At 33.0% G+C, this 140,042-nt stretch overlaps 3 protein-coding genes across 6 annotated transcripts; 1 reads left to right on the top strand and 2 right to left on the bottom strand.

The window, feature by feature from the left end:
• Nucleotides 1-41,117: 41,117 nt before the first annotated feature.
• LOC145334545 (uncharacterized) lies at nt 41,118-88,784 on the bottom strand. 2 transcript variants are annotated; one of them, XM_080180010.1, is made up of 51 exons: nt 88,628-88,784; nt 87,615-87,676; nt 87,032-87,123; nt 86,778-86,844; nt 86,174-86,252; nt 85,788-85,869; nt 85,370-85,443; nt 84,832-84,976; nt 84,523-84,609; nt 83,340-83,424; nt 83,062-83,142; nt 77,881-77,933; nt 77,539-77,585; nt 76,421-76,525; nt 76,033-76,117; nt 75,455-75,534; nt 74,992-75,113; nt 74,316-74,359; nt 73,923-73,994; nt 73,018-73,149; nt 72,345-72,510; nt 71,944-72,061; nt 71,679-71,736; nt 68,554-68,752; nt 67,775-67,898; nt 67,447-67,528; nt 66,500-66,568; nt 65,947-66,036; nt 65,512-65,545; nt 65,145-65,230; nt 64,103-64,160; nt 63,704-63,763; nt 58,767-58,846; nt 58,169-58,235; nt 57,625-57,713; nt 56,945-57,007; nt 56,561-56,648; nt 56,174-56,227; nt 55,504-55,600; nt 55,184-55,233; nt 54,839-54,911; nt 53,972-54,085; nt 53,439-53,603; nt 52,989-53,060; nt 52,679-52,733; nt 51,395-51,439; nt 46,252-46,369; nt 43,623-43,684; nt 42,966-43,015; nt 42,620-42,682; nt 41,118-41,423 (listed from the first exon to the last, which is right to left on the bottom strand). In XM_080180010.1, the coding sequence occupies exons 1-51, from the start codon at nt 88,693-88,695 to the stop codon at nt 41,372-41,374; spliced, it is 4,263 nt and encodes a 1,420-aa protein (XP_080036136.1). In that variant the 5' UTR covers nt 88,696-88,784; the 3' UTR covers nt 41,118-41,371. The 2 variants fall into 2 exon arrangements, with proteins under 2 accessions (XP_080036136.1, XP_080036138.1); XM_080180012.1 differs by having other exon boundaries at nt 83,340-83,421; nt 88,628-88,767.
• Nucleotides 88,785-89,570: 786 nt separating this feature from the next.
• LOC145334544 (uncharacterized) lies at nt 89,571-97,357 on the top strand. 3 transcript variants are annotated; one of them, XR_013884855.1, is made up of 16 exons: nt 89,571-89,934; nt 90,131-90,173; nt 90,618-90,713; nt 91,346-91,383; nt 91,902-91,939; nt 92,364-92,440; nt 92,884-92,995; nt 93,305-93,360; nt 93,679-93,726; nt 94,205-94,295; nt 94,701-94,801; nt 95,109-95,174; nt 95,535-95,600; nt 96,121-96,150; nt 96,522-96,668; nt 97,046-97,355. XR_013884855.1 is itself a non-coding variant. In XM_080180009.1 (16 exons), the coding sequence occupies exons 1-15, from the start codon at nt 89,876-89,878 to the stop codon at nt 96,606-96,608; spliced, it is 1,008 nt and encodes a 335-aa protein (XP_080036135.1). In that variant the 5' UTR covers nt 89,571-89,875; the 3' UTR covers nt 96,609-96,651; nt 97,075-97,356. The 3 variants fall into 3 exon arrangements, 2 of the variants coding, with proteins under 2 accessions (XP_080036135.1, XP_080036134.1); XM_080180009.1 differs by having other exon boundaries at nt 96,522-96,651; nt 97,075-97,356; XM_080180008.1 differs by having other exon boundaries at nt 96,522-97,357.
• A 34,523-nt stretch (nt 97,358-131,880) lies between these two features.
• LOC145334543 (uncharacterized) lies at nt 131,881-135,641 on the bottom strand. Its single transcript, XM_080180007.1, has 7 exons — nt 135,525-135,641; nt 134,594-134,678; nt 134,192-134,282; nt 133,367-133,446; nt 133,078-133,173; nt 132,244-132,333; nt 131,881-132,079 (listed from the first exon to the last, which is right to left on the bottom strand). The coding sequence occupies exons 1-7, from the start codon at nt 135,566-135,568 to the stop codon at nt 132,017-132,019; spliced, it is 549 nt and encodes a 182-aa protein (XP_080036133.1). The 5' UTR covers nt 135,569-135,641; the 3' UTR covers nt 131,881-132,016.
• Between the last annotated feature and the right edge of the window lie 4,401 nt (nt 135,642-140,042).

The following is a 140,042-nucleotide window of genomic DNA, read 5'->3' as shown; positions in this document are numbered from 1 at the left end:
AAGAGCTTTCTATTATGATAGAAAAGCTAAATTTTGTTAAAAACCTCATCTTTTTTTAAAATGAAAATTGTGATCCTTTTAAAATGACATATATAGATACAATGACAGAAAATATATTTTTTTTTAAATAAATGATAGAACAGGCAAAGATTTTGGTAAAAAATTACATTTTGAATTTTTACCAGTTATTGAAAGTTTAGCTACAATTGATAAACAGATTTGTGTTTATATTAGATATTAAAATGAAAAATTATTAGATTAAAACCAGTTTTATTAACCCTTAGATGCCTAAGGATTTTTATTTTGACGTGCGTGGAAAGTTGTCTGTAACTCGATGCTATACATTATTTTTCAGTATGAAACTGGTTCTAATCCTGCGGATATTAATCAGTTTCAAAGCTATACTAGAAAAAATTATTAAAGTCTTTGTCTTAAATTTATCATTTATTTAAAAAAAAAATATTTTCTGATCCTGTATAGATGAAGTAACCGGTATAATGTAAAATTTAAACCTATAACCAGTGTTTTTTTGGGCATGAAACTTGACTTGAAAATAAGTCAAAATTATTCTTTACTTTGAAAAAAATATATTTCTTTAATTGTTTCCTATATTAAAAATCAAAAAAATATTCTAAACTGTTAATAAAAATATTAATTATCTGTTACATTAAAATTGCCACCCCTAGAAGCATAGTTTAGAAATAATAGTCACTACATTTTTTTTATTAAAAGAACTATTATATCTAAACTATGAAGAAAATAAAGTTATTATTATTAAAAACCGTAGTAACACATCTACCTCGTGTAAACGTATTTAATTTATTATCAAAATATATATAAAATGGTTAAATTTTTGTTTTTTTTTAATCAAAAAATAAGTAAGAAAGACAATATCCACGAAAGAGAAGCTTAAAACAAGTAAGAGGATGTGTGTGTTTGCATGTCTGTCTATATCGAATGATATCGCTAACCGCTGGAACGATTGGGTTATCATTTACCTAGGAAATATTATATCAAATCAAGTTTTATTCAATTATATAAATAGTCAACTGTTTATTTTCTCACCCCAAATATAAAATTTTTATGGAGGGGGGATGAAAGTAGTGACATTTTTTAAGGGAGGGAGAGGACAATGGACTGAAAATTATAGTTAAGCGCGGTACCCAACATTTCATATTTGTTAGTTTAAAAACTTTGGGTACTTTTATTGAATCTTAATTAGCTTGTACAAATAAGCACTGTTCTAACTTTTCTATGAATATTTTTTTACAGAGGGGTAATTTTTCTTATCATCATTGGGGATGTATACACCAATGTATTGCCTTATCCCTTGAGATCCCTGCATTTTACCCTTCGTGATAAAGGGAAAATTAATTTTTAGGGGGTTGTATTGGGCCCAGGGGGGTTTGCTTTGTTAGATTGGTGGTTGCGCTTGGGAGGGTGGAATAAAAAAGGGGGTTGTTTATCCATACAGGGATAAGGGATAATGATAAATAAAAAAGATTAACACAGACTAACATATTCATTAATAGCGCAGCAATAACAAGCTAAAACCATATTTTGTTTATTATACAGAAAAGAATCAGACCTAGTTATAGATATAGTTTAGTTTGTTTAAAATTCAGGCCTTATTTTATCTTTCTTTGTGTATATCTTTTTTGTTTCGATAATTTTATATCCTTGCTATATCTTTCTTTCTTTTTCTATCTTCCTCCTTCTCCCTCTCTCTCTCTCTCTCTCTCTCTCTCTCTCTCTCTCCCCATCTCTCTCTCTATTTCTTTGTTCTGAAAAAGTATATATGTGGCTTGGTAATAGCAGTTTCTATAGCCATTCAATCCTGCTATAACAATAGAATTTGTACGTTGTTTAGACTGCAATCATAGTGTGATTATAGCAATGCAATAGAGCCCTAGACACCCCTCCTAGATTGGGCTTGTTTACTTGTAAACTACAACAACGGTTATGGGATATTTTCCCCAATTAAAAATGCCCTATACACAAAATTCCCTACAACTAGTTTATACAAATTTTAAAACGCCATTTTTAAAAGAAAAAATGGTTGATTAATGTTCTGTTCGTCTGGCTGTCACTGCGTCATATTAAAAAACTCTGTATATCTTTGACAACAACGGAAAAATTGTAGAAATGACTGAAACGAACAAAATGACGTGCAGACATCCCTAATCATATAGTAGCTGCGCTAATTTAGGTCATTTTATGAGTGGTTTTAGCCTGAATGGAAGAATTGTCCTATAATTTTGAATGTATGTTAGATTATGTGTATTCTCTTTGGGCAGCACCATATGTTGAATTAGGCTCGCATCATGGAGGAAGAGTATACTAGTACCCAAAGTTTTATAACTATGTTATCTTATTCTTTGGCTCAAAACTTTGGGTGCTTTTATTGAATTTTGATTATTGATTCCAAACTAGAATTGTCCAATCTTTTCAACCAATATTTTAGTAGTAATTTTGTTCATCATAATTGGAGAATTGTTTATTTAATTATTGTCTTATCCCTTAGATCCCTGGGCTCGCATAGAAAAATACCCGTATATATTTTTCCCTTTTTGATTTTTTGAAAAAAATATATAAACAATTTGCCTTATAATTGACCTTTTAACATGTAGGGAAAGGACAATGAAAGTTACATTGATTTACAGAACTTTCGTCCCCTTTACAATATTATATCAGCTTTGATTATGACACTAACTTTCTTATTTATAGACAGATTTTTAAAATCGAAAAATATAAAAGTTATTATTGTTACGCTACTTATGTTCATGATGGTTTTAATATGTTTAAAATAAATTTAACGTCCAAAGTTCAAATTTTAATTATTTTTGCCCATAGGGGTTGCATTATATATGTAATATATAAGTAATATATGTATATGAATATCTATTTTTTTGCTTTATAGACTAAAATGATGCTTTTCAAATATAGAAAATTATATTTTAGCATTTTTTATCCTAAACTTACCTTTTTATAAAGGTTGCATTCCATTAAATAAAGCTGTAAGATTTTTATGATTGTTCGTTAGATTCTCATTTTAGGGATGGTACCAGGATGGGTTTAGGATATTTTTCTGCCCCCTTCGAATTCTGAGACCCCTAGGTGCTAGGACCGAAAGTGCTGATAGCTGAAATACTCTATAAATTCTATTGTAAGTACGAATTTCCCTATTGTTTTTAATTTAATGCATCAATACTAGAAACCTATATCTACAATGCGTTCAGACTTTTGCTTGCAATTTTTTTATCCGTTTTGTCTGCTATTACAATTCTTAGAGGGTGTAGTTTGATAGCCTGATATCTAGTTGCCGAAAGTGTACGCAGTTTCCTGGGTGTTTTCTCATCCTAGCTCAATATTTACTACTAGCTACAAATCTTCAAACTTCCCTTAAAAAATCAAAATTTGAATGTATAAACGATTTATACATTATAAATTTGAATTTTTTGAATTTAGATTTTTTTTTGAAGTTTGAAGCTTTTTTAGCTAGTAGTAAATATTGAGCTAGGATGAGGAAACACTCAGGAAACTGCGTACACATTCGGCAACTAGATATCAGGCTATCTGTAGTTTGCTTTAAGAAATGCATAGATAGATAGATAGATAAATAATATAACGGAGGGGTTGGTGTTAAGGGGTTGGGAGAGGGTTGTACTTCAAACACACACCCACAAACACACACACACACACACACACACACAAACAAACAAGCATAATATATATGCCAAGGTCATGTAAATAGCATGAATAGGGTTAACACTTCCTGTTTAGGCTTGCTCAGACAGATAACTTCTAACAAATGAAATATATTTTTTTTTAACAAATAAAATTGCAAAGTTGTAGCATGCGTTACTTAGAATCTTACAAATGGCTGGAGCGAAGGGGTTTTACATTTTTGGACAATAAAAAGTGTATCGAAGAGTGATTTTATTAAATTCTTTTTGAGTCGCTAAAATAAAAAAGTATAAACTGAATTTTGAATTAATTTGATTAATTTCTTAACTTTAGCTTGTTCAAGTTGCTTCGTCCCTAGGTACTTGAGCAGGGCAGGTGAGGTCAGGAAAATAGCCTAAACCGACCCCAATACATCTGTGAACCTTTCCTGAAAAGTACAATCCATATAGACATGCTGTTTCCGAGATCTTTGGCTTTACAATAAGTGTTACTACTTTTTATTGGAATATTTCTAAATTTTAAAAATCTATAGAATCAAAAATCTCAAACCAAATTTTTAATACTAGCGGCTACGCCCCTAGAGGCCTCTAGGGGCACTTGAGGAGGGTTAAATCCTAAGACTTAATTTTTAGACTTAGATTTAAAACAAAAAGTAAAACAAAATGGGGGGAAGAAATTTTTTTCTAGGGACGATTTCTCTTCGGAGGGTGGTTGTACCCTCCCCTAAAATAGTTATAAACCTTGCCGGGACCAATGAGAAGCTACCCTGTTAAGGAGAACCCGATCGGTTCAGTGGTTAGCTAGATCCTTCGCTACAGACAAAAAAAGCTTACTACTTTATATATAAGGATATTTTTATATTCTAGTTTTTCAAAAGCAGTCATAGAAGCTTAATTTCTTGACAACTAAAGTGAACATTATAAACAACATAAGACACTTCTTACAAAAACCTAAATTGCTAGTGAGATTGATTTTTACTAAACAAATATAGTTACGTTTCTGCTGGTTGTAAAATTGGCTGCTTCCTTTTCTTGAATTATGTTGATATTGAAAAAGTATCAGAATTTGATTTTACTACAAATTTTTAATGTTTATTCCTATCTATCTATGTGCCTATGATATGTTTATGTTATATAATAGGAAGTGTTAGGGTTAAGGTTGGATTGCTGCTTCGTAATAAAAGTAAAAGTAATTTTTAAAAGCGAAGCTTTTCTGTAATTAGGGTTGGACCGTCCGTTTCTAGAATGTCTGTGCGTTCATTTTAAACATGTTAATTTTAATTTTTTTTAACAACAAATTTTTATGTGATAAAATTATCCGATTGATCTGATTTTTGGAATACTGATTCCCAGGAGAACGAAGTACAAAGTTAAAAGCAAATCATCTTTATAATCAAGTCCTAAAAATGCAAGTATGCCCCTAAACAATATCCTGTACTTAATCAGTTTTTTCAATAAATTTACTTACAATTTTGTTTCGACTTTTATACATTTATATTTTGATTATTCAGTTCTGACACTCTGCAAGTGTTTATGTTTGTTTGTCCTACCGTTTCAATGCTTCGATTTATGGATGTTGTCATCCTTGTTATAATTTAATTTACTGCTGAATAAGAAAGCTAGCGCCAACCAAAAGGAGATTAATCCTATGATTTTAATCTTTTATTTGTGGACTTTTGTCTTTATCAGGATACGATACATGTTTTTTTTCAGTATGGCTTAATGAATAAGATTCGGAGCCATAATAGAAAAATAATTATGTTCTAATTTCAGTTATAAAAATTTTGATTAGACTATTAAGTTTAATTTTAACAAAATTACTTTTTTTTAAATTATGAAAATAGCTAAAATTATTTTAGTAGAAATAAACTTTATGGATATAAGAATTAAAATATGAGTTTTGAAAAAACAAGGCTACACAACAACTGAAAATATTTATCCACAATTTTTAGGGGGGATATTGAGAAATAAAAAAAACAGACGATGAATTATAATACACAAAATTACCCCGTCTATAGAATCATGAATATGACATATTTGATGATGTAATAAAAGTCCACAAAGTTTTTAAGCCAACGAATGAAGGGAAACAATTTAACAAATTTTAAATTGAGATATCCATGAGGAAAAAGGATTTTCAAAGTTGATTTTTAAGATAGAAGTCTGGCCTTTCTTGATTTAACAAATGAATTAGTGCTTTCACTTATACCTTTAATTGGACCATTAAAAAATACATCTTTCATTTTCAATAGGGCTCTATCCTTGCGGGATACTATTACTAAATTTAACCTAACCAAACCAAACATCAAATTACTGAATGAGGGAATTCATCCTAATTTTAAATAAAGTTTAATTAAAAGTACTTTTAAGCAAGTCATATTCATAATTAAAGTAAATTTTGATATTTAATTAACAAATCCCAGCATCTATATCTTATCTCTTACCATATGGAGATGAATAAACCCTAATATAATACAGCTAAATAGGTTGGGTTGGGTAAAGCAGGATTTTTTAATGTTGCCGTAACATTTCAAGTAACAACAGTTTTAACCCTAGGCTAGGTGGGCTTATCTTAGTCATAAACACACACACTCTCAGGGCTAGGCGGGAACAAAACACTCACGCACACTAGCCTAGTTGGACACACACACACTAACTAGGCAAGCTGGGCGCAACACTCTCTCACACACCCCCGCACATTAACCCTAGGCTAGGCGGGCCTATCACTTGGAGGTAAAGACAAGAGTAAGTGAGAGAAAGGGGGGTGGATAGGGGTTGTTAACCCTAGCTAGAATTCAGGCGTTGCTTTGATATGCCTTCAAGGTCATCAATAGCTGCATTCTTAATACTACAAACGCATGTGCACGCGGTGTGTGGGAGATGGAGTGGAGGGGGGGGGGGGAGACATAGACTATATTCTAAATAGAGAAGCCATGCCCTCTGATGTAGGGTTAATGAAACCTAGCAGGGTTGATGTCACATTAAAACAAAAAATGTTAGAAATGTTATGTTAATTAGAACAGAAAGGTACATTGCTCTTTTTGCTTATTAAATTTAAATTGTAAGGAAATGTGTATTTCTTTTTGAAAAATTAACTGTAAAAGTACCATAATTACAAATAAGCAAGGAGAAAAAAAGAGCAATAAATATCGTTCTTAAATTTGCTTTTTAAACCTGCATTTCTTGTTATCAATAGGGATTTTTAAAATTCGATAGAAAAATAATTTTATGTGTAAATGAGAATTCTATAAGAAAATCATTCTATGGTTTAAAATGTTATTCAGTTGGTCTTATTACTCTCAGACAATTCATCCATGTGTGCTGTGTTGCCTTAATTTAACCCTTGGATGCATGATGCCATGTATAACAATAGACCATACAGGGGGGGGGGGACAATAGGGTTAAATGATGGATTTTAACTGTATGAAGAAGGTGTGGGGGGGGGGGCTGTATTAATTTGTTAATTTTTGTAAGCATACAACGTTCATGGTTTTAAAACAATCTTTCAATATTTTTGAAATTTACTAAAGTTTTTGATCTTTATTGCATGGTGCTTGATTTATCAAAATGGATCACAATTTAAAAATCATTAAAATAGGACAATTACATCAATACCAAAAAATTATGTTAAAATATTTTTAAGTCAACATACGAACTTTATTGGTAAAGATTATAAAGTTGCTGCGCTTTCTAAACTGTACGCAACTGTTTTTGAAATCATCTTGCAAATTTGAAATCGATGGCGCAATTCTTACAAATTTAAATTAATAATTAGAGCTTTGTTTTTTCCGAACTGACGTATTGACGTACACTAAATGAAGAAAAGCGTTAAAATAGAGGCATGGATCCAAAAGTGCGATTCTTACCCATAAACATACATATATGGTTAATTATTTTTCCTTGTCAAATAAACAAAAGGCAATGCAACGGTTTTAGTAAAATTTTAACGGGGAAAAAAGGGGTCAAATAGAAATCTAAATTAGTAAGATATGTGACAATATCCACAAAAGTAAAGTAATATAATAGATATTTTTGAAAGCGAAGCTTTTTTATAATTTGCAGTTAAGTCTTTTAATTAACATAGGCATGTTATAATTGTCCTACCGATTTCAATCTTTAGGTAAGATTTAGAAAGTGTAGCAACTCTATAATAGTTGACAGAAAGTTAGTACGTTCCTTTATAACATGCTAATTTTGTACTTTTTTAACAACATTTTTAGTATGATATTATCATCCTATTCATGTAATGATGTTTTATTTTTTATTTCCCTACCCCTGCAAGATACTTGATATTAATTGTAGAGATAATTGAAGATAATAACAAGTACAAATATTTCCATAAGTAGCGCAGAAAAAGCAAACACCCGGCCAGACTTTTAAAAAAAAAATGAAAAAAGTTACATTTTCAGCTTTCATTAATAGTAAAAAAAATGCTTCTAATTCTATAGAAATAAGCTTTAGTTTTTAAAAGCGATACTTTTCTATAATTAGGGTCAGTCCGTCCGTTGAGCTATGTTGAAAAGTGTGAGGGAAGTAAATTTCTTATTTATAAGATTAAAGTAATATAATACATAGAGGTGTAAGCTTTATTAACTCTGCCCATGGGGCGGAGACCCTATCCCGATTTTATATTTGGTCTTTGATATCAGCTAATAGCAAGTTCCTACAAAGGAATAGAAAGCAATTTGCTAGCAGACGAAAATGATCTCCACCACTTGGGCTACATAGTTGTCTGGATTATACATCTATACTTACACATTAAGTATGATTTTTTTCTGGTAAGATAAATAAATCATTTTGAACACAACACAACTTTATAAGTAGCCTCGCTATACTAATAATCAAGTATAGCTACTTACATTTTATATTCTATTTCCGTTCTCCTTTATACAAAGAGATTTTTATTACCTAATTATTTATATTCAGGGAGGGGACATTGAGCTGTTTATTTCAGTAGTGCTCAAAGTTTATAATAACGTTTTCTTATTCGTTGGCTTGACAACTTTGGGGACTTTTCTTGAATTTTGATTGGTTGGTTATTTAAATTGGATGTCCAAACGTTTTAACCACTAGTTATAACCTACAGAAGTGTAACATTATTTAGGGTGTACATCAGTTTATCGGCCATTGTCCTATCCCTTTACATCCTTGGATTATATTATATCTTGTTATAAGGTTGGAACTTTTCTACAGTTAAGGCTAGGTCCTTACGTTTCTCTGTATCAGATGGCTTTTAGAATGGTGATTTCCATGACAATTTGGCACATTTTTATATGCAAAATCAGATAGCTTTCTAATTCCAAGGATAATTAGGCATATTTTTATATGCAGAACCTCCTGTATCACAACGTTCTCCAATCTTCATATTTTATATATTGTTGCTTTGCCTTTGAATTAAATTGTCCTTGTTAAAAGCGTAACTACTCCATAATTTGAAAAATTCGTCAATAAGTCCATCTGTCTGAAACTTGGATGAAACGAGATTTAAGACTGATAGCGGAAAGTTTTAGTGAAGATTTATTATAACAAGGATGACAACATTCATAAAAGCGAAGCTCTGAAACGGTAGGACATAAGGATATTAACACTTGTATAGTGTCAGAACTGAATAATCAGAATATAAATGTATAAGAGTCAAAGCAAAAGTGTGAGTAAATTTGTTGAAAAACTTCTTGATACAGGATAATGTCTAGGACTTGATTATAGAGTTGCTTTGCTTATGATATTTACTTTGTTGTCCCAGGAATCAGTATACCAAAAATCAAAACAATCGGATATTAGATCACATAAAAAGTTGTTGTTAAAATTTTTAAAAATCAACATGTTTAAAATAGACGTACTGACATTCTGGTAATGATTACAGAGTTGCTCCGCTTTCTAAATCGTACCTAACTATTACAGGAATCGCCATGCAAAGTTTGAAATCGATAGGACAATTGTAACATGCCTAAATTAACGAAAAAGGCTACCCGTCTCGAACGGACGGACGTACGGACGGACCGACCCTAATTATAGAAAAGCTTCGCTTTTAACATTGAGCATTTTCTTAGTAGCGTTCAAAGGTCTGTCGGTCATGCTACCAAAGACTTATTTAATAGTTATTTAATATGATTTTCTTTTTCTATATTTATTAATTTAGGCATCTGCTCTTTAACTCACTATGTCCGATTGTCCATATCTACTTATGGATATTGTTATCCTAGTTTTTAATCCTTTTGTTTTTTGAAAAACACTATCATATGTGACATCAATATTAATAATGTATTAAAAATTAAATCCCTTATTATAATACAAGGGTGAGTGCCTCTGTTTTTTGAAGGGGGTAAACTAATGAATTTTTAAAAATTTTGAGGGGGTAAATGTTGGGTTTTGAAATTCGAGGGGGGTTAACCTTTTGTCCCCACCCTTTGACATGTATGCCCTTTTCCTTCCTTTTTTTTTTAAATTTTGGTTTCGACTTAACCCTCTGCAAAATGGATATAAACCTGCCCTGGACTTTTATAAAGCTTTCAAGAAAATAAATATATAGTGTCTTAATTCCTTAGGTACAAATATACAGATAGCTATAGCTTTTATACCTAGAGGCAGTGGCGTGCACATAAAATATTCAAATATTAAAACGTCTATAACAAGCATTAGAATTGCCGGTTCAATGGTATGTAATTTTTTGGGGATAGTTAGGCAAATTGAAAATAAAACAGACAACCTACCTCTTTTAGATTTTCAATAGTAGCTTTTGTTATTGCGACTACTTTAAATATTTTGGGTCTAAAATAGTATAAAACTATCCCCTTTTAATGAAGTAATGAATACTTTTTCAACTGCCTTATTTTAAGATTACAGCGATTTAAAGTGACATGAAATCAGCTTTGTATGAAGGTTTATATGCTTCCTTATCATACTAGGAATCAACGTTTAAAATTTTTAAACATTTGTAACATATAACTATGTCATTTAATACGTAACAGGAATCCCCTCCTCATGTATAATTCGAAGTAGACCAGCAGATTACAACATGCCTAAATTTACAATATGAGCTAACCGTTACTGTCGTATAGACGGTCATATCTAAATTTTTTAATGAGTTTAAATAATATCTAAGATATTTAATATGTTTGTCCATTTAAACTTAAAGTGTAACCGAAATTTTTATTGAAATTGCTGAAAAGATAAAGAAAATTGATAAAAAGGGTTTCAAATAATCAATCCTTTATCAGACATGGGAAAAACATTGAATAGATGCCCCCAGGAGGGCACTGTTTTCCCACAGGGGGTGGTTGGGGGTAGGGGGTGGGGGGATTTAATTCACATATGAAGGGTTAAGTATTAAAGGCACTATATGTTTGTTATTGATGAAGTAGCTACTCTATAATTCACCGTTAGTTGTATGTATGTCCAGTCCATTGAATCTAAAAGCAGTTTGAGTTTTGTTATTGTGTCTATTTCACTTAAGATCTCTAAGACGGCTTTTTATAATAATTGGCCAATATTTACGATAGCTTTAAATCATCCATGGGCATGTTTTAGTCTATTATTAGATAATGTATTATCAAGTAAAGAAAAGTTATAAACATGATTTTATGAAAGTATGGCAAAATATATTAAAACTTCAAGTAAAGAAAACATAATTTTATCAAAAAATAATATGAAACTTTAAATATTATTGCTCTTGTTAAACGTAAAGAAGCGTTATAGTGGGATTTAAATGAGGGATGGGGGAAATAAATAATATAATAGAAAATAGTTGAAAATAATGCATGTTTTTAAACTCTTCAACTGTAAGGGCACCAAGAAATTAGATTAGGGTGGTTCAAAAACCTCAAGTACATGGATGTGTAAGAATATGTTTATTAGGGTCTAGTAAACAGCTAAAAATTAAGAAATCTAGAAATTAGTTCAGGCCAAGCTTTTGGCTATTGTACAAAAAGTTAAGGCGACTTTCAGAAGTACTAAAAAACGGGGCAAAGGTATTTTTTCCCACAAGAAAAATATGATAGTATAAATTTAGACAAAATAAATCCTTATATACAAGTAACAGAAAAACTAAGTGTGTGTTTGTTTCTGTCTGTACGGAAGAATTTCTCCAGCTAACATGGTTTATCTTTTACAGTAAAGCTTATAAGCCAAGAAAATCCATGTAGACTGAAACTGACAAACCAAAAGACCAATTCATAAAGTATTTTAAATCGGGGAAAAGACAATTGCCGATAATTATAGTTAATGGGTAAAACGTTTGGACGCTTAACTTAATGAACCAACCAGGCAAAATTCAAGTCCCCAAAGTTATGAAGCCAAGAAATAAGAAAACGTTATTATAAGACTAGTTTTGATAAACAATCCCCTCCCTCTTGATTTTGTGTAGCCATAGTCTCAAATAAACTTCGATAAATTTGAATTTTTTAAAACCCCCTATAAACTTAACGAATCGTTATAAAATTGTCAACATGTGAGCACATACTTTGGACATTTAAATCGTAACGAACACCCTTTATTCATTTTCCCCTATCCATCAACCCACGGATAAATAATGAGGTTAATTGTTTAGAAGTTATTTTTGCTTATTTATGTTTTTTAGTCAAAGATCTTAAGGGATAAGACAATGGACAATAAATTGATATTGATCACCATTGATGATACACAAAATTACCCATTATGGATATTACAATTAATGGTTTAAACGTTTGGACACTCAACTTCATGATTAACCAATTAAAATTCAAAACTACACAATTAATGAATTAAAGTTAATTGTTCTTTTCATAAAATTTCTTTCAGTTTTTTTTACTTATTTGTCTTTAAAAAAAATTTTTCTCTTGTAAATTTTTCTGAAAATTAAAATTTCCCTTTATCCGAAATTAACCATGCCTTTTAAACAATTTAAGCATATATGTCTATCTATCTATCTATTTAACAATTTAAGCATATGTATTAATGGATTAAAGCCTTTAAATGCCTCGCTCTAACGGTTTTACTTATTTGTTAACGCAGCTTCTTTATAATTAGATGTCTGTCCGCAGAACATGTAAGTGAGTTGACTAAAAACTATCTTATTTTTAAAGGCTGTTTTATTAAAAAGATTTTATTGTGCTCTTATTCGAGTAATTAGTAATTTTTGGTATGGCTTCAAAACCGATTAATATCCGGTGGATTAGAACCATTTCTCAGCCATGTTAAAAATTATGTATAGCAACGAATTACAGACAATGTTCACCGAATATTAAAATAAAACTTATAAGATTAATAAGACAATGGCCGATGAATTGATGTACATCCCCAATGATAACATGCAGAATTACCCTTTCAGTGGATCACATTTAGTTGTTGGAAAGTTTGGACACATGAACCAACCAATCAAATTTGATAAAAGTCCCCAAATTAGGTAAGCCAACGAATAAAAAACGTTATTATTAAACTTTGGGGACTATTGTAATAAACAGCCTAATGTCCCTCCCGGATAATAGGTGATTTTGATGAAATATTCATATTCTTTTTAAAAGCGAAGCTTTTCTATAATTAGGGTCGGTCCGTCCGTCTGTCCGTCCGTCCGAGATAGTTAGCTTTCATTCGTTAATTTAGGCATGTTAGAAATGTCCTATTGTTTTCAAACTTTGCATGGTGATTCCTGTAGTAGTTATGTTTAGAAAGCGTAGCAACTCTATAATCATTACCAAAATTTAGGTACGTCCATTTTAAACATGTTGCTTTTTTTACTTTTTCAACAACAAATTTTTATGTGATCTAATCATCCGATTGATCTGATTTTTAGTATATTGATTCCTGGGACAACAAAGTACAATATTATAAGCGAAGCAACTCTATAATCGAGTCCTAAAAATGTAAGTATGTCCATAAACATTATTCTGTATCAAGCAGTTTTTCAACAATTTTACTTACAATTTTGCTTCGACTCTTATACATTTATATTCTGATTATTCAGTTCTGGCACTATACAAGTGTTAATGTCCGTTTGTCCTACCATTTCAGTGCTTCGCTTTTATGGATGTTGTCATCCTTGTTATTATATGATTTCCTTCTAAAAAGGAAAAACTACAGTTAAGATATTTAGAAAAGCATGGTTTTTGTGAGCAAGGCTTTTCTACATTATGTGTCGCCTCGTTTGTACGTTTTTACTTCCGTTTGTGATTGTCATACCTTTTAATTAATTTTTTCATGTTCAAATTGTACTATCGATTTCAAACTTTGCATGATGATTTCTGTATCAGAAAAATACAATTTCAACTATATAACCTTTACAGAAGTTCTTACATCAAATCTGCCTTAATAAATAATATTCAATTTTTTTTAATGGTGATTCATAGATTGATTAAGCATGCTGATGAGGAATTATTTCTTTATTTTTTATTTAATCTAAAAGTAATGTATGTTTACGATTGTTCATTTGATCGATTTGATGAGCCTCGCTTTTATGGATATTGTCACCCTTCATTATATTGGTTTTAAACAGAAATAGAAGATATATCATAAATATTAAAGAAATAGTTAATCAAAAACAAGGACAAATATGTCTATTTGTCTCGCAGTAAGTAATACTTAATATCACATTTAGGTATGCCTTATGTATACCTAACACATAACTGAATAAAAATAGAAATTTTATCACTTAGATGTTACAACAGATTTTCATGTTCTCTAATAAATTGAAACTCACATCGAGCTAAAATAACCGATACCCTCCCCTCCTACTGGATGATTACACTGGCCAATAAATGAGTTCCATGTTAGCAACAATTTCCCCCCTACCATTATATCCACGTATATTCTATATCCAATTGAATAATCTATTTCTGTATATATGTAGGAAGTAAACATTTTTGTGTGAATTCGACTAATGTTCTAAAAGTATATCTACAAATAATCTTAAAGCTGTTTTTAAATTTCAGCTATTTGCAGAAAGGGAGGGGACGTTTGGCAGACACTAACACTTTAAGTTGCACTCATTTACGGGCCAAGGTATTCTCCCTTCTCTCGTTATAAGTGCCATGCCATAACAGCAATTTTTTAGATTAGATTATATAAAAAAACAATAATAAATGAATATTATCAGTTCAGTAGAATTGTTAACGTCTCTTGTATGACGACAAGCTTGTATTATAAAGTAGCCTGAGCTACAGATAACAATAGCGTTAATAATAATAACAAGAATGACAACATCCATAAAAGCGAAGCTATGAAACGGTAGGACAAATGAACATAAACATAAATAGAGTGTCAGAACTGAAAAATCAGATTTTAAATGTAAAAAAGTCGAAGCAAGATTATAAGTAAATTTGTTAAAAAACTGCTTAAATACAGGATATTGTTTAAGGACATACTTACATTATTAGGACTTGATTATAACTTCGCTTAGAACTTGTACAAATAGGTATCAGTATACCAAAAATCAAATGAATCGAATAATTTTAACACACAAAAATTTGTTGTCAAAAAAGTAAGAAATCAGCATGTTTTAAATGGACGAACGGACACTCTGGTAACTATTATAGAGTTGCTATGCTTTCTAAGTCGTACCCAACTGTTATAGGAATCATCAAGTAAAGTTTGAAATCGATTGGCCAAACATGCCTCGATTAACGAAGCTAACTGTTACGGACTGACGGACGGACGGACCGACCCTAATTATAGAAAAGCTTCGTTTTTGAATACATGTATGTATATGTTTACTTCTTTATAATATGTTTACTTCTTTATAAAAGTATGTGTAAAGATACAATAGAATTTTTATTAACTTTTCTCAATAAATAAATATGTATACATACATGTATTATGTACAGTTGGGGTTATGAATTGCCCTATATTTACTAATGCGTGTTTTTAAAAGCGAAGCTTTTCTATAATTAGGGTAGGTCCGTCCGTAACGGACAGCTTTTTTCGTTAATTTAGGCATGTTAGAATTGTCCTATCGATTTCAAACTTTGCATGGTGATTCCTCTATTAATGAGGTACGATTGAAAAAGCGTAGCAACTCTTTAATCATCACAAAAATGTCCGTACGTCCATTTTAAACATGTTGATTTTTTTACTTTTTTAATGACGTGTAGCAATAGTAAGAACAAACAGCTAAATATTCTAATAAAGTGTATTAATTCAAGACAAATTAAACATACAATAATAATATTAAATATAATAGCAAGGATTCACTTTTAGGTTCGTGCCGAGTCGCAGAGCAAAGTCTTGCTCCGAGACAGGTGACACAAGAACTGAAAGCTAATATACAAAATACATATAATGCTCTCAAGTCAGGAAGAAAGGGACTATACATCACATTTCTCCCCGGCTTTAACATGAACATAAATTTCGAAACTGTAACATTACAGATTGAATATAACAATATGTTTATTACATGTTAATTATCAAATAGCATTGAATGCTTATTAAATAGATAATAATTGATCTGGTATGACACCTGCCATATTTTTTTTTATATTTTTTTTTTATTTTATTTCCAGATCTTTAAACACTTCATATACATTTTTTTTCTTTTTATTTTGGTTCCTTAGAACTCTTTTGTGTTTTTTTTTTATATGTTCCTTTTTTTCTCTTTATGTGTTTTTTTTTTCTTTTTATTTTTTTTAAAAAAAACATTGATTAACATATAATCATTGAAAAATGCATTGATTAACATATAATGCATTGATTAACATACAAACATTGGAAATGCATTGATTAACATAGTTATTATAAATGCATGATAAATAAAAACACTGATTAACATATAACCATCAGAATGCATTGATTTAAAAAATATGGCATTAGAGATGCATTGTTATAAAAGCATTAATATTGAACCTTTTCGAGACTACTACTGCCTCAACAAATACTTAATACATAAAAATAAAATAAAATATGAATTAATACACAGTAAACTATAATTATTACTTTCTTTTTCCAGCTGCTCTTCCTTTCTTGCCAGATTCTTCAATGTCCATAGGAATGGTAGCTTCATCATCATTCACTCCAAGTTTTGCGGTCTCATCACACAAGCCGTCTTGAGGCATCCTTGCCTCAGTATCACCAAGCATATGTAAACATCTTTCAAATCCGCTATTAACCGCAACTGAAATCGAGGTTGCAACGCTATCAACCTCCTCTTGATTATCCAAAATCTTTTGATGCTTACGACTAACCTCCTCCCCGAATTTATCAAGCACCATCAATATTCCAGGCGTGTGTTCCATCCTCATTTCCTCCATCGCTTGTTCATCAACACGCCATTGCTGACCTGACAATTCAAGGTCTAGACAAACAGGAATGTTCTGATCCAAAGGCTGATCCTGCTGAACACAAACAGGACCCCCAAACCGAGTAACCAACTTAAAATCACCCTCAAACCACTCATTTACTTTGTGTTCAGGATTAAACTTCCACTCGAGATTGGTTGCCAACAAACTTGTATGAACTTTTCCATCCAACTCCAATCTAAGTTCCTTTACTACATTCTCTAAAGTAGTACCTGGCTCACATAGCAACGTCTGCTTGGCTAGAGTCGGACGGAGACGTTTGCAGCGCATCTGCATTTCCCAGGTCGAAACTCTTCCGTCTACTTTATCATAATCCATAACAACATTTCCCTTGATCAAAACTGGAGTATTTTTTACTAAAATATGCAAGGTCCCAATAGCAAAACCTAAGTTGAACCACATGTTGTGCGCGTATACTCCCAGTGTCTTGCATTGAATGTTTTCACCACCAACATCACCGAAAGGTGACAATGTTCCATTAACCGTAAAGCTGTGAACAGTTGGCAAATCTATGTTCACTTTAAAACTAATACCATCATGCTGATACTTGCCAGAATGGAAAACCCTTCTACATTCATCCATACTCAACTCTACCTGTGTTTCATGTGGCACGTCTAACACGTGCACATGACTCGCAGTGCCGCAAAACCAGCGCTCCTACTTTAGCCTAACCTCACAACTAATAGCCTCCGACAATATAAAATCAGTTTCTGCTAACCCCAGTAATTCCACAGATCTGACCGGTTCCATCCTATCATGCAAACAGGCAGCCGATCTAAGTTCAACAGCACTTATTTGAGAACAATCATAAGCCACTAACCGTGGATCCTGTGACGCATACATACCACCAACAATAATAAAACAATAGGTCTGCATCACAACAACAAATAACAAAATATCCAAGTACCTGACTCCTCTATCATCCTTGGATTTCTTCACAGGTATTGGTCCAGAACGTCCACTTTTTGAACTACAGGCGTCAGGTGACCTCTTTCGCATACCACGATCTCCCTCTCGTCTATTCCGGTCATGTCTGTCACCACCGCCGCCTCCTCGCTTGTCGTCACGCTCCCGACGGTTATCATGGTAATCTCTTCTCCTGCAAATATTATACAAATTATTACAAATATTATTTTTTAATCAATTTTGCAAGGTTCCTAGTTACTACATCTGCTACAGAATAACGTTCTAATCTATCTTTATCTCTATTTTGTCTATCCTCATCCAATTTTTGTAATTGTACTTCATTTGTAGAACCTTTAGGACGACCTTTCACAGGAATAGTTTCAGACATTTTTTGCGATTTTGCATTATCTAACGATCTATCTAATTCATCCTCCTCAACATCCCTACCCCGTTTAACACTTCCCCTTCTTTGTTCCAAGTTTACAATTTTACTCTGAAGTTTTGGAAAAGTGTCCTCTAAAATACTCATTCGAGACTCTAATTCTCTAGCAGATTCCATGTTAATATCCTCTACACCCAAACTGTTGTCTATTAAACTATTATCAGTCGCATAATCTCCATGAAAAACACTATCTTTACTAATAGTAGAATATGTAGAATCTAACTTAGTTTTGTCATTCGTATCATTCGTATCTACACTTTCAGAAATATGAGTACTTTCCAAAGTATCACTAAGATCCTCAACTAAATCATCTAAATTTTCATTATCCTTAGATACAGTTGACCTTTGCTGTGACAAGCCAACACCCAAAAAAGATTCCTCCAAAAAATCTGGTGTTACCTGTCCATCCTTCCGCCTTCCAACCACCTCTGGACTAGCGCCACAACTATTCTCCTCTTCAGTAACGCCTGAACAAGATAAAGTATTGGGAAAATCATAGTTTATTTTCAAGTCATTGTCCACAGAGAAGAACTCATCTGTAACCACTAAGTCAATCTTTTCATCTGGAGTCAAATCTAGAGTACTCTCTATAACATATATTTTATCCCTTGGCACAATTCTTACCCCTTTGTCTTTCAATCTACACTTTTCTAGGGGTTGAACCTCAAACAAACTGTCAGAAATTACTTTTGTCACTAGACACGGACCCACCCATAACGAACAGAGTTTACGAGCTACACCAATCGTTGTGACGTCATAATAAATATAACAATAGGAATTTATAGCTATCGGCCGACCTATCCTTTCTGTATTTTCTACCTGTAAATACTTCTCAGTCCTCTCTTGTCCAGTTCTCCAATTTCTGTCAAGACAATCCAATAACTCTGAAAAATTCATATATTTAATCTTTGTGCGTGTTAAAGGATCAAATGCGTCAAGTGGAAGTTTAGGGTTTCGTAGGAAAAACTTGAAAAACGGGGAACATCCTAACCTCCGATTAAAAGAAGTGTTCATACAAAATTGTGTAGCTTTAAGTTTATGAGCCCAATCTCCATCTTGAAAACGTAAATCAGTCTTAAGAAACGAATACACCGATTGGTTGTATCTTTCACTAAAATTAGAATTAGCTGATCTGGGAGGGATAAAAATTTGTTCAATACCCAACCTTAAACAAACTTCCCTAAAAACTTTCGATTTAAAACTTTGTGCATTGTCAGTCCTGATTCTCTCGCACAATCCCCAAACAGAAAATAAATTAAATTTCAAACATTCAATAATTGTTTCAGCTTTAACATCTTCAATAGCAAACAACCACACATATCTAGTACAACTGTCAACCACTATTAAAATATGCTTACAAATGACTCCATTATATTCACACTCATTCAAAGGACCTATCGCATCTATGGCCAACTCTGCCATAGCCTCCCCAGCCAAAGGTGAAAATTCTATATTATGATTATGTTTCGGTTTTTTACGCCTATTCAAACAAATGACACAATTTGCAACTGCCGCAGCTACATATTTAGACACATAGGGAAAAATAAAGTGTCTGTTAATCCTGCTCAAAGTCTCCAGGTAACCCCTATGTCCCGCTGTAACATCTGCATGAGCCAACAAAAAAACTTTATTGTACATTCCAATAGGTACCACTACCCGTTCTATAAATTGAAATTCCTTCTGGAGCCGCATAGGTGAAGTCAAAATAATTAAACCATCTTTAAAACTCAAATGTTCGAAAAACCTTAATATTTGTTTACCACGATAAGGCATTTGAGACAATTCTCTAGACGTGGGTTTGACATTATTTACAATAAATTTCCTCACCTCCACTAGAACAGGATCCTTCTCCAGACTACGACTGAATTCTCTCGCCTTCAATCTTGACGCTATTTGACTGGCCGTCTCTGCTCCAATTCCTGCAATAAGACAAAATTTAGGATCTTCTAATTGATATACAGTATCCAATATTAACTCTCCTTGTTCGTCCGTCGATAATTTAGATATCCTATCTTTACTATCCTCTAATGTAGTACGTGACAATATATCAACATTAGTATGCATCTTGCCCTGCCTATGTACAACCTCATAACTGAAGGTGGATAAAAAATTTATCCACCTTATGGTGAGGCCAACAAAATATCCGTTTTGTCTCCAAGTAGATAGATGTTTCAGTGCAGCTGAATCAGTTCTCACGATAAATTTCTTGTGTCTCAAATAACATTCAAATCTTTCAACAGCATTTACTAATGCACATAATTCTCCTTTATGCGCTGCATAATTGGCTTCATGAGTTGAACAAACACGTGACCAACACGATATCATTTTCTCTTGACCATTTTGTTTTTGACTTAACACTGCAGACATAGCTGTAGATGACCAATCTGTATCCAACACAAATGGTTCAGCCTCCATCCTCCAATCTGGAAATGATTTGCTTATTTCTTCACAGAACAATTCTCTAGTCTTTGTAAAAGCTTCCATACTTTTTTCATCCCATTCTATTTTACTACTGTTTCTGAATTTGTTCAATGGTGCCGTAATATCAGAAAAATTCTTGAAATATGAACCATAATAATTTATGAAACCAGTAAATCTATGAATATCTTTACCTGTTTCAGGTACTGGCCAATTCTTAATTTTTTCAATATATGCTTTGTCCATGAATATGCCTTCTGCATTTATAATATGACCCAGAAATTTCACTTCCTCTGCAAGCAATGTACATTTTCCAAGATTAATCTTGAGGCCTGCTTCACAGAAGGTTCGTAGTAGTGTATTCAGATGCTCCAGATGTTCCTCCACATTCATGCTATACACAAGAACATCGTCTAAATAAACTAGACAAAATGCTCTTAATTCAGGACTCAAATCCATTACTCTATCCATCAATTTTACAAACGCACTTGGAGCATTGGTCAATCCGAACGGTAGCCTCTTGAAGCAATACTGCCGTCCATTAGAACAAAATGCTGTATATTTCCTGACAGATTCCTTCAAATGCATTGAATTATACGCCGAAGTAAGGTCAATAGACGTAAAAATCTTCTTTCCTCCAAGTTTGTCAAATAGCTCACCAATGTTAGGCAAAGGATAACATATCTTCTCAGTTATCTCATTTAACGAGCGATAGTCCAGGACAAACCTGACTTTCACCTCGTTAGTGTTTCCCACTTTCTTCTTAACAGCAAAGATTCCAGAATTAAACGGTGAATTACATTCTTCTATCACATCTGTCTCCAACCATAAATCAATCTGTTCTTTTAGTTTCTCTGCATGATGAGGATTAAGTCTAATCATTCTATTTTTGAAAGGTTGAGCTCCAGGAACTAACTGAATATCATACTCCTCCAAAGTACAAGATCCAATATCCGTAGGGTCAATCGATAACGCCTTAAAATTCTTTAAAAACAAACCAACTATTCTACCTTTCAAAGAGACGTTATCTTTTAAAAACGGAACTTTATCCAACTTCAATTTATCTTTAATAAAACGAATCTTCTTTAATGTTGTTGACACATCTTCTTTAACTCTATTCTCTTGCAACATCGCTATCTTCTCCGCTAAAAACAAATTTCCAACCAAAGTACCAGCAGGAACAGATTTCTTAAAAGTTTCAAAATTCGTAATTTTAGTCATAATTTTACCGTTTTTTCCCACCTCCGTAATTCCTTCATTTATCAACAAGTTATTCCGGCTACAGTAACCTTGTCTAGGAGCTATATAACACAACTGTCCTTCAGGCATATTTCCCTTAGTTGAAACTTCTACCACAACTGTACTTAATGCTGGAATTTCTATTCGATCTTTCAATGAACAAATCCATTTTTGGTCTTGTAACTCAGCTACATTAATCTCAGGTTTCTTAGTTCTTGCCTTCTCCATTTTCTCCAAAACCGTATGAACCAAATTCTTCACTACAATCTTTCGTTTAGCTACCAAATTCACACTGATTCCATGCATCTCAATCCTGTTACCATCTTTGGCAAATATCGTCTTCACGTGATTTTTGTTAAGCCAATGACTGCCTAGATTCATAGGTACAGTCATGCCAGAAATCACAAAGCAATCTTCTTTAAAACTGTGGCCTCCAATCTGAAATTCAACATTCCGAACAACACCGTCAATCTTGATGCTGGAACCCTGCACGCCTGTTGCTTTCGAATCCGTCTCTTCAATTGTACATTCAAGTTTTCTAGCCAACACTTGAGAGATCAGGCAGCCACGGGCATTACCGCTGTCAACTAAGGCCAGGATTTCCATGCCACCAATCTTCGTTGGAACGTAGACTTCAGCCGCTCCAGCTGCCATCTCAGAATCTTCATTAAAATTAGAAAACAGCTATCTAACCAACACCAGCAGTTATGAGGTTGTAACTATCCAATTTTTCTATCAAATAACTATCTATCTGTTTGCAACAAATAACAGAATAACAGAATAAAACAAATCACTCACCGACAAAATTTCCTCCTCCAACAGAAACGTCCAAAATAACTTAATCCACAATCAACAAAACTCCTCTCCAGCCAATCTAAAATATTACAAACATTTTAGATGCCAATTAGTAGATAAACCACTTTAAATAAGAATTAATATCGGTATTAATATATATAACTAATTGTTTACAAGACTGATTTTCGAACAGCAATATATATAATAGTAATCAAATATTAACAGCATAAAATAAAATCTTAACAACTCACCATCAAATAAATAGTATATCTCAACCACTACAAATACTCTTCTCGACCAATCTAAAATAAAATACAATTATTTTAGATGCCATACTTAAATGTTATCACTGAACAAATAAACTTGCAACACATTTAATAAAGAGATTGTATTAAGAAATATAGTATTAATCAAATATTATCAATCACCAAGCAACTAAATAATTCTTTCTGAATGCCATAAATTCAATTCTTTTTTAATTCAATAAAATATTACCTAATAATACTATTATTATCAGATTAATAACTGATCTCCTGCACACTACTTTTATGTATGAAATTTTTGAAAGTCTAAACTCAACTAACTATATATCTCCATACCTGAGAGCACCTTCTTGCGCAGCTCAACTTCTGTGTGCAGCTCAACTTTCTGCGCATGGAACGCCCCACTCCTGTTAATCATTGCAGCTACCTCTCTACACCACCCCATTTTGCGCATACCAGCTCTGAGAGATAGTGCAAACTTCTTTGCAAATATGTTCACTCCCCCTTTCTCCTCAAAAGGGAGAGACAGCTCCACCATTCTTGCGCATACCAACTCCGAGAGACAGCGCAAAATATCTGCCAACCCCTCCCTTCCTTTATAGAGAGAGACTACTCCACGATTATATCTAATGCATTATAACAATTTTGCTTCATGAAATTCTAAGCTTCATAAAAAATTTTGCTGAATCAACATTACTAAATCGCAATATAATTGTTTTAAAATTAAATACTTAAAACCACAATAACTGACTCAACTTTTAAAACAATTTTTCACATTTTCATCAAAATTTAATACTTTTCAAATATCTAATTTCACATTTTTATCAAATTTGATTCAATTTTAAATTCAAATTAATATTCTTTCAATAGCAATTTTACAAAATTGTATTCCTATTTCGTTATTCCATTTTCACTTCTTTATTATTCTTATCTCTGTTAGACTCCCCAACAGTCTGAAACAAAAATGAATTTTTCTAATTTCAACAAAACATAATCGAAAACTAAATTAATTATTTTGATTTCTATTATAACATAATCTCATAACTTCATATACGGTAATAAACAATATATTATCTTTTCATAATTCAAAATAAACCATCAAAATAAACTATCACAGTATTAGAGTTGCTTCGTTCACTCTTTATCATTAATTTTGTTTTGTTGTTGTTTATTTACAATGCGCATAAATCAAAACAATGCCGCGTAACAAGTAGAAAATAGAATAAGATTTTAGTGGTCATAATACATACAAAACATTAATACCATAAAATGTCATCTATAATAGCACTATTCCATGCCTCAACTTCCGCTACAAGATCATCTTCATAATCGCGTGCCCCTAAACCATCGACATACGCCACTTCCTTCGTATCTTCTTCATCCTTCACCTCTCCTTCAATTTCACCAACCAATTTCTTTTTATCAATACCATTTTCATTCTTTTTAAAACTCTTTTGCCCCGTCTTATAGGGAACAAAAGGCTTGTTTCCCCACCGCAAAAAGTATTTTCCTTTAGGATTAGGTAACTTTTTATCTCTAATATCAAAGCAATCCCTCATCATGTGACCTTTTCTATTACAATAATAACAAATAAAACCACCTTGAATTGCGCCAATTAAAGGAATAAGTTCAGCTGGTCCGCCAAATTCATCAGCTAAATCAATTTCACATTGATTTATTTCGTATGAAAAATTATCTTCATCACTAACCTGATCAATAGTTACAGGATTTGACTTGGAACCAACGCCACCAACCATCGTTTTAGCCAAAGCCATCTGGTTTGTTGTACATCCTCTAGCCATTGACCCTGAAATTTGATTAAATTGTAGCCCTTTAACAATCAGCTGTGCTTTAACTATTAACTCTGTCCGAAACTTCGTTATCATTCGCACTTGTCCGTCACGCTCCAAATCCAACGAAAATTGACGCATCTGATTAGCCAAAAGTGGAGATAAGATCACATTACACACTTGAGAATAGAAATCCATAAACATATCATCAGTTGGTTTCGGATACGCACGTTTCCAGAATGATAATATCTTATCAAAAAATGCATCAATCTTATCATTTTCATGTTGCTTAACACACAAATACGCATCTTTACACACATTTTTCATGTCGGGTGGTAAAAATGTCTCTCGCATCTTACACAAGTACCCCTTTAATGTTAATCGTCTATTCTCCATATCAGCAGGTTTTAGCGTATAACCACAAGCGGTTCTTACACCCACACACTTATCAAACAGAATTTCCTTGCACACTTGATGATTAGTCATATGATACCGTCTAGTAGTCATCCAAAATCTCTCTAAATAATCATCAAAGAAAATCACATCATCGTCTACTAAAAATTCAGGCGCATTTTTTCTGAACTGATCATCAAGCTTAGCACACGTTTCATTGTACCTATGAACATTCTCCTCCCCCTGCGAAACATACAAAGATCTATCTGGTACATAAACAAGAGATTTACACCAACTAACCTGTGATTCACTCAGCCCAGCCTCAAAGAAATTGAGCGTATTAAAATCCTCCGCTTTAACCTCAGAAATGGCTGGCCACCACATGAGAACTCCATTGTAGATATTATCCACAGCATCAACCTTAGACAACTCCCAAAGTTTTATGATCTTATCTTCATGATCGTGCATTCCACCAAAAATAGTTCGAGAACCACTAGCAAACAATTTAGGCTTCTCCTCTGGTACAGATCCTCCAGCCGTCCTCTGGCAAGGCATAGAGTTATTCAAACTATTCTGCTGGGTATTCAAACTATTCTGCTGGGCAATTCTATCCAAAATTCGCTGCTGGCCAGTCATAAACTCATCAACAACCGTCACATTCTCAGTTTTGATATCATTATCAACACTAGGCACCACCACCTTATTAAGGCGATCTTCTAAATCGTCCATACGAGTAGCCAGTCCAGTAACCGCAGCACTATTAGTAGTAACATTATCCGTCAACTCTTGAATGCTAGTCTCCAGGGGCGCTATACGCCCAACCAACTCCAGGCGTAGCCCACCCATCTCCGCCGCCACATTATCAATTCTAGTCCCAAGAGCATGAATCTCATTCTTGACCGTACCCCAAAAACTAATCATGTACACATCCTTCTCCTCCTGAGACATCTTCCTCCATTCAGCAATGTCCATCCTGGTCACTGCAGATATCCTGAACAAAAACCAAAAGCAAAGAAATAATACAATTAAAAGAAAATCTGAGCTATAGATTCGTACTACACTACTGCGCCAAAATGACGTGTAGCAATAGTAAGAACAAACAGCTAAATATTCTAATAAAGTGTATTAATTCAAGACAAATTAAACATACAATAATAATATTAAATATAATAGCAAGGATTCACTTTTAGGTTCGTGCCGAGTCGCAGAGCAAAGTCTTGCTCCGAGACGGGTGACACAAGAACTGAAAGCTAATATACAAAATACATATAATGCTCTCAAGTCAGGAAGAAAGGGACTATACATCACATTAACAACAAATTTTTATGTGATCTAATTAGCCGATTTTTAGTATACTGATTCCTGGGACAATAAAGTACAATATTATAAGGGAAGCAACTCTATAATTAAGTCCTAAAAATGTAAAAATGTCCATAAACAATATTCTGTATCAAGCAGTTTTTAAACAAATTTACTTACAATTTTACATCGACTCTTATACATTTATATTCTGATTACTCAGTTGTGACACTCAGCTTCATATAGGTCTAGGGAAGTTTTTTTTAAAAACTCTTTTGGGGTAGAGTAACTCCACCCTCCCGATAAAAAAATTACCACCCCCCCCCCCAAAAAAAAAAAATAATATTTTTTCTGTTTAAACCTTAAGTGCCCCTAGAGACTTTTAGGGGCGTAACCGCTAGTGAATAATAAAGTAAAAATCAGTTTTGTTAGCCCGGGCCTTTTCAATTTTGATTTCCGCAGGAAGCTGACTATAATACGATTCGATAAATGACTAATATAGTTAGTGAGTGAGAGGACATTATACTGTAAATTATACTGGTAAACATAGTTTTATAGACATGTTCTCTAATCCGTTGGCTTAAATTTTTTTAGTATAAATCAAAATCTTGATTGGTTGGTGCCTAAACTTTTCAACCAAAAATTTTTAATCTGCAGAAGGAATAATATTGTCTACAATCAATCGTCAATTTATCGTCCTTTGTCTTATCCCTTAAGATCCATGCAAGATAGATCAGCAGAAGTCAACTCAAGCCCCAAATTTTAATAAATTTGTTAAGCATGTGCGTCGTTGTGTATATTCAAAGGTTTATCAATTAGGAATATGGAATTAGTTTTATAAAAACAAGGATGACTACAACCATGTGAAAGCAAAGCTCTTAAATCAGACGTCAGGACAAGCGAACATTAAAAAAAGAGTGTCATAACTAAGTAAGCAGAATATGATTTGTAAGTCTAAACAAAATAGTATGTAAATTTGATGAAAAATTGCAGGATTCCTTTATGGACATACTTACATGCTCTATATTAAAACGGAAGAAAGAAGTTCACAGAAAAATGGCCTAAAACTATCCCGAGACTTTAATTAAAATCATAATAAAAAATGACACAGCCCTTAGTCATCTGCAAGGAACCCATGTGAAGCTTACCTAAAATGGAGAATAAAATTAGTATCTTAACGGACAAACCATGAAACCAAAAGTCTTCCATGTATTATATGTCATAAAAAATATTATTTCTTCTCTCATCCCTTAAAAAAAGGCATTTTAGCGCCATTTTTTCTTCTATATTTGATTCATTTCTAAGGCTTCACTCACAAAATTTTTTTTACAACCTCATCATCTCCCCCCCCCAACTCCTCTTTTTATTTTCTTAAAAAGACCCTCTTAAATTAAAAACGTAAAGGTTAAGGAAACGAGGAATGAAGCTTTGTATTTGTACTAGACTAGTTTAAAGCTATTTTTAAAGTGGAAGGGGTAGCTCAAGTCCCCCTTCTAAAAAAACAACATTAAATTTAGCCCTTAGAAAAAAAACAGCATGTTAAAAAATTGATATATTATTGTTCCCACTTCTAATGATGTAAATAATTTTTTTCAAGAAATTTTTTAAAAAGTCAAATAAGTCGCAGTGTCCCTTTATTTAGAAAAAAAATATACCTCCCTCCCCCTTTTTATGTGTGCCCCCCTCAGCATCCTTTTTTTGTTGTTTACTTCAATGGGTTGCAATAACCGACTTTGGCCTAAGGTGTTCATTACAAACAACCTAATTTGGGTAAAAACTCAGTTAAGCAGCATTTAGTGCCTAATAAAAAATGACGTCTTACAATATAAATGACCAATGATAGGCCAGTATACATTGTAATTTACCAATGGCTAACATTTATACTGGACTATCATTGGTATACATTGTAATTTACCAATGGCTAACATTTATACTGGACTATCATTGGTCATTTGTATTGTATGACGTCATCATTATTTCTAAGGCACTGTAAGCTGCTTCAAGTCCGTTCTTGACATTGTTTTCTATCATTGTTCTTACCCTTCCTGCTTAATATGAAATTATTAAAAAGGTCAAAAAGCTTTTTAATTTACATTTTTCTGTAGGCAACTCATTTTTTTGGTGGTTTTGTATGATTATTAACTTTTTGCTCGAGGCATGTATTTGGAGCGGCCCTAAATTTAGATTTTCTTCTTCCCGTGTCAAAAAAGCCCCTATCCCCCCTTTTTCATTTTTCTTCACCATTTTTAGTTGAGAAATAAGCTTTTTCTTTTTACCCTTCTTACAAAAGAATGTACACTACTCCTTAATGCGATTAGAATTAATATAATCCTATAGTATAAAAAAGTAAGGTTTTTTTTCTGTCTGTAGCTAAAATTGCTGGTCTACAGTGCAGTGGTTGTACTTTTCAGATAAGCTTTTAAAACTTATTATTAATTTTAGGCTGTTTTTTTCTGACCTTTCCCATCCTCCCCTAAAGGCTAGGCATGAAGCAACTAATTTAAGTAAAAGTTAAAACATCAAGTTATATCTAAAAGTAGCGAACGAACAAAGTGATATTTTTTTATGGAAATAGAACAGTAAATCGAAATACAGTTATGTATAAATGACAATAAGCTGTAGCAAACTGTAGATTATAACGGTCCTTAAAGCTATACAAACATATTTTCATATTCGTTGGCTTGGGTCTAAAAATCTTGATTGTGTTCATAAGCTTAGAAACAAATAATATTATTTTCTCGTATTCATTCGAATCCGGTGGATAGGAACCGGTTCTCATCCATACAAAAAAATCTATGTCTAGCATCGTATTATATCCAGCTTTCTACGAATATAAAAATGTTAAATCATAAGATTAAAACCAGTTTTTTAGCCCGTGCCTTCGGCACCTCGGGCTGAAAAAACTGGTTTTTGGCATAATTATTTGTTATTATTGTATTCACATCATTTATCATTCATTGTCTTATCACTTAAGATATTTCTTTAGCAAAGAGAAGTTAATATTTTCTCGTATTCATTCGAATCCGGTGGATAAAAAGCGGTTCTCATCCATACGAAAAAACTATGTCTAGCATCGTATTATATCCAGCTTTCTACGAATATAAAAATGTACAATCATAAGATTAAAACCAGTTTTTTTAGCCGGTGCCTTTGGCACCTCGGGGCTAAAAAACTGGTTTTAATCTTATAATTGTACATTCTATATCCGCGGACAGCTGTTTATAATACGATGCGAGAAATAACTATTAATCTTCAAATGGCATAATTATTTGTGATTATTGTATTTACATCATTTATCATTCATTGTCCTATCACTTAAGATATTTCTTTAGCAAAGAGTAGTTAATATTTTCTTTGTTTTTTGATTATCTTGATTTTATTTGAGAAACCCAGTATACTATATTTTACAACTAACCCTACCCTAAAAAATATAATTCAAGCCGAAAAATTTAGTTTTTTTCTCAAACGAATTTTAACAAATAAAAACAACTTATGGTAAATTTAGAGACGTTTTAAAAATTTTTGGGGGTAAGGGGTAAAGTTTGTTTTTCTCTTCATTATAATTAAGAGTTAAAATAAAATACTTTTTATTTGATTTTCTTAAATTGTTTTAAGTTTCATTAAAATAGTTATATTTATCGCACCGTATTATAGACAGATTTCTGCGGATATTAAAATAAAACTATAAGTTTTAAACCAGTTTTGTTAGCCAAATACTCGAGCTAACAAAACCGGTATTAATTTTATGACTTATCATTTTAATACTCCAAGAAAATACAGTAATAGAGTATGGCTAATCCTAAAGATATTAATCGGTTTCGAAGCCCTACCGGAAAATGGATTATCAATTTACGTTATATTTATAAACATAGATTCATAAATACATCTAATGCCAAGTATTTTGCTTTATCAAAATTTTTTGAAGTGTTATGGAAGGGGCAAAAATAACCTAAAACAATCCTTGGACCTTTTGAAGCTTCCCTGAAATTGAAAACTTAATTAATGAAGACAAAAAAACTTTAATATCAGTAGATAGATAATCCGTTAAAATATCCCTTATAAATATTCCTAAATAATCCCCCCTCTAAATAATATAATAATGAACCCTTTCTAATAAATATATTGGTCAGAATATTCCCAAGTTTTTCTAAAAATAGACCTTGTCCAAACCCTTTCAACAAATGGGAGCAGGCCTTGAGTGAAGGGTTACACACGCTGCAGCCAATCACAACGCAGAAGGGTTAGAATGGCCCAGCCAATAGGAAGAGAGAAAAAGAGTTGGAGGATATTTCTTGGTTCTTTGCTACCATGCATAGTTTCTTATTACAAAATGCCGCCAAATGTGTTTTGGTTATTATTTTAAAATGCGAAGCTTTTCTTTTTTTTTATGGGTAAAAATGAATAGTTATTTATAGCATCGCATTAAAGACAGCTTTTTGCAGATATTAAAGAGAAAAATTATAAGATTAAAACCATATTTGTTAGTACCGAATGCCCGGGCTATAAAACTGGTATTAATTTGATATATTCTATTTCAATATTCGGGGAAAATTGTCTGCAATACGATACAATAAATGGTTTTTCAGTATGGTTGAAAACCAGTTCTAATCCATCGGATATCAATCGGGTTCGAAGCCATAATGGAATTTAGCTTATTAGCCAAAGTTATGAAGTGAATAAAATTATTATAATGCTCTGTTTAATAATAAAGTTACTCTAGACTAAAAATTAACTGAGTTATCCATTAAAAAAGGGAAGCTTCATCCTGATATGGTTTTAGACCATTTTATTATTTATTATTCTTAGAATAGTTTTAGGCTATTTCAAAGATTCTAACCATTCCTTACTCTTCTTAAGTTGGTTCAATATATTTTGAGAGATTTTTCCGTTTTTTTTCTTCAGAAGCAATATCCCCTCTTCTAGGAAGAGTAAACTTTGCAGATTGCAGATGGTTCTATTGATTGACATACTCTGCATCCATACCCCCCCCCCCCCCCCTTCTAATTATTGTGTACCCTTTGTGCAAAGTATTTCCCCAAACCCCCTTATTTAGCCCCCTTATGTGTAGAGGGATAGGATGCTAGTAGTTAATTCAACCTTCTCCCATTTTTTGAATTTGTAATTTTTTTTGGGGGGGTGGGTAGATTTCAAGATATATTTTCTCACTGTCCATATTATTTATTATAATTTGGGGTGTATTATCAATTTAACCTATATTGTCTTATCCCTTTATCTCCCTGTATTATATAATAATGTTGCAGTGTGTGTATAAATTTGACCCATACTTCTCTCTCTATAATAACAACCAATATTTCCCCCCCAATTTTTTTGTTTGGATGATCAATAACTAGCATCAATATGTTGTATAGTTTGTGTGCTTTCTAATAATCTGTTACTTTAAATAAAACCAAATTTTTGTTTAATTTTGGTAGCGATGATGTGTTAGTGTCTGTTCTTCTGTCTGTCTGAAACGCTGGGGTTGTCAGATTTTTATTACCTACCCTTCAACATATATATTTTTAGGTGTATTTATGTTAAATGGGAAATGACAAGCCAAATGTTGTTACTGGAATAAGTATAAGTGGTTAGCGCACTACGCTGTGGTTGGGAGAAACCAAGCTCAAGTCTCCACAGAGACTTTGCAATTGGTTGACAAATGCAGTCGCAATTTGTATGATTATGATCACGCAACCTTCCCTAAGATGCCTTAAGGTTGTAAGGAGGGAGATTTGTAGTAAGTTAGGATTCTAACAATCAAGCAGCTTTAACAATGCTTTCCCATGTCCATGCTCTTCATATGAGAGTGCCATTAATAAGGGTGGCTTAATATGGAACACCTGCTAAAACTCTAGGCCAGGGTGATGTAATAATTGAGTAGATTCCACGAGAATTGCAGGTCAGCTTGTAATGTAACAACGAATACAATCAGCTGTGAGCAAAGCTTACCAATCTAAGATTTGCCAAAGGATTCTCACTTCCAGTCTCCGTGTGCATCTGCACCCTAACTTCAGAGCTACAACAACAACGATGCTGTGAGTATTGGTGCAAAAAATATGACGTAACAAAAAAAAATAGCCAATGAGAGGCCGTTATTGACCAATGGTAAAATTTATAGTGGCCTCTCATTGGCTAATTTTTTTTGTTACGTCATATTTTTTGCACCAATACTCACAGCATCAACAACAACCACTTTTTCTCTTCTCTAAAAGTGTTGAAGTTGTACAAAACTCACAAAATAATAGTTCTTAATATAGGTCATCTATTATTTGTGATGCCTACTACAATGCTACTACTACTGCTAAAAAGCCCCCACCCCCAATTTTCCCCCAAAAATGCCTCCTCATATTCCCCAAGAAGCTACAAATCTCTCTCCCCCCCCCTTGTCACAATTTCCTCCACCCTGGGAGAAAAATCAGCCCAACCCCTAATTTTACTCCAGTGAATGGTTTTACAATAGAAATAGAAGAGTAGAAGAATATTCTGAACCCTTTTTTCGTCAAATCTAAGAGAGAACATTCCTAGCAGACAAAAGTATTGTTTACTTTCGACTCAAGCTGATGTGGATTCTTAAAAAATGATAGACTCGCTATTCGATAGTGAGGCAAAATTATTTTTGTGAAAAATCATCCAAAAGCACATTAAAAATCTACAAAAATTAAACAAAATCATATGTTAATAACCCTCTAAGATTTTATTTCATTTTTGTAAATTTTTTTATTCGATTTTGGAGGATTTTTCACAAAAATAATTTTGCCTCACCAGCGAGTTGCCAGCCTAACTTTTTTTTAAGAATCCAACTTTGTTTCAAGCTTTCAAATTGTAAACGAAATTTTTGGGCAATTAATTCTGATTCCGCAAAGCTTTCTACTAAGAAAATATACTGTTAACAGCTGACTTTTATGTATGTATGAAATGAAAAAAAACATGCCTTCGTAGGAAAATGTGTACATAATTTCAACCAATGAGATCCAATGTAAATTCCGATGCGATTCTCCTATTGGCTCAATCAGACATTCCCTCTCTTTCTTAGTACCTTTATTGGTTTTACATGATTTCTTTCGTTCCTTTTTCTCTCACCACTGCAACTATTATCCTTTTCTCTCTCTCTTTCTCTTTCTTTCTCTCATTTCTTTTTTTTCTTTCTACCCATTATGCATTTTTTTCATTTTTCTCTTCCTTTTATTATCTATTCACTCTCTTTATTTACTCTCTCTCCTTTTTGGTTTTTCCTCTCTATATTTCTATTTTCTCCCTAATATTTCGTTTTTTCTACCTCTTTATATCTTAAATCTTCTTTTCATGTACATCCTTTTCTATTCCTCACTTTTTGTTATTGCTAGATACTGCGCCCCTAGCATTTTTGGGCTCTCGAAGGGAAAGAGAATAGTTATTTCTCGTATCGTATTATAAACGGCTTTCCGCGGATATAGAATGTACAATTATATGATTAAAACTAGTTTTTTTAGCCCCGTGGTGCCGAAGGCACCGGCTAAAAAAACTAGTTTTAATCTTATGATTGTACATTTCTATATTCGTAGAAAACTGGATTTAATACGATGCTAGACATAGTTTTTTCGTATTCATGAGAACCGGTTCCTATCCACCGGATTCAAATGAATACGAGAAAAATCATTACCATTTTTCTAAATCATGATTGGTTGGTCTAATCTAGCAGTGTCCAAACTTTTCAACCATTTACATGAATTCATTATTCAATGTCTTATCCCTTAATATCCATGCAAAAATATTAACTTGTCTATTATTGCAGCACAGCAACAACAAGCTAACAACTTTTTAGTTTAAACAAGGATGACAACATCCATAAAAGCGAAGCACTGAAATGGTAGGACAAACAGACATTAACACTTGTATAGTGTCAGAACTGAATAATCAGAATATAAATGTAAGATTCGAAGCAAAATTGTAAGTAAATTTGTTGAAAAACTGTTTGTACAGAATAATGTTTATGGACATACTTACATTTGAAGGACTTGATTATAAAGTTGCTTCGTTTTTAATATTGTACTTTGTTGTCCCAGGAATCAGTAATCCAAAAATCAGATCAAACGGATAATTAGATCACATAAAAATTTGTTGTTAAAAAAGTAGAAAATCAATATGTTTAAAATGGACGTACGGACATTCTGGTAATGATTATAGAGTTGCTCCGCCTTCTAAATTGTACCTAACTACTACAGAAATCACCATGCAAAGTTTGAAATCGATAGGACAATTCTAACATGCCTAAACTAACGAATAAAAGCTATCTATCTCGGACGGACGTACGGACGGACGGACCAACCCTTATTATAGAAAATCTTCGCTTTTAAAAAGGAAACATTAACTAAATATTAAAGAAATTAATGAAAAGAAGAGTTAATAATCTCATCCTACCAAATATTGCTTCACGCGGATATCAAAATTTAAAATTTTAAGATTACACCAGTTTTATGACTTTTTAATCTTTTAATATGGCTAAGAACCGGTTCTAATCCAGCGAATATTAATCGGTTTCGAAGATGTATTGGAAAATATAAGACCTGAAAATCAGAACCCAATCAGTCCAGTGGCAAGCAAGGTATGAACGGACAGACGAATCTAATTTTCCATGGTAATTTTGTTTCTCGTATTCATTTGAATCCGGTGGATAGGAACCGGTTCTCATCCATACGAAAAAACTATGTCTAGCATCGTATTATATCCAGCTTTCTACGAATATAAAAATATACAATCATAAGATTAAAACCAATTTTTTTAGCCGGTGCCTTCGGCACCACGGGGCTAAAAAAACTAGTTTTAATCTTATAATTGTACATTCTATATCCGCGAAAAGCCGTTTATAATACGATGCGAGAAATAACTATTATATAATATTTGATCCAATTGTGAAAGGTTTCGTGATTTTTATTCAGATTTTTATACTTGACTTTTATTAATTTTTTTAAATTCTAAAATTTTTGTTCGAAAAATACCTTTATTTGCAATAACAAAAAAATGAAATAGATATATACGTATATAGAACTTTAACTAATTCTAACAATTTCCCGTTACTTCTTTCATTTCCATTATAAAATAATGTAAATTAATCTTCTGTGAAGAAAATAACTAATAAATAAAAAGATAAAATGAAAAGTATTATTGCAATGGCTTTTTTATTACTTGGATTAGATATTACACCAGATTATCATAAACTCTGAAAGTAAAATAATAAAGTAAAACTTGTAGCTGGCTAAAATAAGTTCAAGTTGAATTTAAAGTAAGGGGGGGAAATACACCCCCGAAAAGCTCACAACCCCCTCGATTTTGTTTTCAGGGGGTGTCTTAAATTAATAGGGCGTGTTAAATTTTTAGGAGCGCTTCGCGCATCCCCTTTGACAAAACCCTCTGCACGCCACTGGCTATTTGACACAAAGAAAAAGACTTCATAATAAAATTCACCAAAACCCATTTGGGAATATCAAAGGTGAGAAGGACTATGTCCAAGGGGAGAGAAAGAACATATCAAATTATCATATTTTGAATATTGGCAAAATTTTCATTACAGGGTGTCACATAAAAAATGTCTACATAGAAAAGTAAAACTTTAAATTGATGGTTTAAACAAGCATTCAAAACCAGCATCCAGTTATTTTATATAAAACCCTCCTTTTACCATAAGCAAATTTAATTTTTTTTTTAAATTTTACCATATTTTCATAATATATTTCTTTTAATTTTATTTAAAGAAGTAGTATTTGTTTAAACAATGTAAAAATCTATAAATATTAACCAAATTGTTTTTAAAGCATGTATCATTCTATAAAATCTGCTGAAAAAACATATAGACATGCAAACAGATATAGATAACAACAAAAAGACAGAGTGAGTAAAACTAAGCATTATAAAATATCTCTTACTTAAAACTCATGTATATTATTTTTCTCTCGATAATTTTTTTGTTGACACCCTGTGAATGAGTTTGAATTTCTTTTGTTATTCTTATTGCAAAATAGTAACATGATATTTTCATATGGTTGGCAAGTATTACTTTAAAAAAACAAACGGGTATAGTCCCTTTCGTGCCAACGCACCTTAAGGGGCGATTCTTCGTTTTTTTTCACAGTAGCTTTTCTCCTATTTCCAGGGGGCTCTAACCCTGCGGGACCAATTGCTTAACCCTGTGGAGCAATCACCTAACCCAATATAGCCTAACCTAAACTAAAAAGACCTATAAAAAGCCATTTTAAAAATACGACGAATCGCCCCTTAAGGGGCGTTGCCACGAAAGGGATTATTCCCAAACAAACTAGTGACCTCGCCTCTAACCATTCGTGGCTATGATTTTTAAGGGAAGAAGACAGAAAAATTCAACATAAAAACATAATTATTCAAAGCTTTACTGAAAATACTACCAAATCTATACAGCTATTTATTTTGTAGTCATTGGCTTAAGACAAAAAAACCTTATCATTAAAAATATTACTAGCAGCTACGCCCCTGCGGTTTTGTTGGGAGAAAACACTCCCCCTTCCCAAAAAAGATAAAGATAGAAAATCTTCTCTGGACCTATAAGGAGCTTTATTTCTAGTAAATCATAAAAGTCTAGCGGTTAGAAATATTTTAGACAAAAAATACTTATTGTATCATATATCAAACTAGCGGCCTCGCCCCTATCATCTAGGGGCTTTGCCCCAAGAGGTAATTTTAAAAAAAAATTCTGGTGCTGCTAATTTTATGTGAAGTAGTTTCCCCAGAAAATTTTTTTTGGGGGGGTTGGGGGGTGTTGAGTGTGTTCCACCCCCAAGTAAATAGCTTAAAACCACCACAGGACCAATAGGTATATACTCTGAAGAGTAGAATCCGATCGGTTCAGTGGTTACTAAGATCTTAAGCTTCAGACGGACAGACATCAAGCTACTTTGTATTATAGATATATTTTTATCTGTGTTAAAAATATCTCATTTTAACTCTTTATTATTGATTATTTAATACTCTTTTTAGAGCCCCAAACCTTGTGACGCAGAAAAAGCTCATTTATGTCAACCCTATCACTAAAATACAGGATGAAACATGTCCATAAGTAGCTCAGCAATAACAATAATTTAAAAATGCTTACAATTTTAGACAGACATATTCGAATGATATCTCATTTAATTTTTAAAATGTTTAAATCCGCCAATAATTAAATTGACTTCCCAGTATTCTTTCGAAACTAATTAATATCCGGTGGATTAGAACCGGTTCTCAGCCATTTTAAGAAACTATGTATAGCATAGTATTATACATAATTTTCCATGAACACTAAAATGAAAACCCTGAAATAAATACCAGTTTGCTGGTCCAGACCTTCGGCCCCTCGGGGCTAACAAAACTTGTTTTATTCTTTTTTATTTTAATATCCGCGGAAAGCTATCTATAATACGATGCAAAAAGTAACTATTAACGTATCGTGACACACTTATGTTCTACTCGAGAAATAGATTAGCTGCGCTTCTAACAATGATATTGCTCAACTTTTTGTGTATATGTTAATATGATTATCGATCCGCAGTTAGGAAAAAAAAGGTTTATAACCAAATTTTTATCCCTTTAGAAGCACGACCATTTTAGGTGAATGTGTTTTATGGGGCCTAAATTAGGGTAGACAAATAAACTTTGCGCATATTGAGATTCTAAAAAGGGCATGTTCTTAAATGCTCTGGTTCCCTCATTCTGTCTGTCTATCTTTTGGTATGTAAGGTTATTTTTTAAATTCAAAGTTTGGTTAGAGATGGGTTTTTGTAAGAAGAATGCCGAGTTTTTTTTGACATTTTTTAGACCTGTCGTCTTCGTTTAATCAATCATTATTATAAAATGACCCTGTAGAATTTAAACAGAGTATACAACTATTTATTTAATTTTTTGGCTTTTGTTGGTACGGCTTTTATAGAAGAAAAATAAATAATCTTAAATCTATTTTTGCTGTATATTAATTAATGCATCTTTTTAGAGCTTTATAATACATTAGTTTTAAAAAGAAACATATAAAGAAATATGAAAAAAGATATAAAATATTGTTAAAAACCTTTCCAGGACCTATGAGAAGCTTCAATGTAAAGGAGAACCATATCGTTCTAGCGGTTAGCAAGATCCTTCACAACAAACAAACACACACACACACGCATAGACATCCCATTACTTTTATATAAGAATAGGCAGCTCAATTGTTTTATATGTCTACCTTATATTTATAACCTTGAAGTGCGTATTTCATCCCCAGACCCAGACACTTTTTTTTTTGTCTCATCTGCATACACCATTCCACACACAAATACCCACCCCCACCCACACACACACACCCCCATACACAAACACCCACACACCCATACACACACACACAGAAATATACAATGGCACACTCTAACTCACTGGTTTTTGCGCCAATACACTTTGGGACAAAATAGACAAAAAATTTATATTTTTCCTCAACGGGTTTCTTCAAGTTTAAGGATCGGTCTTAAATTAGTAGGTATACTTTCAGGGATAAGACAATGGACATTAAATTGAATTACATCCCCAATTATTAACTTCATTGGAGGAAAAGTTTGAACTAACAAATCAAGATTTAATAAAATTGATACATATTTGCAAAATGTCACAAAAGCAATTTAATTGGAGATTTTATTTATATAATATCTATATGGTGCATTAGGTGAATTAAGGTATGTCGTAATTTTTAACAGCTACAGTATGTTGCAAACTATCTAAATTTTTATCCACTAAGGATACTATTGTGATATCTTATGTCTAAAGATCCCTTTTTCACCCATTCACATTATAATATTATCGCAAAATTCAGGGTCTAAAATTTTCTTAAAAATAATTCAAATAATGATTTTTAAAAGTAAAGCTGTTCTTTATTTATAGGGTCTTATGGTCAGTTTAGGCTTGTTATTATATTCCTATAGATTTTATCTTGGTATAATGATTCCTGTAACAGTTAGGTATGGTTTATAATGTGGTTGACCGTATGATTATGATTTGAAACAGCTTTGCTTCTATTGGACGCAATCGTTCTTATTTTTTTAACGCTGTATTTTTATGGCCCCTCGTTAATCCCTTCTAGGTGAAGGATTGGGATTTTTACATTTTTACTCACATTTTCATATATTGTAGTCTTTACCAGAAAAGAAAGGAATTGGTTAATCATCACAATATAAAAGAAACAGGATGTTTTTTTTTGTAGCGAAGGATCTCGCAAACCACTGAACCGATATAGTTCTTATTTACAGTAAAGCCTCTTATAGGTCCAGATAGGTATACAAGTATAATATAAAACCCCTAGAAATCCCCCAACCATTTTTTTTTTACTTTTTCATTTTAATACTAGAATTAAAAGTGAAGGGTCAAATTTCCCACCGCCCCCCCCCCCCAGGGGTGTCCAAGTTTTTTTTTATTTGGGGTGTAATCTTTATTTCATAGAGGCATTTTTTTTTATTTGAAGGGGTTAAAATTTGAAAATCCAAAATTTTGGAGGTGCGAAATTTATTGGGGGGGGGGGTTAATCACCCCTTTACCCCCCCCCCTTGGACGTCTATGCCCCCCCTTCCCAGAATTGTCCTTAGAAACAAGTTCAGTATTGGTTCAGAGCAAATTATAGGCATGTCAATTAGTATCTCGAATACGGTTAGACAGGTTAATAATTTTTATATTTTTAGGGTGTAGTCCCTTTCGTGGCAACGCCTCTTAAGGGGAGTTTCGTCGTATTTTCACAGTTGCTTTTGATAGGTTAGGTGATTGTCTCGCAGGGGTTAGAAATAGGAAAAGGCTATTTAATAACAAGTTTTACTTTTTTTTAACATTGACAATTTGTTGATCAACAATTAGAGTTGATACGCTTTATAAATCTTACTCAAATACTATGGGAATCATGCTAACTTGTCCAAATTTCCGCAAGGAGCTAACAGTTACGGGCGGACGTAGGGAAGCACCTACCCTAATTATAGAAAAGTTTTGCTTTTGAACATAAAATTTATTGTCAATATTTTTATTCGACTTAAACTTACATGAAATATAAAAAGACAGATATTTATTATTACTACATATTTTTTTTTATATAATTAGAATTTTGTTAATAATTTATTATTTGTTATTCAAGATAAAATCTTATATTAAGTCATGAAATAAGAGTTATTCTTTTATACAAAATGAATTTATGATAATGTATTACATATATAATTTTAATCAATCTCTTAAAATTAAAGATTTTAATATTATAATTTTATTTTCATCGCGGCTACGAAATCAATTTATTTCCACTTGTTACAAACCGGTTCGAAGCCGTTATGAAAAATATAACTAGTACGATTTTTAGCAATTGTCCACGTAGAAATAAAAATATAGGGGAATAAGGTAATATATGAAAAAACTTAGTTTAGATTAAAATTCCTCTTAATTTTGAAACCAGAAGATTCATCCATAGACGTCCAAGGGGGGGGGGGGGTAAAGGGGTGATTAATCCCCCCCCCCAAAAAAAAATGAGCTTGGACGCCCCTGGATTCATCTTATAATTTTTTATTTACTTAAACGCGAACTATATACTAAAATTATATGTTTTATATACATAACCCAGTGTGAATGATATAATAGTCACAGTATTAAAATAAAACAAAATATTTTTTTCCAAACATAAAAATGGAGTATAAAAAAGAGAGCAATTGAAAATTGAAGTACATGAAAAAAAGCCTTAAATAAATTATTATGTTTTGGGAGTGATAATTTATAGTTGTTTTTTAGCTCCAAATCTCAATCCATACTAAAGAAACCAAACATGTACCTTACTGTAAAATAAGCTTTTCTTTATACTACAAATAGAATACTTATATAAATCCATGCATTGGTTATACTATTATTTATAATTATTTTATTCAAAGTCAATAAGATTTGGAGATATGTTTTCATCGTTCTGAAGACGCCTAAAAATAAAACAGAACATTATAATAAACCTCCTAAAAATTTTTAATTTTTTAATCTTCCAAAATTTTAACAAAAAATCTTCCAAAAATTAAAAGAAAAAAATCCTCCAAAAATTATGTACTAACAGTGAAACAATGTAAAAATCCAATCCAATATGGCGATAAAACACACAGGGACGAAATTCAAAACCGAAATTTATTTCTTGAATAACTTTGTCCACAGGGTGAAATTTAAAAATCCGTCCGACAGTTTTCATAAAGTCTGTGTTGGCTACCCAACGGCATGGTTTCAAACCCAATACAACCTTGCATTAAAAAATCGACCCTTACCTCACATTTAAAAAATGTGATATCACTTGAAAAAGTTTTTAGGAGGTTTTACTTATGAGATGTCGCATTAGGAGGTTTGTCGTAGTAGGACGTTTGTCGGTGTACCTAAATAAGGGCGTCGACATTTATGCATATTTTCTTAAAAGGTAATTAGTAAGACTTAGTAACATTTGTCACAGTTGTACCCCATTAAAGCAACTGCCATAAGCGTCTTAAGGTGGGGGTAAAGGGGTGTTTACTCTTCATTTTACCCACCTAAATTAAAAAAAATACAATAGATTACCCCACCCCCCCCCCCAGGGACAAGGGAATGATATTCTGACAAACAACTCTAAATGAAAATTTCCCCACAACCCCCTTCCCCTTTTCCTCCCCTTCTTTCCCACCCCTCTTCAGTTACATGACAAAAACAAAATATGCCACCAGATACCAGGTTTCGTGATTTTTTGTAGAATTGTTGGTTAGAATAGCTACCCCTGCCTGCCCCCCCCCCCCTTAAACCTTTGAAAATCCTCATTTTTTCTCCATCAAAATAAAAAGCTTGTACGTCTCTGGCAACTTCCATGCCAACTTGTATGTTTGGAATAGTTATTTCTTTCCTCGTATTATAAACGGCTTTCCGCAGATATAGAATGTACAATTATAAGATTAAAACTAGTTTTATTAGCCCCGAGATGCCGAAGGCACGGGCTAAAAAAACTGGTTTTAATCTTATGATTGTACATTTCTATATTCGTAGAAAACTGGATATAATACGATGCTAGACATAGTTTTTTCGTATGGATGAGAACCGGTTCCTATCCACCGGATTCGAATGAATACGAGAAAAGTATCTTTTCCTCCCTCCCTGAGGAACAAATGTGTACCTGCTTGATCTACGAGTAGATTTAGGGTGAGGTGTCGTCTCTAAACTGCTGGATTCATTCAAACTGAATAAATAAGAAATATCTAATAATATATAGCAGAAAGGTTTTTTTTGTCTAAAGCATAAGATTTCAACAACTGCTGCCTTAAGTTATTTTTTAGGCCCCCTTATTAACTCTTTGAATACAGAGCCGCTAGATAGTAAAGGCGCAGCCGCTTGTTTATTATAAAGTATAAAGTAAGAATTTTTGAAAGGGGTTGATGAAGAGTTCATTTTTCCCGACTTTTTTTTTACATTCGAGCAAACTTGTAGCGTAGCCTCGCTACGAGAAAAGTATGACAACTTACCTATTTGCAGTTGAAGAGGCAAACTTCACATTTCTGCTCTTTCTTGTAGACTGAAAAAAATATGTTGTTTTCATAAATATATTAACAAGTGAAATTTGTCGTTAATTTCTATTGCTAACATGGTCCTCATTTATTGGCCAGTTCGTGCATGATCTCAGCCCATAATAGAGTTGTAGCTCTAAAATTCGACATAGAAGTTGCTTTTGTGATGAACAATATGAAACTGTGAAGAAACGGCGGCGTAACCGCCGCTTCCGCCTAAAATTGCCGTTTCCCGCCGAATTTTTTTTTGCCTTTTTTCGCCATAATAGACAATTTTCAATCATCTAAGATAAACTTTTTTTTCATAAAAATTTTGCTTATATTTTCACTTGACACTTGTAATGTTTTACACTTGCAATTTTTTAAAATATTGACATGTTTGAAATATTACAAGTGTCACGTAAAAATATAAGGGAAATTTTTTCTTCACAGTTCCATATTGTTCACCACAAAGGCACCTGCTGTGCAGAATTTTAGAGTTGTAACTCTTTTATAGGCTGGGATAATGCACGTTTTACTTTTGGTTTCAAAAAGTGGCACATCCGCCTCCACCCTATATTACAGAATATCTGTGATGGACTAGACACTTTGAGGGAAACCACAAAAAAGGCTTACCGATCTGGTGGGTTGAATGGGTTCAGCGTTGTTTACTACACCAGGCGTCAAATCCAACAATCCTAAACATTATTACATCATATTTTTAGAAATACACCTGTATGATAATTTAAATATAAGAACGAGGTATCACCAACAAGCGAAAAAAATATAAAGCAATATAGATAAAAACAAGGATGACAACATCCATAAGTAGCGAAGCAGAAAAAATATGTATAAGAATTTAAAGATTAGTTGTCAAAAGCATGTATAAAAGGAAAAAAATCACGAAACCTTTTTAACATTTGTTTTCAATTTCTTGATATTTATATTTCATTACTATGACTAACAGACTGTCAGTCAAAGTAAATGGATGCTCAAAACAACGGGAAATTTAATTTTGATATTTTTAACTACAAATATTTTAAAAATCGGACCATAAACACCAAAGATGTGAGGAAAAATGTGAAAAATATGAAAATAGCCAAAAACCTGCAAAAAGGCAGTCTGACCGCCATTGATGTTTTCTTGAAACGACAGGAAATTAAATTTTAATATCTATAACTGAAAAACTTTGGAAATCGGACCACAAACACCAAAGGTATGGAGAAAAATGTGAAAAATACAAAAATAGCCTAAAACCTGCTTAAAGGCAGTCTGACCGTCATAATTGTTTTATTGAAAAGACAGGAAACTTAATTTTGATACTATAACTGAAAAATATTTTGGAAATCGGACCATAAACACCAAAGATATGGACAAAAATGTGAAAAATACAAAAATAGCCTAAAACCTGCTAAAAAGCGGTCCAACCGCCATTGATGTTTTAAAGTTAATTGTGCTCCTTAATAATGGGAATGTTGTCAAAAAATTTCAGCCTTTTATTATTTATAGGAGCCGAGAAAATCACGTTTCCCCCAAACTAAGACAGACGGACATTGCAAGTTATAGAGTAGCTTCGCTACTAAAAATCATTTTTGCTATTAAGCGTTACGCACAATAATTGCACAAAATCACGAAACCTAACAATTTTGTTTCCCTCGGATTAATTCAGTTGTTAGTTACAGCTGGGTTAGTAGTAATTTATTAAAGTTAGGCTTTGTTCGCCCTAACCAGTGTGATTAGGATAGTGTAAGGTTTAGGCCAACCACAGGGATCATGTGCTATGGAATGGATGGATAAAATACTGTAATTGTAATAGAAGAATAGTTATTTCTCGCATCGTATTATAAACGGCTTTCCGCGGATATAGAATGTACAATTATAAGATTAAATAGTTTTTTTAGCCCTGAGGTGCCGAAGGCACCGGCTAAAAAACTGGTTTTATTCTTATGATTGTACATTTTATATTCGTAGAAAGCTGGATATAATACGATGCTAGACATAGTTTTTTCGTATGGATGTGAACCGGTTCCTATCCACCGTATTCGAATGAATACGAGCAACGACTTTATAAGTGTTTCTGTCTGTCTGTCATTCTGTATGTAATGCTAAGGTGACCCGAATTAGAGGACTTACCTTTCAAGTTGACAAATCAATATTTATTTCTTAAAGGGATAAAATTCACGCGGGCTACCCGTGACCCATGCTAGGCATCTCGATGAATGTGTGTCAACTGGAATATGATAAGGAAATTACGGCTACAGGAGGAATAAATATCCCTTACGGGCTTAGCGCCGATATCTCTTAATATTTTCATTAAATATTAATAGTTATTTCTCGCATCGTATTATAAACTGCTTTCCGCGGATATAGAATAGGGTGGGTCGATTTTGGACATTTTTTTTCTAAGGCCAAAGCGGGGATCTGCACTCAATTTATATAGATATAATACACCTCTGGATATATAGTCTTAAAACCGCTGACGACCAGACATTCAATTGTATAGCTATTTGTAAATGGGAGTAAAAAATTTATTGAATCAGAACTATGGCTTCATGGTGCTCCCTGGAAATGCCTTGGGGAGCTGAGTCAGGAACTTTTGTCCGTTTCAAAATATCTCGTTCCTAGCCTGAGAAAATCTAAAAAACCTCTACAAATTGGACAATTCTCAATAAACCTTAAATTTTTTTGTTTTTTTAGTGATTTCTAAGGCTAGGAACGAGATATTTTGAAACGGACAAAAGTTCCTGATTCAGCTCCTCAAGGCCTTTCCAGGGAGCACAATGAAGCCATAGTTCTGATTCAAAATTTTTTTTGAATGTCGTCTTTGCATACTAATAAGTAATGAATTATATTTTTAAGTGGTCGTGTTCTAAAACTCAATTTTTTAAAATTCTTTTTCGGTCAGAAATGTTTTTAAGGTTAAATTTATCTGTTGCATATCCCCGCTTTGTCTAATTCCGATATGAACCCACCCTAATATAGAATGTACAATTATAAGATTAAAACTAGTTTTTTTAGCCCCGAGATGCCAAATGCACCGGCTAAAAAAACTGGTTTTAATCTTATGATTGTAAATTTTTATATTCGTAGAAAGCTGCGTATAATACGGTGCTAGACATAGTTTTTTTTGTATGGATGAGAACCGGTTCCTATCCACCGGATTCGAATGAATACGAGAAAAAAAACTTTCTTTATCTCTTTTACTGTTGAAAAACCAGCTACTATTGAACATCTCCTTAATCAATTAAAAGACGATTTAGCAAACCTTTCTTTGCGCTGTCATTTTCCCTGAGGATGGAGTCAAATCGTCCTGCAGCAGTATCCAGGTCCATGGAATCCTGGTGGCCGTTGGATAACAGCAGGTCAAACTGCTTCTCCATTTCCTAAATGTTTATAAAATTCATATTGTGATTGGTTTGAATCTCGGCACTAAAGGGATTCAAAGTTGTACCTAATCCTATTGCTACTATGTCAGCGCTAATCGGATATGCTCTCTTGTTTCAGGTAACTGACAATCAAAGGCCTCGTGAAAATCAAACATACAATGGATGTCAAGAAACTTTTTTAAAGCCCATCTGCAATTAAGAAGCGCACAGAATCCTACATATCAGGATGGTACTTATTTCTCTTATTTGACCAGGGTTGGCAAAATTCGTTTTTTTTTTTGTAGAAAAGTCTGCGGACAAGCAAAAGTCCGGATTTTATTGGTTTAATCCAGGAAAAGTCCAGACTTATAAAAAGTTAAGGGGGGGGGGGGGGGGAAGTTCTGACACATTTGCGTAAACGGTGAGTATAGGCTTTATCTTTGGACTGAGAGGATAGGTTATTAGGGATAAAATCATTCTTATATGATGAATTTCCCCCAGATTTAAGATTTTTTGGATAGGCCTCCAGGTTCCGGAGCTCCAGGCCTCCAGGTGGTCTCTGTACAGGTAAAAATGAAAAAAAAAATTTTTTTTTTTAAGTTACAGGTCAACTTATAAAACAAAATATGCATCTTTTTTAATATTATTCACATATTTGAAGAAAAAATATGCATATTTTGTTTTATAAGTTGATTTTTAACTTTAAATTTTTTTTTTTTTTTTTCATTTTTACCTGTACAGGGACCACCTGGAGGCCTGGAGCTCCGGAACCTGGAGGCCTATCCAAAAAATCTTAAATCTGGGGGAAATTCATCATATAAGAATGATTTTATCCCTAATAACCTATCCTCTCAGTCCAAAGATAAAGCCTATACTCACCGTTTACGCAAATGTGTCAGAACTTCCCCCCCCCTTAAAAAAAAAATATCTCCGTAAATGTCAACGTATTGACCCAATCTTTTGTATTTAGGTATGAGAGAGGCAATAGTGAGCTAAGAGGACTTCTTGGTAGTACAGATACTCTACAATTATCTTGAATGAATGAACGTAAGTATAAATTTAGTATTGCCTCTTAAATTATAAAATTAACTTATCGACATTTATGTTAAATTATTAAGGGAGTCAAAATATCACTGTTCCTAATTTAAGCTTAAAGTATTTGTTAGTTTCTGAATTATTATTCTATGTTTCATAGATAAATTTTGTAGCATATTTAATCCAAAAATTTGTATCTGTTAGTTTTAAAATTTAAGAGGCGAGCCTAATTTTTTTAGGTACTATCGTTCATTCATACAAGAGAATTGTAGAGTATCTGTGCTACCAAGAAATCCTCTCAGCTCACTATTGTCTCTCTCATACCTAAATGCATTTTTCAAATAAAAAAGTTGCTTTCTAAATATAAGTCTTTTTTGTTGTAAATTCTAATGTTTTAATGTTGTATGTACAGTCATTTTAAGAAAAATAAGAATTTTCTTAAGAAAATGTAGTAATTTAGGGCCTTTTTGGAGGCAAAAACAGCATTTTTCTCAAGGTGGACTTTTTCTATGGATTTTTGTTGGTGGTTAAAACCGGAAAAAAAACATGTAGTTTAATCTGCCATGGACTTTTCCTGCCAACCCTATATAGGGCGACCACTCCAAAACCAAAAAAATATAGTATTTTTATAGTATATTTTTTTTATCCATATAGTATATATAGTATATTTTTTTTCCCTCATATAGTATGATATAGTATCTGACTTTAAATTATTTAGCAATACATAGTATATACATCATTCAATAATAACTCAAAGCAAAGCTGTTATCAAAGCAATTTCACATATAAGGAGGGGGGGGGGGGGGGGGGGAAAGTTTTGCCACTTTCGCTTAATCTGTGATTATTAGACTAAGTATTAATTTGAGTCTATATGTTATTTGGGATAAAAGTTTACTTTTGTGTGTAGTATTTCATGCATATTTAATCATTTTTAGATAGGTCTCCAGGTTCAGGTGCTGCAGGCTAGTTGGTTTCTGAACAAGTAAAAAAAATGAAAATTTCTGTTTGAAGAGTTAGAGATCAACTTATTAAACAGAATATGCATAATTTTGGATGTTATTAACATATCTGAAGAAAAAATTAAGATAGGCCTTCAAGTTCTGGCCTTGAAGGCCTCCAGGTCCACTCTGGACAGGTTATAAATCAATTTTTTAATTTGAAGAGTTAGAGGTCAACATATAAAGCAGAATATGCATCTTTTTGGATGTTATGAACATTAATGAAGAAAAAATTAAAATCGACCTCCAAGTTCTGGTCATGCAGGCCTCCAGGTCTACTCTGGACAGGTAAAATTTAATTTTTGTTTGAAGAGTTAGAGGTAAAATTTTAAACGAGTATTTGAATATTTTTTTTTACATATTTGAAGAAAAAATGACATTTAGCCTCCAGGTTCAGGTGCTGCAGAGCCTTAGGTGGACTTTGGACAGGGACTTCTTACTTGAACAGTTAATGGTATATTTGTTAAAAAAATGAGCTTATATTTGGATGTTATTTATATATTTGAAGGAAAAAAATTTGGCCTCCAGGTTTAGGTGCTGCAGGCCTCCAGGTGGACTCTGGACAGGTATAAAATCATTTTTTTATTTAAGAAGTTAGAGGTTAGTTTATTAGACAACATAGGCATCTTTTTAGATGTTATTTATGTGTTTAAAGAAAAAATGACAATTGACCTCTATATTAATGTGCTGCAGGCCTCAAGGTGGACTCTGGACAGGTAAAAATCAAAATTTTCCTATTTATAGAGTTAAAGGTTAGTTTTTAAAACACCATAAGCATTTTTTTAGACGTTATTTACATAACAGAAGAAAAAATACACTTGCTCTCCAGGTACAGGTGCTGCAGGCCTCCAGAGAAGACTTCAGACCTCAGAGAAGACCTGGAGGCCAACAGGTCCTGAACTTGATGGACAATTTTATTTTGTTCTTCAGATATGTTAATAACATCCAAATAGATGCATATTCTGACCTCTTAACTCTTCAAATAAGAAATTTGAATATTTTAGCTGTCCTGAGTGAACCTTAACTTGGAGGCTGATATGTTAATATTATCCAAATAAATTCATATTCTGTTATATAAATTTAACTCTAACTCGTCATATAAGAAATTTGATTGTTTACCTGTCCAGAGTAGACCTGGAGGCCTGCAAGACCTGAACTTGGAGGTCGATTTTAATTTTTTCTTCAAAATTGTTAGTAACATCCAAAAAGGTACATATTCTGTTTTATAAGTGGACCTCTAACTCCTAAAATAAGAAATTAGATTTTTTACCTGTCCAGAGTGAACCTGGAGGCCTGCAGGACCAGAACTTGGAGGCCTAATTTATTTTTTTCTTCGGATTAGTATGTTAATAAAATCCCAAAAGGTGCATAGGTATTTTGTTTAATAAGTTGATCTCTAACTCTTCAAACAAAATTTTAAATTTTTTTACCTGTCCAGAAACCACCTTCCAGCCTGCAGCACCTGAACCTGGAGACCTATCCAAAAAATCAATCAATATTAGTGAACTATTACCCAAAAGTAAACTTTTATCCCAAATAACCTTTAGTCTTACATTAATACCTAGCCTAATAATCATGGAGTAAGTGAAAGTGGCAAAACTTTTCCCTCCACCTTAAGTTAATTCTATAATGAAAAATAACTGATATTTAAATCACAATCACAAACAATAATATATTTTAATGGATTTTCTTCATCTCTTTCTTACTGTAGAGCTTTATTCATTTTTGTCGTATCACAGTATCTTTTGATAGGTTATTGAAGGTTAGGTTAGATAAGATAAAGGTCATTGGTTGCCCCGCAGGGCTAGAAACCCCCGCAGGGGCTAGAAATAGGAGAAAACCAGATGTGAAAATAAGACAAAACACACCTTAAGAGGCGTTATCGCAAAACTGACAATATTCGTTTTTTGTTATATAAATGTAATATTATATAGTATATATAGTAAATTTTGGTCAAATAAAGGTGAAATTATATAGTATATATAGTAAATTTTTGTCATATAGTATGATATAGTATCCAAATTCATCCTATATAGTATAAATAGTATATATAGTATGCAGTGGTCGCCCTGTATATTTGACTATAGGATGTGTAAACTGATGTATTATAGAGATATCAATTTGTTTCTACTTTCAGAACAAGCTTTTTATAGTGAATGGGTGAGTTGAGTTTTTGTCTTCTATATGCAGATTATTACCATTTACAATTAGGGCCTATCGACACAAATAAAGTATTTGTTGTCTGCAAAAGATACGTTGTTATCAACCGTCCCAAGGAGTATTAATCAGGTAAAGATAACAAGAACAAGGGATATAAAATATTTTTTCTTCAGCTGGTTAATAATACCCTGACCAAGGAGGAACGTATTGACTATTTTTGTCACCTAAATTGACGATAACAAGGATGACAACATCCATAAAAGCGAAGCTCTGGAACGATATGACAGACGAATATTAACTATTGTTGAGTGTCAAAACTGATTATACAAAATATGAAAATATAAGGTTTGACAAAATTATACGTAAATTTGTTGCAAAACTTATTAAATGCAGAATTCTGTTTAAGGACATACTGACATTTTAATACATGATTATAGAGATGCTTCGCTCATAATATTGTACCTTATTGTAATAGGAATCAGTAATCAAAAAATCAGATCAATCGGATGATTTTATCACATAAAAAAATTGTAATTAAAATAGTAAAAAAATCAACATGTTTAAAATGAACGTACGGACATTCTGGTAACAATTATAGAGTTGCTACGCTTTCTAAATCGTACCTAACTACTACAGGAATCACCATGCAAAATTTTGAAATCGATAGAACAATTCTATTATGCCTAAATTAACGAATAAAAGCGAACTAACTTGGACGGACGGACGGACGGACCGACCCTAATTATAGAAAAGCTTCGCTTTTAAAATTACCCTGTCACAATATCCAACTATTCTTTAAATAAATTAGAAGAACCAAACAAGCTCAAATGAAAATGGAAAGGAAAACTACCTGTTCATGTGTAGAAGCATCAAAAGAATGATCATGACTGTAGGTCTAAATAAAGAAATATCAAACAATAACAATTTTAAGTAAAACTAGAACCTTTTTTAAAAAATGCTGTAAGCATACTATTATAAAATAAGAATAATACAAATGTAAAATTTCAGAGATCTAAAGGGATAAGACAATGGCCGATAAACTGTTGTTTATCCCCAATGATAACAAACGAAATTACCCCTTTTTAACCCCTTACAGTCGGGCCCCTTGCCGTACCTTAATCAGTCGGGGGGGGGGGGGGGGGGAGGGGCGTTCAACGCCCCCCCGTATTATCTCAGTTCCTATTAGAGCTAGAGGGCTAAAAATTTTTGTGCAAGTCCCTTGTGTTATGATGAATTTCCGACCTTAAGTAAGTCAAGGTCAATTTTCGCTTCCTTCACCCTTCTATTTAACAACCTTTGTTTTTAGGTCCTTTTTTACTTATAATTTTCAAACGGCTGTAATTTTTTTATTTTTGAAGCTAGAATAAAAATTTTTTAGTAGAAAATGTTTATCTTTAAGTAAATTTCATATTTGAAATATCAAAATATAATTTCAGCGGCCGCAGCTGTACTTGGCAGCTGCCAGCCGCCGCAGTCGGCGGTCGGCGGGAAAACGGCGGCGGATACATTAATTTTAATACATTATGTAGACATGTAAGATAAGCTTAAGTTTGAAATTTGAAGTCTCTAAGTCAAAAATTGCGGCCACAGGAGCCTTTTAAAGATTTCTGGAGACCTGGAGGATCAGGACCTGCAGGATCATACCTGGAACTTAAAATTGACTAGAACATCTGTATTTAATATAAGGATGTACTTCTAGAGGATATTTTAGTATTTTGGTAAGATAAAATGCTTTGTTTAAGTCAAAAAAATATTTTTGCTCTTTGGCTGGATGACCCTGCCAGGTTTGCTGGCATCCTGTGCCCGCCAGGATCGAGATAATCAAAAAAATTCAACTCTCAATTATGTCTCATACCCACACTTAAAAAGTCAAGCAGTTTGGGCTCTTTATCTTTCACACACAGAAAATGAGATAGAAAAAACCGGATGGGGGGGGGGGCGTTCAACGCCCCCCCCCCCCCCCGACCGTTAAGGGTTAATATTTCAATGAGTAGTTGAAACGTTTGGGCACTCAACCTTAAGAACAAATCAATAGAAATTCAAGTTTTCAAACATTATTTTAAAACTTTAGAAACAGGCCAATGTCCCCTCCCTCCCTGGTAAGTTTGACTAAAAGAATGAATGCAAATAATACCTTTTTTACTGGACTGACTATGGGAATAACAAGGTCATCAAAGGCATTGTTTTCTAGTAATCAAATTAAATACTTCTTTATATTATAACAAGCTACTTCGCTCAAAGAGGCCCATCTGGGAAGGGGTTAGTCGACCCTCAACCTTCAGATTTAGTTTAAAAAAGGAAAAAGTGTTTATAACTTTATAATTTTTTTTTTTTTTTTTTTTGGGGGGGGGGTGTTCTTTTCAGGAGCGATTTTTCATGTACACGAAGTACAAGTACACGAAAAATTTAATTTTAAAGTAAAGAAATATGAGTATTAAATTCCTGTAATGTTGTCAGTTTCATTATTTTCTTTTTCTAATTCTTCATTCTCCTCCATATCATCAAATAGTGTGGATCTTAAAAAACAAGAACAGTTATGTCAACAACTAACGCGGCAACAATTATTGTTTATTTTGGAAGATTTTGCTAAGGAGTTACTGAATTCACATATTCCTATTTTTCAAGAGATTCAAAAATAGTTTTATTGTTCGCGAAAACAAACATTTAAACACAATTGGAAACATCTGATTCAGGTTAATTTCCATTGGATCAGAACCAGTTCTGAGCCATACAAACCATCTATCGTATTATAGACACTTTTACAAGGAAAACTAAATTAGGGTCTTCTGTCCCTCGCGGCCAGTAAACCAAAAATAAATCAAAATGTCTTATTTTACTATCAGCAGAAAACTGTATATGATACAATATTTTCCAATTTTGAAATGAATTCTTACCTCCGGACAGGTTTGCTGGAAGTGCCAGGGGAGGCTGCCACAGCCTGCTGCTGATTGTCTGCAGATCCTACAGGTCCCAGGGATCTTCTAGCCATCTGGGAGACAAACGGCGACACCATTCCGGATAAACGCCTTGCACTGTCAGTCAATACAGCACGTCGCAGTCTAATAATTTTAGATTTTCAGAAGTAGTAGTTTTAATACTCTTATTATATGGACTACATTTAATATTATCTAATAAAAATTGTCACAACTGACATATCATCAAAATGTAAAAGCTAAAATAGTTAAAAATCAGCATGTTTTAATTGAGCGCACGGACTTTCTGATAACAACTGTATAGTTTGTACGTTTCCAAATTTACCTATTTGTTAAAGGAATTATTATGCAAAGTTTGAAATCAATAAAACAATTCTAACATATCAAAATTAACGAAAAGAGTTCACTAATACGGTCACACGAACGATCCGACCCTAATTATAGAACAGTTTCGCTTTTAAAAATGAATTATTGAGTATGGTTGGAAGTCTTACCTGTCACCACCAGTAGAAAGTCCCTTGCTTGAGGGAGTGAGCCCGGAGGCGGGGGAAGCTGGAGCACTTCTACCTGGAGACCTGGAACGTCCTGGTGACAGTGGGCTACGCTTCCTACAATATGCGTTTTTTTTTAGTATCAATCCGTCTCCAGTCAGTCGTTGAAATAACAAATCCGAACTATATTCTGTTCAGTAGTTGTATTGTTATTTTCCGATTGATCCAATGTTTTTATTATTACTTGGATCTTACACGAGATTTTCATGTTCTATGATAAAGTGAACTCTCTAGTGGGCTAAATTACCCTATCCCCTCCCCTCCTAATTGATAATCGACCCGTCCAATCAATGCGAGGGGAAATTGCAACCTATATGAACAACAATTTTTCTACTTTTATAAAATCCACGTATATTCTACATCCATTATTGATCCATTTTTTAAAAGAAAAACTACACAGTTCCGCCACTTAAATCCCAACAACTTTCACAAAATATAGTTACTCAACTTAATAGCCTAGCATTTCAGACAGTGCAACTATAGATAGAACAGAGTAGATAGAAATTACTCTAATATGACGTCATTCAGCCTTTCAGGATACATCGGCTTAGAGTTACCTATCCCCTCTTTTATAGTCACTATAAAGACCTTCGCAGTTTGCCCTAAAGCTCGCTTAGTTTACATATATGTGAACCGTGATATGATTAACTAAACACAGTTAATTCTATTGAAGGTCCGTGCTTTCGTTGACTCTTCTTTTTTTTCTTTCATTTTTATAGGTATCTTCCCTGACATGTATTTGAAACAAACGTACAGACAGATAGACCACAGTTAAAACGTAGTTGCGCTATTGAAAAAATCAGAACTTACAATTCTGTAGAGGCAGGTCGGGCAGGTGATTTAACGCTGAAAAAACCGCCATCAAATTCTCTCATTTCTCCCTCTAAAAAAAATAACAAGATTTGTTTTCATGAAAACTTATGCATTTTTTAAATAAAAAAAATATAACTGTCCCTAAGTGTAAAGACACACAAAAATGTAACATCTAGGATTTTTTAAATCTGAAACTTACAAACTAAATAATCAAATTAGGATTTCCAGAAAAATGTCGTGTAATTAAAGGGTTGGTAGTCTGTTGGGTGTTACATAACCTAATATCCAGTGGGCTTTAGAATCCAACCCCAACAAGATATAAATTAACTTGATATTTCTAACCTGATTTCTTTTCTGCGGATGATTCTGTCACAACAATCTTGGGTGAGGTCCTAAATATGGTGGAAATTCACTTCCGCAATTTCATAACATTTTCAAAAAAGCAAACATCGCTATTATTATAAGAGCAAAAACTATTTTTAATTTTTTTTACTTTTACCAATAAAAACAGGATAGGCAAGTTTAAAGCTATCATTCCCCCCCTCCCCCTCCCTCCTCCTTAGCAGGGGATCCCATGCAAAAAATAGAAACCTGCAAAATTTAATGCTTATTGCTCCTAATAAACATAATTATGGAGTAGCTGCGCTACAAATATTACTTACGATTTCTGCATTGCAGCCCTCTTGGCGGCAATCAAGTCTCTAATACTAGATTTAGCAGCTGCAGTCGGTTTTTCAGCTGATTTTACAACCTCTCCTGTTTTTTTAAATGAATATTTTAACTTGGGATTTTTACAGGTTGACTCACAATCAAAATATAAATTTTACGAGTATAAGTTTTAGGTCATGATATAGGTATGAAACTACATGGTAAAAAATCAAAATTGTTTTTAGAAATGTTATCCTATAATACACAGTAGTAAGGTTTTTATTATATCAAGATTGTGATTTCAATAACTACTAAAATAATTGAACTCTCCATTTCAGGGAAGCTTCACATAAGTCCCGAGATTTTTAGGGGCTATTTTAATTTTAGATTTTCTTCGTGGGATGGTTTCAGGCTATTATTCTGCTTCCCCCCTACTCCTTCGAATTAATAGCCCCTAGTTCTATAAAATAAAGTAGCAAGGTTTTTAGCTGGGTGTATGGATACTGATTTCATGAAAGCTTTTACTTGAGGTGGAGGTTAGTTTCCTGACCTACCCCAACCCCGTAGAGACAAAAGGTTGAATCGACTAGCAATTTTAGAAGGAAATAATACTTACTAGAATCGCTAATTTCTATTTTTTCAAGAACAAGGACAAATAAATCCATGATTGAATATTCATTCCTGATTCAGATTTAGCAGCAGCAGCCTTGCGCTGGGCCATAATGTGAGCACGTAGGCCTGAAAATATCATGTGAAAATTCTAAATTTTAATACAGAGATCTTAAGGAATACGACATTTAAGATTTAATTAAAGTGCTCACAGTTTTAAGTAAACGAATAAGTTCAATTTAAAGCCCAATGTTTCCGGAGGTAATGTCAGACGATTTTTATTGATAAATGTATATTATTTACATTAGAATAAGAACAATAAACTACTCTCTTTACTTTTAGTATAATAAATGGGGTAAAACTTATTCCCCCCAACGTCCAAGGGTGGGGGTAAAGGGGTATTTACCCACCCCAGGCACCCCATTTATGCAGATATGAATAATGTTGCACTGCACACTTTACCGGAGGCTCCTGGCTTATTTTCGCTGGCAGAAACATTTTTCTTAACAACCTTCTTCTTCGGGGCTACTCGCTTGATTTCAGGAATTATCTGAAATAACTTTGTTTATAAATACATTTTTTTATAAGTGCCTTTTCAATATGAGAGAAAAAAGATAATAAAAAGAGTATTGATTACACGACTTTTGCATAAAATTCTAACAGTAGATAAATTGAACGTGTTTATTTTAGCTATTAATTCCGTTAATGTCTCTAGAGTTAACACGAGTTTCAGCCAAAATTAAGGTTATAATCGCATAACTATGAAATTATAAAGGCGATGAAAAGAAAGATATGCTTAAAAACACTCTACAGGCATAACTTGTAGAATAGACGCGTTAAAAATACCTCTTTCCAATCGTTTTGTTCGATCTTTGTAAGCTCTTCAAACTTCTTGTCTACGTCAATAACCTAAGCATAAAAAAGATTTTTTTTTACACAAGAAAATATAACATTACAAAAAAAGTCGTAGGCAAATTGTTTACGTTTTTTTAGGTGAAATATTCTTCCATGTAGTATTACATCATATCTTCTTTAAAATAATGTTGACTTACTATGTTTAGACAATATTCGCAGCGCATATATCTTAGAAATCTTAACTGAAAATTTTAACTATTTATCTTTAATAGCAGCCAAGAAATACTCAATCCCATATAAACGACCCCTTAAATAGTGGATGTAAATATTCATTTATTTCCCGGAGGTAACCATTTATTTCCCCGAGGAAGTCATTTTTAGAAGATTTTCAATTTTTTTTGGAAGATTTTTGAATTTTTATTAATCATTAAAAGAAACTTGATATCAGGGATAAAAATGATCATAGCCGGGAAATAAATGAAAATTAAAAACCAAAATTAAACCACATTTTAGCATAAAAAAATGAGTTTTTTGTTTAAATGAGAATGATATTCCTAAACAAAAAACTGGACAGGAATACCCCATTTTCTCCATAGCGTTACGGACTGACTGACAGACAAAATGAATTATAATTTATAGAATAGTTTTGTAATTATGAAAAAAAACCATACCTGGAAATAAATCATATCCCAGAATCCCTCCAGATCCATGCAGGACGTGGTCCTCTCGCCAGTTCCAAATTCACAATTATCAACCAAGCCTAATTTTTTGTTGTTGTTCATTATTGTGTTAAAATAGTTATAGAAAAAAAAGCATGGATCCCAATAAATATATTTTGATTTACATCCCAAATGAAGATAAACCAAATTACTACTTTTGTAGATTAAATTTATTGGTTTAAAAGTTTGGACACTACTAGTTTAGAATTAACAAACGAAAATTCAATAAAAGGTCCCAAATTTTTTAGATAACGTAGTTTCTAAACTTTGGGTACTGGTGTAATAACTGGAGCTCGGAAATTTTTATAACGATCCTTTAACAATACATAAAAAAAAACACAAAAAAGCTACTTTAAAACAGCTGCTGCAAATAAGTCAAAGATACATGTTTTGGAGGTCCGAAATGACGAAAAAGAGTTTATTTTATTATAAAAGTGGAAATAGTGAAAACTATACCCATGTCCTTTCCCTCAAAATACATAAAATGTTAATGTACCTGAAAATTGTTTGAACCTCTCCGCCATAATAAGTCTTCCCTGTCCAACCACACTTCTAATCTGACCCTAAACATAAAAATTAATGGAATCATGTGCACGTGCAGTGCAGTTCACGGAAAACTATTTCTGAGATGGATTATCTAAAAAAAATCTATGAACTTTAAGGCTGTTAGCCCCCACATACAGCTGAACGTACATGTTATACTTAAACATCGTTAAATGCGGCATAAAAAGGCCTTTACATAATCTGGATTAGCCAAGAACCAATGATGCATGCACATGGAAAACTTGAATGAAGAAAACAAGTCCCTTTCTCGCTTTTTTTGTGCGCTGCGAGATTGTCATGCTGTGCATTATTGAGTATTGGAAGTTTCAGATTTTTTGTAGACCTTTTTGGGTCGATTGGGCCAAAGAATAAGATATCGTGGCTAATACAACTTTAAGTACCAGTGCAATTTACAGTCGCATACCCATCTTCCCGCTATCTTAGCACCGAGTAAATCCTCCCCCCTTCCCCACACACAAAGAAATGTTTAACTACAAGGACAAAGAAGGTTTATGAGTACGAGTAGCGGAGCTACTAAAAATTGAACTTACTTGAATGTCATCTGGAATAGTGGGACCTATTTTGGCCTCCCATTCGTCGCAAATACTGGTGATTCTAGCCGTTTCAGACACTAAAATCAACAAAGGTTATTAGTATTACAGTAAAATAAGACCGTATACGAGTAAAATGCATAGATAAATTAAAGAGGGTTTAAACGAAGAACGTAGGACCTTGCAAACTTCAGAGCCCTAATCCCCACCCCCTCCCCACAAATTTGAAATAAATTAAAGGGTGGTATTAAAGGGGGAAGTAAGTGGTAGTTTTTGTTTGTTCATTGCTTTAAACTTTACTTATTTCAAAATATTAACAACATTGCATTGCATAAGTAATGGATATAGGATAAACATGAATATATATATATATATATATAGTCCACATAGAATGAACAAAAGTTTATTTGTAAAACATCATGTTTCATGCATTAAGCAATCTTCAGTTACAATTTAATACTGACAATAATATTAGCATTAATAGATTTTTTCAATTAAATTTAGAGGATTTTTTAAAATATTGAAATTACAAATAAACATAATTTTAAAAAAACTATCTTGAAACGGCAGTATCAGGTATCATTAGCAGCCAGGTGTTCAATCAGAAGGAACTTGTCTCTGTGTCTGCACTTGCTGTTGATCTCAGACCTCTTGTTAAGCATGGTGACGTCATTGTTGAACATGATCTTCACCTTCTCTATGTTGCAGAGTTTGCATGCACCGGAGCTAGGGTTGTAGGTTGGTGCTTGCTGCAGGATGGACCACCTAATATCAAAATTAGTTTGATTTCGTTTTAATGACCAAATGAATGATGATAGGCTGGTTTTGTGCTCTGCATTGGCATTGTTAAAGGATGACTTGTGACCAGTAAATCTTTCTTTATAAGTGTTACCAGTCAGGCCAATGTATGTGGCAGGTTTGACTGCATTGATGACTTCTGCTTTGTAGACCAAGGAAGACTTCAAGCACTGGCCTCCAACGGGACACACAGCTTGGCCACCACGGCAGTTGCACAATCTTGCAGGTTGAGTGTTTGCAGCAGCTGTATCTTTAAGTAAGAATTTGTTATGTCCAGCTATGATGGCTTTGATGTTAGGCATACAACAATAAGACACTTTAACTGTAGAACGGTTGAAGTACTGTTGAAGAGGTGTGTTCTTAAAATGTTTATCTATCAGTAGTAAGAATTTCCGAAGTCGCCCAAGTTCCTGAGGCCTGCTACATTCTGATACCTGATTCTGATACCTGAAGAATTTCCTTGCAACATTAGTTTTCACTGTTTGACAGAAAGGAGGGTTAAACCAAATAACCTTTCTTCTCCTGCACCTTGTAGTAGGATGACGTTGTTGGTTGGGTGAGTAAGTGAAGTCATCATTGTAGCCAGCTGAATTCAATGCATTTTTGAACGGTATTTTCTCAGCTTCAAAGATCTATCTTGAACTTGAAAGTTTGGAAATTCTACTTGAAACCATTTTGGGAATTTCTTTCTTGATGTTAGCAGGATGGTTAGATTTCGAGTTTATGTAGCTGAGATCAGTATTTGGTTTCTTAAAAGGTCGAAAAGTGTTGGCTTTCAGGTCAAAAAAGGCATCCAAAAATTCGGTGCTTGTGATATTGCATTCTATTGTTACTTTCAGTCCTAAATCTTTAAAAAGTTGAAAAACTCGTTTTCTTACTTGTTCAACCTGTGGACCAGAACCATCAAGGACAGCAAGACCATCATCTCGGTACAGACCAATTTGAGGTTGTTCAATGATGTCACACAGCTTGCTAAGGATGTAGAGACTAACCAGTTCACAACATTCAGCACCATCAAAACTTCCCATGGTTATGTCAAAGTTTGATTGTGATTTTTTGATCCAAGGATCTTCATTCAGGTACAAAAATGATTTCCTAGTGTTTTGTAAAGCTTTGAGTTCCACAGATGTAAAATTATGGTACTGCTTTGACCAGTTGATAACAATATCAAAAAGTTCCTTGCTGATTGAAGGGTAAAAAGAGACATCAAATTTGAAAAATGTTAGCTTTGTCTTATTTCATAGGCCAATGAACCATTCAATAACCTGATCAGAATTTTGCCAAAGGTTGAGATTTGTTGCTGATTTAACTTTGCTGACTGCAGTTTCAAGGATGGTTTTACTGACTTTACCAACATTTGACTTAGCAGGATTGAGAAGTCTGTAGGGTAAAGCGGGGCGAACTCTGTGTTTTTTTCGGTTTTTTGAACCTGCAAATCGTAAAAAGGGGGGGGGGGGTTTAATGCAACCATCTCGTAATCAATGTATAAATGGCACTTAGAATTCGAATTTCGATATAAAATTTTGCATGAGTAATCCTTGGTAGGTCTATTTTCCCTAAATCGAACAAAAAGTTGGAAAAGTAACGGCTAACGGCTGGCAGCTCAGCCGCTTAGTAATTTATTGGCTTTTTTCTATTTAAATAAATCACGAAACCTCTCTCCACATAATGCTCTTTTTCGATCCAAAAAGTTTTTAAACGATTCTAGCCGGTAGTTGCTGGTACTAGAAATATAAAAAATATTTTTTTGTATCATTTCACATGATTTAAGGCAAAAATATGTTTTAAAATGTTGATTTCTACGTAATTTTTGACAGATTTGCCCTAAAAATAGCCAAAAAACGGCTAAACGGCTGAGCTGTTAGCTGTTACTTTTTCAACTTTTTGTTCGATTTAGGGAAAATAGACTTACCAAGGATTACTCATGCAAAATTTCAGATCGAAATTCGAATTCTAAGTGCAATTTATACATTGATTACGAGATGGTTGCATTAAAAATCCCCCCTTATTTTTTTTAAATGGGACCAAGACCAGTAGAAAGATCTCGGAAAAGTCGATCAGGTCCTAAAAGGACGTAAACCTAGGACTTTGGGAAGTTTGTCAAAATTGATCTCTAAAACGGCACCGACTTCGCCCCGCCTTGAGGCGAAGTCGGTAGGGCATTTTCAAGCTTCGAAAAATAGATGACGTATTGATTTTATTACAGCATGCCCAAAAGGTAAAAGTTGCTAAATGTAATAAAGAGTATGCACAAAAATTTTTATTAAGATAGGTCAATTTTTTCTACCAAAAAAAATAATTTTTCCGAAGTACGCGAAATTTGACTTTTTTTTTCGAAAATTTTTTTGATAAAAAACATAAAAATACTACTAGAAAAAATAACTTTTTATGACTTTAAAGGCCTGATCCTTAAAATTCAGGCAATTTTGAATAGATTTGGCCAAAAAAAATTAGTTCTATTAGCAAAATTTCCTAAAAAAATCAAGTTGAAAAAAAGAGAAAAGTTTGGCAAAATCTGTGGTCGATTTTCCAGCTTCAAAAAACCTATGACATATTGATTTAATTACAGCATGCCCTAAAGGTTAAAGTTGCTAAATGTAATAAAGAGCATTCACAAAAAAAATATGAAGATCGGACAATTTTTTCTACAAAAAAAAAATAAATTTTTTCTAAGTATGAGAAATTTGACTTTTTTTCTCGAAAATTTCACTTTTTTATATAAAATTGAAAAAGTTAGTATAAAAAGTGAAAAAACCGAATTCGCCCCGCTTCACTTTTAGTCGATTTAAGAAAAGACTATACAAGCTTTTTTAAAGTTTTAAACGGAAATGGATAGCCTATTAGATTCTTAATAAGTCCCCTGAAGACGTCTAAGCTCTAGCTCTTACCAGTTTTTGTCCAACTTACCGTTTTTCCGACCGAAGCAAAAAAATCGAAAAAAAATTTTTTTGTCGTCCGACTTTAAGACCCAAAAGTACCCTAAAAATTCATCTCACAAAAATTTCATTTTATACTTTTTTGATTTTATGTTTTTTTTCTGTCAGTCGATTAGAACATGGAGAAAAATGTCATTTAATGAAGGCGGTCAAAAAAATACCGACTTCACCTCAAAACCGAGATCGCCCCGCTTTACCCTACTGCTTTCTGTCAGGAAAATTCGGTTTGTGATCTTTAACAGTTACAAAGGCTTCTTGTTTTATGTATTCATCAACCCTATCAGCTATACCTAACGTAGATGTAAGTTCAGCAGCTTCTTTATTTACATTGTCAACATCAGATTCGTCAGCTTTCTTGTATTCACTTGTCACATTGTTATGCAGAATTGTTTTATATTCATTAATAGGTACTGTGTACAAGTTTCCAGTTTTATCAGATTCAATGATGATGTCTTTAGAATCTTTAATTGTTTTGATTGTTCTTTGTAAAGATGTTTGGAATTCATTGTTGACTTGCCTGAATTCAATTGATGTAATAAGCTTGTAATTATCTTCCTCAAAGGCTTTCAGCTCGTCCATCTGGGGAGCCCTGTTGGTAGTTTTGAATCCATAGTTGTTGTTGGTGTTGGTTGGTTTTTCTTTGACAGCAAATAGCTTCCATCTCATTCTTTGAATAAAACTTTCTACCTTGGCGATGATGATAGACTGATACTGCTTCTTGTTACCCAAGGGAATGTTCTTCAGGGAGTGGTTAAAATGAAACTTTTGCATATTAGTTTCTATGCTTTGATTTTCCACGTAAAAAGATCTCAACTGTAAAACCAGGAGAATACTCACGTAATAGATGTATTTTAGATACATCAGCAACGGAGAAAATGCAGAGTTCTCGACACACTATTAGAACTAATAAGTATGGAGATATATATAGTCCACATAGAATGAACAAAAGTTTATTTGTAAAACATCATGTTTCATGCATTAAGCAATCTTCAGTTACAATTTAATACTGACAATAATATTAGCATTAATAGATTTTTTCAATTAAATTTAGAGGATTTTTTAAAAAACATAAAAAGGGAAAAATTTTTCGTCAATTTAGATGCTAATATGTCCTCATTTATTTGCCATTTCGTTCATTTAGTGGGAGGGGAAGGGATGGGGTAAAGGGGTTGGAAAAATATATCTATTATTGCATAAGTATACCTAGAAGGTTTCTGAAGTAAGGAACATCGTGTTGTGATTCTTCTTGTCCCTCTACTGCCTGTAATACCAATCATATAAAGTTATAAATACATTTGAGAAGAATTATTATACAAATGAGCATCCAGCATGTAATTTACTTGGTCCGTCGGTCATGCTACACAAGACCAATATCTACATATTGTATGCAAAAAAGTTTCGCGATTTCTTGTATTTTCTTTTCTTATAACAATGCATATCTGCTCTACAACTCACTTTGTACGATTGTCCATTTTTTTTGTATTTCGCTGGATTTGTTAAGGTTTAAGCGATACAAACAAAAAAGAAATGTAAATTTTCATATTTCTATCCGCGGATAAATGTCTATAATACGATGCAAATTAATCATGATTAGCCTTTCCTTAGCCATGACCAGAATCGGTTTGTCCTCCTCCTCACAAACCGGTTTCTCAACGTCCATCTGACAACAAACATCGACAGATTTCATTGCTTAGTTTTTAACTTTTTAAAATCTGAAATGGTGTAAATTTTAAGAACCGTGCAATACATCTTTTTAAAAAGGCCAATTTAGCGCATTTTCTCATAATTTTTGCACACCTATTTGCAATTACAATTTACAGATATTTCAAGAAGGGATAGTGCCATGGGAAGGATTAAGCTATAGCATTCAAATAACCATGACTTTTTATTAAAGAAACTTTATTTGAAGTGACTCTAAAAATAAGATTATGGTTTTTAAAACAGCTTTTTAGAAAGTTATTTAGTCTTCTTCACATATTCTCAAATAACACAATCTAATCTATCCAATCAAACGAATGGATCTATCCCTTTCCAAACAAGGGGGGGGGGGAAGTTCTGACACTTTTGCGTAAACAGTGATTATTGGCTTTGTCTTTGGACTGAGAGGATAGGCTATTAGGGATAAAAATCATTCTTATATGATGAATTTCCCCCAGATTTAAGATTTTTTGGATAGGCCTCCAGGTTCCGGAGCTCCAGGCCTCCAGGTGGTCTCTGTACAGGTAAAAATTAAAAATAAGATTTTTTTTTTGAAGAGTTAGAAGTTAACTTATAAAACAAAATATACTTCTTTTTGATTGTTATTCACATATATGAAGAAAAAACATACATATTTTGTCTCATAAGCTGACATCTAACTCTTAAAAAAAAATTTTTTTTTTCATTTTTACCTGTAGAGAGACAACCTGGAGGCCTGGAGCTCCGGAACCTGGAGGCCTGTCCAAATAATCTTAAATCTGGGGGAAATTCATCATATAAGAATGATTTTATCCCTAATAACCTATCCTCTCAGTCCAAAGACAAAGCCTATAATCACCGTTTACGCAAAAGTGTCAGAACTTCCCCCCCCCCCCCCTTTTAATCAAGGGCCACAGAAATGAAATTTAAATCAGCCGGGAATATGAGAAACATATCGATGTTTTGCCTTTTCAATATGATTAACAGCTGGCTCCTCCTGGATGTTGTTTGTTCTTGTTTCATTACATTCTTGTGTCGATTCCAAAGCCTCCTACAGTTTTATACAATAATTTAAATTCATTTTTGATTGCAGTAATTTTATTTCTTAAGTTCAAATTTGTTAGAAAAAACAATAGGTAATAGTTGGGGAATATACAGGGAGGATTGGGACATAGGACTTTAAATTATAGGGGAACCAGAAGTTTTATAAACACGTTTGCTTACAAACTGTGGGTAAAATTATTAATTTTTATTGTCTAAAAAATGAGGGAAATAATTCAACATGAAAAATACGGGAAAATAAAGATGTAAAATTATTGTATGAAAACATTCCTTTTTATTTAGTTCATCTTCCTCTTGGCCCATTCTAGTAAAATTGTTATTTTACAGCGCTCTATTTAAAAAAAAAAATCATAGATCATCGAAATTGATTAAGAATTATTGACATCATTTTCAATTGCAACTTTTTATAAGAACATCTAATCTATAGGTCACATTATCTGTCCGTCCATTCCTTGTAAAAGCAAGTGGTGTTAGGGAGAATGCATTGGCCAAAACAGGCGTTGCCTAGTGCCATGAACTTCGTGTAATCAACGGCATTAATACTTCTGGCAAAATTATCATATACCTTAAATTATATATGGTAAACAGGAGGTAAAAAATGCAACATTTTTGTTAATGTTTAAAAGTTGCACTTTTTTCCTCCAACACAAAAATACGACCACAGATCTATTTAGGTTGATCATATTGCGCTGAAAATATAAATCCCTGGTAAAAGTATCCGACAACCGCTGGACCCTAAATTGGGCCAGAATTTCCTCCACCTCCTCGCTGCTCACGTGGTCTGACGAACGGAATTTCTAAACAGAACAAGAATCATAACATCGATTAAAGCGATGCTCAACAAGTTATACACTACCCCCTTAACTTGAATTTTTTTGTTTGTTAGTGTTTCACTTTAGGACAGGTTATATCGGATACATGATATTCCCGCTAGGATTAGATATAAGAAACTATTCTCATTTCCAATTTACTAAAAATAATTAAGGGGGACAAGGATGCTGTGCTCTGTGGACAATTTGAGGGAAAGCACCAAAATAAAAGAGAATAAATTCATAACATATAAATTAACAAGAACAATAGAAAGTACAATATAATCGAGCGAATTACGAATCTACTCAAACCGACTAACACGTTTTAAGTAGCTCCACATAAAAAAAATGATTGAAGTATTTCTGATATTTTTCTTCCTTCTTCATACCCATTTGAAAACAGAGCCCCTAAATAATAAGGGCGCACCCGCTAGTAAAACTTAAATATTACCTTAGCTAATAATTCATGAACTGGACTGTCACTCTCCGGTATATCATCAAACATTGAATAAATTGAAGACTAAAATAAAATATTTTTTATCAAAGCTATCTTTAATAAAAGTAAAAGTATGTTTATGTGCCTGCCTGTCTGTTAGATCTCGATAACGGCTGGATAGCGAAGCTATTCTATAATTCGAAATATACGTCGGTCTGTTAAAACAGTAGGGGGAAACGTAAATTTTTTAGCATTTATTCAAGATTTTTTGTGTGTGAAAATTATCATTCAGAATTAAGTCGATTTGTCGTAGCTCAGTGGTAACACACTGAGTTACGGTGGTGAGAGTTCGAGTTCAATTCTCTGTGTGTTGACTCGAATTTCTCATTCGTAATAATAATCACGCAACTTCCCCTGGTTGTGTTAGAAGGGTATTATTGAGCAAGTTTGGATACTCAATAATCACGTACATAATATCAGTACTACCCTTATCCCAAGCTCCTCTGCTGAGAGCGTCATTCATTACGGTGACTTAATTTGGGACAACTGCCATACTCGTCAAGGGGTGAGGTAATAATGAGTAGCTCTCATGAGATAGCGGGTCAAGTCATAATGTGCTTGAACGTGAAGCTTGATAGCCCTAGTGCAGTGGCTAGACAAAAGTGTCTCAGCCTACTCCATGACTACTTAGGTCCAAACCCTAAGAAACTATGGCTAATCAATCAATCAATCAATCAATCAAGTCGGCCATGCTACAAAAGCGAGTACATATTATTTTCAACCGAACATCTGCCCTATAAATGACCATTTGTGAAATAATGATTTTTCCTATGATTCGCTACTAATGGATGATCTTTGTTTTAAATACAATTTAAACCATGAGCAAAATATTGTTAAGCTTGTTAAAATTCAAATAAATATAAATATAAATGACCGAAAACTTTTATAAAAAATAGTAATACCTTTGGTTTAGTTTCAGAGAGTGAATATTTTCTCTTGACACTTCTCCTTTCCTCCACGTAAGGAGAGGGTGTTCCTCTGGGCCTACAAAATAAATTATTAGATTACAAAAAAAACCTTCGGTAGATTAAAATATTGGTTGAAACATTTGGACACTATTTCATTTAGAACCAACTAATCAAAATTGAATACTAGTACCCAAAGTTTTTGGGCAAACGAATAAGATCAAACGTGATTATTAACTTTTGGGTACCAGGTAATTTAAAGTACATTGTCCCATCCCTCCCTCTCCGAAAATAAAATGATGCAAAGCTCTAAAAAAAACCCTACTTTCTGCTTGTTGATTTGGGACGTTTGATGAGAGATTTCAGGTTGGGAGTCTTGAAAACAAAATCTTGGTCGGGTTTTGTTGGTTCGGGTGTATTCACACCAGCTTCTGTGTTAGGCTCTGATTCTACAATATTACATCATTAATTTAATAAAGGCTCGGCAACTTCGCGACAGTCGTATGTAAGTCTCGGTCAAATAGTCATATTTTAACTTTAAAATTCAGCTAGGACGAAGACCAAACTGCATCACTTTTGTGTCACTTTTGATTCTTGTGAAGTCATAAAATGATGAAGATGAGAGAAGTGGGAAAGAAAACCCCTAAAAAAGAGATGGAGAATATGAAGTCAAAAGTGGTGCAAAAGTAATGCAGTTTGGTCTTCGTCTCAGCTGGATGTCTAGACCTGTTATTAACAGACGATCTATCTTTTCATATTTTTTTTTGCACAAAGGTAGATTTAAATTTCAGGCTTATTCGCGGCTGAGGCGCAACTGCTGATTCTTGTTTTAATGAAAACATGTATTTGAAATGATAACAGATAGGTATGTACTTTCGTGTACAGGCAAAGAACACTGTTTAGAATTTAGAAACCATATTATTTTCTAGTTTGGCTTCGAAACCAATCAAAATCCAATGGATAAGAATCGGGTTTTAACCATATTGAAAAGTTATGTATCGTATTATACAAAGACAAATTTTAAAGAGTAATAAGATGAAAATCACAAATTGAATACCAGTTTTGCTTATTGGTGAAAAAGAAAAAAAATCAAGTATTTTTTACCTTCATTATTAATTTCCATAGGTCTAACTCCAGATTTTCTTGTGGAAGACCTAACAGGTGTTACTAAATCTCTTTCTTCGTCGTTTCCTGCATTTTCAGTATTTTCAGACATTTCTACGTTTGTATGGTCTTCAGTTGTATCATTTTTAACAGGAATCTCTTCAATCTTTTCTACTACCGTCTCAGTTATCTCTTCTGTGTTAATTTGCAAATTAATGTACACACACTGTAGTACAAATCTTATGACAAGTACGTACAGTACATTCATTTTAAACTTGTTGACTGGTAGCTATTTTGAAACAAAATTATTAATTCATTTAACTATATTTGTTAGTGTTCGATAGAATTTTTGAGACGGTGTAAAAACAAGGATGCCAACGTTAGTAAGCAGTATTTTTTTAACGTCGGACATTTATCTTACACAAGGGCTGAGAAAATCAACTCTGAGGGGGGGGGGGGGGAAGTTCTGACACATTTGCGTAAACGGTGAGTATAGGCTTTATCTTTGGACTGAGAGGATAGGTTATTAGGGATAATATCATTCTTATATGATGAATTTCCCCCAGATTTAAGATTTTTTGGATAGGCCTCCAGGTTCCGGAGCTCCAGGCCTCCAAGTGGTCTCTGTACAGGTAAAATTGAAAAAAAAAAAAAAAATTTAAGTTACAGGTCCACTTATAAAACAAAATATGTATCTTTTTAAATATTATTCACATATTTGAAGAAAAAATATGCATATTTTGTTTTATAAGTTGATTTTTAACTTTCAAAAAAAATTTTTTTTTTTCATTTTTACCTGTACAGTAGGTAATTTCATAATGTAACCAAATGAAGAAAATCAAAGGTCGCGGTACAAATACCTGTTCTATGCATAAATATAAGCTTATATATGCAATTTTAGCTTTCTAGAAGCATTCTTAGTGGTAGAAGGTGATTTTGCATTTTTTTGCCAATACGCGAATTATCTAAAACATCGAGGTTCTTGGTTACCCGTCTTTGGGCTGCCCTAAAGGCAACTTAAAGTAATTTTAGACTATAAGTTTAAATGGCAACTGCCTTTCATTCTTCTTGCCATTTCTAAAAAGCTAAAGAGCGTCTTTCTGGCCCTTCTGTGAGCTGATATCTAAAAAAATTTGTTACCAAGGCTCCATTGAAGGATTGAAACCATGGAGCTCGAAAAGTCCATCTTTCAACCTGCCTGCTGGCACAGGTGCTCTTATCCCGCTAGAGTTGGGCTAGAATGGTGTTTAAGGTGTTTGAGAAAGGTCATATTGTGAGTAGGAGATAACATTAAAGGATGCCTAGTCTAAAATTCGTACCCTGAAGACGGGTAACCTTCACCTTCGCCTTCAAAATCCAAGTTTTGACTACCAGGTCTGCCTGGACAGCTAAAGACAGTAGACCAATCTTTGTTGTTAATATGTCTATAGAGAGCTATTATCATAACAAAGAGAAAACTTTAAGGGCTGAAAGTCTATTTCTCACCCAACTTACACCAGAAGGGAAAAAGTCTTGCAAAAATTAGGGTCGGTCCGACTGTCCATCTTTCCAAGACAGTTAATTTAGACATAATGATTCATATAACAGTAAAGTATGATTTTGGAAGCGTAGCAACTCTGTAAATGTTACCAAAATGTCCGTATATCCATTTTTATATGATGTAAATATCCTTTTCATCTGATTTTTGGAATACTGATTCCTATTACAACAAGGTACAATTATATAAGTAAAACATGTCTCTAATCAAGTTCTAAAAATTTAAGTATGTCCTCAAACAGTATCCTGTATTTAAGCAGTTTTGCAACAATGTACTATTTTTTTCAACTTATACATTTGTATTCTGCTTATTCAATTCTGACACTCAATAAGTGTTTATGTTCGTTTGTCCTACCAGTTTGGAGCTTCGCTTTTATGGTTGTTGTCATCCTTGTTTGATGAAAATTTGCAATAATTTGCCAATTTCGTTTTTTTTGTAAGAATTGCTGTAAAACGCTTCAAAATTGAAATATCTTTAAAAAAAGGAATACAGATACTTATGGATAAATGTCTTAGTAAATACTAACTGACATACTCTATCTCTTACAGGGAGGTCATACCATATCTGACCCAGCATATTACCCTGACAACAAGAACACCTTTGGAAGTGATTTGGACACCTATAACTGATTCTATGGCCAATATACTAACCCAATAAATACCAAAATCCAAGAATCTTAAAATATTTTCAGTTCTCGACTTTAATGCCACCTTTCATGGCGTTTCAGAATATATGTTCAAATGGTACCTCCTAGTAGAATCCAATGCCATTTTTAAAATGCTAAAGAACATTTTTCTACCTCATCTGTCGCCAATTCTAGAGTAATTGTCTTAAAAACTAGTTTGAAACTTTGATGTTTTTCAGTTCTCGATACATGACTTTAGAGTACAAAGGGATTTGTCGTTTGACAAATTTTTCAGATCTCAGACCACAGATGGGCCAGAAAGGTGTTCTATATCTTTTTAGAAATGGCAAGGCAAATGAAAGGCAGTTACCGTTTGAACTTATAGTCTAAAATGACACAAGAGTGCTCTTAGGACAGCCTAAAGACCGGTAACCGATAACCTTAATGTTTAGGTTTAAAGATTCATTCTTCGCGTATTTTCGAAAAATCTTGATTTTACCTTCTACCACTTAGAATCAAGATAGAACCAAAAAAATTCATAGTATTGCTTATTTTTATGTATAGAACAGGTATTTGAACCGCGACCAAAATTTTTTTTTTTGAAATTACCTACTGTACAGAGACCACCTGGAGGCCTGGAGCTCCGGAACCTGGAGGCCTATCCAAAAAATCTTAAATCTGGGGGAAATTCATCATATAAGAATGATTTTATCCCTAATAACCTATCCTCTCAGTCCAAAGATAAAGCCTATACTCACCGTTTACGCAAATGTGTCAGAACTTCCCCCCCCCCCCCTTGATTGAGACAAACATGCAGACGGACATTTTCAATTTTAGAGTAGCTTCGTTAAGTAACTATTGACTTTGCACATGGTGTGTTAAGACTCAAGGGGCTCTGAACTTAATTTTAGGGGTAAAAATAGCCTAAACCACCCAAGCAAACTCTACATTAAACTTTCCTGTTATTTGGAGTTGAATTTCTTTCTCTTCGTTGTTCACTTGGCTGTGTATATTGGAAATCCTATAGTATTATTAACAAGATTAGTGTCAATACTTTCCAACCAATAATTTTGATTTACATATTGATATGATTTTGATATTTTAGTTTATTATAATTGGGGAATATCAATTGAATTACGATCCAAGTAAAGTCAAGTTAGATTTGTTTCAGCTACTGATTTTAGTAGCCTAAAATTCATTGTTCATCAACAAAATATTCAAACTTTACCTCGAAGACCTCCTAATAGATGACACCAGAACTCCCATGCGTGGTCTTGGGGATGCACGGGGCGATGCGGTCTTGGATAATCCAGGAGAGGGTAAGTTGATAGCGGCTTGTAGCATGTCTAAAATTACACATATGATGAGAACAATTTTGTACATAAGTTGCGCAGCAACAACAAGTTAACATTAAAGCAATGAAACAATACCTAGCCGTTTGAACTAACAATTAAGTAAATCTAAGGCCTATTTTGTAAATCTTCGGGCCTATTTTAAATGTAATGTTTTAATATTATTGTTTTAGATGACATTTGTAAATTTTACAAATACAGTTTTCTTGAAGATGTAGGAGAGACAGACATTCCCTATGTGTAAAGTAGCTGCGATACTTAAAATACCGAATAGTACCTTTACTCTTTTCAGCAGACGTTTCTGACTTTGTAACCCGTCGTTCTGGTTGGCGGGGCGTGGGTTCAAACATTTCCTCCTCAGGCTTGGGGGGCAGAGCAGACCCACGTCTGCTTCTGCGGGGTGTGGGCTTGGTTACAGCTTCGCTCTCTACCTCAGGCGTGTCCTTGTTAATGCATAAAGTATAACATTGGGTTTTGAAAATCAGCACAGCTTTTCTGTCACTAAAGCCATTATTCCCAGGATGTGTACATCCATAATAGGGAAGAAGGAAGGTGTTTTTGGAATGTAAATTCTATCGTACCCTAAGTTTTAGAAAGATGTTATTAGTCTAATACATTTAGGTACTTTTACTAGTAAATCTTGATAAGTTAGTTTAAACCAACTTAAACGTTTCAACTAATAATATTTATTTATATTTTGTAATCATTGGGGATGTGCTTCAATTTATCGCCCATTTCCTTATCCCTACGATCCCTGATCTTTAAATTTCGCTGGCAAAATAAATTCTCATAGTTGTTCCAATAGATTTATCCTTTCAAAATTTTAATGTTGCGCCTGTTTATTTGCAAAGGCATTTTAATTCTATTAACAATAATATCTTAGTTACGCAGTTAGGGCCTATATTCGAACATATCACCTTCTCCAAATAACTTTAAGTTGTTCTGCTTACCATGACTTGTTGAACAGCCGAGATTCTCGTGGATTTTCTTGTTCTAGAAGACGACATCTCTATTTCTTCTTCCTCTGAAGAAACTATTTCGGGCTTGCCAGAAATACTAGATTTTCTCGTAGATTTTCTTTGCTAAAAAAAACGAGAACAGTGTAAAAAGACAAGGATGACAAGATTTATTAGTAGCGAAAAACAATAAAAAATCATGGATGGACATACGGACAAGTTATTAAGAGACGTTCATTTGTGCTAAATCGAAAATAAAAATATTATATCAGAAACCTTTTTACATATATTTATATCTATATTTTTATTGCACCATTGACAGACAATTATCGACTAGATACTCACAGGAAGTGTTGAGGATCCGGATCCGCAAGGATCCGCATTTTTTTGAGTCCAAGGATCCGGATTCTGGGGTATAAATTTATGGAAAAATCTACCTAAATTTATATAAAATAGTCACTTACAAATTTACAAATTTTACAAAGGAGGACATCATCTCAGACATTCTCTTGATGAGAGCCAATCTTTAAGGTTTAGGTTCAGACTTGAAAATTAAAAGTATTTTTGACTTCGAGATTAAAGAATAAATATCTTTTGAAAAAATTGGTGATTTTATTTTTATTGTCAAGGATCCTGATCCGGTCGGATCTGGATCCGCATACAATCAATGCGGATCCGCAACACTGCTCACAGGAAATCATTACATCAAATTTCAGGGACCGAAAAACCAGATACAGACGGACATTCGATACAAAAAAGACAGAATGAGAGGAAGAAAAGAAAAAAGATTAGAGAAAAATATTAATAATTTAGTCTTAGATATTTAAAGGATCTTTAAACACTGGAACCGCAAAAAAAAACTTCTGGCATGACAAAAAATGCTTAAAAATCAAACAAACCTTAGGAGTTATATTTTGTGGTTCAAGAACTGTGGACTTTCTGGTTGACCTTCTTAGCGAGGTCACTGGAGCCTTTAAAGAAAAATGATAAAAAAAAACTGGCTACAATTTTACTACACTTCGTAGGGTTAAGTAAGTAGGGTTTGTTTTTAAGTTTTATGCACGTATGGCTTCAAATCCGATTAATATCCGCTGAATTAGAACAGATTTTAAGCCATGAAAAAATTATGTATCATATCATAGACAATTTTCCACGAAAATAAAAAAAATCACTGAACTAATCACTTTCATTCCCCTCGGGGCCAAAAAACAGACATTGATCCTATAATTTTTCATTTTACTATCAGTGGAGAGCTGTTTAAAATCAGATGCAATAACTAACAATTTTTGTACCTCTTTTTCATTTGACATTTTCTCGTCGTTGTTACTTTCTCCACCTAAATATAGTTAGGGTAATACCTGTCTCCTTAGAAATCAAATATTTTTCAATTTTGAAAATTTTTATACCCCCCCCCCCCCCCCCCTCCACTCCTGACAGAAATAACAACTCTGGCCGCGGCGCTCGGCACCCTTGACTGCCTAGCCGCAGCGCTCCGCTCCCTAGCCTAAAACCTAACATGACCTAAAATAGAAGTTCTGTCGAGAGGGGGGGGGAGGGGGGGGGGTGTGTGTGATTAAAACTGGTTCTAAGTAAAACTAAAAATCATGTATTGTATTGTATTTTAGAATGACTCACTCAACAGAACTGGTTTTAATCTGTCAGAAAAGAATTTGTGTAGAGACATACTTGAATTAAAAAACTTCATATACTATTTATGACGTCCAAGCCTTTTTAGGAGGGGGATGCTTGAATGTCCATGATCCTATTGAATAAATGAGGGCGGTTTATTTTTATGTGAAGCTCAAGATTTCAATAACTACTGATGAGTTTTTCATTTAAGAGAAGCTTTGCATAGATCAGGAGGAGGTTTAAGGCTATTTACAGGCTATATTTCTGTCCCCCTATCCTCCCCTTCCACAACAGAGCTCCTAAATGCTAGTGGCGCATCCGCTAAGGAATTTTTTTTACCTGTTTCTTCATGAGAAGGACTGGATTCGCTGAGAACTGGTAACGTGGTCACTTTTGACATTTTTCTGGCTGTTCGCGGGGTTTTAGCCGGAGTATCACCGTTCCTTACAGGTGTACTTACACTAGAAAAGATAGGTATATCCATAAGTAGCTCAGTAATGTCTAACGATGTAACATTTCAAATGTAATTGAAACAATGAACAAAAAATAAAGAACTATAATAAACCAATTCCATTCCAACATCATTAATATTACGATTAATAACAATTATCACATGAGTGCACTTATGCAGGAATAAGGTATAGCCAACAGGCGGTATAAATCTGAAATCATATTTTGGGGTTGATAAAAAGGTCGTTTTTACTATGAAGCGTTGCCACCCAAAATCCCAAAAATATTACCTACCAACTAAATATTTTTTTAGATTTTATTCAGATGAAACTTGTGTAAAGGTTGAACTTACCCTGTGTCCTGATTTTCAGCTTCAAAATCTGATGGAGAATATCTGATGGTTGATCTGCGGGTAGAAGACAAAGATCTTTCCTAAAATATACATTTAGAGATTTTAAATATTATCCAGTATGGCTTCGAAACCGATTAATATCCGCTGGATTTCATTAATACCATTATGTTAGCCCAAGCCTTCATCTCCTCAGGTTTAACAAAACTAGCTTTAATGTAATAATTTTTCATTTTAATATCCGCAGAAAGCTGTTAACTTTTTCCAAAAATATCCTATCATTTTAAGTACTTAGTATCTAAGGATTTTTATTGACCATTGAAATGTTGCAAATACTTACAAATTAGGTTATCCATTTAAAAAAAGCTTCCCATAGATATCGGAATGGTTTTAGGCCATTATACTGCCGTCCCTCAACGAGATGCTAAATATATCGCAGCTAGTTTGTTAAAAAAGAAAAAGGGGTCCAGAAAATAGCTTAAAACCACCCCAAGATATATATAAAGCTTACCTGAATAATAGTACAACCAACTTGGACTGACAATTTTTGAGACCTTTATCTTCATTAAAAAAAAACCTACCTTAACTTTTCTTGCAGGAGTCTTGACTAATTCCTCAACTGGTATGTTTCTATCTGGCTGAATTCCAGATATTCTACGTGACCTCCTGAAAACAATAAGATCATCATATAAAAGTAACAGGATGTTTGTCTGTCTGTACCAAAGAATCTCACAAATCGCTGAACTGATATTACAGTGAATCATCTTATTGGTCCTAAGAAGGTTTTATAAATTTTTGCGGATTTTTCAATTATTTTTAGCAGCACCTTGAATCTTGATACATCTAGGGCATCCCCAATGCTAATAACGAAATTACCCACATCAAAAATTAGAATAATTTGTTGGTTGAAAAGTTTGAACAATGGATAATTTATCGTCAATTGTCCTGTCACTGCACTCCTGGCTTTACCTGGATCTAGTTCTGCCCCTTTCAGGGGTAAGAGTTGAGTTGGCAGGTTCGGGTATCTGCATTTCTACATCCTCTGGTGCAGAGTAAAATACAGATTGTTCAATCCTGAAATCAAAATCAAGAATGAAACTTCAGTTATTCTATGAAGTTATTAAATAGTTGAGTTACTTAAAGTGAATATCTTTAAGGAAAAAATATAAACTACAATAAAATACTGCTTTAGAGTTATGCCACAAAATTAATTCTATTTGTGATATTAAAAATTACTATTTCAGAAAAATTATTGCTTGCATATGTTCCAATAGAACAAATTAACATACCTAATCCTTATATAAAGTTAGAGGATCTATGTGTGTGTGTCTGTCTGAGCCGAAAAATCTCGCTAACCGGTGAACCGATATGGTTCTTCTGTACAATACTGGAAAGAAATACTTGTCAGGGGCGTATATTTTCCAACCTATTTGTTAGTTTGGCCCCCATTGTCAGTTTTCAGACTTTTGAATTTATAGGGGGATGGGGGATGAAAAAATCGAAAACACACTTGGGTTTAAAGTTTAATTACCTACAAAACAAGGATGACAACATCCATAAAAGCGAAGCACTGAAACGGTAGGACAAACGGACATTAACACTTGTATAGTATCTGAACTTAAAAATCGGAACATAAATGTATAAATGTCGAATCAAAATTGTAGGTAAATTTGTTGAAAAACTGTTTAAAAACAGGATAAATTTTATGAACATACTTACATTTTTGGACTTGATTATAGAGTTGCTTCACTTATAATAGTGTTCTTTGTTGTCCCAGGAATCAATATACCAAAAATCAGATCAAACGGATAATTAAAACACTTGAAAATTTGTTGTTAAAAAAGTAGAAAAATCAACATGTTTAAAATGGACGTACGGACATTCTGGTAATGATTATAGAGTTGCTACGCTTTCTAAATCGTACCCAACTACTACAGGAATCATCATGCAAAGTTTGAAATCGATAGGACAATTCTAACATGCCTAAATTAACGAATAAAAGCTATCTATCTCGGACGGACGGACGTACGGACGGACCGACCCTAATTATAGAAAAGCTTCGCTTTTAAAAAGAGTAAAATTCTTACTTTTTGTCAGTAACATCATAAAATACATTATCATCGTCCGAAGTTCCCTGAAAACAAAAGAAAATTAAATTATTATATAAAATTAACGGGATGTCTGTCTGTCGGTGTCAAGCTTAAGTTTCCCCTTACTTCCTATAGGTTTATGGTAGGTTTATTTTATGGGGAAGGTGCCCCAACTCTAGCAAGTGAAATCGCACCTAGTAAAAATCCTCTTAATTTTTTCTTCTTGAATTAAAAGGGAAGAGTCGACTACCCCCCCCCCCTCTCACATTTTTAAAGAAAACAGTAGGTATTCTGGAAAGTAAGGGGGCAATGGCGAATAGGACGGGTTGTTTTACTTACCATTCCCGAGGATACAGATGAAACTGTTCGGATGGATAGAGCTGTGTGCTGTTCTGAAAAGAATAAATATATAAATGTGTTGGTTTGCGACTATGTAAGAAAAAAGGCTAATTCAACCCAACCCCACTTTTAAGTTTTAAACGTTACATACAGTCTATTCGAAGGGTGTTGTTGTATTTAACAAAATTTATATGTACATAACAAGAAAAAAATTGAAGAAATCAGCACAGAAAAATATTGTACTATAATAATAATTTATTTAAGTCAACAATATCAAGCTATTTATAGTATTTTTATACAAACATATTCGAAGAAAAGGGGGGGGGGGAAGTTTGTACAGTTATAGGAAATGAAATTCAGTACCAAATTTTGCCCTGGCCGTTTGGGCTTGTTTTAATAGTTATCAACCTAATTCTTTTTGTAAGCGCTCTTATATGATTGGATCTACCTGTAAAACTTTAAAAATTGAATTTTGGGACTTTCCCTTAAAGGGGCTAGTGGAGCAAAAGACCCCCTAACACTAAAATTTTAAGTTCTGAGCCTATTTTCAGAGATATTGTGACGATTTTTTTAATGAAAACACTTTTTAACAAAACCGAACTAAGTAGCCAATACAAATTTCATTTTGGAACTTTCCTTCTAAGGGCTAGTGGAGCAAAAGGCCCCCCAAACACTAAAAGAGGACTATCCACGAACGAGAGCACATGATTCTAAGTACCTTCCAGCATTGATCCTAAGTATTTTCTTTCAGAATATAATAGGACACCATATATTATCAATATATTGACGAGAAAATTTATGTTTCACCATGTTTTTTTTAGGTATTTTAATTGATTTTGAAAAATTTTATGAAGCTAATTCTTTTAATAAAATGGATATTTGATGATACATATGCGAATACTCGTTTTATATAGATTGTAAATTAATCCATATTAGCATTAATTTAAACATACATATGAGATATAGTAAATGTGCTTTTGACTTTTTTATTTTTATTATTTGACAACATGGACAATTAAAGACACTCCGAACTCAACAAAACGTTTGATAGAATTTTAACGAAAAATGGTGGACATCTTTTTACTTTTCTTCAACTTGAAGTGGTGAAACTTAAATTTTCTCGTCAATATATTATTTATTGATAGTGACCTATTATATTCTGAAAGAAAATACTCAGGATCAATGCTGGAAGGTACTTAGAATCACGTGCTCTTGTTCGTGGATAGTCCTCTTTTAAGTTCTGAGCCTATTTTTAGAGATATTGAGATGATTTTTTAAAATGAAAATATTTTTCACAAAAACGAACTAAGTAGCCATTACAAATTTCATTTTGGGACTTTCCCTTAAAGGGGCTAGTCAAGCAAAAGACCCCCCAAACACTAAAATTTTAAATTCTGAGCCTATTTTCAGAGATATTGAGACGATTTTTTGTAATGAAAACACTTTTTAACAAAACCGAACTAAGTAGCCAATACAAATTTCATTTTGGGACTTTCCTTCTAGGGGCTAGTGGAGCAAAAGGCCCCCCAAACACTAAAATTTGAAGTTCTGAGCCTATTTTTAGAGATATTGAGATGATTTTTTAAAATGAAAATATTTTTAACAAAACCGAACTAAGTAGCCATTACAAATTTCATTTTGGGACTTTCCTTCTAGGGGCTAGTCAAGCAAAAGACCCCCCAAACACTAAATTTTTAAGTTCTGAGCCTATTTTTTGAGATATGAGATGATTTTTTTAATGAAAACATTTTTAACAAAACCGAATTAAGGAACCAATACAGATTTTATTTTGGGACTTTCCTTCTAGGGACTAGTGGAGCAAAAGACCCCAAAACACTTAAATTTTAAGTTCTGAGCCTATTTTTAGGGATATTGAGACGATTTTTTTTAATAAAAATATTTTTAAAGAAACCAAACTAAGTACCTAGCCATTACAAATTTCATTTTGGGACTTTCCTTCTAGGGACTAGTGGAGCAAAAGACCCACAAACACTAAAATTTTTAGTTCTGAGCTTATTTTTAAAGATATTATGGCTGATTTTTTTTAATGAAATTTTTTTTTCAAATAACTGAAATAAATAATCAGAAGATAAAATTTTAGTGTTTGGGGGTCTTTTGCTCCACTAGCCCCCAGAAGGAAAGTTCCAAAATGAAATTTGTATTGGCTACTTAGTTCGGTTTTGTTAAAAATATTTTCATTAAAAAAATCATCTTAATTCTGAAAGTAGGCTCAGAACTTAAAATTTTAGTGTTTTGGGGTCTTTTGCTCCACTATTCCCTAGAAGGAAAGTCCCAAAATGAAATTTGTAATGGCGACTTAGTTTGGCTTTGTTAAAAATGGTTTTATTAGAAAAAATCGTCTCAATATCTTTAAAAATAGGCTCAGAACTTAAAATTTCAGTGTTTTGGGGGTCTTTTGCTCCACTAGCCCATAGAAGGAAAGTCCCAAAATGAAATTTGTAATGGCTACTTAGTTCGGTTTTATGAAAAATGTTTTCAAAAAAAAATCATCTCAATATCTCGGAAAATAGGCTCAGAACTTAAAATTTTAGTGTTTAGGGGGCCTTTTGCTCCACTAGCCCCTTTAAGGGAAAGTCCCAAAATGAAATTTGTAATGGCTACTTAGTTCGGTTTTGTGAAAAATGTTTTCATTAAAAAATTCATCTCAATATCTCTGAAAATAGGCTCAGAACTTAAAATTTTAGTGTTTGGGGGGTCTTTTCCTCCACTAGCCCCTTTAAGGGAAAGTCCCAAAATGAAATGTGTATTGGCGACTTAGTTTGGTTTTGTTAAAAATGGTTTTATTAAAAAAAATCGTCTCAATATCTTTAAGAATAGGCTCAGAACTAAAAATTTCAGTGTTTTGGGGGTCTTTTGCTCCACTAGCCCATAGAAGGAAAGTCCCAAAATGAAATTTGTAATGGCTACTTAGTTCGGTTTTGTGAAAAATGTTTTCAAAAAAAATCATCTCAATATCTCTGAAAATAGGCTCAGAACTTAAAATTTTAGTACTTGGGGGGCCTTTTGCTCCACTAGCCCCTTTAAGGGAAAGTCCCAAAATGAAATTTGTAATGGCTACTTAATTCGGTTTTGTGAAAAATGTTTTCATTAAAAAATCATCTCAATATCTCTGAAAATAGACTCAGAACTTAAAATTTTAGTGTTTGGGGTTCTTTTGCTCAACTAGCCCCTAGAAGGAAAGTCCCAAAATAAAATTTGTAATGGCTACTTAGTTCGGTTTTGTTAAAAAAATTTTCATTTTAAAAAATCATCTCAATATCTCTGAAAATAGGCCCAGAATTTAAAATTTTAGTGTTTGGGGGTCTTTTGCTCAACTAGCCCCTAGAAGGAAAGTCCCAAAATGAAATTTGTAATGGCTACTTAGTTCGGTTTTGTTAAAAATATTTTCATTTTAAAAAATCATCTCAATATCTCTAAAGATAGGCTCAGAACTTACAATTTTAGTGTTTGGGGGGCCTTTTGCTCCACTAGCCCCTAGAAGGAAAGTCCCAAAATGAAATTTGTATTGGCTACTTAGTTCGGTTTTGTTAAAAAGTGTTTTCATTAAAAAAATTGTCTCAATATCTCTGAAAATAGGCTCGGAACTTAAAATTTTAGTGTTTGGGGTGTCTTTTGCTCCACTAGCCCCTTTAAGGGAAAGTCCCAAAATGAAATTTGTAATGGCTACTTAGTTCGGTTTTGTGAAAAAAGTTTTCATAAAAAAATCATCTCAATATCTCTGAAAATAGGCTCAGAACTTAAAATTTTAGTGTTTGGGGGGCCTTTTGCTCCACTAGCCCCTAGAAGGAAAGTCCCAAAATGAAATTTGTATTGGCTATTTAGTTCGGTTTTGTTAAAAAGTGTTTTCATTAAAAAAATCGTCTCAATATCTCAGAAAATAGACTCAGAACTTAAAATTTTAGGGTCAAGAGGGGCATTAACCGGTAAGGGGCATTACCGGTAATTTTTTACCCACCTTCAGAAAATGACATTTTTCTCCATGTTCTAATCGACTGACAGAAAAAAACATGAAAGCAAATTTGTTCCTTATTAAATTGCCTACAAAAAAGTATATAAGGAAATTTTTGTGAGATAAATTTTAAGGGTACTTTTGGGGTCTCAAAGTCGGACGAAAAAATTTTTTTTTTCAAATTTTTTTTCACCTATGTGTATAAAGATCGACCTACACAAAAATTGGTAAGACCTAGAACTGATCCGTAAAAACCTTTTGAACTAAGAATTGCCCGCTCTTTCCAAATCCGTTGAGAGCTTAAATGTAGAGTTAATATTTTTTTCAAAAATGACCAAAGTTCGCGCGGGGTATTTTTCGGTAACGTCGAAAAAAAAATTCAAATTCGATTTGTAATATCAATTTTCAGGTTTTCTTTGGTAAAATCTAAAATTCAATATGGGCTTTTTAAGAATTAGGCCAAAAAGTGAATAGAACAGATTTTTTTTATATAAAAAAATTCAAATTTTATTTTGAAAGAAAATTTTTGTGAAAAAAAATCGAAATTTCTCGTCCTTTAAAAAAAATTATTTTTGACATAGAAGGAATAGTCCGATCTTTATGAAAATTTTTGTGGATAATCCCTATAACCTATACTAATTATGATTATTTATGTTTGACTGGCCGTTTGGCCGTTTTTCATCGATTCTTAAGGTTGAAAAGACGTTACCCACAATGCCCCACCATGGGGCATTTATCGGTAATTTCTTTGAGTCCAATTATGACAAACTTCTAAAAGTCCTAGGATAACGTCCTATTAGGACCTGATAGTCCTTTCCGTAAGCTTTCTAGTGGTCTTGGTCCCATTTAAAAATATTAATATTTACCCCATTTTTTATTCAAAAAACCGAAAAAATTACCGGTAATGCCCCTCCTCACCCTAGTGTTTGAGGGTCTTTTGCTCCACTAGCCCCTTAAAGGGAAAGTCCCAAAATTCAATTTTTTAAAAAGTTTTACAGGTAGATCCAATCATATAAGAGCGCTTACAAAAAGAATTAGGTTGATAACTATAAAAACAAGCCCAAACGGCCAGGGCAAAATATGGTACTGAATTTCATTTCCTATAACTGTACAAACTTCCCCCCCCCCCTTACTGCACTCTAGAGGAACGTAAGTATAAAACGTGCTCATATAGTAGCTTCGCTGCTAAAATAAATAATTTAAAAACTTACTTAAAGGTGTAGAAACCGTAGGTATGTTTATAGGTTTGAACTCATAGTTGTCCGGGGCGAACGAAGCTTTACTCAAAGATCCTGAAATAATAGCTACGTTATTTTACAGAATTTTTTTTTCATAAATCATAAAATATTAATTGGCCCTTTGTAGCATAACCGATAGACTGATGAAGCCGAGAAATTTACTTTTTCACCTAAACATTTCTTACAGACGGATAGGTGGACGAATATTTCTAATTATAGAGTAGCGTTGCTACAAAACTCTTAATACTAACCTGAGCTACTTTGTGAGGACTGACTTCTAGTTGTTCTCACGTCCTCAGGTGCGGGGGTCAACATTATCTGCGGCACTTCAAGCTGCTAAAGAATTAAACTTAGGAGAAAAGGTAAAAAATCGTCGTATGTTCCCAGTTACACATCGTACCATGGTTGGCAGACAAAAAACCCACCTTATTGATCCCTTGCATGTATTTAACAAAGGAAAAGACTTATTTCTCACACTAACATTACTCAATAGCATCCAGATCCACATGTAGAAGTTCATTGTCTATATCATCATCATCAGATAGGACGTCAGATAAAAGTAAATCTTGACCCTCTGCCTCAAGATCTTCATCCTCAACATCAGCCTCTGTACCACAACCTTGGCTGCTATCACTGTTTGTGCTTGATTTTGCCATTGTCATAGGTTCAGGAAGAGATATACCAGCAAGAAAAGCACGTACAGTTTTAGGATCTTTAGAGTTTGCATTTTTTCTGTTTGTCCTGTAAATGGAAGCCAACTTTTCAGCTTTCTTATGTCTTAGCTATCAAAAAAATGGTTCTAATTGGTTTCATAGCACGGTGGTTTTCTTTGTATTTTTATAGTAGCTATTAATAGTTTTTTTTAAGTTAGGTTAGTTAAGGGGTAATGATTGCCCCGCAGGGGTAGAAATAAGAGAAAAGCTACTGTGAAAATACTATGAAACTCACTGCACCATAGATAGATTCGTCTTATATTATAGGTATTATATATTTATATTATATAGCATATATCTATTATTCAAGTTTTTACTGCAAAAAAAAACTATAAAAAAAAGTCAAGTTTCAGTGCTGTAACTCTTTTTACTTTTAGGTTGAGTTCCGTTGTGTCTTAGGCGTGATTTCAAAAAGTGTCTCACCTTAGCTCCTAATTTTGATTCAAGATCATATTGTCTTTGCTTTGCATGTGTGAATGTTTGTAAATGCTGGAAACCAACCAACTGAAAGGTGTAGTTTCACGAAATGCATTTGAACTTAATTTAGTGAACCGCATAACCATTAACCATTTAACCAGGATAAAATATGCGGTTCACTAAATTAAGTTCAAATGCATTTCGTGAAACTACCCCTTTAATAAAAGTAACCAAAGTCTTTGAGTCAACGAAATACAGTAGGCATTATTATTCAGTATCGAAGTCATACTGGAAAATAAATTACCTTTTGCTTTTCAACAACCGGTTTCGTTTTATTGTCCTTCTGAACAGTTTCTCGTGGAGAACGACGTTTTGGGGCAGCTTCTACTTTCTACAAGAGAAAACACAAGAATAGTCATTTATCGTTAGAAAATACAGGCAGTTTTCCGCAGAAAGTAAAAAAAAATCTTTAGAATAAAAAAATGAAATAAAAGTATCTAAAATTTTTAGGCGAATAAGATAATATAGTTTGGTATAAAACTTTGGGCACTAGTGTAATTTACAGTCAAATGTCCCCTTCCTTCCTGTATGGATTTAACTAATATACTACTACCTTTCTTCCAAGAATATTATTCCTGACTTGGTTGCCCTTGGTGGGTCCAGGAAGTATCCTTGTGGAGGGCCCTGGTCTGACAGTCGACCTCTGGAGGGTGGTGTTGCGCGACATTGTTGATAAGTTCGGGTTCGTCTTTTTAGTCCTATAAAATGTTTAAATTAACAAGAAAACAACATCCATTAAAACTACAGACAAACGAACCGTAACAGCGCATTTAATATTCATTATTCCATATTTAGACGCTTAAAAATTCTGTAAAAAATTTTTCACAAACATACTTTCACAGGATGGACAAGCTTACATTTTTATATAAGGTGCCAAATGGTCCTAGCAATCAAATCATAGTGTAGGTTTAGGATAATTATTAGGATAATCATCAGTCATACAGTCTTTTAGGTAATGATTATAGAGTTGTTACGCTTTCTTATTTGTACCTATATATTATAGGAATCATTATCAGACGTAAGGACGAGCAAATTGAGCAAAATTGCAGAGGGCCTTCACTATTGTAAATCTACAAAATCAAACTACTTACAGATTTTTATCATATTCATTTGGTTTCATTGCTCCCGCTCCAATGGGTGCCAAGGGATGATGCACCCACCCAACCTAAACAATATATTTATCACCCTAGATGTTCAATCACTTTCATCAGTCCAACTTAAAAAAATCTAGTAAAGAATATAATATGACAAATTAATATACGTAAATATTATGACAAGGGAAAATTGTTGTTGGTGTTGCTATTTCCTTTGTCATTTATTGGTCATTTCGTTCATACAGTAGATTAGGTAAAGGGGGGTAGAGGTGGGTGATTGTTAATTTAGCCCACTACAAGTTTTACTTTATTAGAGTACCTGATAATCTTGTGTAAGGTTCAAATGATAATATATTTATTGTAAGAGATCATTTTGTTTTAAATCAGTAGAACAATGCGATCAATATAACTTTACCTTAAAAGCAGGCTTGGCAGTTTTCTTTTGCATTTCTTTATCTCTTAATTTCTTCAATCTGAATTCTTCCAACATTTCTCGTCTAAAAAGTCATAATCTAACAGTAATCCGTTCCTATATTTGTTGGCTAAATTTTGTCCAAACTTATTGACCAATAATATCATTATATTGATATACAAAGGGTTAAATAATATTTGTTTTTTTTTATCGTTTATTGTCTTGTACCTTAAGATGCATGAATGCAGTAACATAAATTTAGAGAGAAGTAAAAAGAGCGCATAATCTTGACATTCAATCTAGTAGAGACAAACTCAATTTAACATTATGTTCTAGCCGTTTATCAGATCTTTTAACTGTTAAACACTAAAAACAACTTAGCTTGATACCTTGACTTTTTAGAGGCTTCCTCTCGTTGTGCTTGTTCATTTGCATTTCTATTTTCTTCATTTTCATCAAAAACTTCTTCTAAAAATATTTTTGATTTATTTAGGTAATTTAAGTAACAGTAAGGAAATATCCGCAATAGTTTTCTTAATATTCATGAAGGGAGGGAGGGAGGGGTCATTTTAATGTAAATTACTATGGTACCCCAAGATTAACAAACCTGCTCTCTCCTTCATTAGCTTAATAAAATGGGGTATTTTTAAAATCTTGATTGATTTGTTCAAATTAGCAGTGTCCAATCTTTTTAACCTATCATGCCAACATACAAAAGAAAGAGGCAATTCTATTTATTTTCAATGAGAATTTACAACGTACGAACATACATCTATGCCTCGTCTGTTGTTTAATCCCTAAAATATCTGGTGGTAAATGGTTCGAATTCTGACTATATTCCCTACCCATCTCAACAACTATGACAAAATAGCATGAAATTAAGTGTGGAGAAATGCCATTTCAAAATATCAGGCAACTCTGTTTTCCCTACATATTCGAACTCTTAGACAAAGGATGTGTAATCAAAAGAATTGTTGTACTATAAGGACCAACCTTGTGAAGCTTGAACTCTGTTTTTGGAGCGAATCTTATCTCTCATGACACTTCTTCTATTGTGGGACTAAATATACATGAATAGGATAATGAAGTTACTTTTCCGTAATTGAAATTCAAATATATACAAATCACAGTAAAGGGTAAAATTAAGTATAATGAAGTTACTTTTCCCTAATTGAAAAAATATTAACTTTGTCAGATGTACGGACGAAAGTATCCCAAAAAAAGAAGCCATATTATTTTAAAATTACCTCGCTTGCTCTAAGTGCTCTTGTTTCTGCATGGCTGGCGTGCATTCCTTTACGGATTTTCTGAAATAATTCGCCGCGTCTTCCACCCTCCGCTGAAAATATATTTAAAATTGAATTATTCTAAAATAAGATACTAGTTGCTTTTCCCCTAGCCTAAAGGGAATGTCGGGAGAGTATAGGTACCCCAAGACTTCTCTGAGGCATTTAAAAAGTTCGTTTTTTTAAAAGAAAAAAAAACAATCCCTAAAGCCGTATGCAATACATATGTATATGATGAGGAATACAATGAAAAACATACATTCCACCTATATTTGGACAAATTTTATGTTTTTTAATTTTAAAAGAAAAAACGATCCCTAAAGCCGTATGCAATACATATATAATGAGAAAAACATACATTCCACCTATGTTAGGACAAATTTTATGTTCTTGCCTCAATGGGAATCACAATATTTCTAAAAAAAGGTTCTCTAAAATTGAGAACTTAATCTAATTAGTCGTTAGTGAAAAATTCATTGACATTAAAAAAAACCTACTACTTTACATTAGGTATGGGATAATTAAGAAGTGCTAGAATTTATACCTGGACCCTCATTATTGGCATCAGAGTTGCTTCCTCCTCCGAAACTTGAACCGCTTCTGGTACTTAATAGATTTATAGATATCAAGGCAAGTTAGACAATTCCACAGGGTGTCGGAGCCGTATAATTTTGATGCGGCTCCGGCTCCTACCTTAATATCAATTGATCAATTGATTTTTTTTTCATTATTGAATTTGATAAAATAAAATAAATAATATAAAATATTTTGCTTTTATTTGATTAAAGCTATATAAAAGTAGAAAGATGTGTGTCGTGTCTATTTGTTAAGTAACAATAGTTTTTCAGTTTATTATATGGAAATAGACCGTTGCCAAATTATGATATTATTTTAAAAAATCATTTTTAGCTAATCCGGAGCCGGAGCCGTTTTTAACGAAAAATACGGCTCCGGATCCGGCTCCACCAAAAATGTTGCTGCTCCCGGCTCCGGCTCCAGAACACTGCGTGAATTCCAGGTAGGGAAAGGGACATTAAATAGTCGATATTAATGGAAACCATAGTCTTAAAAAAAAGTTCTTTTACTCGTAGCTCAAAAACTTTGGTTACCTTTGTTATATAAATCAATAGCCATTTAAGATCAGCTAGAATAAGGGGATGTGTAAGGAGTGTAAAAAAAATGGCCCTAAATTACAGGTATATCTTGTACATGTAAATAGGTTATTGAACTAGAGAATAAAATTATATGAAACGTAACTTATGACATTTTGACTAGCTGCTACAGCTCTAGAGAGGTCTCTAGGGATACTTAATGAAAGGGGGGAGTGTAGGTCGACCCTACTCTTTCCATTAAAGTTTATGCTTAAGGAGGGATATTGTTTTCATTTTTTTTATTGATAGGGTAAGAGTGTTCTTCCCTAATTAGTTTTCATCCTTCCGGGTGCCCCAATAAAGCCACAATAAAATAGAACCATATTGGTGATCCAGTAGTTAGCAAGATCCTTCGGTACAGAATAACACATAGTCACGACAATATATCACTTTGATTTAATGATACCTGCTTGCACTGCCAGTGCTGGAGCCGCTGCCCGCCTCATTCCGGCGCAATAATGCACCAAGATCCATTGTTTAAGATCCTGCAGGGGGGCGGTACTCTCTATACTACCTAATACCTACCTACCAACTTCTGAAAAAGATCACAATTGAATATTAATATGTACGTATTTGGTAAAATAACATAACAAACATGGAGTGGAGAACTCATTCGTTTCAGTTGTTGAGATATAAAACAAAAATTCTATACTATTGCTTAGGATAAAAAATATTATAACTAGAAAGAAAAAAATAATACTTTTGATTATCACAATCAATTTATTGTCCATTGTCTTATCCCTTAAACTCCCTGCTTATAAAAGTATGATATCTCTTTAGAATTTGAAAATGAAATTTGGAATAAATAAGGGAAAATTCAAAAAGTGTCAAACCGGCCGCGCCGGCGCGAAAATTTAAATTGCGCAAACTCCGCGTAATATTATGTAAATAATTCATAACAAACATTGCAAAGACGACTTTTCAATTTATTTTTAAAATTATACCATGTCCACAAGACGGCTTTATTTTACAATTTGAGGGATTCATATCACGCAAAAAGATAAAAGTGCTACAAAAACAAACATATTTCACTATTCAAAAGTTTAATTTCAATGAAAACTTTAAAATGAAACTATTTTTGTCACCAAACCTCGAATTTATATTCATAAGTCGGACGAATACTTTATAACAAATATTTCCTTATGTTTTAATCAGAAAGCAATAATCAAATCAAAATAATAATAATTTCATTTCTTTAACTAATTTTTCATGTTTTTAAAGATACCAAATGTGAATTAAAATTTGAAAAATATTTGTCTGTTTATATTAGAAAGAAAGAAGGAAAAAAAGATTAGAAAAATTGGCTATTTCACAAATCAAAGATTTGGCCAATGTCGTCGTTTAAAAGAAAAAATAATAATAAGGAAAATAAAACAGCAATTTTAACTTTTAAATTATTATTGAAGAAATTTATATATAAAATGAGAAAATCGTCACTTTATCCCATTTTAATAGAAAATGTTGAATATTTCTTAAAGGTTCCTTTTCCGGCACAAAAAAATCATTTTAAAAATGACCTTCTTTTCCCCACCCCTTCACATTTACGCCCAAGGTTAGCGCAGTTGGTATAGGTGGTTTATATTCTTCTAGCAGACAAATGTTTACATTTTCTCATATGATACAAAAAATAGATCTACTTAAAACAATCTAAAAAATGGAGAAAAAAGATAACGCAGAAGAAAACATAGGAGCTACAAAATCTCTACAATTTAGGTATATCATATTCTTCTAGTTGCTTCACCCCTAGTCTTTTGAGGAGTGCGGGGGGAGTTCAGAAAATAGCCTAAAACATACCTGGGACCAATATATATGTGTACGTGAAGCTTCAAATATTTTAACATTAACATCAACTCAGACATTTTATTTTGATTAAAATTAATTTTTTTTATATTATTTTATTTTGTTTCAGTGAAGTTTTGTATTTGTTAAGTAGAAAAGTCAACCTTGGTTATGTAAGTATTTTTCTTTAGTTTTAAATAATTTTTTTTCTTTACTTTTCTCTTAATTTAAAATTAGTCCTGTTAATTGTCAAAATATTGTGTAGTTAGTCTATCGGTCAATCTTTAATACCTACAAAGTAGTACGATGTCTGTCTGGCTATCCGTCTAAAGATTAAAATTTCTGCAGTAACATTTGAAACTATTAGGTTTTGATTCTTAAGAAGTTCACTGTACCTATTAGGCCTTTGGTGAGTTTAACCCATTGAATTTTTTTCCAGGGAGTAGGGTGGGCCGGCATCCGTCTTAAAATATCACCTCCCCACCAAATATTTTAAAAATTGAAAATATTGTGGGAATCTCTTTTCCCCATTATGAGCTTTATGATTAGAGGCTAGGGGCTAGTAAGTTATTAATATTTTAAATTAAATGTAATTTTAACAAAATCTTTCGATTTAGGGCATTCCTGAGAAGTATAACTACCCTCCATGGAGATTGTTACCTGAAAACGCCCTCGCTGAAATAGTTAACCCCATAGTTAACTATAGCATAAAGGTATTAAAGATGGGTACTTTCATGTAAGGTTTATTCCAGTAGATTGTAAAGGGGTAGTTTCACGAAATGCATTTGAACGTCATTTAGTGAACCGCATATTTTTTGCTAGTTAATGGGTTAAACTATATCTATATGGTATATATTTAAAAGAATTTCAATTTTCTACCACGTAGTTTTGAAAATATCAAGACTTGAAAATCGTATTTTTGTGATATATGCAATTTAAAAAGACGATTTTCAAGTCTTGATATTTTAAAAACTACGTGGTAGAAAATTGAAATTCTTTCAAATATATGCCATATAGATGTAGTTTAACCAATTAACCAGGAAAAAATATGCGGTTAACTAAATTAAGTTCAAATGCATTTCGTGAAACTACCCCTTTGATCTGTTTAAATGCATCAAAGATTACTGAATAGATGAATCGTCATACTATTAACAGATTTTGACATCCAGCTAATATATAAAATGTTGAACTTTCTCTGGGCAGAGGTTACTGAAACGTGACTACAGAGTCATAGCATAAAGACAAATATTGCCTATTTAAAGTTTATATCTGCTAGGTTTGTAATTTATGTAGTTGATCAAAAAAAATTTTAATAATTTAAAGAATAATATGATTTTACATTAAGGTACAATCTGGAACAATTCCGAAGTCTGAAGAATTCAGGTTAGCTAAGGAATTAATCTTCAACCAAAAAATAAGAGCATGCAGAAATTTTTCTTTTTAAAGCTTATTGATATTAAGGACTTTAATCTTAACAAGAAGAAGAAAGTATTTTACCAAATGAAAATATACATTAATTTTTAATGGTTAGGAATAAATAAATGATTAAAAACGAGGCGCCATCATAGAAGTTACCTCTTAAGCAATGAATTAACCCCTACACCTTATTTTGAAATAAATAAAATTAAAGATAAGGGGTGGACGGGGTAGTTTTTTGCTTATTTATTACTTAAAGTCAGGATTGGTTAGGTTATATTGGAAACTGGGTAGTACTGCAGGATCAGGGAACCGCAGGTATAGGGCCCGCAGTGGTAAGGCATAGGGAAAAAAAGCTACCCTTCCCCTTATTTTCAATTTATTTTAAAATATGGGGGGGGGGGGGGTAATATTAGTTTTTTACCGACCACTTGTGGTACACTACCATACAGTATATACCTAAGTAAAATTATGTCTTTTTTTAGTGAGTTTATTCTGTCCAACTCAAGTTTAGCAGTAGCAGGTAATTTACTTTAGAAAATCATCCATAAAATCGATAGGACAATTCTAACATTCTAAAGAAAGAATACAGAAACCAATTTTAATTTTTTATTTTTTTCTTCAAATTGATAATAATTACAACTTCCAATAGTTGAGATTACAATTTTATACTATTATTTTTTATACTAGTAAAATACAGACGTTCAAGACGGCTCTTAAATAACATACCTATAATTTGTTATATTCCTAAATGTAATATACTACCTACTATTTTTAATTAGGGTTGGGCCGGATATCTGGCCAACGTTCGATATCCGGTAATTTACCGGATATCCGGCGTCAAAAATCAGCCGGATATCATGTAACCGGATAGTTTTAATATCCGGTATCCGGCCGGATATTGAAATTGGCCGGATATCCGGTCCAACCCTATTTTTAACGTTTAGGAATGTTACAATATCTTCTTGGCTACTTAGATATTCAATCAGACATCACCTTTGGAGTCTTGAAATGGGCAGAAGAGGTAAATGTTTTCCCATTTATGATGAACAAAAAGCAAAATTTTAACAAACATCAATAGGTAGAATGGTAGATATAGGTATGAAAGTAAGAGGATGTCTTTGTGTTTTTACTGAATGATCTTGATAACCGATGGTTTAAAATGGTACTTCTTTCCATTGAAGCTTTTTAAGAGTCCAGGAAGGCCTATAAGTTTTTTTGGGGGGGAATTTATCTCCATCTGTTTTAAAAGATTAATGTAGAGTGGTGGGTAATCCCCCTTTCACTCACCTAAAGTGTCTCTAGAGTTTCTCTAGGGGCGTAGCTAAAAAGGAGAAGTTCTATTGCAGAGTTGTTGAATAAGATAGAATTTTTTGATGTAATTAGAGATTTTTAGATAGCAGTCATCGTTTATTTTAATTTGGTTTAGTTACTTTTATTTGGAAACTACCCTTTGAATATATTTAGGCACGTAGTAGCTCAGACGATTTCGAGGGAACCCCGCACATTTGGTTGAGCATTGGAAATACACCAGTTGATAACACTTATGTTGCCTTTCCACCTTCTGCAGATAATTTAGGTAAAAAACAAAATTAGAGGGGGAACAGTTTTTGTGTTGATTGTTTATTACTTTGGGTCAGGTTTGTTTATGTTATTTTTGGGTACTGTAGGGTTAGGACATCACAGATATTTTAGCCCCTCAGGTTAGCGCCTTATTTTCAATATATTTAAAAAAAGGGGGGGGGGGGAGGTTAGTACTCGATTGGCACTATGAGGGAAAGCACAATAATTGCAAAATCGACTAATATTTTTACTACATTTTGACTAAATTCGCTAATGAAACCTCAACTTTGACTGAATATTTATGTAATTTCTTATTGTTTCTTAGAATATTTTTATGAGTGTAAGAAGGTCAACTCCTATGTAGCAGAAAATCCATTAGAGGTATTTTTTTTTATAATCATTAATAAGTCTTTAAAAATCGAATGATACCGGAATTTGAGTTACTCTATCCTTTAAAAATTATTTTTTTTCAAGGAGCATTAGAAAGATTAGCATTAACATTATTGTATTTTTTCATTGGAGGATTTTTCTCTTTTTTTTCAGTTTGACGATGTTTTTTTTTAAATAGAAAGAAAATATTGAAAAAAACATTACCTCATTGTTTTAAAAACTGTTTTTATTTGTAATATTTTAACTTGTCATATCTGTGCTACTTATTGGTATTATTGTACATGTTATTTGATTTTTTTTTTCTTTTAGACAAAAATGAAACTGTTTCTCGGACAAGAAGAAGATGAACAATCAAAGGTGATATACTTGTCTTTGCCATAATTCAGGGATCTAAAGGGATAAGACAATAGCCGATAAATTGATATACATCCCCAACGACGATGCACAAAATAACTTCTTGCTTCTATGGATCACAATTAGTGTTTAAAACGTTTTGACACTCAACTTAATGAATTAACTAATCAAAATTCAGTAAAAGTCCCCAAAGTTGTTAAACCCACGAATAAGAAAACATAATTATAAAACTTTTAAGACTAGGATAATAAACAGTTCAACGTCCCCTGTTTATTACAGTTTATTACCTACATTTTGTATTTTTTGGTTTAAATCTCATTTAAACTGACATCGATATGGACATATGAACGGTCAGAGTTAATTTTAGGGGAGTACTCCAGTGGTTTTTTCACAAAAATAATTTGTTTAAGATCGGTTAGATCGATCGAAATGATTATAGGAAAGCTGCACTAATAATAAAATTCTCACGATTGTGTTTCAGGAAGTGTACAGACACAACATAAAGGTTCTGCAAACGTATTCATTCAAGGGCCATATTCTCAAGTACCTGGCTATCTCTCTGCTCAATCCAGGTAAAGACCAACCGATAGATCAATAATTGTAGAGGAGAGTCGCTGCTTCGTTCCAAGCGTAATCCTTATATAAAAGTAACAGGTTGTCTGTCTGTGTGTACCGAAGGATCTCGCTTATCGGTGAATCAATATGATTCTCCTTTAGAGGGTAGCTTTTCTTAGATCCTTAAAAGGTTTTTTAATAGTTTGTGGGAGGATACAGCCCAACTCCCAAGAGAAATCGCCTCTAGAAAAAAATACCCCCCCTTAAAACAAAATTGTTTCTCTCTCTCTATAGGTAAGTAAACAAAATATATGTCATAATTCTTATTTAAATCATATAAATTATATACATGTATCTATGACCGTTTTTGGTCTTGTTTATATCCTTATTAATTATTGTCTACATATATTTGTGTTATTTAGAACTGAATCCTGGTTTGAAGCTGTACAGCATTCTCATGATGGATTTTATTAAAAATAATTATTCTATCACTCCTGAAAAAATCGAGGATAAACTATCAAAGGTATCTTATATTTTACTTACAACTAGCGGCTGCGCGTCTATCCTTAATTTAGTAGGATAAGGCTCATGAAATTGAGAACTAAATCAAACCATTGTTAGCGAGATCTTAACGGACAAACAAAAAATCAATTCGTACTTTCTTTGTTGTATGACATTCCCTTTGTTTTAATCTAAAAATCTAAGAAAAGTAGAATTTTGAGTGAAATATTCACTCGGCTAGGTACTTTTAAAGATAAACGGCTGAATTTTTTTGCTAAGATTATTCTGATATGTTATATTGATATGTTTTATTGTTGTTTTACTTACAGGAATGTTGGTCTTGTAGGAAGGTGTGCACAGAGCCGGATCAACTTAGAACTTGTACAGGATGTAAGGTAGGCTTGAACTTTGTATGTCCGTCCGTCCATCAGTCCCTGTTTTTTTTGCATTTTATAACTTACTTTGTAAGTTGGTCATGCATTAAAAGACGTATGATTATTTTCAGGAAGGTTTCGTGATTTTCTTTTATTCTTCCATTTTTAATTCTTATGTCCTTCTTTCTCTTTCTTTTACTTCTTTTTTTATAGCTACTGAATATTTGCTCTATAAGTCACTTTGTCAGGGTTTAATACATGATTTTTTGTGCTCTCGTTACTAAACGATACATGATTTTTCTGTATGGCTCAGGACCGGGTATAATCCAGCGAAATGAATCAGCCTTAATGGAAATAATATTTCTATTTTTCTTAATTAAGGTTGGAAAGTACTGTGATAGAGATTGTCAACGACAAGAATGGAAAGTTCACAAGCTCCTGCATCAGGTCAGTTCCAGGGATCTTAATGAGATAAGACAAGAAATAAATTGATATACACCCTAAATTATGATAAACAAAATAATCCCTTCAGCGGATTATTATCATTGGTTGGTAATTTGGTGTACTTTCAGTTTAAAAACTAACTAATTACAACAGTACCCAAAGTTTTTGAGCCAACGAATATGATAAAACATGGGTATAGAACTTTGGGTACCAGTGTATTTTACAGTCCAATGTCCGCTATGTCCCAATAGTAAGTCAGACAGAGAGAGAGAGAGGATAAAGGATTTTTGGGATTGAAGTAATCAAAACCATTAATTGTTTAGAGAAATTTTCTTAAAAGGCAAATGATTTTGGTTTTAACAATTTCAATAATAAAGAGTTTTTGTTATATTTCGAACCTTCAACGTCATGGTTGAACTAGAAGCGTTACAGACATATAGCCAATTGTCCAGACAGTCATACAGACATTCAGACAGAGGAAAAGATAAAAAAAAACAATTTTTTAACGATTTAAACATTTTAGGAGCTCGATTTTACAAGGAAACTACTAAAGGTAATATTTCCCTTTTTAGTAGCGAGTCTACTCTAGAACATTAAATCATATTGATTGCTTGGCAGTTCCGCAGGGTTATGGCCCCAGTAGGGGCTAGACAAATTAAAATTTTCAGTGTTCGAAAGGAACATTGAGGGAAAACACCTTCAATGTGGTTATATTGACAGGGAAAAATTTACCGTTAATTTAGGTTGCTTTTATGCACCTCATTTATTGGTCAGATCATTCATTTGGAGGGGATGGGGTGGATTGGTGGGGGGAGGGGATAGGTAAATTTATTCTAGCCAGAGCTGCATGTATCATTTATTAAGAGTACATAAAAATGTGGTGCAACATCCAAGAAATAATAAATAATATATCGATTAATTCAGGAAAACGAAGAAGCCGACACAGCTGAAAAGAATGAAATAGAACAGCTGGAACAAACAAGGCAGCAGATGAAGGCTCTCCAAAGTTAAGCTGATACGGACAACCTACTCTGCTCAACATTATCAAATTAGGGTGCTTTCACACAAAGTGTCTGTTGAGCACTAATAACCCCCCGCCTTATTTTGTAAAAAAAATGGGGTATATTCCCTATCGTGACAACGCCACTTAAGGGGCGTTTCGTCGTATTTTAACAGTAGATTTTCTCCTATTCCTATCCCCTGCGGGACAATCCTAACCTAACCTAAAATAACCTATCAATAGCTTCTGTGAAAATACAACGAAACGATCCGTAAGAGTCATTGTCACGAAAGGGACTATACCAAAAAAATGTAAAAGGGGAAGGGTAGTTACTTTTCCTATGTTTACATAGTGTCCTGCAGGGCCTCCGTATGCGGGGCTACCCAGTACCCTATTTAACCTAGCCTGAACTAAAAAATAAGGGAGGGGTGTATCACTGCCCAACAAGGTACTTAGTGTGAAAGTACCTAAAATTAGAGGTATATGTTTAGCTCTAACCAACAACCAAATTAATTCAAAAACACATTTCTTGATTTTAGCTGTAGCCTGTTTTGGGGAGTTTTTTTTAGAATTGACAACCCCTTTTTATCTGACCCTAAGATTTTGTTTTCGAATTATTTTGCTTGTTGGTTATACCCTATTTCTGGACAAATCTCAATAAGAAATACTATCATTATTTTTATATCTATTTTTTTTATATTTGAGCAGTATTAATTTACTTGTGTATTATTATTTTAAATATATTTAATTTAATTTTATTCATTTATTTTTTTTTACATTTATCTTTAACACTAGAATGGAAATAGATTACGTGGATATATTGACAGATGAATATTTGTCGTCAATTTAGATGCTAATATGATTCTCATTTATTGGTTAGTGCGTTCATCCAGTAAGTTGGGAGGGGATGTGGTAATGGGGGTATTGAAGGTAAAGGAGTAATGTTATTTTAGCCAACTCTTAGTATAACTTTATTACATTACATGAAAATCTGGTGCGACATCCAAGTAATAATAAATCGACTTTCACTAAATGTACACAAATCATAACATCAACTCTTTAATTACACAAACTTTGGTATGTTATTCAGATGTAAGAAAAATAGCCTTAAACTAGCCTAAAGCTTAGGTTATTAATAAATATTAAGTAAGACTTTAACCAGAAGAAAAAACCATAGAAAATTTTTGTTTTCTTCAAATTTTAAGTGGAGGGTTGAACCTCTCCACTCCCTGAATTGCCCCCAGATGCCTCTAGGGGCGTAGCCACTAGTTCAAATATATTGCGTTCACTTGCATATGGATACAAATAAATTGAATATGATTAATATTATCTAAGCAAAGAAAAAGGACAGTCAATTATTATTTTTGGTGGTTTTAAATAATGTTATTCAGTTTACAGTGTTGGGATAGGTAGAGGGATAATTTTATCTTATGTTCCATCCCTATCATCCTTAAATAAAAGTATTAGTATGTCTGTCTGTCTCTGTGTAGCGATTGTTTCTTAACCCTCCAGTAGATGGTTGTATGTCTGTCAAATTAGATTTTGAAAATGGAAAATTTTTGAGGGGAGTTGGTATGCCCTGAAATTTTAGTCTTTTTTGGGAGAGGGGGGGGGGGTTTGATTTTGACTTATCAAATCTTTGACACAACGATTTTGGATGAAGCTCTTATACTGAGATTCGAACCAACTTGTGGTTGATTATTATTTAGTCAAAGGATTAAAGTTAATGAGTGTTCATTTAAATTATGCATCTAGTTTTCTTACTTCATTATTCAAACAAGCCCTTCTTCTCTCTCTCTCTCTTTCATCTATTCTTTTATGAATAAAGAAACTTTAAGACCTAATCATTAATCAATGAAAAATTTAAAAGTCGTAATAATTTCTTTTGTTGAAAGGGGTAGTGAGTTGCAGAAATATAGCCTAAAGCCATCCCAAAATTTAAAACAGAAAAATTAAACGGCCTAAAACCATTTCACGGCCCCATGTAAGTAAAGCTTCTTAAAAAGAAGAAATCAATCGGTTAAGTAGTTATCGAAATTAAGGCTACAAAAAATGAACCTCACTAAATTATATTATAATACTTGTGGCTACGGCCATAGGGGAACTCAAAGTAAATTAAACTCTAAATGAGAACCCTATCGGTCCAGTGCAGTGGTTAGAGAGGTCTTAAGCCACACATCACTCACATTTAGACATTCTGTTACTTTAAAATAAAAAGACGGTGGTCTGAAAGTTTATTGCTAAATTTTCTTGCACCAGGCAACTTTATTAACGTCACACTGAGCTTTAATTTAAATTTTCTCCAGCCAACAGAGTTACTAGAGTAAACACCGTGCCGGGTGAAGAGAGGAAGGGGAAATTGGTACCCAAAGTTTTCTCATTCTTTGGGTTAAAACATTTGGTAATGTTCTGAAAGCTTGAATGGTTAATCAAAATAATAGTGTTTAAAGTTTTAGCATCTGTATTCAAAGGGAAGAGGGGGGGCAGGCAGAAGAAAAATAGCCCAAAACCAACCAAAAACCTAAACAGAAATAAAATGGTCTAAAAATATACGGTGACCTATGTGAAGCTTCCCTAATTGAGAACACTGTTGGTTAAGTGTTTAGCAAGATTTTAATGGAAAAGCAATAAATCACCCCTAATAAATAGATCGGACGTCCTTGTGGGAAATAGTAATTTCTAGTTGGGCCATTTTCGAGTGCGGGGATGTTACAGGCCCCTATTAGAAAATGATTATTACATGCTTAAGACCAACACTAAATTGTCGACATGGACATTTACGCCCTTCTACATATTTTGGAGCCATCTAGTCGCATTATTTCTATTCTATTCTAGCTCATGGATCATAGATGGGTTAAAAGTTTGAGAGGAGAAGCAACTCTATAGATTATTTTGCTTCCTTTTGAGCAGTGAAGCTACACTATGATTATGGTATCTCTGTACCTCCCTACGTCCAACCGTCACTCTGTGCGTAAAGAACAAATCTTATATCTACGAACAATTTGTACTTGTTAATTGTAAGGCAAGCTTTTCCTTGGTATTGAACAAGTTTTCGGCTATTTTCAATCTTCTTTAAAACTTCTTTCAGCTTTTTCTTGAACTATAAACTGACTTTCAATTTATTTAATAGTTTTCAAAGCCAGAACGTAAAAATAAGTATAGATGTATAAACCAGAAACTATCTGGCCAAAGTAGAGGTAACCCTATTCTCTGCAATCATGTTGCATTGTGGTCTTTTGTAGCGACTTGGCTGTGTTAATATTTCCGACGCCATTGGCCGATACTTAAAGACCCAATAAAAAGTCGGTACAGGGTCCCCACCCCGTGAGTAGAGTTATATATAAATCTTGCGCCCTCTATTCTTTTACTTTAATGTAGAAGGTTGCAAATAAAATCAATGGCTAAAAGATTGATATATAATTTTTTTTCTTTCTAGAAGGCATATAAAGTCGACATAAACTATAGAAGTTGTTTATCAACACAAAAGTTTTATAGGACTGTATTGAACTACATACTACCCATGGTATAATGATTTTATGGTATTCTATTCATTACTCATTTCAAATCAGTTCTAAACCATTTCAGGATGTTTTTCCAAAACTACAGATTAATATTTACATATTTTTAGAGATTTTCTTTTGATAATCAAACAAGTTTTCTCCTTTCATGATGTTGAAAATTCAGGGAGGGAGGGAGGAGACAATTTATTGAAAATATACTGGTCCCCAAAGTTCATTAAACATTTGCATGTTAAGCTTTATCAGGACGGACAAACATTGCTCTACTTTGAATCCTTATATAGAAGAAACAAGATGTCTGTCTGTATGTTTGTAACGAAGAACTAGCGAATCGCTAAACCAATATGGTTCTCCTTAACAATCTAAATTCTCAAAGGTCTAGGTTCTTAACTATTTTTGGGAGGGTACCACCACTCTTCCAAACCACCCTGAGAAAACACTAATATTAAAAATGAGTAGGGGCGACCCCCCCCCCCTTGTGTAGAAAAAATTACATGCTAATTTGTATTTTTGTCATTGTTAGGACACTTCTGAAAGATATCATGCTAACAATATATGAATAGTGAAGGGGTAAATTTCTTCAATGAAATATTTCAGATACTTTATATTTCATTAAGACTGGTAAAAATCATTAACAAATAATTTTAAGAATGTTTATTAAGTAAGATATTTCATTCATTTAATTTTTTATGCAAAAGCTAAGATCATAAGAGACATACATTTATACTGAAGAAGTTAACTAATTTTTATATTAGTAATTAAATATTTTGAACCTCATTTATTTTCACGATTTTTGATTCGCTTTTAAAACATTAGACTAGAGGGAGAAAGGGTTAAATAATTGTATCTCCCAATCGCAACCGCCTTGTGTGCAACCTTTCTATTGGGTCATTGAAAATCAACCAATGGTGTCGCTTATATTACCATAGCCAAGTAGCAGAAAATAATTTAGAAGCAGACAAAAGAGGTCTTTGAAAAAAGAAGGGAGGTAGTTGTCTGTATATACATCTATACTATGATCTGTTTTTAAAACAATTTAATTTGGGTTAGTAGACTGATAATATTTTTAAAAAACACAGGTAGCTGATGGACAGACGGACGAACATTTGGAAAATTACAAAGAGGCTTCGCTACTAAAAACAATACAAATGTCTTAACTAAAGTCATTTCCCACAAAGTACCTAGTCGAGCACATAACCACCTCCCCTCCCTTATTTTCGGTTAGATTAGGTTAAATTGGGTACAGAGTAGTCCTGCAAGGTTTGCATTCACGCAAGGTCTTTACGGAAAGCCATTACCTTTTTCTACTTGTGCGTGCACATATATTCCTATTTTTTTCGCACACCCCTGCCTGCCTGAAAGGAATCACATTGACCCCAAATCCTTTCAATTTTCATTTGTTTGAGTCCATGGAGGGATAGGACCTTGGATTGTAAATTACACTGGTAACCAAAGTTATAAATCCACGTTATTTTAATTGTTGACTCAAAACCTTTGGATATTTCTTATAAAATTTTGATATTTTGGTTCTAAACTAGCAGTGTCCACACTTTTCAACCAATAATTTTGTCTACAATAGTGGTAATTTGATAAGTATGTAAACTAATTTATCGTCCTATGTCTTATCCCTTAAGATCCCTGGTTGGGTCACCCTGTCTTTCTCACTTCATCACCTATAATGTATAAAATTCATTTATATACAACTTTGAATGATTATGGAATTATAAAATTTGGGGCCCATCACCCAGTTGAACTTAGCACCATAATGTTTACATAAAATTCCATTAGTTTTTGTCGATCATCAGAATCGATTTATAATCACTTTGATGTTGCACCAGAATTTCATGTAGTTTAATATAGTGATACCTCAAGCTGGCTAAAATAACGATAAGCCCTTCCATGCCCTTTTCCACATCCCCTCCCCTCCTACGGAATCGGATGATCGAACTGACCAATAAATGAAGTCTATATTGGCAACCCAAATTGACGAAAAATTTTCCCCTGTCATTATAATTACATATTCTATATCCATTACCATAAGCTGTAAATGTCTATGATTGACATTTTTACGATATACTATAACATGCTTTAAATGCCTTTAAAGTTAAGAAAATGGGCGATAAATAAATATTCATCCCAAATTTTGATAAACAAAAATTCCCGTTTTGTAGGTTAAAATTATGGAATGAAAAGTTTTGATACTGCTAGTTTAAAATCAACTATTAAAAACAAATTAAAATAAGTCTTAAAGTCAACGAATAAGATGACTCGATTGTAAAACTTTGGGTACCGGTGTAATTTACGATTCAATTTACTTTCTCTCCAAGAGCATAACTACAATCAGTAATATTGACATGATGACAACATATTATTATGTTGTTATAATAACAGCACTGAAGATTAACAGAGGGCAGACAAGATGTGAGAAAAAGGACGATCAATTTCGCCAAATTGAATATAAAATATTTCAATTTCTAGCTTGTTATTGATTGGGAATTAGGTGTGAATCAAAAGAATTTTATATATTCAACATCTTGAAATATGACGTGGGATACTTGGGGAGTCAAAATAAGTTTTGCAAAAACAAGGAAGACAACATCTATAAAAGCGAAGCTCTGAAACGGATATTAACACTTGTAGATTGTCAGAACTGAATAATCAGAATATAAATGTATAAAAGTTGAATCATAAAATAGAAAAAAAACTTAAAATATGTATTTTTTTGCTTTTATGGAAAAACAATTGATTTAGTTGTTTAATGGTGTTATTCAAATTCAGAATTACCAATAAATTTACTTGCAGTTAAAGGGTGATTAAAAAAACAATCGCTTTTATTTTTCAATATAAACCTAACATTTTTCGCCAACAACTAATAAAAATAATACAATTCATGCTTAAGCAATGATAACAAGAAAACAACATTGAACTTTAAATCTGCTCACCTTTCCAGAGCACCACAGTTTGAGACCTAGCCCCATTGAAGAGTTTTGCTCTACCAGAAAAAAAGTACTTGGTATCTTTTAGAATGACCCCATAATGTTTATAGTTTTTGATTGGACATGTATAGACCTTTTTATACTGATTTCTAACATAATTAGTATAAGCTTTTTATCACCCAACAAGTAAAATACGACAAAAATCTCACATATTATAACGTGTGCTGTGAATAGATAGATAGATATTATAACAAAGGCATCCAATCTTGAAAGGGAACGGAGACGGGAAAAAGTATTTTTATAAAACAGTAAATTATTAAACAAAATGTTTTTACATAATTTTCACAAAAAAACTAAGAAGATATCTGGCACCCAAGAAATGACCCTCTTACCTTTAATGTCAAAATTTAATAATTCAATAAATACTAGTAGCTGTGCCCTAAAATATTTCATCGGGGGCTTTTTGAGAAAATTAGATTTGAAAATTTCAAGTTCAATTTTCACCCCCTAGGAGTTGCCGCATAATCAAGACAAGGAAAGCAAATATTATTTATTTTTAATTTTGAACAACTTTGCTTTTATAAAGTTCTTCATAAAACCACTCCTGAAGGGAGTTAATAAATGGCCATTTTTATCACTTGCTTTGCAAAGGTCACGAAAATTCAGCCCAAAATAAATCATATATAGAGAGGTTTTAAGAAGGACTTCATAAAAGCAAAGTTGTTCAAAATTTAATATAAATAATATTTGCTTTTCTTGTCATGATTAAGCGGCAACTCCTAGGGGGTGAAAATTGAACTTGAAATTTTCAAATCTAATTTTCTCAAAAAGCCCCCGCTGAAATATTTTGGTTTTACCTGGAATCATCATGGTTTTATGTCTATTTTCACCATACATAGATCTCAGGGCTCGGCACTTAATTTTGTCTTAATTCAATTATAGCCCACAGTGGGTAAGGTAAGGGCATGAATTAGCTTAAAACTATTCCTAAGAGGCAGGTTCCCGGAAAGGCAGAAGTTAATTAGTAAAAGGATTAGCGGACGTACGGACAGACATCTTCTAACTTTCTATCATTTATGGGTTAAAAAGGATTGTAATTTAACCTTATTAAGAGGATTGCTAAAATTTAACATAATTTCTATGTATTGCATAAACAGCTTTTGTAAGGCCCAGGTGATGGAATTTATAGTGGAATTTATTACATTTGTCAAAAGTTATCATTGCCTTTGTGTTTGGGTTGGTGTGGCTCAAATAACGCAAAATAATTTTTTGTGCTTTCCGTTAAATTTGCTTTGTTGGCAATTTTCCCTAAACTGCATCCTTATTTTAAAATAAATTAAAATAAGGGGGAAGGTGTTAGTTTTTCATTTGTCTGTTTATTAATTTAGGTCAGGTTATATTGTTTACTTGAGAGCCCCGCAGAGGTTAGACATAGAAATAAACAAATCTCCTCCTTACTTCCAATTTACTTCCAAAATGATAATTTTGGTGGTGGGGGGCAGTGCTTTACAGGCATGAATACTGTACTTACTAATAACAAGCAACTTATTTTTAGATGAATATTGCTAGAAACGAGCAACACCTTATAAGTTTAATGTTTACGTGTTGATACGTTTGCTTTCATAACAAGTAAACAAGGCTTATGACACACAAACATTTTCATTTGAAAGTTACTCACTTGCAAGTAATCCAATCAAATAATTTTCAGATTTAGGGATCAGGGATTTTAACTCAAAATTGGGAAGATTTGGCTTTCAGTTTTTCAACCCTTAAAGGTTTTACACCCCTTGGGGAATTTCTGTGCATGCCACTGATAGGACACATTAAAAACTGTCCCGAATTTGTATTCCCTTTTTTGGGAAAGAAAAATATGACGTAACTGGAGTCGTGTTCCTCAAAATTAATACAAATTCGGGACAGTTTTTATTGTGTCCACTGATAGGGATGTGCTTAAAAAATCTTAAATCGCACTTTAAGACATGTTTTCTTTAACAAGTTACTTCCAACACTTTTTTTCTGGGGAAATAAATGGTTTGGGAGAGGATTGACAAACCCTTTTACATAATAGTTTAAACTGGACTTTTAAAAGCTCTCTTGAAAAATTGGTATGAATGGGACCAGGGGCGTCCAAGCTTATTTTTTGTTGGGGGGGGGGGGTAAATAAAATTTTATTAAATATTTAGTATTAAAAATGCGCGCGAAGCGCGCAAAAATTTTTTTTGTTAGGAATTTTTATTTTAAGGGGGGTATTTACCCCCCCCCAAAAAAAAATTTTTTGGGGGGGTAAATATCCCCTCCTAAATGGTCCCCTAATAACGAGTAAAGACTTTGAACATCATATTAAGTCTATATTAGCTTTAAAATAACTTTTATAACTAATTTCAAAATATACTGAAGGCATACAAAATTCTTTTAGTTTTCTAAAACAAGAATTGTTTTAGTTCTTCATTAAAATTTGACAAATACTCTTAGTAAATTTTTAAAAATGATATTAGTAAAGATAGAAAAGTAGTTATGTTATATCTTTTTTTTAAATACAGGGTTGATAGTTGGATGTTAGAGTTGACTCATCCTAAAAATTCAATTTAGCATATAAACATTTTTATTCATAAGTGGCTAAGGTACACTAAACCAAATCCATAATGAAATAAGATGAAACTTTTATTCAGTAATATTAAAACCATAGTTTGTTGATATATTGGTTTAAAAGTATCAAAAAAAACTTGCTATTGATGACTTTTGACGGTATGTCAAAAGTGTTTACACTGTTAGTTTGTACAATACGATCAAGATTTTAACAAGAATGACAACATCCATAAGTAGCGAAGCTCAAAAATTATGGATGGATATCCCGAAAAATATTATCTAACGAATGTGATACTTTTGGGACCAGCATTTCTTTAATTCCGATGTCCCCTTTCTCCCTGTCTACAACTAAACAAGGTCTAATATTGTGAGTAACAGCACTTTTCCTCAAATTGTATATCGAGCAATGGACCCGACCCCTTGTTTTTGATAAAAATTTAAAATGTATCGGGAGGGGGGGGGGGGGTTGCCTAGTGTTGGCGGGGAGCCCTAACCCTACAGGGCATTGCGGTGCTATTTAACTTGCAGTGCTGCAAAGTAAACTAACCTAACCTGACATATAGCATTAAAAAAGAAATTGTAAACTTTAAATTTATTTCATAAATTAGAAAAGGTTGGGGGAGTTCTGTGCTCAACTAGTCACTGTGTAGGAAACTGCCAGAGGAACTATTGAAAACCATCTCCGAGAGGACATGAGGAGAAAAAACCGGAAATGTTTTTGGACACCTACCGTCATGTCCAAACATCTAAGAAAGACTCAAGGTTTTGTATGAAATTTTAATAATGCCAAATTAGAGCTTGCGCTTTTGACTTTATTTCCAAGACCTGAGGGTAATCGCATATTAATAAAACGGCACTATGTTACTGAAGGGCCATGGATATTTCAAAGGGGGTGGCTATAATTGTAAGACCTTTGTCTGGATCAAATACCATACTGTTACTGAGCTGGATCATTTTAGTGGTGAGCCAGATCGGGGTGCGCCGAATTTCAGCCAATCATAGCGCGGCATTTAATAAAATGCTGTGCTCTCATTGGTGGAAAGTTGGCTCACCCCGATCTGGCTCACCACTAAAATGATTTAAAGATCCAGCTTTGGTACTTTCTCAAAGTGCCGGGTTACCCCAGAACCCTACCCACCCATACCCCCTTGATTCGAAATAAATCATAAATTATGGTAAATTAATTTTTTCTTGGAATTGATTTTTTTTTATGTCCATGCATTTTTTCCTTTTGGCTTACCAGGCAAACCTCGAAACATTTTGATGACATACATATATAATTTTTGGGTCGATGAAAGTCATATTGAATAAAAATAGTCTAATAGATTAAATATAGATTATTTTTATCCCTAAATTTTGATAACACTAAGACTAAAATACCTTTCTAACGAAATATTATTGTTAGTTAAGCTACTCTCAAATTGATAATTGTCTATATATATTACTGAACAACCTGAATAAATTTTCTCAGTGGACAGAAACCGGAAATGGTTTGTGTGTCGGCTGTCCAAACCGGAAATGCGACCAGATTCTCTTTTAATATGTTACATGAATATTCTATATATTGAATATGTCACAATTTATGTTAAAAACCTTATATAATATCCAGTCTAGTATGAGTATATCTGTTTGGTTATTGGAATCTAGCTTTGCTAATAAACCGTAGGACATTTGGTCTGAGTGATGGACAGACAAACTAATTATAGAGTAGCTTCGCTACTAAATAAAATCTTTTGTGACTTGAACTTATGTGAATAAAAGTACTTTTAATGTATATATCCTATTATATAAAGTAGTAAGCGTTTTTTGTCTGACCCGAAGGATCTCGCTAACCGCTGAACCGATATTGTTCTCCTTTACAATGAAGCTTCTTATAGGTCCTGGGAAGGTTTTAGGGTGTCTTCACCTCCTCCCCGCCCCCCCCAAAAAAAAATATTCTTTTTACTCTTTTAAAACCCAAATTTAAAACGAGATGAGGTCGAGCGTTGAGTGCCCCTAGAGGCTTCTAGGGGGCGTAGCCGCTAGTATATTTTAAGTCAACTAGATATTGTAAAAAAAACATTATCCTTGCCAAAGATGTAGTCATATTGACATGTAATTGACATGTAAATTAATCTTTCTTTAAATTCCTATTTGGGAAGTTTTAACTGAGATGGATCTTTAAATCATTTTAATGGTGCGCCAAATCGGTGTGAGCCAAGTTTATACCAATGAGAGCACAGCATTTTACGAAATGCCGCGCTGTGATTGGCTGAAATTCGGCGCACCCCGATATGGCGCACCATTGAAATGATTTAAAGATCCAGCTCTGTTTTACCCTGTAAATATTGGAACTCTACATTGATTTTCATTGTCTTCTCTCTGTCTATCTATCAATCTCAACAACGAAATGAATTCGAAAAAAATCCTATGCGTAATTTCAGCTGTCGTTTGGGGTTAACACATCGTAGAATTGACGACCTCTTCCTGTATCTATCTATCTATCTCTGTAAAGGAATGTATTGGCATACCAATCAATACCTAATAATTCTTAAATTCAATTAATTCAGTAATTCACAACTTTGGCTAGTTCAATAAGAAGGAGAAAATTTTGAAAATATTCGTAGCTGTCTTCAGTGCCCTTGCAAAATGGGGATAGAAGTCACTGCGTTTGACTTACGTGTTCTATTAGCATCATAGTAGAGGGAAAGAGAAAGGGAAAGGGGAAAAGAAACCCCCTAGAAAAGGGATGGTGTATTTTATGATGTTAATAGAATAGGCACGTCAAAAGTGGTGACATCGATCCCTATTTTGCCAGGGCACTATAGACAGCTACGACTAACCTCCTATGTCTAGTGAACTAGCCCCTAATAATAATTCCTATGATGGTGTATAGCCCTGGTCACAGAGTCATTGTATTGACCTCTGTCAGCCCTGTCTGACCCATAGCTGACCTCTATCTGACCTCTTTCGATAATACAAGGAAAAAGTGATAAATAAATATGGGTAAATATTTTTTTTCTCGATTATTGATTTCTTTGATTTCTTGTTTAAAATATAAAATTTAGTTGGTTTTTCCAAAACGAACATTTTGAAGAAGAAAAAACATATTTTTGACACATATTTTAGGTTAATTAGATTAAATAAAGGTTAGATTATAAACTTTTAGATCTAACTTTTTCCGTCCGTGTGTTTGTCCATCAATTTTTTAACCCATGGATATGACTTTTTTGTGAATATTCCCTTGATTCTAAATCATATGTAACTAACTTTACCCTTTTTTAACTGTATTGATGTTACTTTATCCCAAGTAAAACCAAAAATGAATTATTAATATTTGGGTGGATATGGTACTAAATAACAGATATACTCAGGAATAAGGGATAAGAATAAATCCTAATATATAAAGTAGTAAGTTTTTTTTTCTGTAGCAAAATATTTCAATAACAACTGGACTTATTGAGAACTTCTTTTTAGAGAAGTCTTACACATGTCCCGGAATGGTTTTAGATTGATTTTTACCGCTCTCGCATCCACTATTAGTTTATAATTACTTTTCTCGTATTCATTCGAATCCGGTGGATAGGAACCGGTTCTCATCCAAACGAAAAAACTATGTCTAGCATCGTATTATATCCAGCTTTCTACGAATATAAAAATGTACAATCATAAGATTAAAACCAGTTTTTTAGCCGGTGCCTTCGGCACATCGGGGCTAAAAAACTGGTTTTAATCTTATAATTGTACATTCTATATCCGCAAAAAGCTGTTTATAATACGATGCGAGAAATAACTATACTTTGTTTCAAAAATAAAAAAAAGTTACAAACCTTCCCTGGACCCATGAGAAGCTCTCTCTAAAAAAAGACATATATAGTTGCAGCGGTTAGCGAGATCCTTTGCTACAAACAGACACAAACAGACATCCTGTTACTTTTATATAAGAATTTAATTTGAGTAATACTAATAATGATTCATATCCTGAGAAAAACTTCTGTATTAATTATTAAAAATAGATATACAAATCATATAAAACAGTAAAATTTTAAATTTTTTCTGTAGAAAACATATTCAAATTTTATGCCAGTTAAGATATTAGTTTATTAGTCTCATGTTTTATCACTTATTGATAACTATTACAGCAATATGTATTTTTGTTATCCCGCCATAAAAAAATAAAAGTTTTTGAATTATTAATTTACAGAAAGACGGAGAGAGATCGTTGTTTTTTAGATGTACTAGCAGCTGCGCCCCTAGCGTTTAGGGGCTTTAATAGAGGTAAGAAAAGGGTTGTAAAATAGCCTAACACTATCCCGCGACTTAAACCTAGAAATTAAATTGCCTAAAACCACCCCAAGACCAATGTGAAGCCTAAAATGGAGAACTGAATCGGTTCAGTTGTTGTCGAAATCTTAAGCTACGGACTAAAAACCATTACTACTTTATATATAGGATTAGCGGCTTCGCCCCTAGCCTCTAGGGGCTTTGCCCCAAAAGGTAATTTTAAAAAAAAAATTCAAGCCAAAGAAAATAGCCTAAAACCACCACAGGACAGGTATATTCCCTGAAGTATAGAATCCGATCGGTTCAGTAGTTACCGAGATTTTGAGGGACACGGCCAATAGACGGACGAACGGACAGACATCATTCTAATTTGTATTATAGATATGTGTATAGATGTGACTTACTTCCCAATTTTTCCGTTGGTAAGGTACGAACACTAATATGATAACAGACGGTGAATAAAAGTTCTACAACGCCAATAAATCATCCCATCATATTTTTCAGCAATTTTTGCCAATTTCAACTGAATTTTTACTTGGCGGGGTAAAAATAAAATAATGAGTAGTGTTTTTATAAAGCTGCTAGTTTTAATATGAAAAAAAGCCAATATAAGTGAGCAATCTAAATTTAGGTCTAATATTTTAGAGATCATTTATATAATAGTGTAAATATAGATTTCTAGCAGTAATGCATTATCCTAAGTTTTAGTGTCATAAATCTTATTCATTTGTCGAAAATCTATTCCATATAATATTAAACATTTGATTAACAATGTATATAAAGTAAATGTTTATACTTGATGGTTATTTTTAAGGAGAATTAAAAATCAGCTTTCCACAAAGTGCCTGTCTTAACTTATCCTATAGAAAACAATACCCCCCCCCCCCCTTATTTTTAAATTAAATTAAAAATAAGGCATAGGATTAGTTTTTTTTCTATTTAATGCTAACCCCTGCTGGGACCCTATTTCTGCGGGTTCTACCATGTAACCAATATTACCTAACCTCAAACAGAAACACACTTAAAACTTGACCGCCCCCCTCCCCTTTTTTTTTAAAAAAGAGGGAAAGGACTTTCTCGATAGGTACTTCAAGGTAAAGCAAATTTTGATTTCAAATTTTAAGGTGATTTTGAAAAACACCGGGAAAAAAATAATTCCTCCCCCCCAATTCCCATTACACCTTTTTTTGAGTGATGATAATTAGGTAAATTTAGACAAATTATCTACTGCGGTCAAACATAAAGATCTTTTTTATTGTGAGTGGGGCATCCCCCCCCCCCCCCCATCCCTTATCAAAAAGTCTAAGAAGGGAGGAAGAAGATAATAAAATTTATGTTTAGTGACTTTTATTTTATAGATTGTTTTAGACTAGCAGCGTCCCAACATTTCAATATATAGAATAATAAATTAGGGGTAATTTGGTTAATCTTTATTGTGGATGAACATCAATTTATCGTCCATTGTCTTATCGTCTTTAAGATCCCTAATTTGCATGCCTATGCATGGAAGCAAAATATATATGAATAACCAAATACGATGCAAATGTATACCCAAAGTTTTATAAGCACATTTTCTCATTCGTATGTTTATAAACTTGGATACTTTTATCGAATCTTGATTGGTTGGTTTAAAGTAATGTGTCAGTACTTTTCAACAAATAATTTCAAACAAAAGGATGAGACGTACAATTTATCATTCATTGTCTTACATCTTAACCTCTCTGAGGTGGATTCTTAAAAAAAGTTTGCCCCACTAATCGCTTAGTGGGGCAAAATTGTTTTCGTGACAAATCCACCAAAATCACATTAAAAATCTACAAAAAATAAACAAAATCAAAGAAGTGTTATGAACATAAGATTTTATTTAATTTTTGTAGATTTTTTATGTGATTTTGTAGGATTTTTCACGAAAACAATTTTGTCCCACTAATCGCTTAGTGGGGCATTTTTTTAAGAATCCACCTCTGATTTAAGTAACAAAATAAAGTCAATTTTTGACCGGCAATATTATTAAGTTATAGTCGAGAAAGGTTTGGGGTTACATTTGTTCAAATATGAAAATAGGAGATTCTATTGAAAAAATTAAATGAGCTTATAATTTTTACTATGTTGGAAAATTTATTTACTTTTAATCATTAGTTCTATATCCAAAAAATACTTCTGTGGGTTAAATATTTTTTTTAGGTAGACATCGTTTTTCATAGCGAAGCTAATCTTTAATTCCAAATGACCTTCTGACCGTTTGTTTGTCAGCTACTTATAGGAATAGCGTTTTTTTCTCGGCTTCTTTTAAGATAGACGGCTGATATTTTATTAAAAAATTGGTTTTACCGAAAAGCATCCAGCACAAAAAATAAAAGATTTAGTTTATAATGATTAGATTTTGTCTTTTTTACAATATTAAGGGAATGATTTTTCAATTATTTTTTTTTATATTTAGATGGTTTTAAAATCTTTAAAAACTTTAAGTAGGAACTTCAAAATGGCTTTAAACCATATTAATCCAAAGGCAATGTGATAATTAGCAGCCTTTCTGTATGTCTTTGTCTAACCCTTAACGTTCAACGCCCCCCCCCCCCCCTCCAGTTTTTTCTATCTCATTTTCTGTGTGTGAAAGATGTTGTTGTTAAAATGATTTATTCAACTTATGGAAAAAATCATAAAAAATAATAGGAAAAATACAAACAATTAACTAACAAAATGATACACAGATAGCAAATAATCATTAGTACAGTAAGTTAAGAACAATGTTTAACAATCTCACAGTGAGTTAGATAGGTTCAAAAACGATAAATATGATAAGTTAGTTATGAGATTATTAGCAACATAATGTTATAATATGGTTAATATCATGATATAATAGTTATTGGATGATAGAGGTTAAAGTTTTAGCAGCTAGATTCAAATTTCCTCATTTATTGTAGATATTTATCCACTGACAAATGAAGTTTACTATTGTCACTTTTTACACTATATACATAATCCACAAAGACAAATGTCATTGCTTCTCGGTGCTGATTTCTTCTGCAGTATTACCATGACTTGAAATTTGAAGAGGAAGGTGTCAGGAAACTGCAACTCGTCGACAGCAAGACGCCAAAGTTTCAATTAAGAAACCCTTCATCCATAAATAAAAACGGCTGTCGCCTGGCATGGATGTAACCAAGAGATTCATACTGAAAAATCAGGAGTTATGTCAAAATAAATTAGTCATCTCCAACCTAATTTATTTTAAATGTCCAAGATTTACCCATTGTGTGAGTTGTAGTGTTATGATGCTTGGTTTCAAATTGCACGCCAACTTTAATTGCGCGTAGGTCAGGCTGGAGAGGAGGAGAGTAGGCTCTGATTGAGGGGTGTAAGGGAAGGTAGAGTATTTCTGTAAGGGGAATATTTAATCCCTTCTCAGGTGGGAAACAAGGATTTTTTTGAGAAAATGATAGCATTTTAACTAAAGCTGACGTTCATTGAATGGTTTTGGTATGTGGAAATTTCTTCTTGGTGGTTTAAAAAGTCTCACAACTCTATGCTTCACTGGGCTCTTATAATTTATTCAACCCATATCAACTTTGAGCTGACTGCATAAGAAATACTGAAAAAAACTCAGCTTTCATTGGAAATTGTCGGTTAGATCCACACTCCACCACAGCTGCGACATAACTGTGTGTGTGAAAGATAAAGAGCCCAAACTGCTTAATTTTTTAAGTATGGGTATGACACGTAACTGAGAGTTAGAATTTTTTTAATATCTCCATCCTGGCGGGCACAGGATGCCAGCAAACCTGGCAAGATCATCATTTTATCTTACAAAAATACTAAAATATCCTCTAAGGATATCCTTTTAAGGTTCGGCAAGGGGCCCGACTGTTAAGGGCTAAAGGATATGATATGGCTTGAAAAATTATATATGCTTCCCTAAAGATGGGTTTGGTTATACGTTTTTTTTGTTTAAATTCCAAATTCTTGAGTATTAAATCAATTTGGACTTTACGCAAAACTATGTAGATGTCAAACATGGCTTCGCTCTTAAATTTTAAGTTTTTTTTGACATTTTGCTGTTTATTACACTGGTCCCCAAAGTTTTATAATTACGTTTTCTTATTCGTTGGCTCAACAACTTTGAGGACTAAATTGAATTTTGATAGGTTGGTTCATTAGGTTGAGTGTTCAAACGTTTCATACACTAATTGTAATCTACAGAAGAGGTGATTTTTTGTCTATCATTACTTGGTATGTACATCAATTTGTCTTCAAATGTCTTATACCTTTAGATCCCTGACTTTTAAGTCTTTTTGTCCAAAGTTTGATTGTTATTGTGCTTAACTGCAAAGAAAACCAGCTATTAACGAACCATTAAATGTTGAAGCTCTTGACCCCTAATTTCCTTCCATTATCTCTTTCTCTCTCTCTTTCTCTCTCTCTCTCTCTCTCCTTGCCCTTTATGTTAGGCAGGGATCTTAAGGGATGAGACAATGGACGTTGAATTAGTGTATAACCCAATGATGATAAATAAAGTTACCCCTTCAATAGCTTAATATTATTGGTTGAAAATTTCGGAAACTACTGTAGAACCGAGTAATTTCAAGTCAATAAAAGCATCCAAAATTTTTGAACCAACGAATAGGATTTAAAACTTTGGGTACCAGGATAATTTACAGTCCGATGTTCCCTCCCTCCCTGATGTAAGGGTTTTAAAATGGTGTACTAATTTTAAATCTTTTTAGCCTTTTTAGGGATTTTAAGAACAAATAAAAGCAAGTTTTCAGGGAGGGAGGGGACATTTAATTTTAGTGGTTCTAAAAAGTTTTAAATTACTAATTTCTTATTCGTTGGCTCAAAAACTTTTAAATTTTGCTGTTGTTGTTAATTCCCTTTAGTAGTGTAAAAGCTTTTAAACCGATAACTTAATCTACAGTGGGGGTAATTTTGTTAAACCTCATTGGGGATGTATATGAATTTTTTGTCTATTATCTTACCACTTAAGATCCTTGTAGAGTCCCTAGCATCTAAGGACTCTGTATTTGACTTAGGCTTGTGGGAGAAAAATAGCCTAATCCATTTTTAGACTTTATTATGTGATTGTGAGCTACAATTATTAGCAATAAAAAAAATGCATTGATCAATGAGACCGATATATTAATTGGATAGTATTATTTCTGCGGATATTAAGATGATACATTAAAGATTAAAACAAGTTTTATTAGTCCTGAATAGGCGGAGGCCCGGGCTAAAAAAACTAATATCAATTTTATGATTTTTATTTCATTATGCTTAAGAAGTTCTCTACTATACGATACGATACATGATTTTTCATTTTGGCTCGAAACCGGTTCTTATCTAGGGGATGATAATGGGTTTCGAAGCCATACTATAAAAAGCTTTTCTTTAGTTGCAATATCCCCTTCCCTAAGTTTGAATGAAAAATTAAGAAAATGGGCATGAGAAATACAGAGGCATGTTTAGACAATAATTGTCCATGGATATTTATCTCATTTGGGGGGAGGGGGAATAAAAACAATAAAAGGTATTAGAATAGAAAGTCATCTAAAAGTATATTTTACTACAAAGAGGTTAAGTAAGGTTATATTGATTACTGGGTAACTGGGTACTGGGGCTAGACATAAGAAAAAACTATCATCATCTTGTTGGGAAATATTTTTTCAAAGAAGGGGGAAATTTCAGTGCTCGATATGTACGTAGAGAAAGCACCTAATAGAGGGGACATTGGACAGTTTTTTCCCACGGGTAGCCAAGATTTTATGACCATGTTTTCTTATTCGTTGTTAAAAAAACGTTCGGTAATTTTAATATATTTTCACTGGATGGTTGAAAACTAGTAGTATCCAAACTGTTTAACCTACAGAAGGGGTATTTTGTTGCTCATCATTGGGGATATACATCAAGTAATCTACCATTGTCTTATCCCCTAAGATCCCTGAATACCTCTGCATCTAACACCTGTATTATGAGAACCCAAACATAATGTCTTGAGAAATTTTTCTAACTGTCCGAGACGGTTATTTTATTCGCTTCTTAATTTGAGTGTCCATACAGTACCGACAAGAATACCTTTGAAAAAAATAGTAAAACTATTAGAATTTATTAGTTACATAGTAACTAAAACTATTAATGCGTCAATGGATGTAAAATATACCTGGATATTATGACAGGGTAAAAATTATTGTCAATTTAGCTTGCTAACATGGAATTATTTTATTGGCCAGTTCGTTCATCCAATAGAAGGAGAGGGCATAAGGTAAAGAGGTTGAGAGTGGGGAATCGTTAGTTTATCCCGCTACAAGTTTTACTTTATTAGAGAAAATGATAATATTGTGTAAGATCCAAGTAATAATATATCCATTAATGCATCATAGGTATTATGCAAAAAATATTAATAACGGTTCATTTTCTCTTTGTTACTCAAGTAATTCTTTAGAAAATAACAATAGAAAACTTAGTTATTAAATACCTAATAAATTAAAATAGTTATTTCTTTACTTCCCTTTTTCCTATTTAAACATTTCATTTACTAAATTTAAATGTCCAAGATTATGTAACATATTCCTTTTTTTCTTAATTACTGTATGACTATTTATTCTTTATATTGTATATCAGCACTACTCTATTAATAAATATACTCGCTCTTGTTGTGTCAATCTTAATTTTATCATATATTTTATTGCTGCGCTGTTTTGTATGACAACTTGTGTGTGTGTCCAGAAGAAGAACCCTGACACAACATTGGGCAGGATAATTGTTCTATCAGGGGTTATGTGACAAACATTAGACCCACAACTTTCTCACAGATAGGATTTTTGCTACTTGTTATATTGTAAATAAATATATTTTAACAATTTTGTTTTAACAAAGATATGATTGAATTATCCTAATGATTTGAAACTTGTTATTTTTTTTTGTGTTTTAGACAGATTGTTTTAGTTTATCAACCACTACATATTGCATAACTCTGAACCTAGTAATAGTGTCGGACTGATTATGACGTAAGAAAAAAAATTAGCCAATAAGAGGCCATTATTGATTAATGGTAAAATTTATTGTAGCCTCTCATTGGCTATTTTTTTTCTTACGTCATAATCAGTCCGACACTATTACTAGGTTCCATAACTCTATATCTGATTTTAGCAATTTTAAAGCAAATAAAAAGCAGAACTTCGTAACTTTTGGATTGCAAGCATATGATATGACACGAGGATGCGCGAAGCGCCCTTTTTTTTTTACAGCCGGCTGATCATTTAGGACAACCACCTATAAATGTTGTAGCTAAATTTATGGTAATTTTTTTTTTTTTTTTTTGGGGGGGGGGGGGTTGGGGGATGGAGGTCATACCTTCCGCAACGCCCTCACCCTTAAGGTTTATACCTTTGATTATTTATTTTATATGCCTACTATCTTTTTTCTAATTTTGTAACCTCTAACAAAGACCAAATAGTCTTGTGAATCGTCTTTTATATTTATATACCAAACTTACTACTTAATACCTTTCTTATTAGAGCTATGAGTTATAGAAGTACAGAACACAATTTTTTTGTAAAGAGTGTGCATCCCCTCTGTAATTAGTATATGTCCATGACATTGTCTGTATAGACATCCGAGTAGTATGTTAACAAATATGGGCTCACGTGAAGGATACTAGCCTCTAAATCGTAGTGTGAACGAAGCTAGCCATGAATGTCATAATGTGAAGAAAGCTATCATCCAGAAATTCTATCTAATCTGAATAAATAATAGTGAACAAATCATGATCATATATTTGTTTATTGAATAAATTTTTCTAAGAATCTTTAAATTGCTTATTGTAAAAAAAATTAATTCATTTAAACCTAAATATATGTCCCTTTTTACACCTAAAGTCTATCCCACTACTTGATATCATGTAAATTTGAAGTATGAAGAACCCTAGCCTCCAATGGTGTAGTGGCTTGTCTCTTTCATGTGAGACCAAATATGTTTAAAATATGGACATAACGGTAGATTAAAGTCTTTTTTTTTAAAGTTTGAATGGGGGAGCCAAATGATAAAACTTTGGGTACCATTATAATTTTAGGCCGATGTACCCTCCCTCCATGCAAATTTCGACAAATTTACCTTTTCTTCTAATATCACTCTAGAACAAACTCTAATCATTATACCCATAACATTACATACATATAAAAGAGTTCCTTAAAAACATATTTAATAGAATAAAACACAACAGTTATGGGCATTCTTAAGCTGTGATTCTAATGTGATTTTACAGAATAAAATGCGCTAAAAACCCCGACAGGAAATGAATTAAATCCAAGGGCTTTGGTGGTCAATTTTCTAGTAACCCACCCCCCTTTGTCTTATTCACCACATACATGAGGTGTTATTGCAAAATTTACAAAAATAAAATGTATTGTTTTTTTCTATATATCAGTGTATAATCTTAAGACGGGGTAATTAATCAAATTATCAGCCTTTGTCTTACCCTGGGTTAAATAGGTCCATCCAGAGTGGGTTTAAGGCTATTTTGCCAATGAGGTTGATCAATCCTACATAAATATGGATTCTTCCAAAAATATTTTACTTTTTAAAACAATAAAATGTGTACTTGTTTAAAGGGGAGGTGCCAACGAATTTTCTAACCAGGTTAATTTGCTAGAATATAGAAACACTCCATAAATGAGTGTGTGTGTGTGTGTGTGAGAGCTTTAAATTGTGCTAGGTTACATGACCGTGGGGTCAGTACTCAATACCAAGGATGGAGGGGAAATTGGGTACCCAAGTTTTTATGACCATGCTATCTTATTAGCTGGCTTAAAAACTTAGGTTATTTTTGTTAAATTTTGATGGGTTAGTTTTGAAATAAAAGTGTCCTAACTTTTCAATCAATAATCTTAATTTAATCATGGGAGATGCACATCTAAATATCGTCTATTGTCTTATCCCTCTAGATCCCTGAGTGGGTTCTGACTACCCAGTACTCACCAGTCAAACAATCAACACAAATTACAAGCCAACACATTTCCTTAACCCTCAAAATAAAAATCAAGATGGGGGGGGGGGGGGATTTCTTATATTCTCCCATATATATTCAATCATTGGGAAAGGGAAGATTTATAACTTGCTTATTGGAAACAAAATATAATTGACAAGGTACAAAATTACCCCACTCGACACTTGTTCACTGTTAGTTTATACCTCTCAATCAGAAGAATTAAACCCTCATATAGTTAATAAGCCAACGAATTAAAGAACGAGTTTATTTAACTTTGGGGACCAGTGTAATTTAAGTCAAATTTATCCTCCCTTAACTGAAATTTTCAGAAAACTTATCCAAACGGTGGGCAATGGGGGAGGAATCGGTTATTTCTTAACCCTCCCCCACCCCCCTCTGGAATAAATCAAGGGAGGTCTTTAACCCTCACGGAGATGGGGTGGGAAAATTTGTGATCAATGAAATTTGAGGTTTCAACAGGGATGAGGAATATGTAAATTTTCAGTAAAAAAGTTTGGGGTTCCTTGGTAATTTATATTTATCTTTTTATGATTTAAGTCTACTTTTATTATATTAAAAATGAAAGTAGCTGTGTTTAGTGCCCTAGGAAAATGGAGATAGATTTAGATGTTACAGTAGAGGGAAAGAGAAAAGGAAGGGGGGAAAGAAACCCCCTAAAAAGAGATTTCCTGACGTCAATAGAATAGATAGGCCAAAGCAGTGACATCAATCCCCATTTTGCTGGGGCACTATGTACAGCTACACAATTTTTTTTTTAACATTAGTACTTTTCCTCAGAATGGGCAAAATTGGGGGAGGGAGGGTGTGTGTGTGTGTGTGTGTATGTGGATGGGGGGGGGGTAGTAATATGAAATTATATCAACTCTAATTACCCCCCTCATATGTCTTTCATTTTAGCATTGTTTGACATATAGGTAACATATAAGTAATATAATGTTAAATGTAATTTAAAGATTCTCACAACCTAATGACTCCTACCCCCCCCCCCCTATTTTTTTCTCGGGCAGGGTTAAACTGGTTCTTGAACCAAGGATTTAAAACTAAAAGATAGAAAAATTTAATTTATAGTTCTATTTAGATGAAGGGAGGGAGGGGAAATTGCACTGTTAATAACATCGTTACCCAAAGCTTTATTAACATGTTCACTTATTGGTTAGCTTAAAAACTTTTAGTAATTTCATAAATTTTGATTTGGTAATAGATTCCTACATTGTCCAATCTTTTTCAACCAATAATTTAAATGGGTAATTATGTTTATTGTAATTTGAAGTGTTCGTCAATTTATCGTTCACTGTCTTTTTTTTCGACAAACTAATTTGCTACCTTCTAACCTTCTAAAACGAAACTAAGTAAGATAATTGTTTTAAAAAGTGTTAAGGTTGTTAAAAATTGGGGTGGAAAAAGCACCCTTCAGCATAAAGTAATTATCATCTTGGCTTGAAGAACTAAACATTCATGTTTTATGACTACTGTAAAAGAAAACCCTAATTTAAGAAAAAAATTGTCAGTTAGTTATTTAAAGTAATAAGGTTTTTATTTGTTTGCCCATCAAAATCTCGCTAATCACATATCTTAAGGAATTCTCCTTATTCGGAAGCTTTATAGGTCCAAGGATGGTTTTAGGCTATTTTCCTATTCAATTTAGTCTTGGGGTGGATTTATTTCACTTTTGCTAAAGGCACGTCACAAGTTTTATATTATGTATATTAATGTTTGTGTATTTGTCCAGTAGGATCTTGAAAACAAAAGGACCTATGAGTTTGACATTTTTATTTTTTCCGGTCAGGTTTTAGGATAATTTTCCAAGAAGGGGTGGGGTTGGATTGATTTAATTTAACCTATCCAATTTTAACATGACAAACCTTACATTCAGTGCCATCTGTTACAACGTAAATACAGTGACTCATTGTAGAAAAGCCACGCTCAAAATAAACACAGGCTATTATTATTTTTATTTTTATCTGTATATACACAGAATTTGTATGCAACGGCATACATATGAAAGATTATAAAACAAGGATAAACAAGATTTATGCTAGTCAAAGCAGCGAAGCCAGAGCAGTAAGCAGTGTAGTAAATAGCGCAGCCTTGTTGAGGCTGCAGTCTACTAACGTTTCTAAATTGTACTGGCGTACTGGAAAGGATAGTTGTAATATGTCTACATTCATGATAAGAGCCATATGTTACGGACGTACATATTGACCCTAACTATAATAAAAAAAAACTTTGCTTTTAACAAGGAAAGTTCTAGTTTGCCCTATTAAACAAACATATTATAGTACAACAACGCATTGAACAACTATTTCGTTCTCATAAATAGCATTTTCATATCTAAAAGTAAAAAAATAATAATTTTATGCTATCAGAAGTTTCTCAAGCTAAGAGTTATATATCAGCTGCGCTACTAAAAAGCGTATGGACGTGACCCTATGTCACCTAAGAAGCTAATCAAACAGATTAAGTAAAGGATTACCATTTAAAGTGGTCTTCAGATGTACATACAATCCTACAACATGATAAGATTTTTTTCTGTAACTAAACATCTGAAAAATGCTAGTCTAAATTGCTATACTTTTCAAGGAAGCATCACTAATGTTATTGGGTGGTTTTTGGCTACTTTCTTTACCTCTCCTGCTTTCCCCAAGAGATTAGAGGCGTAGCAACTAGTCCTTATAATAAAGTAACAGGATGTCTGTGTGTTTGTCTGTGTGTTTGTGTGTATGTTTGTACCAAGGGATCTCGCTAACCGCTGAACCTATCGCGTTCTCCTTAACAGGGTAGCTTCTTATACGTCCCGGGAAGGTTTATAACTATTTTCTTGGGGGGTGGGACACCAACCCCCACAAAATGAAAAATACCCCCCTAAAAAATTTTTTTTTACTTTTTCTTTTAAAATCTAAAATAAGAAATTGGGTTATCAAATTCGACTCCCCCCTCCTCAAGTGCCCCTAGAGGCCTCTAGGGGCGTAGCCGCTAGTTGTAAATAAAAGTAACTGGCAAAAATCTTTTACTTTCTTAATTTAAAACATACAGGGAGGGTAGGGGACATTTGACTGTAAATTATTCTGAGCTGGATCTTTAAATCATTGTAGTGGTGAGCCAGATTGGGGTGAGCCAACTTTCCACCAATGAGAGCAAAGCATTTTATGAAATGCCGCGCTGTGATTGGCTGAAATTCGGCTCACCCCGATCTGGCTCACAACTAAAATGATTTAAAGATCTAGCTCTGGTCCCCAAAGTTTTATAGACACGTTCTATCATTCGGTGGCTTAAACTTTTGGGGACTATAATAAAGTATTGAGGATTTTTTTCGTGCCGTTTAGTTTTTTTCGTTTCTTGGTGAAAACATAAAATAAATAAAAAAATAAGTTGCATATATCATATATGCTTTAATAAAAGAAATTGGAACAGAAACATGGCATCTGAAGAAATAAATGATTATAGGTTCGAATTTCGACCAAAACACCGCGCCATAATCAAAGACGATAAAAGTGGTTTCTACTGCTGTCAGGTGCGTGACTTAAGTAGTTAATAGAGGGTGAATGTCTTGACTTAAAACAGGCGCAACAAATTACCATGCACAGTTAGAACTTCCAGACAATAGTCGTGCAATCAACGAATAATCATGCACATCAATTAAGCAAGATTCGGTTCAGATATGCACCAAATTAAAATCTCGTGGTAACCCCGTCCTTATAGGCAGTCTTCAGACTTATTATGTATGATTTTTTTTCTGTAATATAAATAAATTATTTAAACACAGACAAATTACCTTACCATCATATGAAATAGATTAATGCAAGATGTTCTTCATTAAGAAGAAGTAAAAATAGGTAAGGTGGAAGATAAAACAGTTTTTCTTGAGGCACCATAACCCTATCCCTGGAGAGAAAGGATTATAACCCTATCCCTGGAGAGAAAGGATTATAACCCTATCCCTGGAGAGAAAGGATTATAATCTACAAAGCCTTTCTTTGACCCATAATAATATTCTAGGCTATACTGGATATAGAATACGTGGATATATTGATAGGGGAAAATTTGTCGTCAGCTAGCTAATATGGAGCTCATTCATTGGTCATTTCGCGGATCCATTAGGAAAGAAGTGGATTGGATAAGGGGGTATCGTTATTTAGCCAGCTGTATGTATCATTTTAAAAGAATTCATGGAAATCTGGTATAACATCCAAGTAATAATATATCAATTTTAATAATATTCTACACTTATACGTACTTGATTACAGCTTTAGTTAGATTTTAACAAGAATGACAACATCCATAAAAGCTGAAAAACAGACATTTAAAAACATATGTAGAGTGACTGCATTTGGAATTTAAAAAAATAGAATATATTATTTCTAAACCTGAACAAATAAAGGATAACGACCTACCAACAACGTTATCATTATTTTTATGCTTAATAGTGTTATTAATGATCATTTCAAAAATCATTGTAATTAGACAATTACACCAAGTAAAATTAGTCAAATAAAGAAATGTTTGAAATAAACAGAGGGCCTAAAAACTTGAAATTTTAGGTTTCAAAACATTTCTAGAACCCTGTGCCCACTTTCATTTGGGTTTGCATGTCAGCCAACAGCTTCAGAAATATTAGCACAGCCAAGTCGCTACAAAAGAGCAGTCGTGGGAAAATTTACAGCAGGCCAAAAATTTTTCACTTTCATTTCAAGTTTAAACAATGTTGAAACAATAATTGAAATTATGATTAATAATAAGAACATTGATTTGACCTTTATTTTCACACATAATAATGGGGTGGGGGGGGGGGGGGGGGTGATTAATATTTTGATTTATTTAACCTTTAATTTAACATGATATTTCACTTTTCAAAATAATTAAACAATAATATTCCACGGCCAACTATATACTGGTGTGCAATTAATTGCGCAAAATTATCAGTTGTCAATAGCTTAGGCAAGGACGTCCAAGCTTTTTATTTTGAAGGGGGTAAAATGAGGGGTTTCAAAGTTTGAGGAGGGTAAACAGTCACCCTTTATCCCCCTTCCTTCGACGACTATGAGATTAGGGGATCTTCAATAAGCAGGTTTTTTTTATATAAAAACACAGATTTAATCTTCAGAAAAATATAAACAAAAGTGCAAACCTTTGAGGTAAAAACTAAGGTCAGGTTGGGTTAGGTTAGGGTACTTGGCAGCCCTGCAAGGTTATTGTACCTTCGGTATAGACCACACAGGGATGAGCCCCCCTCCACCCGTAGGTAATAAAAATTACCCCACATTACTTTTTTATTTTAAAGGCGAGGAAAATGACAGAAAAACAGCAGAATAACGAAACTGTTTTTTGCTATTATTGTTTTTATTTTATTGTAGTGAGGGAACACTAATGAATGAAAATTCAAATTGAAATGTTTTGATAACAATGTGTAATGCTTATGAGCATTTACATAGGATTCTCACACATAGATAGATAGATAGATAGATTAAATAGGGGCTTGAATAGATGGATGGAAGGATAGATAGATATATATGAAGATGGATAGATGGATGGATGGTTAGATATATATATGAATGGATGGATAGATAGATAGGTAAATAGATACATAGATAGATAAATTTAGAGTCAAATCAAACACAGTTTCCATATCATATTCTCATGTTTAATCCAAAGTTAGATAAATAAAAATGTTTTTTTTTTAACATCTTGAAGTTGTTAAATGGTTACATTCTCACGCCCTACCTAACTTTAGTGTTATATTGATTGAAGAGGGTGGGGGGGGGGGTATTTCTTATTAGGAAAAACTTCGATACCTCCACTGATATATTTATCTTTTGTATAAAAAATAGAAAAAGGCTTATTTTTTTTAGGGGGGGAGGGTTTCGCTTGAAGTGGTCATTGTAACCTTACACCAATTAGCCTAAAACCTGACATGGATTAGTACTAAACTTCCTTGCAAATTAGGGGACGATCAGTGTAGCTGTTTATGAGATCGAAGAAGACCTAAATACATTCATACTTACATATAAAGAATCTAAAGGATAAAAAATGACCGAAAATTGTGGTACAGCAAATCACTGTGTTTATGATAGTATTTTAGTATTATCACTGTATTTTTGCTAGTGGTAAATCTGCCATGTACCCGAAAATTGATGTACAACTCCGATGGTAAATAACAATAGTGGTTGAAACTTTGGACACTCAACTAAAGGAGCCAACCAAACAAAACTTGATATAAGTCCTCAAGGTTGTTAAGCCGACGAATAAGAAAACGTTATTATAAGACTTTAGTGACTAGTTAAATCAACAGCCCAATGTCCCCTCCCCCCCTCCCTGCTTACATACAGACTAGGAAGAAAATATTTACTGGTTAAATAATGCAAGCTACAAAATCCAAAGTTTTTTTAAGGGGTAGAGATGGATTTACTCTCAATTGTCCTACCCCTGCATCCCTGGGTGACATCTTTACTTTGTTGTATGGGAAAGATTAAGAAATTGGCTTTCAAAGGTTTCAACAATTGGCAAGCAAAACAGATTAACAAAAGCTGGGAGAGAGAGAGAGAGTGAGATAGGGAGAGAGAGAGAGAGAGAGAGAGGGAGAGAGAGAGAGAGAGAGAAAGAGAGAGAGAGAGAGAGAGAGAGAATGATATCTATCATGACATCTCATTCTTATTTAAAAGGACAATTGTCATCCATCTTTTATTTTTCCTTCTCTCACCTTTTCTATGTTTTCTCAATTGAGCAAAAATTTTTCTAAATATTAAAAATTACTTTTTATGTTATATATATTTGTTTGCTTGTCCATTAAAGTCTAGAAAACTGCTGTACATATTAATTTGCTAATATTAGAAAGCTTTGTAATATTTATGGTTTTAAGCTATTTTAAAGGAAATGGGAGGTTATAGCAATTAAAATATCCCCCCTACCATCTGAAAAGATTGCTTTTATTCCTTAAAAAGTTAATTAAATGGGGGGGGGAGGGGGGGGGGGTTGGATTTACGTAAAAAGAGACTTAGTTGAATTATTGCGTAAAAACTATATTCATAAACGTTAACAAATTCGTAGTTTTAAATAAACAACCCTCCTATAGAATAGAATAGCCTGAATTGCGATGTAATTGTTTGCTACGAATATTTGTTAAAGCTAATCTTTATAAAATAAACATTTATGCATATTTTATATCAATTGAATATATGTTTGTGTATGTCTTAAAGTCAGGGATATAAAGGGATAAGACAATGAACTGTAGTACATCCTCAATGATGATAAACAAGATTACCACTTATGTGCATTAAAATTATTGCTTGAGAAGTGTTAATAATACTATATCTGGAACTAACCAATCAGAGCCTAATAAAAGTAGCCAAAGTTCACATCACAGTGGGATCTTTTGAAAAAAATCGGGACATCCAAAAAATCTAAAATCGACTTTTATCTATCCTAGGACCTAATAATGGCTGTAAGTAGACAGCTAGAAAAGAATTTTTTAAAAAATATTAATTTTTGGCGGGTTTATGCCATTTTTAAAAAAGGTAGTGAAAATTTTCTTTTCAGTTTTGATGATTTTCCAGATTTTTTTACACAATTTTTTCAAAGCAACAAAAAATACATTTATGTTCAGCTTATGCAAATAATTTTTAATTGAGGTACTTTTCAGATACCTGTACCAATGTCTAATTAAAGAAAATTTTTAAAAAAAATATTTTTTTGGTGGTGTAAATTGACATTTTGTGAGAAAATTTCACCAAAAATATTAAGATTTTTAACCCCAAAAAATCAGTTTTCTCCATTTTACCCAAAAACGGACAGGAGGCCCCGAGTTTTGCAATAATAATATCAATATACAACATGTATTGTGTATAAAACAGTTTTCACAACCTGGGGCCTCTTGTCCGTTTTTGAGTAATTGAGCATTTTACATTGCATGGTTTGAACAATTTCGTTCTTGTTAATTTTAAATTTTCCCCCGTTAGAGGGGGAAGGAGTCATTTTAGAGCCCAAAGTCATCTCTGCAATATTTTCAAACTTTTTAAGGCGGATCTTTCTTGACTTATGCATCATTTGCCTCTGGCGAACCGTTTCGCCGTTATTTGCCGCCGTTGGTGTGATTTTTAACGATTTTTGCCGTTCTCGCGGTTTTAATGGACATTTAAGGGATAAAGGAGTCGTTAAATAAAGATGACTTATAAATACTTTTATTTTAGCAATTAAATTTGCTAAATTTCATGTGTTCTAAAAAAATTTGTATTTCTAACTGGTTTTGGTCCAGCAGAAATTCAAATTTGCGAATTAATTATAATATTGCAAAAACATTATATACGCATCAGAGAGAGAGAGAGAAATATACGTTTGAGAGAGAATATAATATTAGTAATTATGTTTATATTCTTATACAAACTTTAAATGAAGATAGCTAGACATAGAATAAAGGTATTAACACAAAATCAAAAGTGTTTTGAAAATTATGTTATTGTTGTTTATATCTGTAAAAAAACATTTGAAAACATGCCTTATAAGTGTCCTATTTTACTTATACTGGACCTACCTAAAAATGCCGGGACTCAAACTGGGTGCACCTGACGCTATATTCATGTTCACAAACATTGTTTGCATTGAAGAAATATTTACATAGACGTTGATTTTGTTAAAATATTCCTATCCTAACTAAAGTTATGAAGGTTTATAGATTTTTTAAAAATAGGGTAGCTTCGCTCCTCCAAAACAGCAAGACGTACATACCAAATGCACAATAGAAGTTAACAGAGGCAAAATTTAAGTTATTTCCTGGCTAAAGCAAAAAAAATTACATCATTTCTTCAAATACAAGCTTATTTATTGAAGTTTACTTTTGTCTACTCTTAATGTCCCGTTTTTTGGCAAAAGATCCCACTGTGCACATCCGACAAATAAGATAACGTGGTTATAAAATTTGTGGTACAGTCCAATGTCCCCTCCCTCCCTGGTCAAAGGTCAAAGAGAAAGAGTTCATTACCCCACCCATCACAAATCAAGAAATTTTAACAAAAGTAATAAAAGATAGGATAGGAAAGAACAGTAACTAGCAAGAACAAATACGGATTAACAACTTTACAACAGTTCCTTGTTTCTTCTCATTTAATAAATGCTACGCTACTAAGGTTATAATTGTTCTAGTTTTATCAAGTTTTATAAAATTATTTAAATTCAACTTATGAGTAGTGTGTTTATTTGTGTTTGTTTATGTATGTTATTGAATTTTGAATTGGAAATAATGCGATTTCTACATACCTTTTCAATAAATCTATCTGTTTTTCTTATTTAAAAAAATATGTTTATTTTTTTGTATAGGGGTGTTTTTAATCCTTCTTTTCTCGTATTCATTCGAATCCGGTGGATAGGAACCGGTTCTCATCGATACGAAATAACTATGTCTAGCATCGTATTATATCCAGATTTCTACGAATATAAAAATGTACTAACCCCTGTGGGGGCACTAATCCTGCCGATCTATATTCAATATAACCAAATCTAACCAGTCCTAAAGTAAAACATAAACACAAGAAAAGCTATTAGAGTTATGTTGTAGCCTTTGTCGTGTGTGGACGCTTAACGGCTTCCTCCCATTATGGCTGTAATACTTCAGTCTTTCTTATACACAGTCAGCTTATATATAATACAGGTTGAGAAAATGTTTTTGAAACCAATTTATGTAAAGAAGTGAGAAAACCAGCATGAAGAAATTTCCACATACCAAAACCATTCAGTGAAGCCAGCTTAAAATATAAGAAAAAATTCTTTGTATCCAAGATGTGTGCTTTCTGTTGGGGAATTTATGTCCCCACATACCCTACTTGCAGACCCACCCTCCTCCTCACTCTCCATATAGAAGAACCTCCCCTAAATCATTCTACAAGAACCTGTTGACCCCTTCTCCCTCCTCCTAAGCCTGACCGTTGGGTGAAGCTTGGCTGTAATCTGAACCTAACTTCGCATCATCACATTGGTAAATATGTGACAAAACAATTTAGCTTGGAGATAACTAATTTGTTTTTTTTTTACATAACTCCTGATGTTTCAGTTATTATCTCCTGGTTTTACTCATGCCAGGCAGCTGCCATTTTTTATGGGTAGAGGGTTTCTTTATTGAAACTTTGGCGTCTTGCTGTCGACGACTTGCAGTGATCCCTGACACTTTTCCCTTCAAATTCAAAGTCATGGTATACACTACATAAGAAATCAGCACTGAGAAGCATTGATACCTGTCTATGTGGATCTTGTATATAGTGTAAAAAGTGACAATAGTAAAGCTTCATTTATAGCAAAGCAGACGGTTTTCCTCCATCTTTATTTCCGTGGAATCTTGACTACATCAATTTAAAGAACATATCTACTTGAAGAATAACATAAATGTATTTAACTACAAATCTATTATCTCGTTGATTATCATTATTATTATCATATGTACACCCATGCAGAGTAACATGGGCAGTAACATTATTATTTGTTGTGGTATATGTTTACCATTAACATTATTTCCAGTATTTAATGAAAAAAATACTGATGAATGCTATATGTTTGTACACATTATAGCTCATTGTGAGTAGCTTGCTCAACCTACCCGAAGCCCCACGGGTCAAATGTCATATAATTTGACAATTACAAATTTTTAACACTATTATAACTGTGTAGTTAGCTTAATGTTTTTTATTATTCTTTAAAATGTTTATGTTTTATTTAATTTAAATGTATGATAGTTCCTTTAAATTAATATGTGATTTAATTATGTATAGTTTGTTCTTAAAGGAATAAATTATTAAATACAATAAAAGAAAAGCTATTAATTTCAAATATTCAATAGTAAGATTTGTAGTAGCTGCATTCTTTAGATTGTATTTGTTAGTCATAACTTTCTACTGTATTATAGTCTACTAATATTTCATTGTTGCTTTGCTATTTTCATTATCCTTGTTAAAAGCGAAGCTTTTCTATAATTAGGGTCGGTCAGTCCGTCCGTCTGTCCGTAACGGATAGCTTTATTCGTTAATTTAGGCATGTTAGAATTGTCCTATCGATTTCAAACTTTACATGGTAATTCCTGTAGTAGTTAGGTACGATTTAGAAAGCGTAGCAACTCTATAATCGATACCAGAATGTCCATACGTCCATTTTAAACATTTTGATTTTCTTACTTTTTTAACAACAAGTTTTTATGTGATCTAATCATCCGATTGATCTGATTTTTGGTATATTGATTCCTGTGAGAACAAAGTATAATGTTATAAGCGAAGCAACTCTAAAATCAATTCCTAAAAATGAAAGTATGTCCATAAACATTATCCTGTATAAAGCAGTTTTTCAACAAATTTACTTTCAATTTTGCTTCGACTCTTATACATTTATATTCTGATTATTCAGTTCTGACACTTTATAAGTGTTAATGTCCGTTCGTCCAACCGTTTCAGTGCTTCGATTTGTTGTCATCCTTGTTTAAATATATTCATAATAAAGATGAGTTGCATGTTTGCTTTTTTGAATCAACAAAAAACAATGACAATTCAATTTCATAATGGTCTCAATTACAAAGAATTATAATGGGTAAGATCCTTCCAAATAGTCAGTGGATAACTCGTTTTACCTACTTATGCAACAAAAAAAAACAGGGTACAAGCTCAAGAAACACCAACAGACAATCATTCTCTTTATTAAATGATCTTACTCTGAATGTATGCACTGAGATGTGCATAGCAATATGTGTTGTTTATTTGCCAAGGCAACCCCTTACTATTTAAACTAGTGGCGCGTTCTGCGTTTAATGTTCTGTCGAGCCGTTTACAAGATCTTTAGGGACAACACAAACACACAAACATATAGAAACAGCTTAATACTTTTTTAGGATTGCCAATTATAATGCAAATTCGGCTGGGACTCGAACCCACAGCATCCAAAACAGCCTGGGGAACGAAAGGATTGACATACTTGGGAAAACTGTAAAAGTGTCTGACTATGACGTCAGAAAAAATTAACAATTAACCAATGAGAAGCCAGTATTCACAATGGTAAAATATATAGCGGCCTCTCATTGGTTAATTGTTAATTTTTTTCTGACGTCATAGTCAGACACTTTTACTGTTTTTCATACTTGGAGATAATCTTGAAAGTAAGGCTAGATAAGGTAAGTTTATATAAGTTTAAGAGAATCCCAAATTTCCTTAAATATATCTTTTTTGAATTAGAAAATTAGGTGGGGGGGTGGGGGCGAAGGTTCATATGCGGAAAAAGTTATTCTATCAAGTTATGCATTTTGATCTTTTTATCCCTTGATAACGCTGACAAACTAAATATTCTTTTTTGTGTCTCAATCCCAAGAAGAGTTTGAATAATAACAGAACAATTTTTATATTTATATGGGTTGCATTGTTTTTTTGTCCCAGTAAGGTTGTTTAAACCATTATAGCTGAATATTACAATATTTAGGAAATCTTTGCTTTGGTTTTTAAATTTCGTTGACAACCTTCTTTTTTTTGTATGGAATGAGGAACAAATGATTACTCGGCTTTTATTTAAAAAAAGGATAACAACATTCATAAAAGCAAAGCTCTGAAACGGTAGGACAAACGAACATGAACAATTGTAGAGTGTCAGAACTGAATAATCAGAATATAAATGTATAAATGTCGAAACAAAATTGTTAGTAAATTTGTTGAAAACTGCTTAAATACAGGATTATGTTTAGGGACATACTTGTTTTTAGTCATGCTTCAAAAACACATATATTATTTCATTTATAAGGCTACAGGATTTTTTTATGACCCCTTAATTTTTTGTATTTCGATATTGTAATCTTAAAAAATAAAAATTAACCTAGTACCTTTCTGGAATTATTGATTTATTAAACAAGAAAAGTATAGAAATGCAAATTTATATTTTTTCATTTTTACTGATAACAATTATAGGCAAAGAAGACTTTATCTTCTTTGTTTATAGGGCAAATAACCGAAGAAAGACACAAGATAAAATAACTACGTTTTTAAAGATTTAATTTTTATTGATAACAATTATAAAGTAAATAACATTTTAAAAATTTTTTTATAAATAAATTGATTTTGGCGGGAAGTGATAAGAAAAGTTTCAAAATGAATTGCGGCATTTGCACACTGTGGTTAACAGCAAACACCATCATCATGCAGAACACAGCAGTAGTTATCAGAATTATCAACCAGAAGCTGAAAAAAGGAAATATATGGTTTAGATAATTAATGTTGAGATTTAGCATCAATTTGAACCAAAAAATCTCAATGATCGATTTACTAATACGCTTTAGATCCTTATTATATTTTTCTTGATTCTTTGTGAGGCTATTTGGATATATTGATTTGCAAAATTGTACCTGTGCCAGGACAGGTAGAGCTGGAGGCACAAGCATGTCAACAGCAGTTCCACAGTCAGCATCACCTGATCCTGCACAGTAACCATCTCCCTATATTAAAACATTTCATTTAGTATGTTAATATCACTAGAGAGATGAAATGGTAAAGATGATCGTTTTCATTGTTGTTGTTGTTGTAGCCATGATTCTCTGAAGTTAGGACTCAGATGCACACGGAGACTGGAAGTGAAAATCCTTTGGCCAATCTTAGATTGGTAAGCTTCGCGCACAGCTGATTGTATTCTATGTTACATTACAAGCTGACCTGCAATTCTCGTGGAAGCAACTTAATTATTACATCACCCTGGCCTAGAGTTTTGGCAGGTGTTTCATTTTAAGCCACCCTAATTAATGGCACTCTCATACGAGGAGCATGGATGAGGGAAAGCATGGTTAGAGCTGCTTGATTTGTAGAATGCTAACTTCCTACAAATTTCCCTTCTTACAACCCTAGGGCATCTTAGGGAAGGTTGCGTGATCATAATCTGACAAATTGCGACAGCATTTGTCAAACAAGTGCAAAGTCTATATGGGGACTTGAACTCGGTTTCTCCCAACCACAACGTAGTGCGCTAACCACTACACTATGGGACACCCTAACGTTGATCGTTCTCATTGTCACTTCCATCCTCGCTAGTAAAATGTAAAATCTTATTTTTATACAAAATACCCTTAGATTGAGAGACAAATATATATAATAAACAAAAAATAATGAGAGGGATATTTAATAATTTTGATTACACAATGTTTTTGCAGTGCTAAAGCAGAAACCTCAAAGGCTCAGCAGATACCTACCTTTAGGAAATCCATAACCTGGATAGCGTATTCTTCAGATCCAAACGCATCAGCAAACAAAGCTATAGAATCAACACACTCTTCACAGGTTGGTACCTTAACATGGTTGTCAACTTTAGTTTACAACATTTTTGTTTCAGAATGTTATAAGAAGTTATATTTTTTGCATCTTATTTTAATTTAAATAAATTAAAAGTCAGCTATCATGGAAGATAACAACTTATATTATTTGTTGTTAACAATGTATTTATTGATAAAAAAGAGATAAAACAAAAGTTAATAACCCTACTTTGACTTGAGTCCTTTTACACCAACCAAACTGTGCACACACATTGGGGCCATCTATGAATGCTGGCAACATAGCTAGAGCTGCAAATACAAATTTAAAATTATCAAAATTTACAAAATTATAAAAGGAAGTATGTGCAAATTTGACACCTTAAAAAATTTAAATTTTTATTTTATTTTTCTCAATTTTACGGGCAAACTTTTGTGAATAATGAATCTTGGACTAAAAAACACAATTGATTATTATGCAACAAGGACAACATCCATAAAAACGAAGCTCTGAAACGGTAGGCCAAACGAACATTAACACTTGTAGAGTATCATAACTGAATAATCAGAAAAAAAATTTACAAAAGTCGAAACTAAATCTAAGTAAATTTGTTGAAAAACTGCTTAAATTCAGGATAATTTTTAAGGACATACTTACATTTTTAGGACTTGATTATAGAGATGCTTTGCTTATAACATTGTACTTTGTTGTCCTAGGAATCAGTATTCCAAAAATCAGATAATTATATCATATAAAAATTTGTTGTTAAAAAAGTTAAAAATCAACATGTTTAAAATTGACATACAAACATTCATGTAATGATTACAGTGTTGCTACGCTTTCTAAATCGTACCTAACTTCTGGAAGAATCACCATGCAAAGTTTAAAATTGATAGGACAACTCTAACATGCCTAAATTAACGAAAAAAGCCTACTGTTCTGGACGTGTGGACCAACCCTAATTATAGAAAAGTGATCCTAGTATATGGGTGTCAGACAATAACAAAGAATGCCCATTGATCCACAAATAAAATAACTTAATAGAACATTACTTACAAAACTGAGGCCAATATTTTCTGATTCCAGCATCACAGTCTGCAGGATCCATGGAGGAGCCAGGACACAGTGAAGATATCAGAGTTTCTACCTGGATATTTAATTTTTATCAAATGATTTGTGATCTGTGAGACCATGGTTTTGGGTTATATTTAATAAAGTAGTAAGCTTTTTTGTCTGTAGCAAAAGATCTCACGAACCACAGAACCGATGCGGTTCTCTTTTACAGTGAAGATTCTTATAAGTCCATGGAAATTTTAAACAATATTTTTTGGGAGGGTACCACCACCCTATCAAGCGAAATCGCGAAACTAAAATAAAAGATTGGGTTATAGAGGCCTCTAGGAGCATAGCCGAAGTTATCTATAGTTTATTATGAACCAATAAGAAAATAATTGTTACTTGTTCTGTAATAGAATCATCAGACATGAGATACTCTCTCACATTGTTAGCAAAGCTTATACAGTCCTCACAACTTATGTCAGCACTAAAATTAGTTAGAGATCTTATCAAATAGCCCAACTTTTTTTGGATTATGGATACGAATTTCCAGTGCGAATTTTCCATTTTAATGTTCTCTACGAAGAATCTCTCACGATAATTATACCGTCAATCATACATTTTCGTCTGCTAGCAAATTGTTTCTGCTACTTGGCTGTGTTAATATTCGCGACACTATTGGTTGATTTTCAAAGAACTATTGAGAGTTGGCACAAGGTCCTTTAATTGGGGACATGCAGTTATTTAACTCCTTCCCTTTAAACCCTTATTGTTTTACTCTAATCCTATTATATAAAGTAGTAAACGTTTATTTTGTCTGTCCCGAAGGATCTCGCTAACCACTGAACCAATATTGTTCTCCTTTACAGTGAAGCTTCTTATTGGTCCTGGGAAGGTTTTAAACTAGTTTTTGGGAGGGTGTCTTCACTACCCCCCCCCCCCCCAAAAAAAAATATTACTTTTTTGAAAATCAAATTTATAATGGGATGAGGTCGACTTTTCTTCCTCCTACCTTGAGTGCCCCTAGAGGCTTCTAGGGGCGTAGCCTCTAAATTCGCATAAAAAATCTACAAAAATTAAATTAAATCATAAAATGGTTATTAACATAAGATTTTCTTGTAGATTTTTAAAAATGCGATTTTGGAGAATTTTTCAAAAAAAATTTTCACTGATTTTAGTGAGCCAGTGCATGCAGTGGACCAAAAAGTTTTTTTTTAAGAATCCACCTCTGTTTATATAAAGATAAATTTAAAGTTTCAAAAAGTTGGTAGCACTAATACAGTTTTTCTTCAAGCGTTATATCTCTGCTTCTGGTCTGAATAGAAAATCTTACCTAGCTGCAGACACCAGAAGAGCCAAAGCAATGACAACTCTCATTTTTCTGTGTTAGAAATATACTGATTAGTTTATGTTAATTTTCATCCTTTTTGTACATTTCTTATCTTTCTTGATAGAAAGTGATTGTTTGATTAATAGATTGCCCTTTGCAAAAAACAAATAAGAATAGACTTTGAATAAAGAATCATCTTTGGTGTTTTCCGCAGTGCCCCTGTTGCAACAGAAACCATCCCATAACCCTGACTAGCCTATACCTTTGGTGTCCAAACCCTGCGGGGATAACATGTACCCAATACAACCTAACCTAATCTGATCTCAAGTAAAACACAAACACACACATCCATCTATAATAGAAAGTAGAACGATGTCTGTCTGTCTGTTTGTTTGTAGCGAAGGATCTCAATAAACGCTGAACCGATCGGGTTCTCCTTTACAGGGTAGCTTCTCATAGGTCCCGGGAAGGTTTATAACTATTTTCTTTGGGGATAGGACACCCCCAACCCGCCTCCCCCCAAAAAAATAAAAAATACCCACCCCCACAAAAAAATATCTTTTTAAAACGAAAATTAAAATAGTGGGGTCGACTAAACCCCTCCCCCCCCAAAAAAAAATCCTCCTCCCCCAAATTTAAAAAAAAATTTCTTTTAAATCTAAAATACCAAAAATTGGGTTGATCAAACCTCTTGGGGCAAATCCCCTAGATGTTAGGAGCGAAGCCGCTAGTTAAAATAAAGATGGTTTGGGTTTGATAGTGTGCTAGACTAGGCTTACAAACTTGTACACTTGGAAAAAATATAATTTTAACTTTCAGCTTTCCGCTGATATTAAAATGAAAAGTTAGAAGATTAAAACAAGTTTTGTTAGCCTCGAGGGGTTGGCTGATTGTCTAATACGATAATAATACATGATTTTTGAGTATGTATAAGTTCCGATAATAATCGATTTCAAAGCAATACTGGAAAACAATTTTAATATTTATAAGATTCATTTCTGTTCAAAAACAAAATTAAATTAAATTTTATGAGATTCAAATATAATTTATGTTTGGATTTTTATATCTGAATTAATTGATCCAATAATTTTTTATTTCTTTATTGTTATTGCTTATTTTCAATAAGAGTGTAATATACAAGAAAAAAAATAAGGTTAATACTTTTATTTGTCATAAATTACTTTTATGTATATTTTACATAAAATTTATAAGCATTGCTTGATAGCAATTTCGGTTGCCTTTTCTATCTTAAGGCGCAGTAAATTCTTGCTGTAACTGTTATCAACAATAAATACAAGATTATTCAATTTAAAGAAACATGAAAAATAGCTGGAATTGTTATAAAAGTTTAATTTATTTTAAAAATCGTTTTTACCTAAAAAGATTTTGTTTTTTTTGCATAGTAATAATTCAAAGAAGGATTAAAAGATAAAAAGTTGCATTTTAATCAATTTTCATTTGACAATTTTGACATCTATAAAATAATTTTTTTTCAATTTAATTTTTTAAACTAAAATTAAAAATGGATAGGGGGCACCCCCTAAAGAAAATTACACCCCCCCCAAAATTTTAAAAAACTTTTTCTTCTAAAATCTAATTTAAGAAATTGGGTTATCCTATTAAATTACCACACTCCTCAAGTGCCCCTAGATGCCTCAAGGGGGCGTAGCCGTGGGTGGTATGAAAAGAATTAGGCCATAGACGTCCAAACTTTGATGCCCCTCATTTTACTCTCCTCAATATTCTGAGATATACATTAGATCTCCCTTCAACCTTTGAAACAATTATTTTAACTTCAAAAAATAGAAAGCTTGGACATCCATAGCAAGCAATAATTAGTATTAGTGACTTAAAGTAATCCTTATACTGTTTGTGTGTCTGTGTGTTTGTTTGTACCGAAGGATCTCGCTAACCGCTGAACCGATCAAGTTCTCCTTAACAGGGTAGCTTCTCATAGGTCCCGGGAAGGTTTATCACCCTCCCAAGAGAAATAATAATAAATCGAAATTTTTATTTTAAGTATAGAGACTCATACGTAACATTGCGAGGTATCGTATAAAAAGACTTACGCAACATATCGTAGAAACTTGAACGAAACAAAAAACCAAATATTTAAAGTGCCACTAGAGGCTTCTAGGGGGGGGGGGGGGTGGTAGCCGCAAGTCACATATATTTAAAACCAAAAAGTCAATATTATTAGGTCCCATAGTTTATGTTGTTTGACCTGTAGAAAATTTGGAAGCAGAAGAGTTTTTTATCCAAAGCAAATCATTTCTCCTTATAGTATAGGTATTAAGGAACAAACTAATAAAACAGAAAAGTTATATATCGTATTATAGACAGCTTTTCTCGGAATTCAAAATGAAAAATTTAAAAATTAAAATCAGTTTTGTTATCCCTGAAGGCCCGGCATGATTATTTTAGGTTTTTTATCTTATTAATCGTAGAAAATTGTCTGAAATATGATGCTATACATGATTTTTCAGCATGTCTGACAATCGGTTCTAATCTAGTGAATATTAAACGGTTTGAAGCCAACTGGAATAAATATTGAAATAAATTTTTGACCAAAAAATCACGAAACTTCTTCATTAAATTTGACCAATATATACTAAGTTTTAAAATCCTAAATATAATTTTGATTAATTAAAAACATATGATAAATAGAAATTAAGAATTATCAAAGTAATTCATAATTAATTATAATAATCCATAATAAAAACTTTATTTATGATAATACGTCATGAATTTGATAAGGAATATAAAACTATAAACTTTATTATTGTTCTTAATTTTATTAAAAATTTTATATTTTCACATTATTTATGTGCTAACACAAATGGTTTTAATCTTATAATTTTTCATTTTTATGTCCACGGAAAGCTGTCTTTAATACATTAGGATAAATAACAATTATTATTGAAATTTTAGCTTAAATTACGTACAACTACTGTATAATCTTTTTTTGTTTTTCCTTCATAAAGTTTCATAAAGCAGCAAACTTACTGCAGTGGCGTACACATACATTTTCTAGGGGGTAACGTGCCCTGAGGTGGTTATTAAAAGGGGAATGCAGTCCTAACCTTATCTTTAATTAAATAGGGGTGATGACATCCCCCTATACTATAAAGTTCTGCAATATAAGTTAAAATAAAAGAGTATATACTTTTTACTTAAGTCCAAAGCGAAGCAGTTACAAGTAATTCCAAAGTCAGTATTTTATATAAAATCACAGAAAAGTAGCAGAGATGCCCTAGCTTACATTCAATTGTGAATAATCAATATATAGGTCTATAAAAACGACTATTTTAAGTTGATATAGTCCAGCGGAAATGACCTAACGCCTATTAGTACTAATCATAACCCCCTCAAAATTTGGGCTTTCCTCAATCTAACAATTAAGATAGGGTGGAGAAAAAGGGGTTGACCATCCCCATCAAAACTTATTTTATTATTGAAAAAATTTAAGAAGGGGGAGTGGGTGATTTTATTTTGTCCCCTCCCTGTCTTAGCCGAATAGTATTTCAATTACCTAGGATCAAAACCAAGCTTCCCTGAAAATTCTGGTTGTTTCAAAAAATTTAATTTATGAGCAGAAAAATATAAAAAATAATTTTGACCATCTCTAATTATTATTTACTAGCGACAGCGCCTCTAAGGACTTTGTCTTCATAAAGGAAAGAAGGGGTTAAAAATAGACTAAAACTATCCCAAGGCTTAAATTAAATACAAAATAACCTAAACCCATCCAGGGACCTATGTAAAGCTTCCTAAAAAAGGAACTCAGTCAGTTTTGTAGTTATAAAAAATGTTAAGCTTAAAAAACCCTTACTACTTTACATTATATTTCTTGCTTCGTTTTGTCTTCTCCCCATTTTAAGCAACTCTTTTAATTTAAGACTTAATTAGTTACTCACTTTTCTCCCTTCTAAGTTCTAATCCTCTCTCTCTCTCTCCCCTTCTTTCTATCTTCTCTCTCTATCTCTCTCTCTCTCTCTCTCTCTCTCTCTCTCTCTCTCTCTATCTCCCTATCTCTCTCTCTCCCTATATCTCTTTCTCCCTATCCCTATATCTCTCTGTAATTTTTTTGACTGTCCAATCAAGTAAATTGACGAGGTTTGGTTTTAAGACAGCAAAAAGTTAGTAACAATATGTCTAGATGAATAACAGTTTGAAATTGGTTGGACGCTTCTTTCATGTAAGAAAAATCAAGTTAGGAAATTAACAAACGTGCTCTCTAATGTTTTTCTATCTTCTATCTTTTATAGGAACCTTAAATTAAATCTTAAAATCGATAAGATGATTCCATTCACAATCAGAGCTTCTACGTACAGACAAATGGACGGACTGACAGACAGACAATCACAAATGTAGAACTTTAATTTTAGCAGAAATTTGCTGTAAGAAAACCACACTAAGGTCTTTTTTTGTGTGTGTGTTGAAGTTAAAAGTTCATTCATGATGTAATTTTACCACTTTTAGTACTTATATTAAGCTAAAATTTTAAGGGGTCTTGCTTTG

Source organism: Acartia tonsa, chromosome 12, assembly GCF_053477335.1.
Source record: "Acartia tonsa isolate MP-2025a chromosome 12, ASM5347733v1, whole genome shotgun sequence".
Taxonomy (NCBI): Eukaryota; Metazoa; Arthropoda; class Copepoda; order Calanoida; family Acartiidae; genus Acartia; species Acartia tonsa.
Note: the sequence above shows the minus strand (reverse complement) of the source record. Positions and strands in the feature narration are given on the sequence as shown.

Coding starts and splice junctions, on each gene's coding strand:
- LOC145334544 (XM_080180008.1), top strand. CDS start 89,876: ATGGAGAAAAAAGATAACGCAGAAGAAAACATAGGAGCTACAAAATCT. Junction 90,714..91,345: donor TAGTTAACTATAGCATAAAG/GTATTAAAGATG, acceptor TTTTACATTAAG/GTACAATCTGGAACAATTCC. Junction 96,151..96,521: donor TTACAAGGAAACTACTAAAG/GTAATATTTCCC, acceptor CGATTAATTCAG/GAAAACGAAGAAGCCGACAC.
- LOC145334543 (XM_080180007.1), bottom strand. CDS start 135,568: ATGAGAGTTGTCATTGCTTTGGCTCTTCTGGTGTCTGCAGCTAG. Junction 134,679..135,524: donor CTTCTGGTGTCTGCAGCTAG/GTAAGATTTTCT, acceptor AACTAATTTTAG/TGCTGACATAAGTTGTGAGG. Junction 133,174..133,366: donor GTAAAAGGACTCAAGTCAAA/GTAGGGTTATTA, acceptor AACCATGTTAAG/GTACCAACCTGTGAAGAGTG.
- LOC145334545 (XM_080180010.1), bottom strand. CDS start 88,695: ATGGATCTTGGTGCATTATTGCGCCGGAATGAGGCGGGCAGCGGCTCC. Junction 85,870..86,173: donor GAAGCCTCTAAAAAGTCAAG/GTATCAAGCTAA, acceptor ATGACTTTTTAG/ACGAGAAATGTTGGAAGAAT. Junction 43,016..43,622: donor CCATTCAACCCACCAGATCG/GTAAGCCTTTTT, acceptor TATTTTTTTCAG/TCTACAAGAAAGAGCAGAAA.